The sequence below is a fragment of the Helicoverpa zea genome, chromosome 15 (assembly GCF_022581195.2).
Source record: "Helicoverpa zea isolate HzStark_Cry1AcR chromosome 15, ilHelZeax1.1, whole genome shotgun sequence".
NCBI classification, from domain to species: Eukaryota; Metazoa; Arthropoda; class Insecta; order Lepidoptera; family Noctuidae; genus Helicoverpa; species Helicoverpa zea.
In genome coordinates, this window is record NC_061466.1 from 11,700,749 (window position 1) to 11,815,931 (window position 115,183).

The window sequence follows — 115,183 nt, forward strand, 5'->3', positions numbered from 1 at the left end:
GAATGTAAGGAGGATCGCCAAAAAGTTTGGTTGCATCTACATATTTAGAAGTTAGTTTTAAACTTAGTCCAGCAGAAAATCTATGTGTACTGTAATAGTAAGCATTTTCGGCAATGGGTTGACAACGAATATTTTATCATTAACTGTCTAGCCTTTTCCCAACTTTGTTGGGGTCGGTCGGCTTCCAGTCTAACTGGCTGCAGCTAAGTACCTACCAGTGTTTTACGTTGAGCGGCTGCTTATAAAATATCTTATTATAACAATAGGACAAAAAAACATTGATGTCTGTTTTATTATTAATTCTTTATGAATACTAATACTAAGTTAACTAGATACCAATACAATTAATTACTAACACAACACACTGTTTCCCTTCTTTCATTATGTATAAAAGCCTAACAAAATCTGCAAGTCACCACGAACCAAAGGGATGTACTAAGGGACGTACCTATGGGATGTACCTATAGAGGTGTACCTCCACGTGCTATCTATTATCCCTTAAAGGTCATCCGCCACGGTCGAGAGGCCACACAGACAAAAGACGATCATTTATTGTACTGTTGTAAGCAAAAGTGGGTTTATATGTCGTTATTAGCTTCCACCAGTGGTTTCTCTCTCATCCTGTTTGAAATATTTCGCGTACCTGGGTTGAAGTAGCCTATAGCGAATTGTTCAGCTTTATAATATAATAGCTGTTTTCCCGTGTTTTCATCCGCGTCCCTAGGGAACTTCTTCCCGAACCCGGATAATAAAGCCTATGTTATTTGGAGATAGTAGCTTTCCAACAGTGAACTAATTTTTCAAATCAGCTCTGAAGTTTCGGAGCCTGTGGCTACAAAAAAAATCTTTCCTTCTTTATTATTTATTTCATATTTCATTATTTATTTATACTTTTAGAGAAGTTTAGACGTTTATTAATTTCTTAATCAACATATTTTACCACAAATAAATCATGCTACTCCAATACTTTTGTATCTAACAGTACTAACACCGTGGAACGGGCGCGGCCGCGGGTTACGTATGGTTTCACCTTCACGCTTAGGGTTGAATAACATTCATCCGACAAATTGCTGCTATTAATAGAAAAACCAGAGTTTTTCGTTGTTTTAGTTTTAATTTAATTAAGAATTTAATATTTTATTTTCATCGTAGACTTTTTAGGCATAAGTAATTAATTATCCGTTATTTTACTGCTGAATAAAAATATTATAGGGATGAGTATAACTATGGCTTCATTTTGTTATTATAATTTTCCTGCAGAAGCTAAAAGACTACCAATTTAACTTTTAAATTCTATAAAGTGAAAACTAATGTAAAATAGTACTTACATATTTTTACAAATTGGCCAAATAACTGTTGGACCAATCAAAGAAAACACTTTTTTTTTAATTTTTAATGGCATGGCCATCTAGCCTTTGTGCCAAAGAAAACCCTTTCTAATCAGACTTCCAGAACAAAAAATAATTTAAATCAAACCTCCTTATAAAATATTCGTTCCAAATTCAAAATACTACCTCCTGCGCTTCCTATATCAAGAAGTATGTATAGGTAGCGCAATACGTCCGTGCCCTTTCAAGCTCTACCCTACGACCCACTTCGGCAGGCCGATGACCCCGCAAGGTCGTCAGCTGATCGATGGTGCCTGTATACCTTCATACCTTCGTACGATAGTAGGTAGGTACCTGTTCTAGGTTGATTTAGAGAACGATAAAAATAATATTACGAAGAATAATAGGGGTTATATAATATATGGCTTGCGTAAGGTTTTGAAGCTGACCGAATGTTCTAGATTAAAAATTGTGTTGGGAAAATCGCACCCTTAGGCATAGTTTTGATAGAGAATCTAACTAAATTGGACTATTATTGATTAGTTTGCCTGTTGTTGTTCTAATACCTACTACGAATCTTCGTATATTAATTAGCGTCTAGCCGAGGTAACATACATAATGAATCATAATAGAACTGGCTGTATAGGTACACATACAGGTATTCTAGATTATTTCAGTCTAGTTCAATTATTTAGTCGTATGAAATAACACAACTGTTGTAAAATACAAGTATCAAGTACCTATATTAATTTTTGACCATGAACATAGAACGGGTTAGGACATTAAAAAAGGACAATCAACCAAAACAAACATGGACGCAAATCCTTCGAAATTTGAATTTTATCCGCCAATCGTGACAATTCACTCGATCGGGCCGAGCGGCAAGCAAACAAGCAGTAACGCGGCGATAACCGTAAAATTCCGATAAAAACCGTTCTTTACTTTTTAGTGCACAACAGTTTGTGTGCCAGTGTTGCAAGCATTAGTGAATTACTTCTACATTGTTTAGGCGGTATCTAAATAGGTTTTATATGATACTGTTTTCGTAAAAACGTTAGCCCAAGCTTCGTCTTACGAAAATTATAACCTCTCCCTGTAGAATAAAATATATTTCAAACTTTATGAATGAAATATCAAACTTTTGCAAAAGTTAAAAAGGAAGAGATAATAAAGATATAGAACTTGAATTTTAAGTATTTTAATTGTAGATGGAAACTTGTAGACAATTAGCTGTAAAGAAAACGGTAACTTTTTAATAATGGCTTATCATTATCCGTTCCAGTGCCACGGGCCTTGAACGAACTGTTGAAATAAAATAAAGGATGAAAATATATTACTTTTCCGTTTTATCTTTTTTATCTCTTTAGTTTTGTGCTTGGGCACTGTATTTGTTTCGAATCAAAAGTTGTATCACAGACCAAAAATTCTTGTTTTCTACTGTCGCCCACAATTTTTGTAACTATAGTTTTAGTATTGTCGTCACGGAATAATTCAAAGAATTATTGCGGACTAGAAAAACTCGTTGCTGGAGCCAAAATAAGGCTGGATCGAAAATTAGGTTTCAAAATGGCCGCCGTGACAGAAAGATGAGGGTGATTTAGGTACGAAAACACTTTGGCAGACTCATATTTTACAACAAAAGCTTACAGAACGGTGAGAGTACTAAACTTTATGTGTTTTCTTATGGCATCTCAGGTGCCTCTTTAATATTCCAGAAAATAGACATAAAGTGTTATGATTTGGTTCAGACACAGAGTAAATACATGCCTTTTTATTCCATAATAATGAACTTTCTGTTTATTTATAAATTGTTCCTGTTTTACTCGTTTTTTGACAGAAATTAACTTCTTAAATAAGTTGTTAACTATCACTATATTATGTGGCCAGTAAAATAATATTCTCAACTTCTATACCCAAATCAAAATCAGTTCCCTGTCTGCAAAGCATATCTCTGCGAAAATTTTTCACCCAAGCGTAAAAACTGTTTGGATACAAGGATAGAACAATATAAAGGCTTGATCTCGAACTCACAGCGGGAGTTTATATAAAAACCACAGAAATACCTAGGTATAAATATAAAACGTCACAATCCCCAGTGGTTTCAGGCACAATACAATATAGGTACAGGGTAGATGTTTGAACTGTGGCAAGCTTCAACGAGTTTATTTTATATCTGATTCTGAAGGAAAAGCTTTGCAGCTCGACTTTTATTTAAGCACTTTTTTATTGTTTTTATAAAGAACTCACTCGTTCATGGGAGATCGTTATGAGCTTTTTAAGTATTCTTTAATGTTGGAGTACATAAGAAGCCGATGAACATTCCTTTTTTTGTGGGAAATCATCAAATGAGGGAGTTTAAGACTCTGCATGACTAAAGCCCACCATGTTCCTTCTGGAACAATTAGTGTACAAGGCTGCGGCTTCTATATACCTATATTAACCTTAAAAATAATTGACCGCCTTCTCAGTTGGGAATCCAGATCCACACCTTTTGTCTAGTTGATGTATCTGAACCAAAAACGTCCGGGCATTAACAAAAACCCTAATATGCTGTTTTAATTAATACCTAAATGTATAATTATTTTTAGTGCTCTACTAAAATGTCAGTGAACTTACGTTATGGAAATTCTGAAATTAGGCCATAAATGATGAATGAAAACAACCCTGTACCATAACCTACTGAAAATAGAAGGCTGTGGGCGTAACAATATGATCACTTTGTAAATTAGTGGGGCGCAGTATCATATCACTTACAAACCTATAAAATGCTTATATACTTCAAGTTTTATACGGTTATTTAATGAGCTTAGTGCCAGTTTTAGACTTAACAATGTACCTATTCCAGGAGGTAGACTCAAACTCATTTTTATTTCTTTAAATTATGGTATTGCCTATCTACAGACAAGCTTTTATATAACTCCAAACTTCATTGTTGCATGGTTCCATGAGAATGAAACTCCATGGACTAGATAGTTTTGTTACCGACTTCCCAAATGCAGGAGGTTCTCAATTCGGATCTGCTTTCAAAAAAAATTTAAAGATTTAAGATGGCCACAATACAAGAAGAAAAATATGAAAATAAAGGTCGAGATTCAACAGAATTGGTATATTTGCTTAGCAAGCACGAGGACATTATTATTCGTATGAAGCTGTTTTCTCGATAAACGAAACATTGGTCTATTTCATCTTTCATTGTTATATAAAAGCAAGGTTGTTTGAATTCGGCCGTAAATATTTCATGGCGTATGTATTGTTGTATGTACAAGGCCTTGTTTGTTTTATTTACATTAAAATAGGCTACAATATTCATGTGTTCCCAGAAATATGGCGGAGTATTTAGAGCGGCACGTATGGTTTTTATTTTTGCCAAATATGTTTGAAAGATGTTTGTATTTAGCTACTTCCTGAGGCTTAACGTCTCTTCACCGCTTATATCATATTCATTCACGCTTTCTTAGCAAACTTCAAAGACAACAAGTTCTTCAATATTTACTTACCTCATAAATCTTTTGAAACTGCAAATTCGATTTTATTTATATAGACTTTTATTTTTAGCAAAATATCGAAGTATCCGCAACATTTCCAGCAACTGAAGAGTCAGATCTAAGCTAAGACGGATGAGTATCGTTTGGGAACTCTTGAATCTCTGCCAACTGCGGAAGAAGGTGTGTCAGGTGTGGGAACAGGTCAAATTGCAAGCTATAAAGTTAGACACCTATATGTAGGCAGAATACTTAAAAGAAACTGGGGTTTCGCAATACGTCAAGTCGTCCTATAGCAGAAATACGGAAAATAGGTTGAAACTTTAGGTTTCTCAGTATGTTATGAATTAGCTCTGCCAAGTTTTCTTAAGATGTGTAAGGAACTTAAACCTTTGGAAAACTGAAGCCTTATCACTGTTATGTTTAAAACTAAACTTTAATGAAGTACTGAAATTACTTAAGCGTTAAATACGAACTAGACTCAGAACCTAAAGACACTAATTCTAACATTTAAATAGAACGTTACGTAATTAGAATACCTACAAATGAAATAAAATTGTAGGCAGGTGAATTCACCATAATCCTTGTCAAAAACCCGGGAACTATTACCTAAATTTACCGGCCCACAATGTCGCGGAAACAATTTGAATAATTCTTACATTACACGGCTTTGAATAGCACTTATAATAAAACCGCCATCAATATCTAACTTAAATATAATTAATGTTATTTTCTTTGTCCAATTACACAAAAGGCAGAAGTTCTCAACTATATTCCCTATTATAACTTTCATACGTTTTCATTTAGCATCCAAAACAAATGTCCTTTTTGGCGTATGGCCAAAGTACTGACGCCTTTGTGTCCCGAACCCGATTATAATCTATACATATAATAAATCTGTAAAAAAACTGTGTCTGTACATTGAATATATTTAAAAAATAATAATTGGGTGGGGTTTAGAAACAGTAATGGAGCACAAATCCAAAAAAAAAATTCTGTCTGTTTGTCTGTATGTCTGTATGTCTGTATGTCTGTATGTCTGTTTGTTTGTACACGCTAATCTTCGGAACTACTGAACGGATTTCAATGATTTTTTCTTTGTTGTATCAGTATTAAGCCTGGTCAACATATAGGCTATAATATATCTTCGAAACTTGAAGACCTGATGCAGAACTCCAACAGACCAACAAAACTATAAGAGATATAAAAATGGTGCCATGGCAAAAATTGTTTCATGTGATGAGCATTTTTAGTTGAGATAATAAATTTGAAGATCTGGAACACCTGATGTGGAACCCCAAGAGCCCAGCTTCTCTGTACCATATACAGGTATGGCGTTTTAGCAAAAGTTGTTCAATTTGATAAGCACTTTCTATTGACTTACACAAATTGAAGATCTAAAACACCTGATGTGGAACTCCAGGTGCCCAGCTAGACTATAGCATATAGAGGTATGACGTTTTAGCAAAAGTTGTTCAATCTGATAAGCACTCTCTGTTGACTTATACAAATTGAAGGTGTAAAACACCTGATGTGGAACTCCAGGAGTCCAGCTAGACTATAGCATATGAAGATATGACGTTTTAGCAAAAGTGGTTCAATCTGATAAGCACTCTCTATTGATGTATAAACATCGAAGATCTGGAACACCTGATATGAAACTTCAAGAGCAATACTACACTTGAAATGTATAGAAATGAATGTTATGAAATAGGTATGGTGAATCCTATCCTAAAATAATGGACACGTATTTTTCTTTTCTCTCTCTCTCACAAACAAATAATAACGAAGATACAACAACGCTTCGTTAAGTCACTGCTTAGTACAAATTTTACATACTTAGACGTGGCGTCACGAGCCCTCACTCTCCGACTTTGTTGCGTTATATCTCATTATTATTTTGTATGTCTCTTCCAGACCTCGGGACTACAGAGTTCCGAATTTTTGGGAGGCAAACGTGGGGCCGAAGCCAACACGCTGAAGCCCTTTTGAGACAACTTTAATGAAATGGTGACACAATACCGTCGATTATCCCTTTATACACTATAGAAATGAACCCAAGGACATTCACCGGTGGACGTCGTTAAAAAAAAGACAATCCCCGGTTCTGTGCTAAACTATTGCTAACTATTGAGGGAAACTACTTGGGCTATTTGTGATGGGATGTTAGTGGATGTCAATGGTACATGTAAAAATGGCAGGTGGAGACTCGCCACCTCACTTACTGGGCCCCCGGGAACCTGAAGCGTGAGGATACCTCGGCGGACTTTAAACACAGATTACGCGCTCCCTGTGCTTACCATGAGGCACCTACCCTCCGAGCAGGGCTACTAATCCTGCTCTAGCGACTCCACTCTGGACGGCCAAGCCAAGCCAGAGGCGTGAGACCTACCCCCGTCATGGTTCACTCCGACCGGCCGGAGATGGGGGATACTCTCCCTGGAGAACTCAGCATATAGTATAGCCCCGCGGGGTTGCTACTCCCCGTCATCAGCCTCAGATGTCCTGCGGTGCCTATATCTCATTATTATTGTCGTTATTATCTCAAGAGCCTTTGTCCCAATTATGTTATGGTCGACTTCCAGTCACGATGCAACTGAGTACCAGTGTTTTACAAGGAGCGACTGCCTATCTGACCTCCACAACCTGGTTACCCGCTCAACCCAACATACCTTGGTAAGACTTACTGGCTTCTGACTACCCATAACGACTGCCAAGAATGTTCAATGACAGCCGGAACCTACAGTTTAACATCCCCTCCAAATAACGGTTATTGGTATCCAAAATATACGTAGAAAGTACATACGAACTTAGAAAAGTTGCATTGGCAGGCACTTGCCAGACCTGGAATCAAAGACGCACGCTCATACTTGAGAGATTGGTTCTCTACCCACTAAACCACCACGACTTCCACTAAGTCACCACGACTTTGTCATCTATTTAATGTTTTTTACGTAATAATACGTGTAACATTTTTGCCACATAACTTAAATGCAGACTTATTAGAATCACTACTTTTATCCCTATGATCACGCCTATTGCGGTTCAGTTCTCAGCGTTTTGTTTAGTCCAATTTAATTAAATATATGGAACGTTTCTAATGTTTATCCGTATTCCGTTGTTTTCAAGTCAACGGGCCCTTAAAATTCAATATCAGACGGTTCAGATCTTTGATTTTGCTGACCCCGTAGTCGCTGGCATAAGGGACAGGATCCGCGTACGAAGTCGCGGGCAGAAGCTAGTACAAAATATACAGAAACTAGTCAGGATTAAGTTATAATCGTCGCGCTAAACAAATGTTTGTACAATGAAAATGCTTGCATAGCAACTTAGTTAAACAGCTACTATTTTTATAAGCTGAAAAAAAATTGAAGACAATTTCTGCTCCACTAGTATGCAGAGCAATGCTAACCTTCCTTCACGTTTATAAATACAGGCATACAGTATAAAGGGTAACAGTAGCTCTTAAAACAACATTCTCATGAATCTGATATACAAATATTAATTTAATTAACAGAAACTGAATTAAATACCTTCCTACATAAGTAATTATGTTAACCACTTAATGAATTTTCATGTATTTAAGAGGGAGGATCTGAGAGCATTTGATTTAGGTAGACTGAATAGTGAATGTAATTACGAAATGCTTTCAATTAACTTGTAGGTAAGTACCTATCTACATGTATTTATAGGAACTTTACTTACCTGTAGAAAGTTGGTACCAGACTTAAATGTAGGTAGCAGTTTTAATAATGGTTATTCATGAACTGTAATGAAAATGGGACAGTGGGTATTATGGTCATTTACGATAATTGACACTTTTAAATACAATTAAGTTTCCAATTTTGTTTTCATTGTTTTCGTTCCACTGTTGGTAAAAAAGCCTTTGCTTTCGGAATAAATGTTGCCAACCTCACATACAAATAATTTTTTTTTAAATAAAGCAACAGATAAAAAACCGGTATTTACCGATAAAATTATATTAAATACTTGTCGAACAAAATGTAGGCAAGTTGAAAAGCTAAGGTTGACTCAGCAAATTATATACTTTTCGCGATCGTCTGGCTAGCTTCCAATGACAAGAGCCGGGGGCTGAGGGGATGTAGCCAATATTTTGAGCGCCTACGACTTACGAGGTATATTTTTAAATTAGAGTAGAATGTCCAAGTTGTACAGATTTTTTGCCAAGAAGACAGATTTATAAGTATATTTTAACAGTGTTCTTGAAGCATTATATAATTTACTGATACTTCACACGAGGTACCTATATATAACTGCAATATTGAATACTGTCTGTATTAAGGTAGGTACCTTAATTCAGTGACCTTTACAGTTTACAGGGTCCTAATGTGTGTTGTAGTATGTAACTATTTTCTGGAAACATAGTATTCCCTTAGATAACGAGCTACCTGAGATACATGAAACGTTGGTAATTTGGGTGGAACTATGAACTGACCTTTAACGGCATAGCAACCTGATACTATTGAAACAAGATTTCTTGAAAAAAATGTTCTAGACTTTACCTACCTATCTGAGAAGAAGTTTCCGTTGGTAACACATTTTATAAAGAACTTTGTTCGGGTTTTTATCACAGTTTGTAGGTTTATTTACTGTTTATCGTATCGGTGCTACAAATTAACGGCGACAATTGGTAAACAGTACCTAGGTAATAATTATGCTGTCAATTAGGCATTTCAATAATTTCGCAACAATCCAAATAACACCTAATGATGTTTCGATTTGTGCAAAATTAACGCAGACCATTAGCACCTAACAATCAGAAATAACGAAGATTCCAACTTTCATTGCAATTAAAATCTAATCAGTCAGTTTCCAAGAACTCGGAATGTTGACACAAATTCGTGTCAGTAACGCCATCTATGAATCAATACTGGAATTAAGCGGTTAACACCATAGTAAAGAATTTTTTGGTGTACGAATAACTTAGGATGATTTTTCTGTATATATTATAAAGTACCAAGGTTTGTGTGTTGTGTAATGTTTTTTTCCATCCAGTAATGTGTAAAAATGCCTCCATAATAGGAATGTTGCAAAAGTAAAATACACAAAGGAAATGAGTTTTCTATTTGAAGCAATATATTTTCCTAGAACTTTTCCATCATAATTTCATAGACATGAATAGTTATTTTTATAAAAGTATGTAGGTATTTGTCTGGGTAGTTTTATATCACAATGGGTGGAAAATTATGGTACGTATATGCTATTAATAGTAAGTGTTTTGCTACTAAGAGGTGAAATAATAATTCATTCGCGCTTATTCTGTTAATGGCCGAACGCAGAGTACCTACTTTTATTCGCGGTTTATCTATTAATTTTTGAGGTGTAATGAACTGAAAAACTTCGGAAAAGGTACTCAGAAACTGACCGTACGTCCATATCTTTGAATACTTCCTTACTTGTGTAGGTATAACTTAAGCTCTTCCTAATTTTCTTTTCAACTTAACAAGGAGAATTAAGACGTCTTCAACAAAAAAATCTCCAATGATAATGTAGCAACAAATTGAATAAAAAGAACTAGTATTGAATGTTCGCAGTGCGCAGGTCTTAACACATTAGACATACAACCAGGTGACTCTAGTCAGTCACTGACAACTATTTTTGGATCTCTAGTTAAGAGGAAAAGTTCACAGCCACTTCGGATGTTACCACTTATAAACCTCAATTTTGTGTCTTAATTTGGGGAAGCTCTTTCTACTCTCGTTAATCATCATCTGCCTAGCCTTTTCCCAACCTTGTTGAGGTGATATTCTAGTCTAACCTCATGCAGCTGAGTACTACTGATATTAATAATCTCGGAAAATTAAATCTAAGTCATCATCATCACTATAACAATCTATGGACTTTGCCTTTTTGAGATCATACATAAGTGACTTGGACTATCTCTTATCGGCAATTAGTAATTTCAACAAGTAAGCTGGAGCCCATTGCGCTATTTCTCTCGGGATGGCACATAAATAATTGGTGTTTATTTTTGTTTTCTTTTCTTTTTTACTAACATTATGAGTCATATTACTTGAATAAATAAACTTTCTATTCTATTCTATATTGATGAATATTATATAAAGTTACATACACAGGAATTTGCATGAGTGAAAAAAAAAATAATAAAAACATGTTCGAGCAATTTGTGATTTCCAATAGCTAGTGTGAAGGCAACTAAAGTGAAGTGCTTAGAATTCTTTTCAATCGGGTCGTTTCAATGACTCACAATCAGGTTATTGGGGCTTTGAATTAACGAAGAAATTGCTAGAATAAATCTGCTACCCAATATCTGCATTCAGGCAATAAAATTAGGTGCATCGTAAAACTTGATTGAAGAAAAGGAATAACGGCTAAATAAAACGCTGGCAACCTGTCTTGCCAAAGTGCAGTGAACGAATTTGTATGCCAAGCGCTATGAAACTTAAGCTTTAGCTTTTTTTCAGGAAACTAAGATATCTACTATTTATTTGAAGAATGTTTATTAACGTCAATCTTCAATCAGTAGTTTATCTGCGGAAGTGTTAAGCAACTAAAACCCTCCGTGGGTAATGTTTGCCAGTCCATGGCACACTAAATTTAATGTTTCCCCTTTTCGCAATCTACGTTAGCGGCATAGAATACATATTTCGCGCTAAAACATTTTTTATTCGCGGAATTCACCGGTATTGTTGGGTACAGGCGTTTCCAACCGCATAGCAGTATGCCAATGACCTCATGAAAATACCTACAGTATGGTAGGTAGGCGGCATGCAGTTGTAATAAAATGTATTACCCGACCGCATTACAGGCAAATAATACCTAACAATTACCGAACATCACTATCAATAATGCATTTGTAGTCGCGCGCGAGGTTTGAATTTCGAAGTAGTTTTTTAAATTTTTATTTTAAAGTTACGGTTTTTGCTATTATGTGATGTGTGCTTCACTAGTAGGTATTATGAATATGAACGTATTAAAACCAACGTGCGTTTTGGCACGTGAGACAATTTGCAGTGAAAATTAGTAATTTAATATATTTTTAATGAAGAGTATTTATTGGTCAATTAATAAAATTGCGTACCTATTGCCCAGCCTACCTACCTTATCTATCCTAGAACTCTCGGTGTTCTAAATTCTAATGCTCGCCATTATTCAATTAAATGTCGTTGACCCATCTTGAGCGGAGTCTATCTGTTATGGACCATGTGATTAATTCGGGCATTATAAATAATGCCCGAGCATTATGAATAATGTCTAGCTTTATCGGGCCAAATAATTAATAACTATCTTAACTTCATTATTTATCACATTGCACGGGCATTATTATATTGCTACATGACAGTTGGGCAATTTGATAAAAAAGCTATATTTTACGCGGTGATATTTTCATTTGACTTTTATTAAGAGAAGATGTTAATTATGCCAAATAATAAGTCTAACCTCCCCACTCGGAGACATTTAATGATTACTTAAGTCACTCCTTAGTAACGGAATGTCATACAAATCCTTCACTAAGAAATGGCTTAAGTAACCATTAAATATCTCTGAGTGGGGACGTTTTGCTTAAACTTTAGTTTATTTTGTTTTTTAATAATAGGTAATTTCTATAAAACAAAGATTTGTCGTAAAATTTTTGTTTTTTTAATAATATTTTTTGTTATATTTTTAATAGAGACTTTCCTTAACTTTTAAATGCAAAAACTAGTAAATTTTTAAGGCAGAAGTCCTTCATAATTAATCCAAATCATGAGGCTGATTATTTAAGTGGTTTGATATTTCATCATCTCAGGCATAGGACGTCCACTGCTGAACATAGGCCTCCCCCTTAGATCTCCACAGATACCTGTTGGAGGCGACCTGCATCCAGCGTCTTCCGGCGACCTTTATAAGGTCGTCTGTCCACCTTGTTAGTGGACGTCCTATGCAGCGCTTGCTAGTCTGTGGTCTCCACTCCAGCACTTTACGACCCGAACGGCCATCCGCTCTGCGAGCAATATGGCCAGCCCATTGCCACTTCAACTTGCTAATCCGGTAAAAAAATAATGTTTGTATTACTTTGCCCAAAAGGTCACGGGCAATATGTATATTGCCCGATCAATTTGATTACTTAAATAATTATTATCAAATTGCACTCTCATATTGGGCATTTTTCATAATGACCGGGCATTATGTATACTGCCCAATTTATCACTTGGCCCATAACATATCTACCTCTATATATTTAGATTTCGGACTACATATATTACGGACTGTATTTAGATAAGGGATGATGTTAAATATCAATAAAAATATAATAAAAGTTCAAATTGAATAAAGTTACATAATAAAGCATAAATCAATGACTATTTCAAGAACTTTGAGCTGACATAATGCGATGCTAAATTGCTTGACTGAAATAAGTTTATTTCAACAATATCTGAATGCTATCAGTTTATAGTTATACCAGTTTTGTGTCGGTTTTCAGGGCACAGACCCTTTGATAAGTGTTATGGGGTCGTGGGCTTTAGTTTCCAGGCTGCTGAACTGTTTCTTTGATCGAATCCTTTATATAAGCTAGTTTAAGGCGAATCTACCTACCTAAACTATGTATAAACTACAGAAGAGGCATTAGTAAATATGAATCCACAGAATAATCATCTTTCGGCCATTCTGAGGCTGATGGCTGACTATTATATACCTTTACTTGCCAAAGTCTAATCGATCATAATCATTTTCACATGTCTTTATAACTTATTAATGAGAAATAAGAGTAATACTAAAGTGAATATAAATTGAAATCCTAAACTATAGTCACATCAATAGAAAAAGGAACCTCAATTTTTCTGCAAAAGTTATTCACAAAACGTACGAGTAGGTTGCCACACAAGATTGTTGCACCTGAACCAGTGTAACTGTGCTCGGCTTATACTTGAGCTCGAAGGCTGAAACACTCACGAACAATTGGTTTAAAGATTTCTCCCGATACTCGCTCCTAGGGGATGACAACAGTTTAAGTGCAAAGCATTAAACCTTTACAAACTGTTGCTACTTAAATGGAAACGATTCTAAATTGAAACACGGTAAATGCTTAGTACTTACAGATCGCTGCATTGCAAAGAGTGATTTTGAGTCGAGGGTGCTATTTAAGCTGAAAGTGAAAAACGACTGGGACAAATACCTTCAATATGATGGAACTGAGCGATGGAATTTACGATATAATATATTTATGTCAATTACCTAAACAGCGACCTACGAAATCGGCAATGCCCTTATTCATAAAAGAAGAACCAAGGCTATACCGCCTTTTGCATTTCTTTAATAGGCAGCTACAGCTGTTGCAATAAAAGTGAAAAAAAAAAACAAAGAAAAACGACCGAGTAGGAGGGGTTGTTATTGTCAGCCACGATTCTACATTTTCCGTAAAAATTAAACAAAATACAGTAGCCAACCTGAAATATTGATAGCGGAAGCTCGATACAAACACTACTTATGCTAAAGAAGCCTTCCTTGGAACGTACAGATTGCGTTCACTTCGCGAATGTCAGATTATGTAAATGCACATAGCGAAATGCATTCTCATGATTGCATTATGCTCTGATTTTGTGCGCATTTCCACTATACTACTGAATATTTATCTACGCCAATATTTCAGCTTAACTTGGTATTCAAGTAAAGCAAACTAGTTTAAATGGAGATATTTTACTTATATCTGCTGCGCTGTGGTTTGTTGTCACGAATACAAAATATGATTAAGTGAAATTGCCTGGATGGGAGAACCAATTTAATGTTGAACGTGAAAATAAATTGAACGATTTCGTTGGAGAAATTAGATCAGAAAAGGTCGATAAGTACATGAAGCACACAGGTAAAGGAAAAATATATACAGGCACATTAATAAAGTAGGGTTCGTTATTGTATTCCCAATAAAACATACATATCAAATAGCGTTTAATCATAATTGGCTGAGCAACCTTTTCAAAATATATGCTAAATAGAAAAAAATCACTTAAACTTACACCACTTTAGATTAAAAGTGGTCTTAAAAAGTACCAACTTTAGTACTAAGCTTAAACCGTCATCCCGGATAAAGTGACTGATCTAAACATAGAACTAAAGCCAGTTAGGACCACGTTTTATAATAAAGTGGAAATTGTTTGGTTGTAATTACATAGGAATCTCTAAATATATTTCAGCATATTAAAACCGCATAAAACAATACTTTTTGGAAGTAAAACCACATGCAACTAAAATACTATCAGGAATGTATGGTCACCCACCCAGTCACATTTTTCTCGCCTTTTCAAGATTAAGTTTTATACACCCAATAAATAATTTAAGTTTTTGTACCTTTCATCTTCTTGTTTGAGTCAAAAATCAGTAAAAATATTTTTTACAGACTGCATTTGACTGCAATAGCTGCCACTGTTGAAAAACAAAAGAGATTTTATAAGGCCAATATTTTATTTAATAAAAATACACAAACACGTTTAAATGTTACTTTTATCGAATTTAAATCAAAAGTGTACTAAATTAAAGATGTACTTCTTATTTGCATAACAATCAAAAGGATTTTATTATTTACCGTACAAGCCGAATTATCGATTTTTCTAAAAACCGGTTATACCAACGATAATAAATAGAAAATTTAAACTAGCAACACCAATGACAGCCAGCTTTCCGTCAGCGTAGTATTTTCTAAAAATTATCTAAAGTAAAGAGTTATTATTGTATTTCTAGAGTTTATACATAGTGTATTTTTATATCTAAATTATATCTAATATGTTAAATTCATGTACAAAGTGTTAGCGTGTGAATAAAAGTGTATGTGAATGTTGAGACTCCATTCTACAATGAAAGATGTCGTATTATTGGTGTGTGTACAGTCGCACCAAACGAAAGTGACTAGTTGACCGTGTGTTATACGGTGCTTATTGAAACATTCGACTGGCATTAAAATGGCGCAGACGGTGAGGCGAGCGATCGAGGGCAGATACCCGTCCTGTTACATACCTAGTAGGATAAAAGAGAGGAGAGCAAAGGCTCGGGCTTTGAGGTACATATTGCATTGATCAGGGCATTGCCACTTCTCCACTCCGCCTGGTGTCTTGTTTTTTTTCTTCGTGGTGTTTTTCAATTGTTGTTGCGAGGATATCGACATAAACACGTATTGGAACCCAGTTTAATGTAATTGTTAGCACATCACCATGAAACTTTAATATGTTTATTGATAATAGTTTCTTTATTGTTTTTTCGTAATAATGGCAGGATGTAATTAGGTGTGTGAATGTAGCTCTGCATCTATAGTTTACTGCTTAAATACATGCATATCTTTGCACGTTTAGAAATAACAAGCACATCATATAAAATAGTTTGTATAGTTGCACAAAAATATTGCACTTGACATTAAATTGTTGACATAAGCATATCAACAGTGTATTTGACCTACTTTGATGGTTGTTTTCAGGTTAGAACAACAGCGGAAGCCGGACAAACCGGAGGACTTTGTATGCTACTCGGACAGTGACAGCGAGGAAGAAACACCAACACAGCAACATAGGATATTGTCAACTTCTTATAATTTTGTCGACTATGTACGCTCTAGAGAAATGCAGACGTCGGAGGTAAATATAATGGTTCATCTCGTAAGTTAGAAGACAAAAGAAAATCAATAATTTTGTCCCGTGCACATCTGTGCAATAGTATTAAAGAGGTTAATCAAGGTTGCACAGTGAAGGGTCAAATATGTGTAATAGCATAAAGAGAAATATGTAATTATGAAATAGATAAGGTTTTTGCATAAGATATGGGTATGTAATTAATTATTGAACTAATTAGTTGCAATTTTCAAGCATAAATTCGTCCAATTTAATTTTAAATGAATTTTGGCTAATGTTCAGAGATAGTTGAGTTGCCAGGAATTACCAAAAAATCAAAAAGTTTTCTTTTGTCAAGTAAAATCATCTACAGTACACCAAGCATATGTATGCTTCATCCTTTACATTGTACATTTATTTAGTACATTTTTAGCCAAATAACTGTAATTTTAGCTAACTCATGTAGTCTTGATTAGATAGTGTAAAACTTGAAGAAAAGTAACTAATATTTCTTAAATCCTCTGTATAAACAAATATCTCTAAAGACAATAAGCAAAACATCAGATTACTAATTAAAATAAAATTTAGATAATTTATCTTCTATCAAATAAGGATTACGAAGGCCCTTCCTCAACGGTTACTTAGTTGTGTATTTAGTTGATTCCATAATCAATGACGATTTTAAAAATGTTCGCATCACATAATCTTATCTCATTGCATTTGGCTTGATATGCCCTTGAATGCTTGCAGAGTCATTTTTATCAATATTATTGGCAGATTAGGTTTATTATTGATAGTTTGCCTTTCTTTTCATATTAGTATTTTTTAGCCTTATCAATAGAGTTTTCTCTCTGCATCAATATTCTTTACTTAGAATCAAGTGAGAGTAAAATGCATATTGCTACTAAACCTGTTCATAAACAGCGTGAAAAACCTCAAAATAATCTCAATCTACTAGTCCTTGTACCTCATTTTCAATACATACTTTAGATCAATTAACAACTGCTTCTTTTGGTAGAAAATTGCAAAATGTATTTATTGCACTTCTGAACACAGTCAAAACTTGAAATATGAAACTATGCAAAAGGAAAACTTAGTTACAGCTAACACAAATAATAAATTAAAGAATCAATTTAAAAAAAAAAAAAAACAATCAATTAAAAAAATATATATATATAATCTAGCTCTACCTATTGTATGAGAGCTTTTTTGTACAATATCTGTAATTTTTAATATCATATTCCAAAAACGAAATAGAATTATTATACACTTGATATAGTTGTTAGGGAGTAATACCCATCGTCAATAGCCATTTCACACCTAGAAAAGATGATTAAAGCTGCATCCGTGTCAAGAATTTTGATTTTGGCACATGCACTTCCCATACATATTATATTTCAGTGGTATTTTTACTTACATAAATAAATAATGTTGGAACACCTTTTCACACTCGGTCGAGTCAAGTTCATAATTAAATTGTGTTATGGGTGCTAATACAACTGATAAACTACATATATGCATATTTAAAAACAGATATATATACACCCAGACCACGGCCAACAAGCATGCTCATCACACAAATGTCGACCGAACCGGGAATCAACACTCAAACCTCAGGTTCGGAAGTCCGGTATGGTGACCATTGCTCTACCGAGGTCATCAAAACAATTAATTCCTCTTTTGTCCGCAGCCACGTTCAGTGGAGCCGTCATACGCGACGCGACACATGCTCACACACGACATGTTCCGGGAGACGCCCATCAACCTGGGCAACATGAACAAGGTGTTCTGCTCGCAGTGGCTGTCCGACAGACAGGTGGTCTTCGGCACCAAGTGTAATAAGGTAGCATAAAATTTGTCCTAAATTAAATGTATTCTAATATAAACACAATATTGCGTGTAGCATAATGCACTGTTATTGTACGTTATTTTTCTCTGTTGAAGGTCTAATAAAGTAACTTAACATGATTATCAGAAGAAATAGATAATCTCAAAAACAGGTCTAGAAACCAAATTGATCAATACTAGCATGAAACGAATCTGAAAATGTGTACTTTGCATAAAATTCAAAAAAAGCAGACCGTTTTTAATAGGAATTTACACTATGTCTGTCATGACTGTCTAAAGTTATCTGATTTCTGTAGTTTGTACCAATGATGATGATGAAATTATTGTAGAAAAATCTGTACTTCTTATTAAGTTATTACTTAGTTGTTTGGGGAATACTCTATGTGACAGATAATTTATATGGAGAAGGGTGTGTTGTATATAAAAGTGTGTCCGTCCAGCTAATGGTGTACGACGTTCGTCGACGGACGCTGGACGCGATCCCGACGCTGCGGCCGCGGGCGCCGTGGGCGGGCGCCGACCAGCAGACCGGCATACACGCGCTGCAGATCAACCCCTCCAGGTATATTATATAATTTAATTAGAAAAACAAAAACAGTTATATCAATGGCTGTAAATCACAAAAGCATGACTCTTCCCATCATCCCATCTGTCATCAAAATCCAGAATTCCCGAAAATGTAAACTTGACCATTTCCCTTGGTCCCATGCCATCTCTTATCTAATCTGTGAAATGCTATGCAGCATCACCAGCGAGACTTAAAAAAACCTGGAAATACAATCCAGATATAAATTCCATTAATACTGCCTATTCCTTTTCTGAATTCTGATAATGAAACCCTGCCGTAGCAATCGCAAAACTATAAAATTGCATATTTTCGATTAACTAATAATAATGTAATTTTTCTAGAACGTTACTAGCGACAGGTGCGCGTAACTCGTGTGAGCTAGCGATATACAGCCTGCCGACGCTAGACCCCGTCTGTGTCGGGGAGGCACATAAAGACTGGGTGAGAAACTTGTTGCTTTTACTCTATACATCATTTTATTATCGCTGCTAGGTTTGATGTTGCCATTTAAAAGTATATAGCATTGTCAAATTAGTCTTCGATAAAATAGGGGTCCGTTCAGACAGACCGGCTCGGAGAGGACAGCAAATTCTTAATACGTTGAAAATTGAGTATTTAGTATTTGTAGTAAGGTTTATTTTTGCATATGCATTGCTTTTGTCATTAAGGATGCTCGAAGGCGCTCGGTGTGAAATAATAAGAGGAGCTGATCGGCTCCGATCGTGTACTTTTTCTCGGTCTTGCAGACGTTTGGCTTCGATTGCATGCTCTTTCGGCCGATCGGAGCCGATTCCGGTCTGTGTGAACGGATGAGTCAACTCGTCAATACTTTTTCTTTTTTCTTCATATTTAAATGGTGCATCCACTCGATGTGTGATTAACATTTTATTTCGGTCTAGATCCTAGACATGTGTTGGCTAGACGACGAGTTCGTGGTGACAGGCTCCCGCGACTCCAAGCTGGCGCTGTGGCGGGCACCAGCAGCCCCGCCCACCCAGGCCATGCACCACTATGTACCGCCTGTCTGTGTCAAGGAGTGTCGCTCCGGTAAGCTATACCCAGCAGCACCCAGGCCATGCACCACTATGTACCGCCTGTCTGTGTCAAGGAGTGTCGCTCCGGTAAGCTATACCCAGCAGCACCCAGGCCATGCACCACTATGTACCGCCTGTCTGTGTCAAGGAGTGTCGCTCCGGTAAGCTATACCCAGCAGCACCCAGGCCATGCACCACTATGTACCGCCTGTCTGTGTCAAGGAGTGTCGCTCCGGTAAGCTATACCCAGCAGCACCCAGGCCATGCACCACTATGTACCGCCTGTCTGTGTCAAGGAGTGTCGCTCCGGTAACGTATATAACAGATAATCTAGGCTTCCTCTATCTGTCTTCAAGGTTCAGAAATTGTTCCATGCGCTCCTCAAAGAGATGTCAGCAACCCCAGCGTGGCCCAGTAAAACCAAGGTCTGCCGGGGCTGCGGGATTGTTCGAAAGAGTTACCTCGGCCCGGTACATAAAAGGCCTACGAAGGAACACGATGGATTTTTAGGCAGTAAAAGTCTGACACTCCCTCACCACTGCTCATTTGATCACTGATTTTTACGATCAGAAAAAAAAATCCAGAAATTCATACATTTTTTTATTCTCCATAAACGCGTCTTGTCAAAATTTGTGTGTGACACATCATTTTCTCTTGGGTGTTCTCAACCATTCACTAGTTTCATGTAAAAGAAACCATGTTTTTAGCTCGTACTGAGAGCTTAGTCAGTCCCTTATTTTTAATCTAAAAATCTCCATTCACAAAATTGAAAATTACATTTATTTGAAAGTATTATTATTATATTCCCCTAAGGTCAGAAAGTCCGCGCGCTTACGTTCAATCAGCGTTGGCGCGAGATCGCGGCGCTGACGCTCAACGGATACATACACGTGTTCAACGCAGAGACCTTCCGACAGACACTGTCTAGGAAACTACCCTCGTGTCAGGATCTAGTGTGTTTGGCTACACAGGTGAGAAATTAATCATTTAGATTTTATTTTTCTAATAAATATTTACTGTTCTTTTACAAATATTGATTTAAATAAAAGTAAATATTTATAGTATTATGTACATTTTTGGTTGTATATCAGCTTTTCGCCGCCATTTTTTGTACGGCACATCGCAGTAAGACTGCGAAAAATGGTACTGACATGGTTTACTTGATGCCATTTTTAAAAGATATTTTATGTCACTGAAAGTATGGTACAGAAACTCGTTATTCGAAAATACAAAGGGCCTTACTACAAAAACTTTAAACCCTGTTTTACACTTGTCTAATAAAATTTTGGCTGCAAAATGAACCATATGTCAACGTCATAATTTGTCATTTTTTTAGACAAGGCATAAACTGACGTTTAAAAGTTTTTGTGGTAAGACGGGTAATGTCTATCAGGGGGTTAACAACTGGTTATTTGTAACCAAGTTATGTTACAAAAATGTTGTGACCGTATAGTTGACTACCCATTCAAGAATATTTTTGCCCTGCTTCAAAAAAAGTAGATAGTGCTCAATTGTAACTAAGTTGTATAATTTGTACATTACACATGGAATGCAAAGTACTTACCTACATACGTATTAAGTTTTGTGCATTGTAACATTGTATATCTTCTAGGAAAGTGGTGTATATGCAATCGGCTGCAAATCCTACACGCTACTACTAGACTGCCGTACTTTGCAATCAGTTAAGAAGATCACATCTCGCTACAATGGATGCGGCATCCGCTCTGCCAGCTTCCGAGGCAATATGCTTACTATCGGCACTGGATTAGGCAAGTAGAATATAATCATATAACTATAAGAAAATAAATGATCTTGATAACACTTTTTACACAAATATTAATATGAACAAATAAGCTACTGCGTCAAATTATGATTGAATTGATTTAGTAACTACTATGTGAAAATAATGACACTTATTCACACATTGTTTTTGGCCATAATTTATACTTTTTAAATAAAAGTCATATTAAAGTTGTTTATTTACTTAGTAGTATCACAAAAATCACATTCATAATATATTTTTGTCTCTCCATAGGTCTACTAATGTTCTACGATCTACGCGCAGGCAAATACTTAGAGAGTAATATTCATTCTACCAAAACTGTCACACTGAAAGCTTCACGAGGTTATGTGGTAAGTTGTTGTGTTTAAAATATTTACCCATTTTTGTGATTGTTATAATAATATATAAGTATAGAACAGTGGTTCTTAACCGGTGGTCCGCGGACCACTGGTGGTCCCTGGAGGCATTCCAAGTGGTCCGCGAAGCTTAGCTTCGCGACGTTGCTATACGTTATCTAACTTAATTTTTATCGACTTATAACTGCGAGCGGGGGTTTTCGCATGGACGTATGTCGGGTGTATCGTACCTAGTAATTTGTAATTTTGGTTTTGAGTCTTAAAAAATAATTAAAATTTCGCGCTCGCTTCGCTCGCGTATTCAGAAACTGTATGCCTTTATTTTTGCATTTGTTAACAAACAAAAAGTTAAGTACGTTTGGGCTAAATTTTACGTAATATTTGGTTGAAGTCCGATAAAAATTTCGCGCTCGCTTCGCTCGCGTATTCAGAAACGATTTGTCCTTATTTTTGCATTTGTCAACAAACGAAAAGTTAAGTACGTTTGGGCTACATTTTACGTAATATTTGGTTTAAGTCCGATAAAAATTTCGCGCTCGCTTCGCTCGCGCATTTGGAAACTACATAGGTAAGTTTTTCTTTATTTGCATTTGCTTACCTACACATCTGCCGATATGCGTTTAGCTTTGAGTAGACCTGACCCAAAAATTCAGTTTGTTTTTTGCATAAATAATAAAGAAATGAGTACTAATTTAGGTAAACCGATGAGGTGGTCCCCGGCAAGACAAACTTTAGTCAAAGTGGTCCCTCATGTCAAAAAGGTTAAGAACCACTGGTATAGAATAATGTATAAGTTGTCCTTAATAGTGCGTCCTATGTGAGTAAATTAACTCCAAGACGAAACTATTCATACACGGGGTGTCCATTGGGATAGTTAAATTTTCAACAGAAATAAAAAACGAGCATTTGAATAGATAAGAATTATTAGAGAATTAATTATAATGGGTTTGATTTTCTAAAAATTATACCGTTTACATACCTGCCATCTATTCGTTAATTTCCTGTAAGCTAATTTGAATGAACTTCCCCGTATATAAATATATACAGCCAGGTACCCTTATATTAGCGCCGTGCCGCGCGGTGTCGTGTTGTTTTCGCTTCGCGTTCGCAATTCGGTATCTCAAACCCGCTCTACAGTCAGCGGCTCCACAGCTGCCACTCGCGTCCGCCCGCTCGCCGGGAGCCCAGTGTAGAGCGGGCATCACATTGCAAATTTGATTAGCGTTTAAGTGATCGACCGCAATTTTTTAAAATTATTTAAACAAATCATTGTCTCCGCAGTTCCCCGACGAGGAAGCGGACGGCTTCAACCAAGTGAAGCACGTACCCGCCATCTACACGCACTGCTACGACGACAGCGGTACTCGCATCTTCACCGCCGGCGGACCCCTGCCAGCCACCCTCATCGGCAACTACGCCGGACTCTGGCAGTAGCCCCCCCAACATCTTCACCGCCGGCGGACCCCTGCCAGCCACCCTCATCGGCAACTACGCCGGACTCTGGCAGTAGCCCCCCCCCAACATCTTCACCGCCGGCGGACCCCTGCCAGCCACCCTCATCGGCAACTACGCCGGACTCTGGCAGTAGCCCCCCCCCCAACATCTTCACCGCCGGCGGACCCCTGCCAGCCACCCTCATCGGCAACTACGCCGGACTCTGGCAGTAGCCCCCCCCAACATCTTCACCGCCGGCGGACCCCTGCCAGCCACCCTCATCGGCAACTACGCCGGACTCTGGCAGTAGCCCCCCCCAACATCTTCACCGCCGGCGGACCCCTGCCAGCCACCCTCATCGGCAACTACGCCGGACTCTGGCAGTAGCCCCCCCCAACATCTTCACCGCCGGCGGACCCCTGCTAGCCACCCTCATCGGCAACTACGCCGGACTCTGGCAGTAGCCCACCCAACAGACCCCCAGCTCGCGAGATTAGGCCTCCCAAATGTTGATACACAACCCCTGAAAATTTGGAACGTGATTACCTAATGTTTGAAAAGAAATGAGAATTGAGTTTATGAGAAATTATTCATTCACACGAATTCGGCAGGAAAACTTGTCCCCCTAATAATTTTGAATATGAAATTAGTAAGGGTAGCTTTATGCCATTGGTCTATTAGATTTGGACCCATGTAGCTTTATGCTATGTAACTCATAATTCGCATATCAAAAATTGAATAAAAATGCTATTCTTTTTATTACTGAAATTAAACAAAAATAAAAAAATTGCTTTAAAAACTGAGTGAAAACTAACAAAAAAATCTTATGATAAATTATTTAATACATATAATGTAGTGTTTTCCACTGCAGAGTCTAAATAGGTGACTAGTGTTGTCCGATTTCAATATCGATATTTTTGTCGAGGCTTAAAATGTCTTAACGTCTTAATCGAGAATACAATTATTTTCATCCATCCATCTGGGTCCTATAAATTAAATTAGGGTTTCCACCACTGAAACAATGATTTTACAACATGTAAATCACAAAATATACTACGTTATTTCTTACAAAACACTTTCAATGATAGACCCACTTAAAAAGCGTTATAATTGTAATGATGATCGAGATACGACTAAATAAAAAGCTGTGTGTGATGTCTTGTATCAAATAAGATACATATTTAATTTTGTACTATTAGTCTAATACTTTTAAAATTATGTCCTAAATGAAGTTGGAAGGAAAAATATCGAAATTAGAACTTCCACAGAGGTTTATAAAAACACTCGATTTTAATTATATCTTCGTTTTAAAATGGAATACGGGATGTATTTTAAATGCTTGAATTTTAACTATTAGGTTAATTTAGGCGAGTATAGTTTATATAGTAAAATGGATTATAGCGTAGATGTGTACGGAATTGTGTATGCATAGCAATAATATGAGGAAATACGAAAGTGCAAAATTATTCGATTTGTGAAACTTGACTTGTTACAGAGTGCAATAGAAATGATTATATCAACGATCAAACGAGGGATTTACGTTCAACTAAACGCGAAATTTAATAAAAAAAGATAGAACACAATTTGTTGATGGATAATTTATTTACTTTTATTTTAATGCGTGAATTGGATTGTTACATAATAGATAACGCTATTTTTTAAATTGTTTCGTAATTTTTATTTTGACATATTAAAATGTTAATTTATACAAATAATTTCTTGCGGCAAATATGTATTATTTAAAGTTGGTAAGTCACAAAAATGCGCGAATGATGTAATTAATTTGCCGTGAATGTAAATTGCGCTATAATTTATCTGGATAATATTATAGAATGAACAGATTAGATATCGATATTTTTTTAGCCAAGAAAGCCTTGCACATCACTAGTAGTCGAATGGTGAAAACTAATATTGTTGAATGACTATTTAACCTGCTTTGATAAACTTACCTCAAATAAATATAAATATCGAAAGCCCTGATCTCACCAATAACCATAAGGGTTTCTTTTACATAAAAATATTGCCACATTTCCACTCTTGGCGAAAAAACTATCGATTACAGATTGGTCTCGGCTCGACTCGGTCTTGGTATTGCCTTTAAACTGTGTACTTCAAAACACCATATAAGATATTGATGTTATGATGTCACTTCGCGATTCAAAGCCGCATGTACCTCAGTAATCGTGTAGACGAAACGGGACGACCTGTATATACTTTAGATATACATTTATTATTGTAATATTACTTCATTCATTTAAAAAATATTTTTACATTATTTTCATATGATATGTGATTGTAAATTAGTTTAGTTTTTAGTAATATCGAACATTGTCGTCAGTGTTTACTTTTGTATAGCTAAATGTTTTAGTATAGATTATAAATAATGTGGTTTATTGTTTGTAAGCCGTCCCGTTTTCACGGATACATAGTTACAAACGTCTATAGTAAATATCTCTTACTAAAACCCCCATACATTATATTAAAATGAGATTTAAAAAATGCGGCAAAAAAATGTAACCGTGGGGTCATAAGACATAAGTACTATAGAGTATTAAAGTAGAAACTAATTTGATAGAGTTAACGCGATATCCATAATATTAGTCTGTAATTTATGGACTGTGTGTCCGTGTGTTTTTACATATAATTTCTTACTAAATAATCCATTAAAGTGGAAATTGTGACGAGTAAAAGACTTGAGTATGCTGATTTGATGTTTCATTTGTGGCGGACTAAAACCTTTATACCTTCCTACCTTTTTGTGTGTGTGTTTTATTTTATATTTTATTAATTTTTCTCCGTCAAAAATGTTCTGACAGATTACAAATACCTTTACAATCTTGCTGAAGCATTTTTATTAAATACAGTCCTATTCAGGCCTGCGTAGTACGCTTAGATGCTACATTGGTGACCCCGACGTGATCTATTCAAACACAAGCGGTGAGCGATTTTACAAAAATGTCGGAGCCAGAAATTTTTTCCGACGCTGACAGTAAGTGCGAAGTATCGAAAGTCGGACTTCCAATGCGTTGTCCGCCCTTTTGTCCGGAAGAACCAGCTGTATGGTTCGCCCAAATAGAGGGCCAGTTTGTCCTAGGAAGAATAAGTAGCGATACGACAAAATTCTATACCGTGGTTACTCAACTAGAAACGAAGTACGCAATGCCGGTTAAAGACATTATCACAAAGCCGCCAGAGACAAATAAGTATGAAAAATTAAAAACTGAATTAATTAATCGTCTTTCTGCGTCACAGGAGAAGCGGATCCAGCAATTATTAATCCATGAGGAGCTAGGTGACCGCCGGCCTTCTCAGTTTCTACGGCATCTACAAAATTTAGCTGGACCCGCTGGTGCTTCGGATTTTGTGAAAAGTCTGTGGACTAACCGCTTGCCGCAAAATATACAGACAGTGATTGCTTCACAGATTGCCGACCTGCCGGTAGAAAAGCTAGCAGAGATTGCTGACCGGGTGTACGACATTGTACCATGCACCCCGCAAGTCGCTGCCACCTCTGCATCTACCAGCACCGCGCCGGACTTGGTCAAAGAAGTAAGCGAACTTACAAAACAAGTTGCCCGGCTGTCATCGCAAATGAACAGCAAGTGGAGAGGGCGCTCTCGCTCTCGCTCACAGTCTCGGCACAACCAAAGAAGGTATTATCGCGGTCGCTCTAATAACTCTAGGACTCCACAGCCACCACCGAACCACCCGCATTGCTACTACCACTACACCTTTGGAGACAAGGCAAACAAGTGTAGACAACCATGCACATTTACGTCGGAAAACGCAAAGGGCGGTCGCTAGTAGCGGCCAACGACTGCCCCTCTTCAACAGGCCGTTTGTTTGTAACCGACCGAAATACGAAAATGCAATTCCTGGTGGATACTGGCTCAGACTTGTGTGTTTTCCCTCGGTCGGTAGTAAAAACGCCGGTGAAACTGTCAAAATTCGATTTGGTTGCAGCTAATAATACGATGATACACACATACGGGCCAACACAGCTACGACTCAACTTGGGGCTCAGAAGGGACTTCACATGGAAGTTCACGGTAGCTGACGTTTCTCGACCGATTATAGGGGTCGACTTCCTAAGTTTTTATAATTTACTTGTCGACTGCCGAAATCGGAGATTGATAGATAACACTACGACACTATCGGTTCCAGGAGCCCATTGCAAGTCATCGGACGACATTGCATCCGTGAAGGCAGTAGTCGGTGATACAGATTACCATAAAATACTTCGTGAGTATCCAGAAATCACCCGACCACCAGGAACACATGTACTGGGTAAGCACAACACGGTGCACCACATAAGAACCACTCCAGGCCCACCGGTAGCAAGCAAACCTCGACGTCTCGATCCAGCTCGAACATTAATCGCCAAGAAGGAATTCGAAGAGATGCTAGCAAGTGGTGTGGCCAGACGGTCGGAGAGCGCCTGGTCCGCTCCTCTTCACCTGGTGAAGAAAAAAGACGACGGATGGAGACCATGTGGCGACTACAGGGCACTAAATGCTAGGACGATACCAGACAGGTATCCTATACGCCACATCCACGATTTCTCCTACCAGCTATCAGGGTGCACAGTATTCTCCACCATAGATCTTGTCAAAGCCTATAATCAGATAAGAACAAATCCAGACGACATTCCGAAGACCGCCATCACTACGCCTTTCGGTCTTTACGAGTTTCCATTTATGACCTTTGGTTTAAGGAACGCCGCTCAGACATTCCAAAGGTTCATCGATGAAGTGCTGCTCGGTTTAGAGTTTTGTTATGGGTATATCGACGATATCCTAGTATTCTCGCAGACCCATGAACAGCACGAGCGGCATTTACGGCAGTTATTCGCCCGTTTAAGAGAATACGGGGTAGTGGTAAACACTTCAAAGTGTCACCTCGGACAGTCAGAGGTAACGTTTCTAGGATACCATGTGTCAGCTGCAGGAACAAAACCTCTAAGTACCAAGATACAGGCTATCCAAGAGTATCCAGTTCCCAAGACGGTCAAGGACCTTCGTAGATTTTTAGGTGTCATTAATTTTTACCGTCGATTCGTCCCAAACGCGGCCAAATTACAAGCCCCATTGAACGCAATACTAGCCGGTCCGAAAATCAAAGGAGCACATCCAGTCAATATGACTCCAGAACTCCTCAAAGCATTCGAAGACATCAAGACTTCATTATCCAACGCAACCCTACTGGCTCATCCGGATCCTTCAGCTGAGTTGGCCATCGTTACTGACGCGTCTGATACTGCTATCGGCGCTGTCCTGCAACAGCGAAGAGAAGCTAACTGGGAACCTCTAGCCTTTTATTCGCACAAACTAAATGGTGCTCAAAGAAAATACAGCCCGTACGACCGCGAGTTGTTAGCGGTATATGAAGCAGTGAAGTACTTTCGACATATGGTCGAGGCAAGAGACTTCGCGATCTTCACCGACCATAAACCACTGATGTTTGCTTTCAAGTCGAACAGAGACAGCTATTCACCAAGGCAATTCAGATACCTAGACTTTATAGGGCAATTTACTACCGATATAAGGTATATCCCGGGCAAGGAAAATGTGGTTGCTGATGCATTGTCACGAATCGAGGAAGTGTCACCGACAATAAACTTTGAAGATCTTGCAAAATTCCAGGAAACAGATCCAGAACTGCAAGACCTCATTCGAAATGGGTCCTCACTGAAGCTGGAAAAGGTTGCTACACCAACTGGCAACGCACAAGTTCTATGTGACACTAGCTCGGCTACGCCCCGACCGTATTTGACACCACAACTCCGGAAGCAAGCCTTTGAATCGTTGCACAATTTGCATCACCCTGGATGTTCAGCTACAGTGCGACTGGTGACGCAAAGCTATGTGTGGCCAGGGATCCGCAAAGACTGTAGAGAGTGGGCGAGGCAGTGTTTGCCATGTCAGACTTCTAAAGTCACTCGCCATACCAAATCCCCACCTTTCTCTTACCTAACCCCATCCTCTCGCTTCGCTCACATCCACCTCGACATCGTAGGACCGTTAACCCCTTCGTCTGATTACAGGTATTGTCTTACCGTCATCGATAGATTCACTCGATGGCCCGAGGCTTACCCCTTGAAGGACATCACGGCGGAGGCTTGCGCAGCAGCGCTGGTGGCCAATTGGGTGGCCCGCTTCGGCTGTCCGGCACGGGTGACCACTGACCGTGGCCGCCAATTCGAGAGTCACCTGTTCAAAGCTCTCTCTGCCTTGCTGGGGGCAGAGCATCTTCGCACCACTGCCTACCATCCAGCAGCGAATGGCATGGTGGAACGGCTGCATCGGCAGCTGAAAGCCGCCATCATGTGCCACACCTCTTCGCAGTGGACGGAAGCTCTTCCACTGGTACTACTCGGCATGCGTAACTCGTGGAAAGAAGACATCCAAGCTACGCCAGCCGAGCTCGTCTACGGGGAAGCACTACAGCTTCCCGGTCAGTTCATATCTATGCAAGCAGACTTCACCACAGCTGACGTCACCGAGTACGCAAATCGTTTACGACGTCACATGGCCAGCCTCACTCCGAAACCTGCAGCATGGCATAGCACGTCGCCCTTCTACGTGCCGCGAGATCTTCATTCCTGCTCCCACGTCTTCCTCCGTCGAGACCATGTACGACGTTCACTGGAACCACCGTACGCGGGGCCCTACAAGGTTCTACAGAGGCATGAAAAATATTTCACGATCGAGATACGGGGAAAGCCAAGCAACGTGTCAGTCGACCGCCTCAAACCAGCTTTCATAGCACGTGATGAGGCGCAGCATGAAATCACAAGAGCTGACACTACTAACACCAATACGATATCTGGGGCGAAAATAACGAGAAGCGGGCGTCGTGTAAAGTTCCCCGATTTTTATCGACCGTAGTCACGGTCTGGCCGGGGGGAACATGTGGCGGACTAAAACCTTTATACCTTCCTACCTTTTTGTGTGTGTGTTTTATTTTATATTTTATTAATTTTTCTCCGTCAAAAATGTTCTGACAGATTACAAATACCTTTACAATCTTGCTGAAGCATTTTTATTAAATACAGTCCTATTCAGGCCTGCGTAGTACGCTTAGATGCTACACATTAATTAATTACCGTTCCGAATAGTTAAGATACTTTTACGGGAAGAATAAAATAATACAAAAATGTACTATAAATGCATTTTTTATTGAAAAAGCATTGCAATTAAGGCCACATACATTAAATGCAAATAAATATAGATTACGTTGATGTTGCAAATACTGTTCGTTATGACGTACATCAATTCATGAAGGTTTGTCTTCAGCCCTAACAGATGGAGGGACCCAACCGACGGGCAGACTTGTGCCTTCTCTGCTTATGTAGGTATCCCACTGCGATCTACAAATATAACAATCAATAGTCAATAGTTGTGAGTGTGTCATAATGACGTAAGATATTATTCTGAGAAATTATCATTTATTACTGGTGGAAATCAGCGGTATTTTGATATTTTTTATCAGGTATTAGCGATGATTTTATCATTCGCGGCAAAAATGGACCCCAATGTAATGTATTATAGGCTATAGATAGGCTTTTGCTTTCGAAAGTTTTGTCTTTGAATTCAAATATTTCTCTTAATATTGTGGAGTGTTCATTTAATAACCATATAATTATTTTTATTTCTATGAGTTGAAAGAACTTATGCTTCCCTCAATCTAACATGGAAAGAGCTTTTCTTTGTTTCTTTACAATATTAGTATAGATTTACCTGACAGCAACAAATTTATCAACATTGCCTTCAAAGTCAACTTGGGGCATTTTCCCTCCAAACAGTGTTTCCCGCCACTTAGCTAAGTTTGAGGCTACGTTCTGTTCAGCTTCAGCTTTCAGGGTATTTACTAGTGTCGAGTCTTCACTGAGCTGAGCACGAAGATCTGATTCCTCACGCTCGTAGAGTAACAGCTTTTTGGACCATAGAGATTTCAGTTTGTCTGTAAAGAGGAAAATGGTTTGGTTACTTACAGTGGGTTAAAAATTTTATTCGGTGCTGAATGCTTAAGGCACAAAATGGGAGGTCTCTTTTTCAAAGGGATAATTTTATGACTCTAATTCTGGCAACAAGTAATAATTTATTCTGATGCCACAAAATCACGATCCTTATAGAAAACTTACTGATTATTACTTAATTAACAAATAGGACCTGAAGCAGAATTTGGTAAATATTTCAAAATATACTTACCAATGTGAGTATTGAAAGCAGCAGCCTCACTATCAGACACTATCTCCCCTCGTCCCAAAGCAGTGTTCTGTCTAGCTTTACGTAGTTTGAGCAGAGCATCCAGCTTGGTCAGGCATTTCTTAGCATCACTCTTCTTGCGGAGAACTTCTTTCAGTACTATGTCCGCTTGGAGCTTATTTTCTTCTTCCTGTAATGTTAAGATCACATTTTTAATGTTGTTTTTGAAAAACCAAAACATTAAGTCTTCTGGCAAATAAAGAACTTTGACTTAAGGAATTCTTTAAAATAAATAATGGGAAGATAATGAGTGAACTAGAAGAAACACAATTTGTGTAAAAAGGGTTACAACTTATAAACAATTAAAAAAAGGTTTTGATCAACTTGTATTTTACCTGCTTAGCTTTGTTGATATCATCCTGAATTTTCTGCAAATTCTCATCAATCTTCCTAGATCTCTCTTTCAACTCTTTAATTCTTTCCTCCTTTTCTTTTTTCTTCTCCATGTGGACTCTTTTCAATCGCAACCTTTTTGCTGATCTCTTGCCTAGAAGCTTCCGTAACATATCTAAGTGTGGACCATTGATAAGGGACATTGTTTTAGTAATTGATGTTTTATTTTCTTCAATCTCCTTTATATGGGATCTCCATTCTTTGTCAGGTAAGGTGCTAATGTTTTCCGATAACATTCTCTCTTTATCTTTCAAGTAATTAAGAATGAGAAGCATTCTACGTATCTCTTCACGGACTTCAGATATTGACATAGGCTTGATACTGGCTTGTATTTGTTCACTCACAGGTACTCTGCTTTCAAAGGTTCTCAGAAACTCTTGATCAGCTTCTTCTCTTTTAGATGCTGGGGTCGAAGAAGGAATGAAGAATGGTGGTGGCTGTGGTGGAGGTGGCACAAAATATGGTGGGGGTCTTACAAAACGTGGCAAACTTTGGAATGTAGAATTATTTCCGCAAAAATTATTATAAAAATTAGGATTATATGACATGATTGTTGTAGTTTTAAAAGTTATTAGAAATAATTGAGTTTTATTATAAAGCTGCGTTTTCAGGGAGCTGACTCTCAGCGTCCCGGAGTACTTGTTCAGCGGCTATGTAGTCCTCGTGCTCTTTGAGATCCTGTTCAGTTTCTAAGGTTGTCTTGAGATCGTTAAATGCCTTCACTAGCCTGCAATGAGAGGGAATGCAAATAAACTTCACAGTTTATCATAAAATGATCACTACCAACCCACAAGTGACAATTTTAATAACATTTTTCTAATCTCCAATATAAAATAAACTTAACAATGAATTTAAGTATCTATTGAGTGGAATAAATGCTCCAACTACTTATTGTGGAGAGAAGATTAAATCTACTTATTCTATATGTTTTTTTTTTATAGAATAGTCTTTTTAGAAAACCTATTCAATTCCCCAATGTGAATACAAACAGCTAGCAAATAATATAGACAAAAGTATTTCAAACTCATTGTTAAAATTGTAATTGCATAAAAAAGATAATTATTTATTTATGAATCATCACGGCTGAATGAGTAAGGACGCCAACAAAGGACAGATGTCGGAACTTAACCTCTTCGCACACCTGCGACTTTCACATTGAAATAAACTGAAACTACACCGAAAAACTACTGCAAACACTTCTCAATGACTATTCCTAAGTCTAAACAACAATTTTAGTGCATAACTCACCGCCTTTGGCAGTCAGGGACCATCATAAGCGACTCCTGCAAAACTTCCTCCTGCTTCCTAATATTATGTTCGTCCTGTCCTTCGTCTTTTATCTTCTGTATTCTATTCTTCTGCTGTTCAGCCTCCTTTTCGTACACAACCTTCTCTTTAGCTATACGTTTTACAACGCCGGTCTTAATTTTTATTTGACGAATTCTTGGATCTGCCATTGTTACAAAAAATCGCCACTATCCGCTATTGTTTTTAATGTCAAAGTGACAGTTGAGTGATCAGACTCGGCAAAGGCAACTGCGTAGTGCGTTTGGATATTTTTGACAATGAAGGGGGCGAAAGGTGCAGTCCAGTGAAGCAGAAAAACGGTGCTTATCGTAATGATCAATATTATGTGTGGTGGGTGACCCTTATTTTTGTGTTCAGTAACCATATCAAAATATCATTACCAATTGTTTTTTCTAATTTAAGTAATAATAATCCCTGTCAGGACTATTGCAGCCAATAAGCCTGGGGCCCGATTCTCCTAAGTTAATTTTTGTCAAAATCGAATAGAAATTGAATCGCAATATGATCGCAATAGCAGTTTTAAAATTAGGAGAATCGGGCCCCTGATATAGAGGTGATAGAACGATTAGCGCGCCGCGCGATGATAATCGATGTCGCCGTTCCGCATGACGAGAACCTCGTGAAAGCTGAGAAAGAGAAACAAATAAAGTATCTTGATTTAGCGCACGAGGTTGTCGCACGGCTGTTATTGTGCCGAATGTCGTTACGGCCAATGGTCTAATAGCCAAGAGCCTCGACCAACACCTCAGTAGGCTCTCGTTGGGCGGCTGGATCAAGGGACTGATTCCTTGATACGGCGCGTATTGTGAGGAGGTTTCTGTCTCTGGGACCCTAACCACCGGTACCTTGGACCTTGTGCCCGATATCGGTGGCCATCTATTTTTATATTTTTAAATGTTTTTTTTTTATTTTTATAATCTAAGATTTAAAAATATAAATAATATGTTGTAAGATAAATAAATGCACTACCAATCCCTGTCACACACCGAGCAGATTACATTACTTACACATTGTAATTTATATCTGAATGCTACTCTGGCCACACTTGCAACGTCTATCTACTAACGTTGTTTCTCATACATAACGGTCAATAACGGAATGAATAAGGTATTAGACAGGGATAGATAAGTGAGAACATAGACGGAGTAAATGAAGAAATTAGTACATAGAAGTACAATATCAGAAAGTGCACAGAGAGAGATAGGAAGGACTGATATACCTACAATACGTATGTAAGGAATTATAAAAGGATGATCTAGCTGGAAGCCGCCCCCGACATAGTTGGGAAAAGGCTCGGAGGATGATGATGACTTCAACATGACTGAATTGTTTTCATATTGCCCATTCCATTTCATCTTAAACGAATAGATGGATCATCAAATTCACTAACCTATCGATCTCATTCTCAATAGACCGTGACGTCACAAGTAAATTGATAATATGAGTGCGCGGGTTCGATTCCAGGTCAGACAGTACCAATGCAGCTTTTCTAAGTTTGTATGTACATACTTTCTAAGTATATCTTGGACACCAATGACGGCAGTGTTTCGGATGGCACGTTAAACTGTAAGTCCCGGCTGTCATTGAAGTGATGAAGGCAGTCGTTAGGGGTAGTCAGAAGCCAGTAAGTCTGACATCAGTCTAACGAAGGGGTATTGGGTTGCCCGGGTAACTGGGTTAAGAAGATCAGGTAGGGCAGTCGGTCCTTGTAAACCACTGGTACTCAGCTACATCTGCTTAGACCGGAAGCCGACCCCAACATGGTTGGGAAAAGGTTCGGAGGATAAGTCACAATTTAATTATGGTTGTATGCAAGCCCAAAGTGCCCTCTGCGGTAGATCCACCTCTGAACACTTAAACCATCACACAACTTTACTCAAACAGGATGTAGAAAATGAGATCATGTTTCTTTCTTACCTATACCTACACCTACATGTAGGCAGGTCATGTGTTTGAGAGTGCAAGTTCCAAAAATGCAACCAAAAATACCTATTATACCTACCTGATAAACTTCGGTGCATTACATAAATAGGTATTACCTGCAAATAAGATACCTACTTGAACGGAGCGAATCTTATCGAAAGAGACAAGACCTTGGAGATGGTTCGCGTGGTACCTAAAGTACCTAGTTGTCCTATCGACAAAACAAAATTAAAGAGAACAACAAACATACAGGATGAGCACAAAGAGATTTTTTTAATATCATTACTTTATACATTTCTCTATTTATTTAAAATCAATTTAGGTATATTTAAAATTGATAAATTCTAATTTGAACTGGAAATATTGCTGTTTGCCTGTACACTAAAAGAGTGCAGAAGGGACATGGATCATACCAATTGCCACAAAGCGCGTTATGGACTTGAACTTGAAGGGGTCAGTTTGCTATAAAGGTCCTCAACCACATTAGCATCAATTGTAATGATTGCACCATAACCACAAATATCAGAACGGAGAAGCGAATTCAAGACCACTTGCAATACCATTTTTTAGAGAAGTTAGAGAGCCTTCCCTACCTACTTCCCTACATAGCATACAGTGAAATATGAAATTCATACATAAGTGTGAATAAATATAATCGATTGAGGGGCATTCATTTATTGGTACAAAAATGTAATATCTCAACACACCTTATAAACCTATCTTCACGCCGGCAAACCCACAGGAGATTTGCTCTCGTCTTATCTGACGTACAACTATCTAGATCCGTCTGATATCCCCCAGAGATAGCCGTTCAGATATTGAGACAAATAAATATATTCTACTTGGCATTAACATCCGCAGTTTCGTTACACAAGATGAAGGTGCTTCTGCTATTGGCAGGTAGGATCATTCTGTTGCTATGGAGCCCTAAAGTGCATGTCACCATGAGTATCACATCCTTCAGTCGTTGTAGTATTCTGATGTGCCTATTTTGACCCTTTCTACAACTAGATATTTTCGTGAGAGGGTTGCTTCGCTCGCCTTTCCGTTTCATAGGTCTAAATGTTATTTCTAAGCCATTTCTTCTGCATAAATCCGTATTAACGGGTTCCTAAGAAGTGTTTAGTTACCTATCTGTCTTAACTTTGTTGAAGCTTACTGCAAAGTTATTGTTTTCCCGCAGGAGTGACAGTGGCACTGTGCGCCGTGCCTAAGGCATCCCACTCTCACAACACCCACAGCCTACACGCGCACAAGAACTCCGATGGCAGTTTCTACCTCACCATCGAGACACGTAAGTCATTTCAAAACCCTCAGTTTGAATCTTCACAAAGAAGTTTTAGAATATCAAAGTAATTCTACCCTATACGTTGGTTAAAAGTTTGAATGATGGCAACTCACTGAAAACCCTATACAACACTGAGCTACTCAACTTTCATGATTGAGTTGAAGATAAAGAAGAGGCCAACTTTTTTAAGTTTAGCACTTAAAATAATATGGTTTCTTTTGAAGAACTTATTTGCCTTTGCCGCTTTTAACGTCAGTATGTAAAGTTACTTAAACATGACCCATTCTTTATTTCGCACGGCAAACAGCGGCTGGTCCCCAATACCTGGGCCACGTGGGTCGCAATGCGGGCACCCAGGACAGCCGCGTGAGCTTCAACATGGAGGCCTCTGGTGACGTCAGCAGGGGAGGCTTCAAGGTCAGCATCACGTGGCACGGACCCAGGGACGCTGTCTTCACTGACTGTATTGATTTTGGTAAGTTCTTCATCTATATAAGACCCTATAAGACCATAAAATACAATGTAGGAAGATTTTTGAGGCAAGTATGTGATTCTTAGAATATATTGCCAATATCATCAGGTGCTTCGTGATATCTAGAGCACAAGCTACCACTTCTGTGCTTATCAAAATATCTGCCAACTTGCCCTATAGACCAACCATCAAGCGCTTATCGAAATTGATAATAAAAACTACCTAGATAGCACCTGACTACGTTATCAAAGATTCATTCACGTCAAGATAATCTTTTGTATTGAAAAAACAAATAACTACAAAAAACAAGAACTAGGAAATAATAATGATTGACAGCACGATTAGCGTTGGCTTAGAGCAACTGTGTACCTAACAATTTTAACAATAAGAAAAAAAATACATTCTCGTTGATCAAGTAATTAAAACATTTACATTACTATCAGGTGGCAGCCAATGGTTCGCAGGCCCTGAACAGAAACAGCAGTACTGGCCGATCCAGAACTCTAAACTGCAGAAATACTCTGTCATCTCCAAAGAAGACGACAATGCTGCAGTCGGCGAGCGCTACTGGCTTAACTCCGACGGCATGTACGTCTACGTGGCTCCTGAGGTCCCACTCTTCGTAGACTACCACAATGTTCTAGAAAACCATCTCTGCCTCATCGCCGAGGTCTCCGACCCTTACTCCACTCAACGTCTCTCAAACATTCTCCAATACGACCTCTGGTTCTTCGACGACCCGAAGATCGCCCACCAGCATGCCGTTGACACTTACCTCGGCAAGCCTACAGGAATTCCTGACTACAGGATGATCCAGTACCCAATTTGGTCTACCTGGGCTCGTTACTCGAGAGAAATTGATCAGGACCTGCTGTGGTCTTTCGCCAACGAGATCAAGGACAGTGGATTCCCTAACGCTCAGTTTGAAATTGATGACCTTTGGGAAGTCTGCTATGGATCCCTGTTTGTGGACACCAGGAAATTGCCGGACTTGAAACAGCTGGTGCAGGACATTAAGGGTCTCGGCTTCAGGGTGGCTATTTGGGTGCATCCGTTCATCAACAAGGACTGCGAGCCTTGGTATTCTGAGGCTCTTGATAAGGGGTAAGTTTGAAGCAAGCGTAGCATCATTTGTTTTGTTACTTTAACTGTCCTATATAAACTGATCCTAAAATCTCCCACCAGCTACCTGGTTCTGAACGAGAAGGGCAGCCCCGACACGTCATGGTGGAACAACAACGGCTCGGTCCCCGGCTACATTGACTTCACTAACCCTGAGGCTGCCAACTGGTTCTCCGATAGAGTCCGCAACGTGATTGAGACTTACGACATAGATACCGTCAAGTTTGATGCTGGAGAGTCTAGCTGGTCCCCTCAGGTTTGTATATTGTTACAAATTCAGCATTTAACATAAACTTCAAGAAGTATTGCATGTATAGATATTAGAGTTGCTATTGACTTGGCATCATCTTGACGTCTAGCTGAAGTTATGTAGTGTAGGTATAGGTGTGAAGTGAATTGAGAAGAATTTGGTTACACCAATTAAAGAAACATCAAGAGCAATAAATGTGCATCATGTCTTAGAGCCATTTTACAAAATATTCCTTTTATTTATTTTTAAACATAAATAAATAAACATAATAAATATTCCTTATTATTATGCAGATCCCAGTGCAGAAGGACTTGGACATCAACCTGCACCCGGGCCACATCGTGCAAGCTTACGTGCGCACCGTCGCCAAGTTCGGTCCTATGATCGAGGTCCGATCTGGTATGAGGTGAGAACAATTTGCGTATGAAACGAGCAAAACCTTGTACATAGTGACTGCCAACGTCCCATGAGAAGAATTTCATGCACATAATATAAAAACTAGACCTTAAAGTAGATAGCCCTCCTCGATAAAATTAAGTTAAAGAAAAATTTTGAAATCGGTCTAGTAGATAACTCTAAACTCTAAAATAATATTAGTATTAGTTATGATTATGACGACGATCGGTCTTTATAAAATCTATTTAAAATTGTAATAAGGGTGGTGTTAAAATATTTCTTCTTCCAGGACCCAAGACCTGCCAATATTCATCCGCATGGTCGACAAGGACACACTATGGGACTATGACAACGGCCTAGAGACTTTGATCACCACTCTTCTTTCAATGAACCTGAACGGTTACACCCTGGTCTTACCTGACATGATCGGAGGGAATGGGTACAATGAGAAGCCCAGCAAGGAGTTGTTCATCAGATGGCTGCAAGCTAACGTGTTCATGCCTGCTCTGCAGTACTCCTTCGTGCCTTGGGATCATGATGATGAGGTAATCGTACCGTCACGTTTATGTTTAAAAGGGTTGGTATAGGTAATTACTAGTGTTGAATCATCGTTAAGAATAAAAAAATATATAAACGTTATCTAAAGTCTCAACGTAAACTACTTTAGGTACTACTAGCGACCCACTCCGGCTTCGCACGGGAAAACAGTATTTCCCCACTTTAATGTATGTTATTATACATTAAAAACTTCCTCTTTAATCACTCTACCTATCGAAAAAACCGCATGAAAATTGGTTGCATAGTTGAAGATTTAAGCGTACAAAGGGACATAGGGACATAAAAAGCGACTTTGTTTTATACTGTGTAATGATGAAAATTATGTTCAGGCTGTCGACATGCGTTTGTCGTGTCATTCCGCACTACAAACCTTGTTCTAATGGTTTTAACACAAGATACGAGCCTTGGTCAATTGCCGAAAGAATCTAGATATATTGGTAGGTCTATATTAGTCCTGTCCAGCAGTTTCGTTGTCCAAAAAAATCTGTAGATTTTCCGCTGAAAATAAACATACCTTTTCAACAACACTTTTTCTTGCTTCAGACCGTAGAGATCTCCCGTCGCTACACCCAGTTGCATGCTGACTATGCTGACACCATTGTGGCCGCCATGGAGAAGTCTGTCAGCGAGGGTACTCCTGTCAACCCCCCTATCTGGTGGCTCGATCCTCATGATGACGACGCTCTCGCTATTGCTGATGGTATGATACCACTTACACCTTGAAAATATTTTGAACAGAAACAAATGTGACTTAAAATAAACAAATATACTTATATACAAATTAAAACTTATAAATGGCATTGAAAAATTGTTCCGCGTTGTTGTCACTAGGTAAATGTACCCAAAAGGCTAGCAGCATTGCCACGTTGAATGGCAATTCTCAATCTTTGTGCAGAATAAAAGCCTTAAAATATTTTTGTAGACTTAGATTTGCAACTAGCTTAAGATCTGAAAAATTGAGTTGTTATTCACTCGTCTTTTTGCACATCTAAAAACTATAATACATTTCCAAGTATTTAATACTGGCTTAACTAAGCCTCTATCCCTGGGCAGCCGAAATCACATAAAAGTACCTACAAGCTTAACTTTACCCCACTCTATTTCTTTGGGTTCCTAACACCCAATCTTCAAAATGCAAACTCCCGAACTAACCAACTTACTCCTTACAGAATTCCTCCTCGGCGAATCAATCTTAGCAGCCCCAGTGGTGAAACCTGGTGCCGTCTCTCGTGACGTCTACCTACCCAAAGGCACCTGGCGTGACGGCAACAACGGTGACATCATCCAGGGTCCAATTTGGCTGAAGGACTACCCAGCACCTCTAGATGTCCTGCCCTACTTCACTCTTGTAGAATGAATGCTGTTCATGTAATATTGTCGTGTACCTAAATTATATTTGGTTATGTTAAGAATGTTTGGGTTTATTGACGTTTTTAAATTGGAAGCATTGTGGTGAAGTGAGACATTGCCTGTTTTTGGAAATAAAATATGTTACGACCACTTTTTTGTCTTTGAATCAACAACAGTGTTCTTCAACTCTCAGGTCCAGATTTTTGTACCTGTTTCGTAAGCAAAGAATATCAGTGAAATAGTCTTTAATTTTGGCTTAAGTATACCTACAGATCTACTTATCTGTAGGTACTAGAAGAATTTAGGATCTCATTTTTGACATTTAGAAGTAAACATTATTCTAGTCAATAATATTGATACGACTTAGCCCCCCCAGGTTTAATAACTTAAATCAATTTAGATGAAGTACTCTTTCATAATAAAACTCTCAGATTTCTTTGATCTAAGATAAAACTGATAAAAATCGAAAAGAGGCTATACACAACTTGACACGACCTATGTAACTTAACTACATAACTAACTCTCCGACACTATGTAATGTAAGCCGTTGCTAATCCCTTTTATGTGGAAAAAATATACAGGCTGTTTTATGAAGCTATAGATAAATTGATGTAGAAACAATAGTTGAACAATTAAATGTATTCATGATTCATCATTCATCGGGCAGAGACAATTGCACAATTTCCTATGTTGTGCTGGTGTGAGGCGCCACACGTTTCCGCGATTATTAAAAATCCTTAGAAATTGAAACGTAGTCGAGTTGGATTTGTCTGTTTTGTTTGTCCATAGGGTCATAAACAACTCGTTAATTTCTTATAATCATTAATTTGTCGGATAGGCGAAACATCAGGATGGCACTATTGTCCGACATCAGCTAGGGTAATCGTACAAAGAGATAACTCAAAAAGAACTCAAAACTCAAAAACGTTTATTCAAATTAGTCAGAATAAAAGACAGCCCCCAAAACGCCCGCCCTTCGCCACTTCCTATGTGTTTTGGCTGGGGAGAAAAAGTGGCGGAACAAACTCCCCAGCAACACATGTCTGTCTTTTAGGTTAGAAGAACCTTACCATGAGACAGACGTTACAATAACCTTTACACATTACAATATGGATCTACAACGGTACTACAACACAACACTAGGTACACAATAACACTAGGTACACTAGACGTGACGTAGGGCAGTTCCGAGATGTGTGCAACACGACGACTCAACGAAGACCGAGCTCCGCCGACGCCACGCTGAGTGCTGACCACCACGACTCTGCCAAGCGCGCCAAAATGTTGTTTCACCGGAAGCGCCACCAGATGGCGTGCTTGCATCTCGTTTAGTGTCCGTACTATTGACCGTCTCTGACAAATTAAATACATACTAAATGTAATATTCATGACTTCTTTACTCATCTTCTTCTTACTTTTAACCGACTTCCCAAAAAGCGGAGGTTATCAATTCGACCGTTTTTTTTTTTGTATGTTTGTTACGCGATAACTCAGCCATTTACTAATCGATTTTGATGATTCTTTTTTTGTTTGATAGCGTATACTTCCGAGTTGGTCCCATTGTCATCAGGTCAGAATCTAATGATGGAAACCCTGACAAATCGAGGGCAACTTTCGAAAATTGTAGGGATACATAGGGTAAAAACTTGACACTCAGGTGTTGGCCTGATAGCACTATTCGACAGTGAAGATTTTGAGCTGACCAGACCGGATGATGGAGACCAGAGAAGGTCGAGGGAACTCGACAACTGAATAAGTAAACTTCCTCGTGTTTGGGCTTATATTATTTGCATTGACGAGACCTTTGCAACAGTGAAGGTTTGGAGCTGACCTGATGATGGAGACCAGAGAAGGTCGAGGGAACTCGACAACCGAATGTGTAAGCTACCTCGTGTTTTGGCTTATATTATTCGTATTAATGAGAACTTTCCAGTTATGCGGATAATGTCAACTATTCGTATCACTGAAAAGCTGAAAATAAAAAGCTTTTTACAAAAAAATTAAACTGACTTCCAAAAACACAAAAAAAAATATAGGTGCATCGGCCTAGAAGTCGGTGTTTAATGGATTTCCCCTTAGTAAATTTTGCCACCCATAAATACCTATAAAATTAGTTTTTTTTTTGCTGTTTAGTGTTTTTCTTTTTTTTTACTCAAGGTGTAAGAGACATCGGAAGATCATCATCGCCTGAACTTTGAATTTCGCGAACTCCTCATTCAGGATTCCCGCCTTCGCAGGTCACACATGACTTTAAACGATTTAGAAAAGAGGAAGCTCTTAAGAATTCGGTTACATTATGTCCTTTTACAAAACAAGTCTATGCCGCCGCAGCTGGTTTCGGTAGGAAGGACAGCGAACTTAAGATCGAAAGAAGTTAAAAACCAGCGAGCTACATGTCCTTGATGAGGAATAACTGCACGAAACAGGCTAACTAATTTTACGATAAGGTATTTTTTCGAAATGAGAAATAGGTACATCTCTTTCACGTTGTTACGTAGGTAACGGGTAACCCAAGTAGAATTTTCATGAAAACCCGAAGTAGTTTCTATTGACAAACAGACTACCTAGGCACTTGAATTTAAGATAACGTGGATAAGGAATACTGCAAAATAACATTGATATTATCTAACAAACAAACAAGTATAAGTAGGTATCACAACGAAGATTGACAGAAATCTGGAAGCTTAAGAATCAGGGCCAAATGAATTGCAAAAAATATAGGATCAGTAGGTTTGAATAATCTCAAAGCATGTCTTAAAGTAGGTGCCAGCTTAGCAAGTTCTCACTGCCCTTACATCCAAAATGTTGTGATATATGTATATGACTCAGCAATCCCACTCGGTAGCACTCGCTATTACACTATACTCGGAGTATTTTATATTTCCTTTGTAAAATCTATCAATTAGGGTGCATCTACACGTAAGTAGCTGGAGCAAGTTAACATGCGCAAGTGACAAGTTTACAATAAATTTGTCTTGATAACTTGATACAGTATAAGCGCAATAATTGGACTCTATCCCTTAAACTAGGTTTAACCTGTATCTTAAGAGATAGGGCACGCGGGTGGCTATTTATTTTGGTACATGCGCGAGTCGCTGTGGACCCGCATATTTTTTAAATGCATGTAACCTGCGCATGTGCCTCAACATCCGCAAGCTACTTGCATACTTGCACCGCATAGATGCCCCTTTGAAAAGCTTTGTTTCATTTTGTTAAATAAGAAGATTGGGTACATTAATACATCCAAATAGGTTTGAAACCACACTGGACTACCCAATTAGATACCTAACTACTTGAAGCGTTTTATCAGAAAGATCAGCCCGGTGACAGAGATAGTGTTGTAAGATGAAATCTTTATCGAGATATCGATAGATAACAGCGAGAGAAGTGACAGTCGATACTTACTGCTGTGACGAGATGGCGGTTATTAGGGTGGTTTTGGGTAAGTTTTTATAAAAGGTGAACGCCCCGTGAATTATAGTTTGAGTACCCATGTAACGTAGTTTTTTAGAAGGCATCATTTTGTTGACGTTACGCACAAATCCTATTCGGTTACCCGAAACTAGCGTTCTAGGTATAAACACTCTACACGGCCGTATTTTGATTTTCCTCTAGTCCTGAAACCATTCTACATCACGGATATACCGATTTAGCACCCTATTTAATACGCTAGATATACGTGATTTAAAAAAAATACCTAGGTACATAGGTTTAATACTTACCTACACCGTGAGCAGTAATAGGTAGATACCTACTAATGTTAGAGGTTTTGATTGCTCTAAATGAATCATAGTTATCAACGTTTTTCACGTGATTGTTCAGCAAAATTAAGAAACTACGATTCGAAGAAGTTTTTTAAAGAATATTTTTTTTCCATTTTGCAACACAACATGCACAAAAAATATTCTATATTTTACGTGTAAACAGTATACCTATATTTAAATTATAACTTCCACAGCGTTTCTCGCCCTTGGTGCGCGGGCGCACACAGCTGTCGTGCCGGACGCGCCAACCGTCCGCGCAGATGACGTCACGCTCACCCTCGAGCCTATCATCACTGGAGGGTTCAACCTTGTGCTTACTGAAGGTAACTTTAGTGTTAACTAATTTGGGAAATTGTTTTAGTCGAAGTGGCCTAGTGTTTAAGATATAGTGTAATTTACGTCTTACATTTAGGAGGGTGAAATTAAAGACAGAAGTTGTTAATGTACAAATCCTAGTTCAGGAATACACAGGATGAGTACATAAGGGAGAATATAAGGGAATACATAGAGGAGTACATTAGGGATTTGCATATGGAAGTGTAATGGAGGGGATGTACAAAGAGACTCTCCCTTTATACATTAAGAGGACGAATTGGAATTTTTGGCGCCAAGGATGTCAATTTTTCTCAGTAAATACAAAACGGATCAAAATACAACTTGGTTACCTGAAAGTTCATGATATAAGCCTTATTTTGTTAGTTGTAGAAACATGATTAGGTAACTTTTATAACAGAGAAAAATATATCAAACATACCTCTTTTTAAAAAGAGATTCACATATTATGGGCAAACGGGACCGATTTAAGCCTCTTAACTTTTTTAGTAGTTGAGTATATACATACTCTTTAAAATGGTAGTAGGAATTTTTATTAAATTATCATTTCTAAATATTAAAATTACAAAACCATTTTGTCGCTTACGACTTTTAGTTATAAGCTAGCGCGCGTATTGTTATCCTCGCCCCGCTCAGACGCTCCGACCCCTTTTGGCGCCTTAGATGCGCGTGCCGGTTATGGAATTATTGTTGACCACTTCCTCGCCTTAAGGAAAGCATTGAGTGAGAACACAGAAGGAGTACATAGCAGCAGTAGTATATAAGACAGTATTTTTTTTTCAAGGGCTCTATTAGGCTCGCTTACTTGTTTGAAAAAAAGTCTAACGTTCCAATACAACAAATAAGTGCGCGGATTTGTACGTAGGCATGTAAGGTCTCAACTCAACGTGAGATCAGCATTGCATGGCAGGCTTAAATAAATCACTTTGCAGGTACAACAGGAGTCCTGATGCTAATCTGCCAAGGTTTCAAGAGACAAAATATATTCTAATTTACGCAAATTACATTAAGCTAACAACTGATAGCGGGTGCTAAGTAGAATTTATTGCTCTCATCCTTACGTTAATGATGCATTGTACTCCACAGTAATCCTAGATTCCGAAGTAAATACTATTTTTTTTCATCTACTTAGACGTCCTAAGAGGGTATGAAAAAGAATAACAATCAACATGCTGCGCCTTTCAATAATAAAATTGAGATAGGGGCAGGAGAGCGATAAAGATTGTTTATTTGTAAAACACAGTGGACTTTTCCTTTTCTTAGTGTCCTAACAGAAGTCAGGGGTAAACCACATGGCATGAACTTGTAAGATATAATATATTCAATAATTACCCATAACTGCCCATTTATACAAATACGCCAATTAAAGTCCGCTTCAAAACAATCAAATCTCTATTATTCCTCCTGCAGATGACGAACGCGTGGTCTTCGGTCAAATAGGTAGAACTCTGGTCTCCACCTACACGCTAGAAGACATTGAAGGTGGAATTCTCGTGAGGATTGGCAACGTGAACCTCACTGTGTTTACCCAGTACGATGTCGCCAGTAAAGCAAGAGGCATCAAGTTCAATTGGCTGGCAGACAAGAATACAAGGCTTGAAGACTGTATTGATTTTGGTAAGAGAAAATTCTTCGCAATCTCTTTCTACTTATCAAGTCGGTTTACAATATTTGATGTTTGTATTGAATAATATCTTTTATAATATCTTTTGAATACTTTGATTTTTTTACAATTAATCATCAGTGCACTTTTTCTTACATCTCATAAATTTACATCTTATATTTAAGGTACCAAGCACTGGTACGGCGGCCCCATGCAAGTAGACCAAGTCTACCCAATCGAGACTGCCACACAAGTGTATAGACCCAGCTACATCACCGAGGATGACAACGGCGCCATCATGGAGAGATACTGGCTCAATTCCGCTGGAGAGTACATCATCGTCCACGAGAAAGTCCCACTCTTCGTGGATTACAAGAACATTGTGAACAACCACATCTGCTTTGGAGCCCAACTAGCAGCCCCATACACTTCTAACAGACCACGCAACATCTTGGCTTACGACATCTGGTTCTTGCCGAACGTTAAAGAAGCACATAAGCATGCCATCTCCCACTATTTGGGTAAACCATCAGCGACACCGGACTACCGAATGGTTCAGCACCCAATCTGGTCAACCTGGGCTCAGTACTCCAGAGAAATCAACGAGTCGAAGCTTCTAGACTTCGCTCAGCAGATCATTGATAACGGATTCGATAATTCCCAGTTTGAGATCGATGACCAATGGGAGACGTGTTATGGAACTATGGAAGTAAATGAAGAGAAGTTCCCAGATTTTAAGAAGACTGTACAGGATATTAAGGCACTGGGGTATCGTGTCACGATTTGGGCGCATCCGTTTATTAACAAGAACTGTGATCCTCTATACTCAACCGCATTAGATAGAGGGTTAGTATTCTCGTGATTATATAATTTCTTATGAATGGTTTTTTCAGAGTTAGGAGTCGATTTGAGCAATGGAGCTGGTGTTTCGCCACATTTTAATATGGTTTTTAAAGGAGGGGAAAGCACCTTTAAAACAGTACCTACAAATTAATCTTAAAACTTTGATCAAACTTATGATGTTAATTAAAAAATGGTATCTTACCACCAGGTACTTCGTAATCGACGAGGCTTATGAGACAGACACGAACTGGTGGAACAACAACGGCAGCATTGCTGGCTACATCGACTTCACTAACCCGAAGGCTGCCGACTGGTACCATGACCGACTGAAGGCTGTGCTCGACACCTACGACATTGATAGCGTCAAGTTTGATGCTGGAGAGTCGAGTTTTGCACCTGAGGTGAGGTTTTTAAATTCAGTAATTAAGTCAAAAGTGTCCCTTTGAAGGAGAACATCTATATTAATCCAAAGTGACTGTATCTAAAGCCTGTTGTGCTGTATCTAAACTTGTTGGGTACTATTTCCATAAGATGAAGCTTCGCGGAAAACGGTTTATAAAATTTCAAACAATCACCAGTTTCTTAACATATTTTTTCACGATTATGTTCATGTACCGTTTCAGATATCAATCCAAACTGGAGACATTGAGCTTCAACCTCACCATCTCGTTCAGGAGTACGCCAAAGTATGCGCCAGATTCGGAGACATGGTCGAGGTTCGGGCTGGTTTCAGGTAATCGAATAACTAATATGCATGGTTGTGAATGCACCTGCTTCTTTCATAAGATAAATATCCCCATCGCTAAGCAGATTTTTCAGAGTATCTAATAGCAGTTCCTTTATAACTTAGGTCCATATAACGGTCATTTTCTTTTTTTTTTCAAAACAGTTTAAGGAAACACGTAGCAATATTTTTTTTATTATTATAATATATTTATTAGCTGGTATAAAAGTCACATTATCTTTTAATCTAAATAAATAAACATGATATCTATTCCAGGACCCAAGACCTCCCAATCTACGTGCGCATGGTAGACCGCGACAGTATCTGGGGGCTGAACAACGGCCTTTCCACCATCATCACCACCACCTTGCAGATGAACCTGAACGGCTACCCCTTCGTACTCCCTGACATGATTGGGGGGAACGGGTATAATTTGGACCATGAGCAGGCAGACCTGCCTACTAAAGAGCTGTTTATAAGATGGGTGCAGGCTAATACATTCCTTCCTGTTATGCAGTATTCCTTTGCTCCTTGGAACTTTGATGAAGAGGTGAGCGTCATCTATTATGCTTAGTACTAGCTTTTTCCATCGGTTTCACCCGTATCCCGTGGGATCTTCTGCACGAACCCGTGTAAAAAGTAGTCTATATACATCCTCGTCCTCCTTATTCCTCCTCAATCCATGGGCTATGTAAGACTGAACGTAAATAGTATTACATAATATAATAACATAACAGACGTGTGGACATATTTCGCCATTTTTTTCGTCCATTTTTTAAATAGTTAGGTTCGTACTGCAGAATAGGTTTTGAAGCTTTGAAAGCTATCTATCGCCTGTCAAGAAACAAAGTACGAGTATTAAATAAAATCGTACATAATAAACAACAATAGAACAGAATGTGCGTCATAATCAATGGTTATATGACGGAGATCGTTTGTACCAGAGACAATCACCATAAATTATAGACACGAAGACACGGGGATCGAATTACACAATAACTAATCAATGACAATACTTATTTCACTGTTATCGATTATGAACTAGATAAATCGATTATTAAACATGACATGAGTACGATTATGTAATAATTTATTGTTTGTTAATTGAGACATATTTGCATCTTTAACTGAAGTTTACTTTTTGCACCCTATTTGATTGCTTATCAATTAAGCTGTTTCCTATGATTTACGACTGTTTTCTATGATCAAACTTTCAATGCAAGTTGTTATTCATCCATCTTATATCCATCAGTAGCCTCAACAGACAATATTTTTCTTTAATTTACTTCATATTGGCACAAAAAATACAATTAGAAGCAATTACACTTTTTAAAGAAAGCAAAGGATTAGATACAAACGCCACAATTTATATTGCACTGTATAATTACATACATTTCAGTTTACGATATTGTGATTCACTTACCCAAATTTGAAAATCGAACAGAAGATTCTAGAATCCTTTCGTTTAAACACTGGCTGTCAATTACAGACTGTAACCATAAGCAAGAAGTATACAGACCTTCACGCGCAGTATGCTGACGTGATCTTCCACGCGATGGAGACGGCCGTGGCTGATGGTACGCCGGTGAACGCGCCTCTTTGGTGGATCGCTCCTACTGATGCCGAGGCCTTCGTTATTTGGGATGGTAAGCCTTGAAAGAATATGTTATCTTTTTTCTCTTGAGAGGTGGTTAATTCAGATGTGTGGAAAAAAAAAGATTGAGGTTATACTTTAAAACTCGGTCAAAACTCAAGATCGTTACAAATCACTCAGATATATCAGCACTTTTCGAACGTTAGAATAATAAACAGACAGCCTCCAAAAACGCTCAGTCGTCACCACTTTCTATGTGATTTTGGTAATATACTTTAAATTCGACTGTTAAAAACAAATATTTATGTACCTACACTAGCCAAAAAGTTCCACTAATCGCCAAAACTCATTTAATTTATGCTAAAACATCGGACTGCCACAAGGTACAATCCTCGGTCCCTTACATTTGATCACCCCAATTTTTTTTTCAGAATATCTTCTCGGTGAATCAATCCTAGTAGCACCTGTGTTAACTGAAGGAGCTAGATCTCGGGACATCTACCTCCCTGCTGGTACCTGGTACGAAGAAGGAGACCGGGAAAGGGTTGTCGAAGGTCCCACATGGCTTAGAAACTACCGAGCACCGTTGGACGTGCTTCCATACTTCATCAGAGATACTACGAAGATTGCTGACTCTAGCGTATCTCTTTACACTTCTGTTGCCCTGGTACTTTTAGGTTTGATCGCTAATGTTGTTAATGTTATGTAGTTTGTAAGGGTATTAATTTAATAAAGTGTATATTTTTTAATTTGTATAGTGTATTCTTTCTTATGTTTGTAACATTAATTTTTAAGGAGTTATTTAATTTAAAACCCCATCTTACTTCACAGTCTAAATAAAGTTATTTCCTACTTCTACATTATATACCTAGGTACGTCACTCAAGTTCCATAATTGTTTCACTCATCAACAACAAAAAATACAATAGGTAGGTATCAGTATGCTATCATACTCTGATCGTGTGACTTTCACATTCAACGAAAATGCATTACTACAGAGCACTTGACATTGTTACACAATCAATTCAAGTGAGCTTATCATCTACCTAGATATAGTGGGACACTACTAAGTACTGAACAGTTTTCTAGATCACTGTTTTACGCCAGGAGTCTTGAACCTTTGGAGTTCTGAGATGACAAACATTAAAATGATTTTTGAAGGCCCATTTGTGTAGCTACTTTCAATGCTACATATGCAAGAAATATTATGAAAGTCATGTCTTATTTAATAATATTGGATCCAACCATAGAAACATGCGCAGTTGGTACCAGAATTGGATATGGGAAAGGACCTAAGACTTGTTTTATGTTAGTACAACAAGGAGCCTCCTCAAGTTACGAGAAAATATCATAGGGAGAAGGAGAAAGATTTTGAATCCTTTTTTTCTTAATTACGAGAAAAATATCTATACCTAAATGCATGTTCAGAAAGCCTGATCGAAAAGCAGGTGATCCGTAGAATGAATCATGAAATGGAAAGCAAATGCACCTATAGCCAATTAAAGCAAATAAACATGTTGTTTTTGCTGATAAGTACAAGTGGGTCGTGATTTTGAAGAGGTTGTTTACTCCCTGGAGTGGCGATAGATTCCGAGTTGATATTCTGCTGTCCTTACTGTGGAGGACAGTTGACTAGTGATCAGACGCCATGATAGGCGTACGCTTATGTAAGTATCTTCTTAATTATGGATATCTTTAGGAATATTTATCAAAAAGTAATATAAAACCACAATATAGAGAAACTAGTGATTGAGGAACTTAAGCTTAAATGAATAAGGTTAAGTTTCTCTAAATGGTCAAATTTAAATATTTAAGGCAAGTGCATCACTTAATAAACAATTACAATATTAACAACTTGTTAAGTGTTACAAAGCCAACATATCTGTAAAGTAAAACTTTGAATAAATAACGGTTTTACATCAGTGGCGCTAGCCGCGCTGGTGGCCTGCGCTCACGCAGTGAACGAGACCATCCTCAATACCTCAACTTTAAAGGCGAGGGTAGAAGATGATGCTACTGGAGGATTAGCTATCACATTGGATAGGGGTAAGTACAGGACTTTAAATGTAGGTATTTATACATATTATGTTACTCGGGAAAAAATATTTCCAGTTTTCTACATAGACATTTAAGATGTGTTTTGTAATAATAATCTGCTCATGATAGAGGGTAGCCCCGAGATTCCCCTCTTAAAAAAGATGGATTAGTACTAGTAAACAGGACAGTGACAATGAGTATAATACTATCTCTCTTCTATTTTCCACAAATGCATGGATAATTTGTTCAATTGTCTTATTTATATTGGGGTGACAAGAAAAGCAACGCGACAATAACATAGATCTATCACAAACCCTCTTAAAAGATCCATCACCAATAGTTATTAATCTTTTTCTCCAGACGGTACAACCGAAGTAGTAGCGTTAGTAGGAGTCACCCTCGGGACACCTACCTCCGTAGTGTCGGATAACAGCATAGTCATCACATACTCTGCAGCCGACGCAACCCTGACGATCCAGACTGCAGAGATCACGGGGAAACATACTGGACAAACCATCAGCTTAACTTGGGACGCACCCAAGAATGTTGTTCTTCAAGACTGTGTTAGCTACGGTGAGTTAAATAGAATTGATTATGATAAGTAAGTAGCTGTCAGGAAGTCTATCTGTTGCAGCAAGAGTAAATAGATTTCAATTCATATTAATCTTGTTTACAATTATTGGATTTTATCTGAGATTCTATTGTCCAGTGATACCATAAAGAAAAAACATACTTATACAGACGGTTATAACACTTCGTATAAAAATAACTTCAAGTAAATTATGTACTAAGCATATATGTTTCCAGATGTCTTACATAATACTTACTCATGTCCGTATGTCCGTATGTCCGTATGTCCTATCCCCAACAGAATTCATTAACAGAGCTACTTTCTCGCAGGTTTCCACCAATGGTACGGTGGTCCCCAGCAGAAACAGCAGTACTGGCCTATACAACTACTGAACTTAACCAGATACTCCTATGTCACTAAGGAAGCCGACAACTGCGGTGTAGCTGAACGATACTGGCTCAATTCTGCAGGAATCTTCTATTACTTCGACAAAAGAGTTCCACTGTTCTTCGACTCCAATAATTTACTATCCAATGGTGCTTGCTTCCTCGCATCAGTCCAGTCGCCGTATTCAACCAAACGGGCACGAAATAACCTTGTCTATGTAATTGCAATTCTCGACGATGTCAGGAAAGCTCACGAGTATGCCGTAGCTACGTACTTAAATAAACCATCAGGATACCCCGACGAGCTCATGATCAAGTACCCGATTTGGTCAACGTGGGCCAGGTACAAAAGGGACGTGAGTCACGAGTTGGTCTTACAATTTGCTGATGAAATCACCAGTTATGGGTTCCCGAACAGTCAGTTTGAGCTGGATGATTTGTGGGAGATATGTTACGGGTCCCTCACGGTGAACACGACGAGGTTCCCGAGTATGAAGGATACAATTGATAAACTGAGGCAGAGAGGCTACCGGACGACGATGTGGGCGCATCCTTTTATGAACAAGGGATGCGATCCTTGGTATACCAACGCTAAGAATCTGGGGTAAGTTGATATATATTCTTACTTTTTTTTCTCGTAGTCCGGGTTCAAAAGCTTCAACAGACAGTAAAAATATGTAAACGTTAAGATAAAACATGTTCATAAAAGATATTCCTGGCTCTAGATACATAGTGTCATCAGAGGCCGGTAACGTGGAGACCAGCTGGTGGAACAACAACGGCACGACGGCAGCATACGTGGACTTCACGAAGCAAACAGTTCGGGACTGGTACATGCTGCGGCTGCAGAGGCTACAGAACGAAACTGGTGTTGATGCATACAAGTTTGATGGTGGAGAGACTAGTTGGTCTCCGACGGTGAGTATTTAAGAATGAATAACATAAGTAGTGAGTATGTCTAATAACTATAGCTAATCTTCAATTTGTCAAGGGTCATTAGAAGTCCAGTTTTGTTTTCTCTGATAGCTCTTTCGATAATTAGACGAGGAATACAATTTTTTTCAAACCTCCCAAGACTACTAAAATAAAAAACATAATATGGGGGATTAACCAGCTGTTAGTAAGAAGTATACTTAATAAATCTTTGTCCAGGTTGCTGTCCTGCAAGGGGATGTGAATGAACAGCCAAATAGCATAACCGCAGACTACGTCAGAACTGTCTCAGCGTTTGGACCTCTCGTTGAAGTCAGGGTCGGATTCATGTATGTGTTTATTGACCATCTTTTATTATGTTTTCTTAGTTAAAAAAGACTATAGTAGAGTAAATGTAAAAAAATAATATAATTACCAGACAATAACCGTCAGTTGCAGAAAGATCCATTAAAGTTAAAATTCCATTAAATCTATTGCTGACTCTCTGTAATAAACTAGATAAAAAAGTGTTAGCTTCTTTCTGCAACTGACGGTAAGTATCAAAGAATTAAGGCTATGGTATCTTCATTCATAAGCAGTTTCCAATGCCAAAATATACGTAGCCAAACACGACAACCTTATTTACAGGACCCAAGACCTGCCAATCTTCGTCCGCATGATCGACAAGGACACTTACTGGACCTTCGACAACGGTCTTCCGACCCTCATCACGACGTTATTCCAAATGAACATTAATGGTTATCCTCTGGTTCTGCCTGACATGATTGGCGGGAATGGTTACAATGAGCCACCCAGCAAGGAGTTGTTCATCAGGTGGCTGCAAGCTAACACCTTTATGCCGAGCCTACAGTTCTCGTATGTACCCTGGGACTATGATAATGAGGTAAGTATTATATTTGTTTTAAATACTTTAAATCCTACTATAATATTACAAATGCGAAAGTCCGTTTGTTTGCTACGCTTTCACGCAAAAACTACTTCAACCGATCATCATGAAACTTTGTATGTGCCTACACATATTTTCGGTGGTACTAGAACGAACATAGGATACTTTTTATCAACACACCATGCGGGCGAAGCCGCGAGCGGAAGCTAGCAAGTTGATAAAATTGAAACTACCACGTTTCACTCGCTTTCCTGTTCCCAGTTTCTGACTTCCTTTAAATCATAAGTTACTTGTTACTTTACTCAGACGGGTTACTTAAAGCAAACCTCCGAGGCTTCAAATGTCTACAGCGAATGTGCTTCCATCAGTTTTAGCTTGTCGTTGAGCATATTTATACAGCCTCCCAATTATATCATCCTATTATATCTTCGATTATTTTCAAGGTTTCCAGATTTGTCTAATGTTTTATAAATCGTTTATTCCCCATCATCATTAAATTAACAGCATAATTTCAAAAGTTTATAATATTTACTTTCTTCCCCTCAGACAATCGCCATAAGTAAGAAGTTTGTGCAACTCCACGCGGACTACACTCCGACTATCATCGAGGCTTGCAAGAAGGCCGTCAGCGAGGGCAAACCAGTCAACATGCCTATCTGGTGGATAGCACCCACTGACACTAATGCTCACGCTATTTGGGATGGTATGTACTCCTACAGAATATTTTTAAACAGGCTGCAGATAACTCTTGACATGAATCCAGCCTGACGTGGTTAGGATTTTACGAATTAATGCTTCAAGCTGATGACTGGGTTGGCAGTACGGAAGACGTTAGGGACAATTTTTAATAGGCTGATGAATACGAAAATAATGAAAGTAATCTTGAAATCAGAACAGTAACTGAATGTTGAAACAACAAATTACCACACTCATAAGATTGACACTATCTAAGTACACATAATACAAATGTGTTTTTTTTCTTCAGAATATCTTCTGGGGGAGAGCATCCTGGTAGCGCCAATTGTGACACAAAACGCCAGGAGTCGAGACATCTACCTTCCTAAAGGCACCTGGTACGACCAGGGAAACAAGAGCAAGGTCATCGAAGGACCTATAACGCTCACCAACTATTCAGCTCCACTGGATGTACTCCCATTCTTCGTTAAAGCCGGTTCCACAGCTCCTTTATGTTCTGTTGTCCTAGTACTTTTAGGAGTTTTAGCTAATTTTGTAAGTAATTGTTAAATTAATGTAAGAAGCAATTAAAAAAATCAAACCTGATATGGAGTTTTTAATCGACTGGGTGCGTAGTGCGTAACAGACTGGATGGAATCATTTTCAAGTAGGATCGCATGAGGATCGCAAGAAATGTCATCATCTTGGAATCGAACCTGAGATTTTTTCGCTACAGACTTGGCTAAAACAAGACCAACATAAAGTAAACACTTAAATAGATGTCGATCTAGCATCAGATGTCAACTTTTTGCTAGTTAAACGTTGTCAGTGTGCCGAAGAAAAACGGTTTCCGCCGAGATGCATCTAATATGCATTTTATGATAATTTTACAACGTTCCACTGTTAATTTATCGTTTACCACGCATTTATAGAGGGAGGTAATTATTGTATAATCTTATGGTTTGTTATGTATGTCACAGATTGTGTTGGTCTAGTGGTTTAGAACCTATAGTTGTTATATGTTCGACTGCCGGGGATGGGACGCATTATTTTTTGACAGGAATTTCATCACAAACTAAATAGTTGTTAAAAATAGTTAATAGTAGTTGGTAAAATAGTTGTTAGGTGCTAGGCACCTACATTTGGAGTTGACAAATGTGGTGCTGTTATGTAGATCTTTCTCTAGATGGAATATTCCCACGCTGTTAAGTGTTACTAAACTCTTATTCGTAAAAAATCTAAACGTAGTCTATAATTTAGCAACAGTGGTATGTAACAGATCAAAAAGACCAGTATAGAGTCCTTAAAAATATCACAGAAACAAGTCTCTTTGTCTGTCTCTAGCATCTAGCAAAAAAATTTGAAACTGTTAACTCAAAATTAGATGTCGAGTAAATTAAGACTTGGGAAGGCAAAAGCGTTAATTTTATAAAATCAATCGTCAACTCAGGCAAAACCAAGGGGAATAACAACAACAATATCCTGGTCACAAGGATATCAAGGACACCACAACATGTTCTGATGATCTTAAACGGATCTCAAAGATCAGATCTGAAGACGGACAAACATGCAAATGTGATGGAAATTAGTGAAGATTACGGACAGCTATTGTCAAGAGGTAATGGCATGAGGACAATGGTGACAATGATTGCTGATTTAATAACTGTCTCGTGTGTTAGGGAGCCAGTTCACGAGTGACCTGCTGCCGAGATGCGTGTCTACGGGGCCTGTGAGTTTATTATATATTTCACTAGCGACCCGCCCCGGGCGGCTTCGCACGGGTCTAATGCTAATACTAAATACTCATGAAACCATCCTCTTCAATCACTCACAAATAAAAAAACCGCATCAAAATCCATTGTGCAGTTTTAAAGATTGATAGAAGATGTAGTCATTTAACGAGGAAGGCTACAATTTTTGATCTGGGTGCGCGAAGTAGCTCCTACGGGACCCAGACCACTGGCAAAAATAGTAGTGGCATGGAATTTGAAAATATGAATCCAGTAATTTTAATTCCCACTCGGGATACAATTTTGAACCCGGGTTCAAAATTGTATCCAAGAAGTCTAACCTTGTAGAAGAGTCTGGCACGCTCTATGGTTTATAAATTTTAGGTTTACTTTTTCTCTAATCTTTGTCGGATTATGTATTTCCACATTTCCATTCCATCCTCATTCTTCCCCCGTGAAGACGTTTAGTTTGAAGTTTCTTTGTTCATCTCTCGAATAAAGCTCTTTAGCTTGACTTGTGACTTTTCCACATTCATACTTTACTTCTTCGCCTATCTACGGATTTTTCCAAACCACTTTAATTGTAACAAATTATTTATTTCCCAGACTATTGCAATATTTGCCATATTTATAGTACAAAGCTTAAACCGCATTATTATAGACAAAACCCATAATTATATTGTCACAACAATTACTAGTTGACAATGGTACAAAAAGTAAACTCATTATGTGTCTCTCACGCAACTACGCATACTTCGACAACATAGTATGCATTTAAATAGGTTTATAAACACGATTTCTTTCTATATTATAGTGTTTTTAATTAGTTTGTGATAGCAATTATAAATAATTTGTTTGGTGTGATTGTCCCGGGTTTTAATTATGTATCGTAAGGCCAGCAAGCTGGCCAAATCGATTAAACTGAGTCATTGATTAATTGTGTTATTTCCTAACTAAATATGTGATACACTAACTATGGACGGATAGGTCTGCTGGGTAAAGATAAATTAAAGCAATATTTGATGTCAGACAACACAAAAGAATACAGCTCCCAAAGATTCCCTTTCACGCGTTTCAAGCGGTGATGAATGAACATCACAGTTACACACTGTATATTTAAACAGAGGTGGGAAATATTTTTGGACATAGGATATTCTGCGCCTAGGATCGAGGGAGGAGCGAGCCGCTAACTTAGTGTTATTCTTTACTAAGTTTTACGAAGTCCAATTCTATCCAACAAGTATCTCAGTTCATCTTGTTACCCATATAGCCTGGCCATATAAGATATATTCTGATTATAGTTTTGTTGATTCGCAGTCGTGTTGGTGGCGCTGGTTGCGCACACGCACGCTATCGACATCTGCATCCTGGACGCGCCCGACGTGAAGGCCGAGATAGAGAACAACCCTTTGGGAGGGTTCAATATTATATTGGAAAGAAGTAAGTGTCAATCCTAACTAATATTATAAATGAGAAAGTAACTCTGTCTGTCTGTCTGTCTTTTCTTCACGCCTAAACTACTGAATCGATTTGTGTGAAATTTGGTACAGATATAGTTTGAAACTTAAGAAAGGACATAGGATAGTTTTTATTACAAAAAAATATAAAAATAAAATTTATTCCGGACATATAGCGCCACCTATTGGTCAAACCAAAAATCTACCGGAAGTTACTATTCCACGCGAAAGAAGTCGCGGGCAAAAGCTAGTTACTTGATAAGATAATTCGGTTTATTAGTGTCCCTAAAAAAACCGCAGGTATTTGAAATATAATATCCTAGCAGGAATATTGTTCTTAGATGACTTGCCTTGAAATGATTGTCTAGACTAGGCAATGGCAATGTACCTACACAACGAACTGTGTGAATTTCCACACTTTCTTGAATCAGTCGACCTTACAATAAATGAAATTGGCTAATTCAACCTTAGCCACCAGTAATAAGGCTCCAATTCACAACTGAACGAAACCCTCAACTACAAAACACTTCAAAATTATACATGCCAACTTAAATACTTAACATTCAAGTGGTACTAATGAATAACACTTTATTCTAGAGGGTCTATCAGAAGTGATAGCGGTTGTGGGACGCCGAACTGGCGCCATCAAGGATGTGGTACAAGATGGCGACGTGGTGATCCAGTTCGCTAACGATACCACCGTGAGGATCAGCAGTGAAGAGGTGGTGGGGCAGAGGAACGGGTATATTATTACATTTACTTGGGAAGCGCCTAAGGGAGTTGGATTGGAGGATTGTGTGAATTTAGGTGAGATTCTATGTTAACTCTTTCGGATGTATCTACCACATATGGTATAACGGACTGCAAAGGTGATAATAATATAAAACTAAAAAAAATTGTGACTGCAGGTTTTAAAGATCACAACAGCCTTACTTATAAACGTGAATTAAATATAAGTAATACTTAAGGGCTGTTTAAGAAAATTCTTTCTTATAAACGTTGCTTAAGCATGTCTTAACTAACATTTAATCACTACTTAAGACTTTAAGTAGTGATTAGTTAAAATGTTGCTTAGAAGGTGATTAGAGATTTTATAAGTAAGGGGGCAAATGTATAATTTCCAATACATAAAATGTAACCACACACAGCTGCAACCGTTAGGTTAAAACCAGTCAAGTTTCTAATTTTCAATTTATTTAAGGAACGCACCACTGGTACGGTGGACCTCAGCAGAAACGTCAATACTGGCCCATAGAACGTCTGGTGCTCCCGAACTACTCCTACGTTACAAAGGAAGCCGACAACTGCGGTGTGGCTGAACCTTACTGGCTCAACTCCGAAGGCGTATTCTACTACTTCGACAAAAAAGTTCCACTCTTCGTAGACCAAAACGATTTGGAGAAAAACGCTGCATGCTTCATAGCACAAATTAGATCTCCATATTCCAGCAAAAGAGCAAAAACTGAGTTAATATACGCGATAGGAATCTTTGAGGATGTAAGGAAAGCCCATGAGTATGCCGTCGAAAAGTACTTGGAGAAACCCCTGGGAATTCCTGATGAGAGAATGATAACGTACCCCGTTTGGTCAACCTGGGCCAGGTATAAGAGAGATGTGAACCATAATACTGTGTTGGAGTTCGCTGATGAAATCACCAAGAATGGGTTTCCTAATAGTCAATTGGAGATTGATGATTTATGGGAGACATGTTATGGTTCTCAAACGGTGGACGTGAGAAGGTTCCCGAATATGAGGAATACGGTGGATATTTTGAGGGCTAAAGGATACAGGGTGACGATGTGGACTCATCCGTTTATTAACAAGGGATGTGAGCCGTGGTATTCAGAGGCGAAGGCTAAAGGGTAAGTTAAAACAGAAAAACCTTATATAATTAAACACTCAGTAAAATTCAATCTTTGGCAAGTTTTGATGCGGTTAAATAAAGGTAATTCTTAAAGATACACAATTACCTGTAATTTTCACAGATACCTGGTAGCATCTGAATACGGTTCTGTGGAGACGAGCTGGTGGAACGACAACGAGACGACGACGGCACTTATCGACTTCACGCAGCCTGTGGCAAGGCAGTGGTACCTGGACAGGCTGCACGCGTTGAAGAACTTCTCCGGTATTGACAGCTTCAAGTTTGATGGAGGGGAGTCTAGTTGGGCGCCGCAGGTAAGCATGATTTTGGGAAAACATATTTTGTGGTGTTATTTTGTGTGGAAGGAAGGTGGAGTGCTAAAGTTATGTACGGAATAATTATGGGTAAATCCAACTTTGCAAAGAATAAATAAAAAAACCTCTCACTTGGATATCTCAAGGCTCAAGCGTTTTGACCTGGTGCAGATTTGAAACTGTTCCACAAATTGACAATACTGTGACGTATTTCTAGATCCCAGTTCTTCAAGGCGACATTAGAGACCAACCAGGCGTGATATCAGCTGACTACGTGAGGACTGTCGCTCAATTTGGACCCCTAGTGGAAGTCAGGGTTGGATACAGGTACGAAGAAATTTCAAAATTTAAGTCTTCCCGTCATAAGACTCCTTATTTTATTCAAATTATTTTCTTCGACAGAACTCAAGATCTACCCGTGTTCATCCGCATGATAGACAAGGATACTTACTGGACCTTCGAGAACGGTCTTCCGACCCTCATCACGACTCTCTTGCAAATGAACATGAATGGCTATCCTTTGGTACTACCTGACATGATCGGAGGGAATGGTTACAACGAGCCGCCTACTAAGGAGTTGTTCATCAGGTGGCTTCAAGCTAACACCTTCATGCCTAGCATGCAGTTTTCGTATGTACCCTGGGAATTCGATAATGAGGTGAGTCGCTCGCTGACAATGTTTTCAAGTTATCTTGATCAAATTAAGCTTGACTTAATGTTGGTGGTGTGGTATGTCTTGTAGACCCTAATGTTGTTGGCATCTAAGAAGTTTATGACCACAAATTAATAAACCAAACCAAGTTTTATATATCACCATCGTCAGCATTTGAATGCCTTCCTGGGGACAAGAAATCGCTATCCAGGTTTGTTCAAAGGTGACTTACAATTTGAGCTGGTTTACTACAAGTTGGCCTTTGTAGGCTACGAAGAACACTAGACTAACAATCCAGTTCATATATCAAGCAGATGATTTTATATGAATTTTCCCTTTTCTTCTCCAGACAGTAGCCATAAGCAAGAAGTTCGTGGAGCTGCACGCTCGATACGCGCCGGCCATCATCGCCGCGTGCCGCCGCGCCGTGTCGGCCGGGGCGCCCGTCAACCCGCCCGTCTGGTGGATCGCGCCCAACGATACTGAGGCGCATGATATCTCTGACGGTGAGTGTGCAATGTAGCAAATTTATTGAGTCCAAACCGAAGATGGACTTAGTATTTGCAGGGAAAATTGAGTTCAATTGATAATGTCATGTGTACCAGGACGGCAATAGCCTGATATCATGACGAAACAAGAGCTTATAAAGAAATATAATATCTTCTCATACAGATGAAGGATTCATCGAGAAAGGGGTTTATAGTGATGGACCCGTGCATAGGAGAACACGTTAATGTCCGTTCTGCACCTGATCTCTCTTCGATCATGTCGGATTGGCGGATAATAGGGATGGATGATATGAGAGCGAAGGATTAGAAACTGCACTGGTCTTTGAATGTTTGTGCACTAAAATAATGTCCTGCGCAGCTGTCTGATCTCTCAGAACAGCTACTGTGGCCAACAATCAAACACCATCATCATTATTCTTTTTCCATTCCCCAGAGTACCTCCTCGGCGAATCTATCCTAGTAGCGCCGGTAATAGAGCGCGGGGCCCGCAGCCGCGACGTGTACCTGCCGGCGGGGCGCTGGCTGGCGCAGGGCGACGCCGCCAGGCCGGTGCTGGGGGGAGACTGGGTTAGAGACTACCCCGCGCCTTTGGACACCCTGCCTTATTTTGTTAAAGTGTAACAAGGCCACATAAGTGAGGGATCGAACGCGAAGCGAAGGCGTGAAGCAAATAAATGCCTATGGCATTAAGATAATAAGTCCGCCTTTCCAATATTTAATTACCTACGTTCATAAAGTTTAAACACATAAGGGATTGAAATAATTTCTTTTGAAATCGCATACCTATGTGCCGTGGCGCGGTATATTTTTGAATTCGCCCTACATCGCTTCGCATTCGCGTTGATTCGCTTACGCAGGATGCACACTTAGAGATAGTAGATACCGTAGATTTTTTGTAATTTGTTTGTAAATAGATCGTAGTCGTCACGAATAAAGAGTAATTTATTGTGATGTTTTGTTTTTATCAAGACTTACGCATGGTTAGGTTTGAATAGCATTTTTGGCTGATTTCGTAAATAAACTATCCAACAATAATAATCCTGCATATGAAAGTTTTCTGAGTACAAAAAATTAATTCTTTTTTTTTTCAAACTTAAAAAAATATGACCACTTCAAATAAAACATAGATTAATTCTTAAAATAAACTTTATTACTATGTCAATAACCTTCAATTTACAGTAATATCTTTAACGAGGCCTTCTCCCAATATTCTGAAGTCTTCTATTAACGCTTCAATGTTCACTCTGTATTTTGTCTCTCCGTTCACTGTCACTGGTTTGAGGGCATTCGCGTTTGTCAACTGAAAAAGGACAAAAAGAACCTTGAAGTATAGAAAGAAGGTTATAATTTCTCTATCATGTTGCCCAGGTAATTGGGTTGAGAAGGCCAGATAGGCAGTCGCTCTACCGCCATCTACTCGGCCATGTGCCAACTTTAACAATTTAAAATTAGGAAATGAATACAAGAAAAAGTATCAATCACTCACCATATCAGTTAGTAAAACATTGATTCATATATGAAAGGGTATAACTTGTCTTTTGAGGAATTACAGAAAGTGAGGCTTTTTCCAATGACTACCAAAATATTTTTGGCGAAATAATAAATTTTAACTTATCATCGCATCGAATAGGTTATATATTTAATTGACGCATTTATAATAATAGAAACTTGATCAAAATCCGTTCGTTGTAGTTTTTTCTAAAACGAAATAATTTTGAACGTAACATACCTGGAATTCCCTATCATCATTGATGTCAGGTTTCCACAAGACGGCAATAACTTCACCGCCGTATGTGTCGTGGAAGAACAACGCAAAATCACCGTATGCACTCTGAAACGATGATAAAATTATTAGTATAAAGTACAACTAAAATCTTTGGTAAGCAAGGATTAATGGAGGAGATGATAATATATATATAAAGCTTTATTATGTGATGTTTTCAAATTGGATGTCATCAAATGCATTCTCCCGTTGTCCTGTCTAAGTGTTACCAAGTTAAACCTAGCCATTTTCTTCTGAAACCTTCGTAATTCACCATGGTTGAAGGAACTCATCCCCTAAAAAGGGGGGTAAAACTTACCTTCTTTTTAAGGTGAAGAACGGGTCTTTTGGGGAGATATCCTAACCATTTATAGGAGGGTCAGAAAGTGCAGAACTTCCAGCCTAGTTTCAATGGGATCTTACCGTCAACTCCTGCAAGTACATAGCGACAGGCTGGAAGTGCGTGACGGGTATGACGTGCCCGGCGCCGGCGAGCCGCCGCAGCGCCGGGCTGCTGTCCACGCGCTCGCCGCTGTACGCCACGAGGGCGGGATGGAGGTGGATGAGTACGTTGTAGCCGGACAGGGATGGGATGAACATGCCCTGGAAGAGAAGAAGCCAGTTAGTTGTTAGAGTGGTAATAGGGGATCTTAGTGTGAAGAGCAAAAGTCGTGGTGGCCTAGTGGGCAAAGAACCAACCTCTCAAGTATGAGGGCGCGGGTTCGATTCCAGGTCAGGCAAGTACCAATGCAACATTTCTAAGTTTGTATGTACTTTCTAAGTATTTCTTAGACACCCATGACTGTGTTTCGGATGGCACGTTAAACTGCAGGTCCCGGCTGTCAGTGAACATCCTTGGCAGTCGTTACGGGTAGTCAGAAGTCAGTAAGTCTGACACCAATCTAACCAAGAGGTATCGGGTTGCCCGGGTAACTGGGTTGAGGAGGTCAGATAGGCAGTCGCTCCTTGTAAAGCGCTAGTACTCAGCTGAATCCGGTTAGACTGGAAGCCGACCCCAACATAGTTGGGAAAAGGCTCGGGAGATGATGATGATGAGTGTAAAGAGCATAAGGTCGTAATCTGGTTGTGAATTATGGATTCAAGTTTTTCTCCTTGAAGACACACAGGCACTTCACAGTAGTGAACATGTGGAGCTTTTCCCCAACAATGTTAAGGTCGGTGTCTGGTCTAACTGATTGAAGCTATTTAGGTATCACCAAACTTGATGGCGGCTCGCAATAGCTTTCGAGCTTGCACTATGTTTATCATAAGTTTGGCAAGAACTGCACCAGTGACAAGACACAACTATCTGTTCTCCTTACCTTGTTAACCTCGATTTAGCGTCTTCATATCGACTACACGTAGTACCGTGTCAGGTTGCAAACCAATTATGAACCTTATGATAATGACCATAAGAATCAAATTAACTCACCAATATATTATCCTTATATTCTTGTAGCATGGCTTGGTCCATATACTGTAGTGCACTGTTAGCCAGCAGCCTGGCCCGGGCTAGCACCTGCTTAGAAGGTGCACTATTGCTCCACACAGAGGGCAAGGTGCCATCGTATGCCGTCACTATGCGGACGCAAGGTGCACTGTCGGGGTTGGCAGCGAATTTCTGTTCTATTTGGGAAATTTCTTCGCCTGAAATGAAAGGAAATGTTGCTTTAAAATTGATTTAGTTACGTATATTTTGTGATTTTGATATAATGGAAAACTACTTTAAGGTACCATGATATACAGTGAAAAACTTCAATGTGAATGCAATCATAACCGTGGTCATGATGATGATGATGTCCTCCTAGCCGATTATCGGCTACGGCGGCTGTTCTCATGTAAGGAGATTAGCCAGCAGCGCAGGACATATTATAGTGCACGAGCATTTGCGCAGACACAAGTGCACTCACTATTCCTTCACTCTCATAGCCCGATGGGACGGCAATCCGACACGACCGGAAAGAGATCAGGCGCAGGACCGACATTTACGTGCTCTCCGATGCACGGGTGTATCAATCACCACCTTCCAGGCTCCGGGCTGCTTTGTGAAAGTCTTCTAAAACCCACAAAGCAATTTCGGCCCGACTCGGGAATCGAACCTGAGACCTCGTGCTCAGCAGCCGCACTTGCGACAGCTAGACCAACGAGGCAGTTATACTATGTAGCAGACAACTGGTTAAAACAGCTGTGAATCAAATAGCTAATTAAATGGCTTTGTTCAGTTACAGAGCTAGCTTTTTGATTGAGAGGCTATTTTAAATAGTTGGCTGCAACATATACGTTTTTATCCCTTTGTCTGGACGTTTCAAATTCAAAGCAAACATTAACTAAACTTTCATCAAGAAATAGGCCTCAAACACTTAAATATCATTTAAAATACTAGTTCTTCCTATATATAGAGACTACATACTATAACCTACCAGACACATAATTACAAACTATATAAACAAGAAAAACAACAAAACTCACGAGACATATCCTCATTGAAATCCAGCACGATCATATCCCTAGCCCAATCAAAGTTCACCAGCAGATTCAACACCCTCACCAGTCCAACAGTGGGCTCCGCTGGTGGTTGCGTGGGCTGCGGGTGGAGGTATACTGCGGCAACCATCAGCTCGGCAACCGTGGGAGGGAAGTGGGGGTGAAGGAGGTGGGCGGATAGCCAGCGCTTGAACAGGCAGGCTGTTGGACCGAAGGAGGGGTGTTTTTGGTGTAGCCTGGGGGAATTTTAATTATTTTATATTTTTAAATTATTTATTTATTAGGTATCTTAACAGATTATATCGACTGTAATATCGGTAACTTAACTTAAAAATACTATGATCAAATCTTATTGGCAATTCTTTTTGATTGGTATTACAAATAATAAAAGTAGAAACCACTAGCTAGTAGTTACTAGATAGTAGCTTGCGGCATTTTTCCGTATAATTTTTTTAACCCTTTTAATTTGCTATTTATGACAGTCCTCCACATTAAGCGATGTTATTCAATTCCTATTGCTAATCAAAGTGACGGACAAAGTCTAAACTTAGGGTTCTTTATCTATTGAAAAAATTATGTCAATGAATAGGGTCAGCCATTTAACCTACACATGTTCCTATCATATACACACAATATTAACAAAAATAATTTAATTATACTCACCCATGCAAGGCCCCTCTCAACCGCGGCATAAGCACAGTATCACACTGCAACTTAACGCTCTCTTCACTCTCCCTGAACTTCACAACTCCATTCTCCAACTCCCTCTTAAGAAGAGTTATCTCTTTCGGATGTCCAATCTCTAGTCGGAAGACCAGGCCGTCTTTGAGTACGTCGATATGGGTTGGGTAAGCTTGGGTAGGGAGAGAGTATTGGGTAGCTAGTCTCTCGGCGATCTGAAGGTGGAAGGCAGCTTTGAGGCAACGGAAGGCGTGGATTTCGCCTGGCCATTTGCCGCTGTGACCTGGTGGGAAATATTGTAATGTTGTTTACTTTTGAGAAAAAAAAATGACAACACATGTTTCTAGTGTTTCATGTGAGAAATAATAAAAATTGTATGTATAAAAACATTGTATGTATTTCCAAGCAAAGCCTGTTGCAAATTACTACAATAATAACCTTACAAGATTAACTTGTAATTTTACAATTCATCCTTCATATGGATAGCTCCGATATTTTAGAGTGGGTACACCACGGAACCAAACCATAAATCAGCAGTTCAATTCCCGATTTGAACAATTGGTGGCAATTTGACGGTATGCTGCGGATTTCAATAATGATGACGGTGGCCATACAAATAATATCAAATTCATATTTCTAGTAAACAAATCAACAGATACGGTATTGAAATTGAAAAAAGTTATTAAAACTAATATAACGTACCCAGCTCAATAACAGCTCTACACACAGGGATGTACTCGGGCATGGAGGCGACGTCGCTATGCTTCACGAGACACGCGCTGCCGCGCTGCCAGGGCCGGCGCGGGCCGGGGTGCGGCAGCGCGGGGAGGGGGTTGCAGTAGCTGAACACTGATGATACTCCTGTGTAATAATAATAATGATGAAGTTTTGGCTTTATTCGGGTTGGTTGATGGGTGATATTGTCCGTTACGTAGGTCTCAATAGCAAACGAGACTTAGCGGCCCAGATCCAGCAGATAGTTTTTTTTTCAAATCCGGCCCTGGTATCTGAGATCCATGAGATACCGTATTGACCGCACTGGATAGTGCAGTCATGTACTAACTAAGGCTAGGTGAACAAATAATCTCTATTACGCTTTTATGGCAGAAAATATTTTTTTTTTACTTTTACTATCAGAAACTCAAAATCCTCGCTGCTGAAAATCTATGTCCTGTTACAGCCTTTTTATCGTCCCACTGCTGGGCACAGGCCTCCTCTCACACGGAGAAGGATTGAGCATTAATCACCACGCTTGCTCAATGCGGGTTGGCGATTTCAGACTTTACAGTCCAGGTTTCCTCAAGATGTTTTCCTTCACCTTTTTATCAGCCATTGGCGTCTAAGATATACTTAGAAAGTACATACAAACTGTGAAAAGTTGCATTGGTACAGTCAACTTCAGGTCAGTGGTAACAGTTTTATAGGAAAATCGTACTTATTACTATTGAGTTAAGGTGCATGACAGTTACCACTGATGTGCAGTCTACCGTACTTGCCTGACCTGGAATCGAACCTGCGTCCTCATACACGAGAGGTTGGTTCTTTGCCCACTAGGCCACCACGACTTTTTTTCTGAAAATCTATATTAAAAGAAAACTTATCTGAAGCTGTAGACTTGCGTATTTTTTTTTGTTTGCTTAGTATGGTTTAATGGTTTGGTTTGAAATATTCTTTCAAGGCTCATTATAAATATTCTTCTACTCACCATAAACAGCACTAATATCAAGCGGCAGCTGGGTGAGCTGCCTCAGGTCTCTGCGCAGAGCGTCAAACGCCTGCAGCACTGACAGCGAGCTGTCGTCGGAGTACAGCACGTGTGAACTCGCCCATTGCTTGCGGGCCAGTACGCTTGACAACTGGGCCGATACGTGGTAGGTGGCCGAGGGGGGAATGGCTGGAAGAAAAGTCATTGTGATAAAAGAATGAGACAGTAGAAGACGACAAAAGAAACGATAGATGGATTGTGTGAGAGCTGATATGGCTAGAAGAGCTAGAAAGGACAATTGGACGTAGAGGTTATTTAAAAGCTTCTATGCGCTGACACAAAAACATCGACATCGGTGAAGGTGTATTGTTCTATGTCTTCCTATTTTGTGGTGTATCCTTACGTCAAAATGTGTGTCTTTGTGTATGTGGGTCTGTGGACATATTTATTTACAATAGAAAAGGTTGTTTATCCGTCGATTTCGATTGCGTCCCATGGGAACTACTTCCCCCTGTGCCTTGATAAAATTAGGTACATATTTTTTTTTTCAAAAAATGTTCAAATAAGCCAGGTAAGAATTTGAACATTCAAGTAGTGAAAATGGAGCGCGGGTAAAATCGCCAGCCAAAGCTTATAAATCAACATAACTGTACTAAATCTGTTTCAACTTACCAAACTTAAGTTTGAGCAGGTAGTCAATGATCTGTTTGGTGACAGTACGTCTCTCGGTCATGGTCTCCCCCTCCCACACGCATGTCTCCGTGATGGAGCCGTCTTGGAACCGACGCAGCTCTGACTTATCGCCCCAGAATGCTCTGTATAACAATCAAATTAATCTATACTAATACAATAAAAAGGAAGTTAGTCTGAAACTGTTATTCCCGAGTAGCAGGTTTATTTTGTCCGGGCGGCTAGGCGGCTGTGGGAAGAAGTTCATTATGGCCTAATCATTCAATCAAATAGCAGATACAATCAGACGACTGCGACACATACACGCAATCGAATTGAGAACCTCTTTCTTTATAGAAAGTCGGAAAGTTACTTACCTAAACTCTTCAGCTTCAGGCAAGTTAGCAGGCGGTCCTTTTTCTACCACATTTATTGAATTTTCTGGGTTCAATACAAACCCAAAAGATAGGTTTTCTTCAAACCTGGAATATAACAAAAAATTGTTCTACAACACTTTAGAAAACATACGTCACTTCTTAAGAGCAGATACACAGATATGTTTATGATTCCTATATGAAAGAGAATATAATATTAATATTGGCCAATATTACAATTTCAACCAAAAGTGCATCAATACAAATTAATAACATTTAAACTTCAAATTTTCCTCTTACCCACTCCTCGCCTTATCCAAGCTACTGTTAACAGGCCACGAGAAATCAGCCTCAACTAACTGCTGTATCAAATCCACTCTATTACCAAGACCTTTAGCAAGAAGGTTGTATAGCACGTCAGTAATGAGGTACAACTGTTCTACGCCATAGTTGAGTTTAACCTCCTTGGATGTTTTCGATAGGAGTGCCTCTTTTAACTTTTTGAGGTTTTTGAATCTGGAATAGAAATTCTTTTTTATTTATTACAATTAATTTTTTCAACAGAAGATTAATGTTATGGTAGTTTGGTGATGGTTACGTTTGGTTCAATGAGTTATATCAGCAAATAATTGTAAGTGCAGAACAAAAACTATATTGGACAGTACATAAAATATAGAATTTAATTAAACTTAAGAATAATATATAAATGCAGTAGTTTCTAATTTGAGTGTTGTAGTTTGAGATCACTTTAAGTAATGTTAAAATAAAGCACCAGCATTGCACTAATTAAAAGCAATATATTCTTTACCTCAACATATGATCAAACTTCAACAAAGGCTTAACAGGCGTCATAAACAGCGGAATAAAGCTGTTAATTTTCCCATTGTCCAACATTTCAACAGCAAGCGCACACTCTCTCTTCAACGCATTGTAAGTACCGCGGCACATTTGCCAACAAATGTTGTAGTACCCTGTCTTATCGGTGAATACTACGGGAAAGTGTTTGTGGAACTCCTCGAGGGATGGTGGCCCTTCGCCCTTGTGGAGGGAAATGCCTTTTGTGTCTAGTTCTGATGCTTCTGTAAATGGTTTAATTTTAATATTGATTTGATTAGTGTGAGTTCACATTATTTTATGAATTCAAAAATAGTTAAAATTAAGGCTATCCTTATGGGATAAGATCCCCTCTGACTGTGATGTGGATGAGTGTTTTAATACATAGTTGTAATTTCTCTTTTTTATTTATTTGTAAATATGTATTGTTATTGTTATTAAAAAAACGTTCTAATGTTAAAAAATAAACATGACCAGAGCTTAGAAGTTAAAAAAATACATACTGAGTGCAATCCATACATTCCTAACAATTTGATAACTGCTCATAATATTGTTTATTCTCTTAGTCTGTACATAATACGCAACAAGCAGAGCAACAATATGACCAGACACGTTCAGATTTCTTTGTCGCAACCAAATCTTTAGCAACGTAACTGCTTGCTTTAAATTCTCACTCCTTTGCAGAGTTTCATTCAAGAATTCTTGATTTTCTGTAGCCGTCAAGTCAGATAATACACTGCTGTTATAATACGGTGTCGGTGGACCAACTTCGGTTGCATTTTCTGAGTTTTGGTTGAACAACCATGCCTCTCTCAAGTTGTTACGCTCCGGACTGAATCGATGCAACTTATATGCTTCACTTTCACATACTAAGTTGATACGGACTTTTAAGTGGTTGCCAAGTTTCCCAGTAGGCTTGAAATCTAACACTGGCTTAGTTTCAGAATCGTTAATGTATGAGTATTGTAATTCTTCAATGGATTGGAATTTAGATAAATGGGATGCTATATAAGCTAAGTATGCTGCCCTCTTCTTATGATATCTGTAGTTTACAGAGTCATTCTTAGTGTATGTTTCACTGGGAACTGCTATTTGTAAGTCTACTACCAGTTTGGAATTAATAGAGCACCCCAAAGCATATGAACCAACAATTTCCACATTAGAGAACTTGTGGAACTTGAAAACACATTTTGTTTTACTCAACTTCTCACTTATTGGTAATTTTACTTTCAGTTTCTTAGCAAGGGTCTCTTCAGACAAATCGTAATCCGTACCATCTTGAGGTATAGACAGCAAATGATTTTTTAATTCTGTGAAGAACTGTTGGAACCTCTTTTCAGTTTTCTCCTTTATTTTGACTTCTTGGATGATTTCATCGATTTGTAAGCGAAAAAGATTAGAGTTGAACAAGTTTTCTGTCTCCTGTAGTCTGTTTAACTCGTTCACTGTTGGCTGACGGTATAAGCTTTTGGTTCTTACTCGCTTTGCCCCATCTTTGTTTTGGTCTTCTGCGGACCGCTTTCCATTCTCATTGACGATTGAAGCCTCTGTGTCGTCTTCAGAAATAGATGATTTTGGGTTCTAAAATTTTAAATTACAGTTTATTGGTTGAATTCATGAATAAAAATAGGAAATGAACTCGAACTCATCAATATGCATGAAATAATTTATAACTAGAGTATTTATCATATTTCGAATAGTTTTCAAACCTAGAACATAATGGAGTCTTACCTTCTTAACCATTTTTAATACATAAAACTTAAATCACTTAAAAACAATCAAAATTATTAATTTGAAATAGGTTATAAAAGTATAAACAGCATGCGCAATCCACTGCGGACTTGACAGTTTGATTGACAATCAAAGTGTCAGTTCGGATTGACGTAAAAGGTTCGTTCCACGCAGAAATTTCACAATAAAATATACACGCCTTATCCCCCATACGAGTAGGCAGAAACTGCCTAAGATACACCATGGTCTTTTTTTACGGTGCATACAGCAGTATTATCCTAAATCTATATCGAAAATAGTACGGCAAGGCACGAAGTAGATTTTCAAATGGTAATGGAATCTGAGATTATTCGCATGCTTTTATCAAGAGATTGCGACTGTCAACAATCCCTGTCAGAAATACTTCTTTCTTTCATCCCGATGCAAGAGGTCAGTGTCGCGATGCATCTATCAGGACTAGACCAAACTTCATTCTATACTTTATACTTTTGGAATTTCATCAGAAAAGGTTTAGCAGGTTCGAATTTATCTTCACTTATGTGGTTGAGGTTTCAAATTTATTGCTAGGGTAAACACAGAATTCGATAAAAAAAAAACAGCATTGCTTGAAATAAAACAAAAATAAAATAATTTCAAAGATTTAATTTTTAAAAGTGGTTTTGTTTTTTCCTTATGATGAGATTGATGTTAGACGAAGTAAATCAGAAATCGTCAAAATAAATATGTTAATGTCGTGTAGCGTCTACTCTACGGTACCCTTGCAAGATGAATTGACCGGATACTCCATTATAATAAAAAATATATTTACAATACCTATACGTTTGGTAACATTGCTCTCAATTATAACGAAATAAATACTATGATTGCATAGCAATACTGTATGTAAAACTATTTGTTGAAATCGACTACTTATCTAAAGATACAGTAAGCTTTGGTGGCGCTCCTGTTTTCATTTTAGCTACAAAAAATACAATTCAATTGTATTTCTGGCTCTATTCCCGCCAATTCTTGTGGCACTTTTTAAAAAAATCCTATTCGAGGGCAAGGAGGTTGAGCTTTGAAGAGTTTAGTTAAGTTTAGAGATGATGGCGTTGGTGAAGTCGCTGCACTTTCCGGTGCCACCCAGATCTCCGGTTAGGGCTTTGCCCTCTTTGAGTACAGCGTAGCAGGCGCTTTGGATGCGGTCTGCGTGGTCGTGCAGCTTGAGGTGACGCAACATCATGATGGCGGACAGTAGGAGAGCGGTGGGGTTGGCCATGTCCTTCCCAGCGATGTCCGGGGCTGTGCCGTGAACCTGTGCAGGCAATAGTATTAGTATTATCGGAATATAAAACTCAAAATCAACAGTAAAAATTTAGGTCAAAGAAAAAGAACATTTATTTCTTCAATGCATTTATTCAGCTACTTATTTACATAATAATTTACCAAACTATAGGCTTAAAATAATACAATCGTGGTTTCACAGCGTTTTGTGTACTTGGTTGTAGAATACAAACAGCTAATCTTCTAGAATGGTAGAAACTCTATGGATTAAGCACAGATCCTACATATTTCTAAGAGTTAAGGCAGTGAATGTATTTTGGTTCAAGAGCTAGTTTACACATTATGCATTTAGTATTACTGTCAGTAACTTATAAAATGCTTGTGTAAAGAACTCAAGAGTGATTTGAAAAAGCTCCGTTATTTGAAAGCACACATAGAATATAGCAATTAAATTATTAAAATCTCATTCCATTTCCAATAATGTCACTATAGTTCCATGTAGGTACATTAATAAACTCGACAGCCGTTACAATTTTACTGTCAGATTACATCCGACTTCAAAGCAAAATAAAACAATTTGAACTGAAACCGAAAACTAATGTCTTCATGTTCATTAAATTCTAAGAAAACTATTTACTGGGTTTTTAACTTGCATTTTATCGCCTTATTTATTAAAACCTACATCCTCCTTTCCGACCATCTTTAAGTCGGGACTTCTAGTCCATTCGAATCCATTCAAAAGTCTCTAATCCCTGAATTATTTGTCTTCTACCTTTAGCATTAATCTCATTTGAGATGCCTTTTCCGTCATAAATTCAATAGTAAAATCTATGTTGTCATACTGAACTTGAGTATTTAATAATACCTCTTGTTGTTGATAATTAAAATGCCAAACATATTAAACAAAGTTCATCACACATCGGTAAATTTTATCGATTATAATTCCGACCTCGTGTCATATCCTATCCATAATTTCAACTAAAATACTGAAAATAAACAGCCATAAAACATCACTAATGCTATTGTCTCCAAAATAAATGTTAATATTGTCTTCACACTATTTTAAGTTCTAATGCCATATAAATAAGACTAAAAACGTATTGAATTTCAGCATTGATGTACAACACTTGGAAAATACTGTATATTGTATATTTGCTTGTAAAACTGCAATGGTAACTTAAATTAGTTAACAAAATCTCGGTGTATAAGTTATGGCTCAAAAAAATATTTAATCATCCAGGTGGATATGAAACTAACCAATGATTTAATTGAAAAGATGTTTCTTGACTTCTCCAATATTCATATAACTTCTCACATCTTTGGGTATCAATAATTACTTATCAATTATCATCCTTGTATTTCAATACCACGAATCTTCAATAAATAAGAAAAACTAACGCAACAAGCAGATCTATGTTCTACAAATGGAATGTGTATAAATAGCGAAATAAATTAAGTTTAACTACTTCTTTGGCAGTTTCACCGTTGTGAAATCACAGACTGAGATGTTTTAGCATACCTTAGAATCTCAGTCAGCCATCTCTGCTTACTACTAAGTAGGTCAACAATTTGATCTAATAATTGAACTAACGCCTCTTTTAACAAAAAGGTCTTAATCACTGCAAACTCATAATTTCGATAGAAGACTACATACAACTGGATGAAAAAAAAAACAAAGAAAAAATACAAAAAAAAAAGTAAAAGAAAATACTTTCCACAAATAGGTGTGGAATGTGAAAAAAATCTCAAAAAGTGCAAGAAAAAATTAGAGAAATGGCGATATCACCTGTCAGTAGCAGAATGTAGTTGAACAATACAAATACAATTCGTATTTAGTCTCTAACAAAATAATGATTGTACAGACGCTCACTATTTCCTGTCATCTTAACAGGGGCCTGAGGAACCTTCTTTGGAGTCTGCAGAAGCTTGGTCAGCAGGCATGTCTAAATACTTGATGATCTCAGCGGTGTAGCCTGAACAGGTGCCCTTTCCTCCAAGGTCCGGAGTGAGGACTTTGCCTTCCCGGAGTACCCTGAAGGTGGCCTTCTCAATCTTTTCAGCATGTTCAGGTAGTTTCATGTATCGTAACATCATGACTCCAGACAGAAGTAATGCGGTGGGGTTGGCCATATCTTTGCCAGCGATGGTTGGAGCCGTCCCGTGTACCTAGAACGTTATTTTTATATTAGATAGGTGTGAGAACTGTTGTAAGGGGTTAGGTTGCCAAGCAGGGTTAGTGAACACGTTGATTGAAATTTTGTTATGTAGCAAATGGTTCTATCAATATCTGTCACTCTTAATTCGATAGAGACAGTTATATTGTAAATACTTCTAGTGAGCAATTATACACTCCATAAAGTTAATATTGTTAACATGAAATGTTTTTATTAAATGGTAGAAAGAAATAATGCCAGTTCAGACTTTCAAGAAAATAAGAGACAATAATGTTAAGATCTAGACTGACAACACTTTTAGAAATTTTGGAATAAACTACCCAGACTTATATTAAAAAGTAGTTCATTATTTATTAGATTTTATACCAATAGGGGCCTGATTGAGACATAGTTATACCAATAGATACCTCATAGGGACATAAAAACATATTTAAATAAACGGAAAATTATTTCTCCACGATGGTCGAAGTTCTTATTGATAGAGTTAAGTAACACATATTATAAGTTATTTGCAAACATGCCACTACAAGTACCATGCTTATAGATAAATGTAATTTACATGCTTGAGTGGAAATAATGATAATTATGTAATTATACACAAGCATGGCATGGTAGGTAGTGACATATTGTGCAAATATAATAATATAGATGGGAAATACTTGAAAGCTCTTTACCTGTTATTTAATCTAGATTTTTGAGAACATTACTACGGGGCAAATTAATAGACAATTGAAATGCTTCAATTTTTTTTTTCAGTACAGCTTTCATAATATTTACAATCTTAGGCATGCATGCAAAATGCCCATAAGGTAGGTTTAAACAGTTCACATATTTTTTAATACATTTTATAGGACATTCACATATAAATTAGTTCACATATCATTATAACATATTATACAAAACATACATATAACCGATTTTTAAATCGCCATGCGGTTATTGCCAGCTCAAAAAAATCTTTTGGTTTTTTAATAGTGCCCACACCTGTTAGTTCAAACTCAATAATTTGAAACAACTTATCTTTCGAAATAATTTTGATGTGCCAAAATCACTGTTTTTATGCAGAAAATGAATAGTTTTTCATGTTTCCAAAACCCTGTGTAATTTTTGGGAGACAAGTGAGTTGAGTTTTGTAGTTTCTTAAAAACAGGTCTGTCTTACAGAAATGTTTTACTCCTATATTTTAACTATCATGGAAATATTTGGCAGAAATATCACCTTAGCAAGTTTTTTAATATGTATTGGTATCACTTCACTGTAAAATAAGGCATTTTTTAAACAATTCCGCTGATTGTTTGTTCAGCTACAATTGTTTGCTATGCCCAGTGTTCTTGAATTATTGCGACACATTAACTCATAACACTATTAGACTGAATATCTACAGTCTAAGAAATGTAGCTGGGTTAGAATGAGAGCAAGGTATCAATTAAATTGGAAATTTTATACAACAAAAACAGAAAAGTAAGTTAACTTATTAAAAGTTCTCCGTCTCTCTTCAGTTTAACTGATGGCAGTCATTCTAATCAAGCTATATTTCTACAAATATTTTTTTTTTCTAGCCTATTATTTTTTGTACCAACTAATCTTACGTTTTTATCAATTACTACTCAGAATATTCGAATCCCAGTTGGGAAAACTGGTATCAAAAATAAAAAATAGAAATACAAAATATGTATCCGCATATAAAAAGTCTTCAACCAATCACTTCGATTATCTGAAAAATCAATAACATTATTACTGAAGTGTAACAACACTAAATACTTACGGATTCGAATAGGGCGCCATTCTTGCCGATGTTACCCGACGGCGTCAGGCCCAGGCCTCCGACCAGACCCGAACACAAGTCCGACATGATGTCTCCGTACAAGTTGGGCATCACCTGGAATTTGTAAGACATAAAATGAGGTCAGAAAGTCACTTTGGTATACTGAAGTACTGTTGAAATAAATGGTAGTCCCGAAAATGGATACGCAAACGGATATTTTAGTCCAAAAATGGTCATGGAAACGCAAATGGCGCATAAGTAAAAGACTTTAAGCTGAAAGAACTGACAGATTTCGCGGTATCGTCCGTGTCAAGTAACTAATCTTCACGGTACTCAGGTTAAAAAAGAGCATTTTTAAGGTAGTTTATTTAACATTTTGAAATTTCAACAACAATTGTATTTTTCCGAAGATTCTAAAGATGCCAGCCTCTGAATATCGAGGTTTCATTAGCTGTTTTCAGTTATAGCGATACCACTTTGACGACCACTGATTTCAGAGATTTTCAATCAGTCTACGCTGGATGTATTTGCAAGCAAAGCCCCGGTTCATACTGTATCAAAGGGTATGTATGCAAAGGTTTGAGGACTTAGAACAAAAATCTGCTTAATTTTTATAAGACTACTGACCAAGACATCAAACTTGGCGGGATCCTGCACCATGTTGAGGCACACTGTGTCCAGGTAGCGCTCCTCGAACTTGATGTCCGGGTACTTGTTCGCCACGTCACGGCAACACCTCAGGAACAGACCGTCTGACATACGCCTGGAATTTACGAGAAAAAGAATATAAATAACATAAAATTTAGATAAGACCATTGACGAAGGAAAAAGCCATTTGATACCTTTACCTATATGCTTGGAATAAAGCAATAAGGGTAACTATAATGATAAACAAAGACTACTAGCAGGCAATTTGCTGCCAATTGGTCAAATCGGCGATTTGGAAAAATGTATTGGCAAAACAGGCCGTTTTTCAATTCAAACAATTGGCGGCAATTGGATAGCTGATTTTGGATGTTTTTTGTCGATTAAAAAGCGTCAATGCTACTGAATCAACCAAAATCAGTGTAGAGAAGAAGCGGCCATCTTAAAATCGGTAATTCCGATTCCATTTACTTTGGCAACCGATTCAATAGTTTTCGTTAAATTACTGTCAGGTACATCATCTTTTCACGAAAGCAGTATATTGCTTATTAAATTGCTCAGCCCTATTTGACTACTGAGTATTATCTTACAGTACATAGCAACATTTAAAACAATTAAATACTATGTGCGAAGTAGTAAATTGACACTGTTTCGCATTCACGTGACATTTATAAGTAACACTTGAACATTCCTTGTACAGCATGGAGGATTACTAAGTAAAAATACTTCAGTTCTTATGGTTATTGCTACAGTATAAGCTACTTTAAGTATAGGTAAATTGAAGGTCATTTTCGAATGGTTTTGTAACTACTGTATATTATATACGGAACAAAAGTATATGATGTTATTTGTTGGAAAAGTATAGCAATTGAAAAAAACGGCTACATAATTTATTTGGACAGTTGTTTTAAGTCCGCAGACCTGAGATTGTTAACATTTCGTCTGCCTTGTAAATAGCGCAAGGCTATATGGTACAAAGAGAACACATTTTTTTGAAGAGACACAGGTGTATACAGTATAAAGATTCTGCGAATCTTTTTCTGTATATCTACCACATAAAATATATCTAAGCTTCAAAGATACCCGAAGATTGTCCATAAACCAAAAGGATTGGGATATATCCTGTCTTTTCTAGGTATGTATTTTAAAACTCTAAACAATATCGGTACAATCATTAAAATAACCTTCCCAAAAGCTTCAAGCTCAACTCCATCTTCTAGACTAGAAAATTCTACTCACATAATATTAGCTTTATGCACAGCCGTGACCTTCTTCCTCTTATTCTCCTTGGCGAAGACGAAGGCGAACTCTGCTACCCTCATGGACGCCTCCTCAGTGATCAGCTTGATGGACTGCACCACGCCATCCACAATCTCGTGCTCTATGCCCGAATACTCACCCTCCGTGTTCTCTCTGATTGTTACCACGTCTACATCGTCGTATAGGGTTTTGATGCTGTAAAGAGGAGAAAAATGGTTTGAAATGTTTGAGGTAATAATGTTGGCTTTAACTTATTTGAAGTAGTTTCTATTGGGTTGGGTAAAGAGTCTCTATTTGAGGCATAACTAGTGCTAATATCTTGGTCATCAATTTGCCGTTGGTCTAGTTTTTTTATTGGTGACGGAATTAATATTGTTAAGAACGGCCTACATCCAATAGGCGCTACGTTTCCCACATGATACACCGCAGACCGAAGCCTTAAAATAACATCTGTATAGCGGCTACACAACGGAGTCGATATCGGATGAAACGAATATACTTTTTTGAGCTCACCCCTGTGGGCAATACTTGTATAGCCATCATCGACAGACCTAGGAAGCGCTAAATAAGTTATTAGAAAGAGTCCTGTAAATTAATTCAGTGCCTTCAATATAACATTTCACTGTACGACGTAACACTTTCAGCCATGCGCACCATGGCAGCCCGCCAAACATTTAAACGCAACAAAGATGACAAACTAATGTAGAGGTAATGTTTTATTCAAACTGCACGTGTCATGTAGGATTACGTATAAATAGATAGTACATTTATTTTAATTGACTTGCAAGTGAGAAAATAGACGAAGTCTTATCTTAATTGTATTCAGTGTTAGTAACTTGAGTCATGTTTAAGTGGGTACTATCGCGCAGTAAAATTAAGTATTTTAGGAGAAAATCAAAAAATAAAGTACTACGTTTCTCTTCTTGACCATTATTTATATTATTACCTAAAAATATTGAGCAGTTTTGGAAAAGGATATTGTTTTGAGAGTTAGGCTGCATCCATGCCCACAACTAACTTTCTGTAAGATGTGTGTGTTGCACTATTGCTATGCTATCAGTATGTTCTGTTTTTCTCCTACAACCGTGGGCCCCAGGGAACAGAAAGATGTCTAGGCAGACCCTCAATCTTTAAACTGTCATGTTGCCTACACCTCCTTGAAGCAACAGTTCATTGCTTTCTTAGCTCAGAGCCGTGAAATCAATATATTATTAAATCGATCACGAACTTGCGTTTTTGTGACAACCTTGATGACTTCAAACCAATAGCCATGAGTCATCAGAATGTTCAGTATTCTATATGAAGCGTAACAATTGAAGTACATCGTGTTATTTAGTTGTATACAGAGGCATATGTAGCTTGCGTGATTGTAAAATGCTATCACTAAGGACATCCACTGTGAAACAATTTCTAACCTAACTTATTTTCTACTTCTGGTGCGGTCTTAAACACTTCATTTATTCAATTATACCAGAAGAAGGAAACCTAAAAATTACTTTACGGAACTGATAAGATTATTTTGACAACAAAATATGTATTCGAGAAGTTTCAGACAGGTTTTTTTTCCAGTAAATCCCCCATGAGATAATAGTGTGAGTAATCATTGAGATACCGAATTAATTATGAGTTCACCAGCTCATTGTAAGACGAACAATTATATTTTAGGAATATTAATATTGGATATAAAGTCCATTTTCAAACACTCAGGTATGTGATTTATCTGTTAGATAGATATTTCGCGAAATTCATTCAATCTCAGTCGCCTCAACTACGATTAGGATTCAAAGGTAATGACAATGACTGATAGTATCAAGATATTCTTATCGGTACGTGCTCAATAAAACGTTTTTATTTATCTTGACGATATTCAGCTTATGTTTTATCTACAGGAAATCGTTTACCAAGTACTCAACATATACTGACTGGTTGTCATAGTAGCATAATGTCAAATTTTTCAGCAGATTTTAATATTGTAGGAAGATGCTGGCTGAAACTGGATACTAAAGTTGAACTACCGGACTTCACAAGTTTGAAGGGGATTGAAGCTTTAGATTATTGCGCTTAACAAGTTTGAATTGGGAAGGAAAAAGATGTATGAGGTTGAATAATAATTTAGTTTTTCTATTTTGTCTATTTTTTGTTTTTTGTAACATAATGTTTATGGTTAATATATACGTTTAACACCTTGTAACAGGTCAAAATATCGTAAATCAAGGTGCTTTTTGTGTTTTAAAGCTACCAGTATAAATGATTGGGTGACTCATAACTCTAACGACTTTAACTGTAGTTCAAAGTTGAATGACCTTTTAACTGAATTGAGCAGTTTACTAATTGGTTTAAATAGCGGTATAGTGATTTAAAAACTGATTACTATTGTTTTTATTCCGGAGTAGGTTAGGGCGTAGTCTGTAAACAGTTAAATAATTTCCTGAGGTTTTGTCGCACTACTTTGTGCACCAGGATAAAAGATACCTGAACTTCCCAGGGCAAAACCTTTTTTCATCTCAATCAACGAGAAAAATATTATAAAAATATGATGACATTGCAGCATGAAAAAAATATAATTTATAAGGTCATTCAACTTTATAATCACGAAAAAGTGCATTAACACATACCTAATCTAAATATGTCATCAAGTCATCGCGTAAAGATTGCATTGTACATTCGTATCAAAATACATAGGTACCTATTTAATGACATTAATAAACATGCAGCCAGAATATTCCGGTTTCTTTTAATTTATCAACACGTGCTAAGTTTTTATCAAGCAGTTGTTAACCTTACAATTTGCATTAAGTATTTCTTGTCAATCTCGTATTTTTTTTTTAATCAGTTTGTCTGTTTGTAAAGATTTTATTTAGGCTTGAAGTAATTAACAGATACATACATTTACAGCCAATTTCTTTATCAAAAGTAAAAGCCAAAGTAACGGCATAAAGTAAAAGTAACGGTTAAATACATTTTTTCTATTAGTTTTGCTGTTACTTTAGCCTTGAAAAAACGAATTTGACCGTTACTTTTACTTTTGACATTACTTTGGCTTTTACTTTTGATGAAAAAACTGGCCGTTAATGGCTAGCTAGCTATAAATAAGAAACGATTCATCTCTTACCAATTTTAATATGTTTTCATTTTAACTCAATTGAATTGGCGTTTATATCTTATATATCTTAGACACCAATGACTGTGTTCCCGACTGTCATTGAACATCCTTGGCAGTCGTTACGAGTAGTCAGAAGCCAGTAAGCCTGACACCAGTCTAACCAAGGGGTATTGGGTTGCCCGGATAACTGGGTTGAGGGGGTCAGACAGGGCAGTCGCTCCTTGTAAAGCACTGATACTCAGCTACATCCGGTTAGACTGGAAGCCGATCCCAACATAGTTGGGAAAAAGGCTCGGAGGAAGAAGAATTGGCGTTTATGCATCTAGACAGATACATTATTATGATATTAATGGAGCCTAAAATGATGACGTAGTAAGACTTGCGTTAGAGCATAAAATACGCTTTTATACGTTAGAAACCATGGGCAAAAGCTAGTAAAGCAACAAACATTTAGCACCTTGTTTCTTATTATGTTATCAACTTATCATTGAGCTTATAAGGTGTTAAACAAGCGTCATTTTGGCGCCTGTTCAATATTTGAACAAAATATTAGAAACCATTAGATAAATAGTTACATAGGAAACTGCACCAGATTTAAGCAAATCATTCTTTATACAATAAAAAATATATATTACTAGCTGTTTCCCACTTCCTGTGGAAACTATTTACCCCAGACGGAGAAAATATTGCCTATATCCTCCGGGGATGGACATGGGACGTGATAGCTCAGATCACTAGCCGAGCCTTTTCCCAACTATGTTGTGATCGGCTTCCAGTCTAACTGGATGCATCTAAGTACCAGTGTTTTACAAGGAGCGACTGCCTATCTGACCTCCTCATCCCTCATAACTCAACAATCGTTCTTGCCAATACGCCACCAACGAGTTCGCTATCATTAAAATCTCGGCGTAGCACTATAGTTCGGCCATTCAGAGAATGCGTTCCTGACACGTCGCGATTGAACTGACGACGTAATAACATTCATTGATTATTGATATAATAATGTTGTTTTAATGCTCCTCAATTGTTAAAACGGTAAACAACCAGCAAAAATATTTTTATCGTAACTGCAACGCCATTGCAAAGTTACGTCGTCAGTTCAATCGCGACGTGTCAGGAACGCATTCTCTGAATGGCCGAACTGTAGGCTGTATAACGTTATCATAAAACAACTCATGTGATTGAAATCAGTTCGTAACGAAGATTAGATACGAACCAGACTGACTATTACTGATTACTACTGATGTTGATCAATTATTGTCGGATTATTATTTTGGCTTTTATCTTTTTGTGTGTTGCATTATCTAATCTTAGCTCGAGTTGTTACACAATGGATTTTCCTTAATTAAAAAAGGTTTCATACAGAGTTGGTTTATTCTGGGAATAGTATTTGATGACGTCATGATAGACTAGACTAATGAATTAAAAAAGTGATTAATTTGCTGTCGAATCTTCGAGTAGCGTATCTATTCATTTTCGCAGACTTTAGCAAACTATAAAACCGTGTCCTATGAGCATGCCTAAAATTCAGCGATCGATTTATAATTGACTTAGTTCGTCCATCGTTTTAAACCACTACATTGAGAAATGTTCTAACATACAATGTAATGCATCAATATGCCATGGCGCCGATGGTAGAGGTGAACGTCTCACAAGAAGGTATTGGCAAGAAGCCAGTAATAAATTTCGCACTTAAACGTACAATGATAGGAGGCTCAGAATACAATAACAAACAAAGACCCGCCCTCGATTACGTAAAGCAATAACACCTATTGCTCAGCAAACCTATCCTCCTGCCTTTATGGGATTTATAGAACTAAGATTTCCATGCTAAGGCCTGGTTCCTAACTAGTAGGATGAACAAGAAAACATTTGTGCTACTTCGTCAAATAGGTGCGATCGGCAAGCCAATCGAATTCTTCCTTGTTATCGAGACAAATAATATGAAATGCAATGAAAAAGTCATGCTTTTAGCGAAACCCATATTACCTATTAGTGTAGCCTATTAAATTTTCTTTAACAACTAACAAGAAGTCTTAAGATTATAATGTAAATTACTGTGACTGTATCCAATTAAAATAAAGGAAAATAATTGCAGATGTGACAAATGCATACATTTTCCTATATGAGTGGACCTTGAATCAGTCTAGACACGTTATCAGAGGTGATTGTCATTGACCCACAAAGTATCAGGTTTAACGCATGGACACACTGGTTTACTGCACTTTAGATAGTGTGATCCCGGAACCTTGAGATAAAATGCTAAATAAAAATGTTTTGCTTTGTTCTTGCATATTTATAATTTAATAAGGTTGTGTCTGTAGTAACGTTGTTTTTGTTTAATTTCAATGCTCAAAACAATTACTTAATTCTAGACAATGATGTTTAAGTGAATAGCTCAAGATTTCTTAGTAATATCTTTTCAAAAACCATTTTGTACTTAATGGGTATTCACAAAGACTTAACAAACTGCTGCATTTAATCTGCAGTTTTCTGAACATTTTCCTTGTCGATTTGATTCATGCAATAAATATAAAAGACATTCACCAACTTTACTTGATTTTTTAGATCTTTTTATAGATACCTCTTGAAATACAATATTTTTAACAAGTATAAAAATATACATACCCTTCCATGCTCTTGCAAGGCCTGACGTTGGCGTATAGATCAAACTCCTTACGCAGAGCCAAGTTGAGGGAACGGTATCCCTTACCGATCGGGGTCATCAAGGGACCCTTAAGACCGATCTTGTTGGCATTCACAGAGTCAATAGCCTTTTGTGGGATACCCATCTTGCCATCTGGGCCCTAGAAAGAAATTGGAGGCTAAATTTAACATGAACTGTCACAACCACTCTAACAGAATATTTTGTAGACCCTATAAACAGGCAGTCATCATCATGTGTTGACCCTGATATAATTATATTAGAGATTTCAAGAACTTTCAGTTTCGCCAGATGCAGCTGAATCCCACTGTTTTACATAGACTACCGATCACCCAGGATAACACAACACCTCATTGTCCAGTATTGCTTGTGTCCCAAAGGAATTACTTCTCGCACATGGATCAAAAATTATAAGACATAAGCTATAGTAATGCTAACTTTCTTTATAATCCATTTTATAGATTAAAAACGTACAAACATAGCCACATACATTCCAACAAACTTTCGCATTTATAAAGTAAGTAGGATATACAATTGTTACAGCTACAAACTGAAAATATCTAGCTCAATGAAGATATTTTGTTTCACTTATGTAACATGAAACATAGACTTCATTACTGTAGTAACAGCAATGTAAATTATTGTCACAATAATAAATATGTTCTGCCTTGTTGTTGTTTTTTACTAAACCCATACTAATTACTAGCTTGTTTACAAAGAGTAATAAGCTGTTTTGCATGTTTTTTATTCTACTAACATTTCAATGGTAGTTGAAATGATTTTTCCTGCCATCCTTACGATATATGAAATTATGGACACTATCTTGAACCAATTTTAAACGAAAAACATGAATATTGCTGTTTTTTTTTTTAAATAAATTTAGATTTGAAGACACAAGAAACCAATAACAGAATGATGAAGACATGCAATTAAATAAGTTTAAATGGATTTTGAGACAAGAATAAAATTGTTTACATTCTTATTTATGGCTGATTTCTATAAACAAGAAATACTTAAATCAAATTGTTTTCTGATGAACATGGATGAATGGCAATTTATGTTTATGTCAAAAAATTACTATCCATAAGCAAAACAACTTATTTATAGAAATCGGCAGATATACGAAGAGTAAAAAAATGCGATCCATAAACGAAACGAATTTTCTCTTGTTTATAGACATAGGGGAAGTAGTGGTATTTCTGGATGTCATATATAATCCATTTATGAACTGCTTTTGTTATGGAGTGCAGGCAAAATACAATAAAGAACACGGGACTTACCCGAACAGCTGTGACGTCGACCTCATCCCATTCAATGGGGACTTTCGCGGCTTCGAAGATTTTCTGCACAGCCACCGTGATCTCAGGCCCAATCCCATGGCCGGGGATCAGCGTCACCTTGCGGACGCCAGAGCTGTAGTTGGCAGCCCCGCTCCGGGTCAATGGCGCCTGCAAATCACCAGCAAAGACCAGTCACATAACCTCAAATACTTCACCAAATAATCACAAAAAAATAATATATAACCTCATCTTTTCCGACCCCATGAGCCCCAGAACCACTGTTGGCGAGCGGCTCCAACCATTTCAGTAGTGAACCCAACACTTTACTCTCACGAAAAGGTTCCAAAAGCACTTTTATGTAATTCTTCGACATAACTATACTACTACGTCTATTTTTGGATGACGAGAATTCTGAGACAGCAAAAGATTACAGGACAAAGTAAAAAAGGTCCATGCAAAACTAGTCTATGTTAGATATTATATAACTCTTCTATAAACTTACAATGTTCTTGAGAATTCTTCCAGCCATTTCTCTAATTTTTGCTAATTCGACAAGTGATAGATAACTCCGCGGTGAAGGGCGGAGGGGGAGGAAATTGCAGCGCGGTAACTACGCATGACCGGAAACACTTGTCAAGGACGTTTTTAACGTTGAGAAACGTATACTGCTGAATTTATTTAAAAATATATTAATTACACATTGCAGTTAAACAAGGAACCACTCAGCTATAGTTATTATTTTCTAAAATTATTATTATTCCTTGGTCAGAATAAAGAACATGTCCCAGTGTACGATGGTAACACTAACCCTGATTTGAATAATTTTACATATATTGGGTCAATGAAATCCATTTTGAAACACTTTTTTTTACAGCTGAATTTGAAACAAAAGTTTTGGCGCTTCTTCAGCAACAGCCTCAATAATATGAGCTGATATTTTTGATTATTTGATTTGCCCGGAAACTGGAATTTACTGGCAGCACATGATTAGAAACGTCAAATGCCTGTCAGTGTCAAATCTTGTTTGTTGACATTTGGTCTGATTATGCATTTGGCATTGTCGGAATTTGTTTGTTGACTTCGTGGATAAAATTACGAAAAATTAATACTTTTCTTTAGTTTTGGGCCTGATAAGTTAAATATAAAATGATTCATTACATTGCTACTAAGTGTTAACAAGCAACATACAAACAAAACAAGCAAACAAGCAACGAAGTGTCTTAAAATGGATCATCAACCTCTTTCAACGAAATTGGCTTCACTAAGCCTAATTTCTCAATGTAAACTGAAAGACATTCTTTTATTGTGTGGTGATAAAAAGGATCTTATTATAGACCCTACGCTTATTAAGCCTTTAGAGAGAATCTGCGGTGTTAACTGGCTTCGGTAAGGAATAAAAAAAATCATATTAGAATTATTTAATACTTTTACAGTCGTAATTAACGAACATTAACTATTTTTAGGCAACATGGCATTGACAAAATTTACAAAATGGACCCTCAACTCAGCAGCACAGCCAACACGATTAGAGTTTACTTCATACCCGCTTGTATTTTGAAGTACAAGTGTGTGTTGGACCAGATTGCGTCACTGCTCAGTCAGAACCCTGCCCTCGCTGACCTGAAGTGCTTCCACATCATCATAGTGCCCAAAGTACTCACAACATATGACTCAGTACTTGAGAGTAAGGGCTTGTATGGTATTGTGAAGCTTCATACATTCTCATGGGAGCTCATGGCTTTAGATGAACAACTATTAAGTTTGGAGCTACCATTTTTGTTCAAGCAACTCTTTGTTGAACAGAATCACTCTTTACTATCTAGTATATCCATGTCTTTGTGGAGTCTGTTCCATGTAACTGGCAAGCCTAAAGCAATTTTCTCTGTAGGAAAACTTTCTGCAAGCATACTGGATATGTTAGAGATTTACAATGAGACTTATGCCAGAGATTTTCTTGATACTCACAGTTCTAAGGATATTGGAGCTCTGATTGTTATTGATAGAAACCAAGACTATGCATCAAGTCTACTAACACCTGCAACATACAGTGGCCTCCTTAGTGAACTGTTTAACATCAACTGTGGCCATCTAGACTTGAATGTCAAAGAGACAAAATTAAAAAAAGGAAAACTGAACTTTGGCTCTGAAGAGGAAGGTGCAAGTTCCAAGAACACAGTGATGACCCTAGATAGCTCAACAGACACTTTGTATGGTGAAATCAAACATAGACATTTCTCTGAAGTACTAAGTGTTTTAAGTTCTAAAGCAAAGCTGCTGAAGAATGAGGATATTAAAGCTTTAGGAATTCAGGAGATTAAGCATTTTGTAGCAACCAAGCTGCAACAAGTGTCACTGTTTAAGCAGAATCTAGTCAACCATGTGCTAGCTTGTGAAACTATTATCTCAGAAATGAGCAACAAGTTTGAGAACCTCAAACTGGCTGAGACAGAGATGCTCAACAACAGGAACAAGAAGTCAAACTTCACTTTTGTTGATGAAATCTTTGGCACAGATATACATATTTATAATAGTTTACGTCTCATGTGTCTTATTAGTTTAACTCAGTCACTAACTTATGATGAATACAATGCATTAGTTAGCAAATATTTATTAGCTTTTGGCTACAAATATTTATATGTTTTCAACAATCTTATCAATGCTGGATTGCTAGTCCAACCTTCAAGTCCAAAATTGTCTTTGAATATTTCAAATCTTGGTAACTTAAGTGACAGATTACCAAAATGGCAGAATGAGTTCCAGAGTAATGCAAACAAGTTGAAACAACTGCCGTCACAAGCTGATAAGGTTGGTGCAGCCTCACCAAGTTATGTTTTCCATGGAGGCTACATCCCCTTAGTGGCTGTCCTATGCAATGCCTTACTGACTTCTGACTCACTAGCTGAAGCTTTAGCTAAATTATCAGCTGTTACAGACTTGAGGGTAGGAGGTGCAATACTAGAGAAATTCAAAGATGGAATGCAAACTTTAAATGAGAAATTATCAAATTTAAAATTGCAAAATGATTTGGAATTTGGTTGTAAAGATGTAAGGGGCTTAGCTAAAGTTTTGAAGAGCGAGCCAAATAAAGGGGGTTGTTTTCCTTTGAAGCCTAAAACTATATTAGTGTATGTGGTGGGAGGGGTGAACTATGCAGAGGTAGCAGCTTGTGATGTGGTTCAGACAAATACTGGAAGTAAAATATTTGTGGCCAGTGACTGTATATCTAGTGGGGCTGATTTAATGGCAGCTAATACTTGAACACTTACCTGCTGAAAGATTTTACTACTCATGACTGAAATCAATAACTGCAGTTATTATACCAAGGATAAGACTTTGAAATAAGGCTCTAACTCTCATTACAGAAATTATGATTATGCTAATAAGTAATAATTGATGGTAGGTAAAGCTTTTACCTATGTTGAGGAGTAGCCACAGGCATTGTATGATTTTATTTGGTATTTTAAAGATTTTTATGTGGTTACTATTATATTATGTTGAAACAGCTGATGGTATATTTGATCTATTATGATGAATGGGTGCAATCTCTTGTAAGCTAGCTTTAAATAAGAATGATTTTAAATGTTTCTGCTTATTGTTATTGTATAACATGACAATTATGCTAAGTATTCTTATGTTTGTAAAACTTATGAATTACGTAAATATGTCTAAGCTAAAATGTGTCATAATAAATAGTAAATAAAATCTCACAACTTTATTAAAATAGCATTTATTATTACAAAATCATGAACACTTATAATACCTAATTTTATCACAGTATGTTGTTCGCCCATCTTTCAATTTAGCCAATTTATTGTAAAAAAAAACTTGAAAATGGTGTGATTATAATATTTTACCAATAAATATTATACAGAATACGAGAGCGATTTTTTTCTTGGCGAGAAAGGTACAATAAAACTTTACAAAAGCGATTTTGCCAATAAAATGATTACATACATAAATACAATTTTTAAATATTGAATAAATTCATTAAAAATAGCTAAGTAGCGAATTAGTCTATAATCAGCTTTACACTTTGACCACAGGGACAAGATGTTATGCCAAAATGAGAATTTGCAAAATACGAATTAAAATCCGGTAATGGAAGACTTTAAAATCAGCAATATGTCAAAAATTGTGTCAATATTGAACAATTATTATCAAATTAATACCCTTGTCAAAAATATGCTCATCTGGGTTATAGGGCATGCAGATTTTCGTCTCTCAGTCGATGGATTTCCTACCGAGACCATGCATTTTGAATGCCGCTAATTTGAGAACAATAGAAAATCAATTAGGTCTCGCGTGGACCCGCGCATCGGCGTTCAAGGGGTTAATGAGATTCAACTAAAAACCGTTAGAAACCAATTATGGAGAGATTCCACATAAGTAGTTCACGTCAACACGAGCCCACAGCAGGTTGTCATTTCGCGGACATGTTAGAAAATGTTTGCACACAGTTTGTTACTAGGTCCAAGAGTACGACTTTATTTCCTTCAGTCCCATGTCAAATCAAAGTGGTGTAAACCAGTTTATTTCCGCCAATATTGTGCAAACTTGTGGAATTGTTCCACGAGCACAGCCATGACAGCTGTCACAGACATGTCTAGAAGATTCTGTAAGTAGTGCACCGCTTCCTCGTCGCCTAAGTCCAGTCTGAAAGGTAAATATTGTTGACAATAAAATCGTTGCAAGTTTTTTTTTATTTTTCTAATACATCCCATTGACCTGGCCACATGACAGGTCTCTAAACAAGATCCTATCGAAAACGGCAAAAGAGAAAAGATATTTTGTCTGCACTATTCTGAGCATTGACATCAGATATGTAAAACTAATGTTCTCAAGAGAAGACATACTCAAATTAACATCGTCGTACAAGATTTATTCCGCATATATTTGATTTTCCCAAATTTTGGTTTTCCCTTATACTCTTATTTCAGAGTTGAAAGAGTTTGTTTGTACGTACCTTAGCTTATCTTGCACCTTCTTGACAGCCTTGTCAGGTTCTAGCGCGATGTCGGGCACAGACGCATCCACCATCAGAGAGAATAGATTCAACATTAAATTCGCGTGCCTGAAAATTCGTAATAAAGTTTCTATAATTTATAAAAACGAACATTTATTTATTTATTTAATAGTTTTGTACACATAAAAACACAAAGAAGAATAAATAATAGAAACAATTGTACAAGGGCACAGCTTATCTCTAAAGAAATTTCTTCCAGCAGGCCCGTTATGGGAGAGTTAGAATAAAAAGAGATAGGTACAGATAGACAGTGTAAAAAGAAAGAAGACATAACATATGTTGATATTTACATATGTTGTTGGTGAATTTGTGCCGAATACATGGGACCGGCAAAGAAATGAAAAGTAAAGAGACAGACAAGAGAACTTAGATCAATACTAGTCTAGATTTCTATGCTCTTCACCAAGCTCTTGTGTATGTACCAGTACATGTTCATTTCTTATAAAATATTAAATTTGAGTTATAAGATAACACTAGTTTTGACAGTAATGACTTCTAATTTTATACTGTTTTACGAGTATCTCTTTATACAGCTTAATTTTTTTCTTACCTGCGCAAATGCAAGAAGGCAGTATAGCACTGCTTGCGGAACTCATGGTACAGCTCGGAGTGGACTCCTCCCATGGCTTCGACCATCTCCTTGCTGAGCTTCATGGGCGGCGGCAGCGGCTTGGGGTCGCGGCCCAGGATGTAGCCGAAGTCGATGTGGAATAGGGCTCCGGATTTTGTCAGGAGTAAGTTGTCCAGGTGACGGTCGCCGACGCCTGGAGATGGTAGGATATTTGGTGTTATTTGAAAGTAATTTTTAACCGACAAAAAATGAGATCGTGTCATTTCAAGTCGTTTTTTAACCAACTTTATAAAATAAAAATCTCAGTTTTATCTGGATGTTTTGTGCATGATTACCTCGTATTTGGATTAGTTCATTTTGATAGTATTTGTAACTGTTATGGATAGAAGTGGGAAAAAATATTAAAAAAAACTTTCAATGGATCATATCAGGCTTAGCTGACAATTAGGTAAACTACAGTTAATTATCAAAATTTAAACAAAATAAGTAACCAGTAACCTTTTTTAAACTTTTTAAAGTCTGCTAAAACAATTTTAATACCGGAAAAGGGTATCCACTTTGTCAATTCATACTATGTTATAGGTACAAGAAAATCACACTTTATGTGTCAAGGTAACTCTGGGGCTAACTTTACATAGTTAGAAAATAAAAATATCAACTCACCAAGCAAATAAGTAATAACACAATACCCCGCACAACTCCTAATATAAGTATCCATAGTTTCAGGCTTAATGCCATACGGGGCACCTTCACACGGATTATGTTTCCTGAAGAAATTCTGTATGCTACCCTCCGTAGCCAACGCTTCAGCTACCGTCACAGACTCAATAAATTGCAAAAACCCATGTTTAGAACTTGTCGCTAAAACTTTGTACGGAGTTAATTTTAAATCTAAGTTTTCTCGTCTCAATAATTTGTCCATTAATGTGATCATTTGTAGTATAAGTTGGTCTTGGCGTAAATCATCTCCGTGTTTGAAAATGGCTTCGTACTCCATGCCTTCTGTGGTTAAGAAGGTTAGCTTTGAAGGCATTAATGCGGATTTGAATAGGCTCGCTTTTTTGGCGACGATTCCTGAAAAAGGTAAAAGCGATTTTGATAAAAAAAAATAACTTGAGAAATAGACAGTAGCTAAACTTTTGCGTAAAACTAAGTTTTATAGTTAAACTGTTGAAGATTAGGAAAGGAAGACTGTTAATGTTATATATAAAAATGAATTTCTAAAACTCGAGAAAGCATGGACCGATTTCACTTTTTTTTTTTGTTTTAAAATGTTTATAGAGAGATTCCAGGGAAGGTTGCAAAGTTCGCGAGATCAGCTAGTTTAAGAATAATTTGCACAAACTTCTGAGTAATGAAATTAAACAAATAATTAGAGTGATTAGAATTAAATACATAGGATAATTAAGTACGTATATATTCGTAAGCATATATAACAAAAAACCTATTTAAAGTTGTAATATTTTTTTTAGCAAAACTACTAAATAATTACTTTCTACCTATAAATTATTTTTTCGTCGTGGGAAAAGTCATGGTGGCCTAGTGGGCAAAGAACCGACCTCTCGAGTATGAGGGTGCGGGTTCGATTCCAGGTCAGGCAAGTACCAATGCAACTTTTCTAAGTGTGTATGTACTTTCTAAGTATATCTTAGACACCAATAAATGTGTTTCGGATGGTACGTTAAACTGTAGGTCCCGGCTGTCATTGAACATCCTTGGCAGTCGTTACGGGTAGTCAGAAGTCAGTACGTCTGACACCAGTCTTACCAAGGGGTATCGGGTTGCCCGGGTAACTGGGTTGAGGAGGTCAGGCAGGTCGCTTCTTGTAAAGCACTGGTACTCAGCTGAATCCGGTTAGACTGGAAGCCGACCCCAACATAGTTTGGGAAAAAAGCTCGGAGGTTGGATATAAATTATTTTTTCTAACAACACCAACAAAAAAATCACCCACCTTTAATAGTAACATTAGGGTCCAAAGGGAAAGGCATAGGCTCGAAGTTAGTAAAGTTAAACTTGAAAGCATCAGGGTCTGCCAGCAACTGCTGCAGTCGTTCAGCCTTCTTGTTCCTGTTGCCGCTCTCGCGGGCGACGGTCTTGACGAGCTTCACGAGCTTGTCGATGAACACCTGCTGGCGGGCCAGGAACGAGCGGCTGCGCTGGTGGTCCGCGTCACCTGCGGAAAAGTATTTAATAATAATAATGGAAATTCAACGTTATGATAGAGAATAGGCTTTGATTGCGTCCAAGTGTTTACCTAAATTTTCGCGCGAAACCAAATGGGTCTGGCTTATGGATTCAGTTTAGATCGTGGATTATTTGCAGCACAGTCACACTTACGAGTATATCACAAAGGCTTCTAGTTCTTTGAAAAAAGGACTGAATAGATGATTCAGAATTTCATAAATAGTATTTTTATCCTAGTGTAAATAAAAAAGTTTCTTTGGTACAAGGGCAAAAACCTCGGAGAAAATACAGAACAGACAAAAACTTTTCCAAAAATTCTGTACTTAATACCCTATTACAAGTACCTCTAGCCAGTCGATGGCTGAAAGTCCTCATGACAGCGAGGTACATATGCCTGGCAGTCAGATCCCGTGCAGCATCGCTGTCCTCGCACTCGATGAGCAGGTACCAGTACAGGTAGTTGGCGACTACACTGTTACCAGTAGTACCTACCTCTAGCCAGTCGATGGCTGAAAGTCCTCATGACAGCGAGGTACATATGCCTGGCAGTCAGATCCCGTGCAGCATCGCTGTCCTCGCACTCGATGAGCAGGTACCAGTACAGGTAGTTGGCGACTACACTGTTACCAGTAGTACCTACCTCTAGCCAGTCGATGGCTGAAAGTCCTCATGACAGCGAGGTACATATGCCTGGCAGTCAGATCCCGTGCAGCATCGCTGTCCTCGCACTCGATGAGCAGGTACCAGTACAGGTAGTTGGCGACTACACTGTTACCAGTAGTACCTACCTCTAGCCAGTCGATGGCTGAAAGTCCTCATGACAGCGAGGTACATATGCCTGGCAGTCAGATCCCGTGCAGCATCGCTGTCCTCGCACTCGATGAGCAGGTACCAGTACAGGTAGTTGGCGACTACACTGTTACCAGTAGTACCTACCTCTAGCCAGTCGATGGCTGAAAGTCCTCATGACAGCGAGGTACATATGCCTGGCAGTCAGATCCCGTGCAGCATCGCTGTCCTCGCACTCGATGAGCAGGTACCAGTACAGGTAGTTGGCGACTACACTGTTACCAGTAGTACCTACCTCTAGCCAGTCGATGGCTGAAAGTCCTCATGACAGCGAGGTACATATGCCTGGCAGTCAGATCCCGTGCAGCATCGCTGTCCTCGCACTCGATGAGCAGGTACCAGTACAGGTAGTTGGCGACTACACTGTTACCAGTAGTACCTACCTCTAGCCAGTCGATGGCTGAAAGTCCTCATGACAGCGAGGTACATATGCCTGGCAGTCAGATCCCGTGCAGCATCGCTGTCCTCGCACTCGATGAGCAGGTACCAGTACAGGTAGTTGGCGACTACACTGTTACCAGTAGTACCTACCTCTAGCCAGTCGATGGCTGAAAGTCCTCATGACAGCGAGGTACATATGCCTGGCAGTCAGATCCCGTGCAGCATCGCTGTCCTCGCACTCGATGAGCAGGTACCAGTACAGGTAGTTGGCGACTACACTGTTGCTGCAGGCGCGGGAGATCAGGAACGAAGCTAGGGATAGACGCTCTTCTGATGGGTCTTCACTGAAAGGAGAAATACTTTATTAATAAAATAGAATTGTCCAAAAAAAGCAAATATCTAACATCACACATTTTGCGCGTGATATGATCAAGAATTTTAGCGCAAATTTTGGGTACCTCTAGCGCATATTTTGCGCAACAAAGTATCATGCACAGAAAATAACAGCAGCAAAAATTTGTCTAGAGGAAATTTTGCGCAAACTGACTAAAGCGCATATTTTGCGCAAATAATTTTAATGCTCATATTCTTATAATATTAAAAAACAATGTAATATAAATACCTGAAAGGGTTATTATTATCCATTAGATTTGCATTGTCGTTATTATTGTTGACGCTAACATTAGAATCGATAGCAGCGGGGGCTTCCTCGATGGTGGCGTCGGTAGAACGACGGCTAGTCGTCGATGACGTCATCTCACTTGCTGTTAGCACTGAAAACATTAGTATAGTTTAAGCTATAAATCTGTGACTTGATTTTTAAAACCTTATTCACCTTTTTAAAGAATTTGGTCTTACAAAATTTTTGGTTTTAATGTAACGTTAAACGGCAAAGTTGTCGAACGAAGTTGATGTACTAAACCCAGATCTTCAACACCATCCGATTCATTGTAAAGTATCTTACCTGAGGCTGACAACAAACTTGCTTGACTACCCCTGTGTCCACTCTGCATGAGGCGACTCTCGCGAGATTCTAATTCAGCTGTGCTCGGGTCTTTGCCGCATACGCGAGCGTATTCTGAAAACAATATAACTTTTGCTAACATAATCGTAGATTTGATACAACCTACAAAGTTTGTAGGGCTTGATAAAGTAAAAAAAATGTATAAGGTTTCAGGGTTTAACTCGTGAATTATTTTTGCATCACGATGGAATATACAAAGCTACGTGCAGTTACGTGCTATTGACACCTTATCTAATATGTTTTTTTTTTTTCATTATATTTAGGCCATTATAAACCTTCAAAATGAACAAATACTATCAACGTTAAATAGTCATACCGTCATGTATCTCGTTGAAGTCTTCATATTTCAGAGCTTGTACTAACTGTAGCAAGTACAGTAAGAGATCGTCATCGGGCGCTTGTTTCAGACGGGAGATGGCGTACCTGAAATTAATTGTTATTTTTCAAAAGTGTTGGTAATCAAGATCGTGGGAATTACTAACAAATAATAATAAAAGTAAAGACAAAAAGTAATTTATTCAAAGTAGGCCGAAAATCAGCACTTTTTGAAGGTCAAGTTTGGAATAGATGAATAAATTAGTAAATGAGTTGCTCAGCGTAAAACTCAATCAAGTAGAAGATAAGATAAAAATTGTAGGTATATGGGGATAGAGTAATATGAAAGCTAATTAATTACTAATATTAAATGACATAACAATAAATTAAGTATTAACTTTCTGACAGCGGGATGTGTAAACTTAGGAGTCAATAGTTCAAGTGCATCTTCTACGTCCATGGGCGCCCATTGCTTCATCATAGACAGGGCTTGCCGCACCTCGCCTGCAACCAACACAAGACAAACGAGTTATTCACAATGGCGTCCAAGGCCAATTTCGGCCACAGCGGCTGTTCTCATATAAGGAGATCAGCCAGCTGCGCAGGACATATTATAGTGCACAAGCATTTGCGCAGACACAAGTGCACTCACTATTCCTTCACACTGATAGACCGGAGAGAGATCAGGCGCAGGACCGACATTAACGTGCTCTCCGATGCACGGGTGTATCAGTCACCAACTTCCAGACTACGGGCTGCTTTGTGAAAGTTTATAAAACCCACATAGCGATTTCGGCCTGAGCCGGGAATTGAACGAGGCAGTCAACGTTATTCTAAATTCTACTTTAAAAATATAACCGATAATGTCCTTAGTAATATTTATTATAATTCCACTAGCTTCCGCCAGCCGCATCCTGTTCCCGTGGGAACTATTCTACGCGAAATATTCTTTCAATCTGAAATTAGCGAGTTCAAAACTCTTCAGCTTTATATTTTGTATAATATAGATAAATACCTTTCAAACAAAAAAAACCGCATTACAATCGGATCATCCGTTTGGGAGCTACGATGCCACATACACACACACACACACACACACAGACACGTCAAACTTATAACACCCCGTCGTGTTTGCGTCGGGGGTTAAATATGCGTATGGACCGATTTGGATACAATATTTTCTAGTGTTTGTACCAACTGGAAACTTGGGAAGGAACTTTTCACAGAGGGCGTTTGATACCTTAGGAAACAGCATGTTATACATTAATTCTGAATGGCTTGGTTTTTGGCGGTGAAGCGAATTCAGTCTATTTTCTTAAAAGACTAAATAATTGCCACCTGAGTAAAGAAAGCTGTCTTATAGATACCTAGTTGCTAATTGTACCAAAGAGCCTGCGTCATAAGTACATTGTTCACGGTTGTATTTTCCAGTCTTTCTTTCAATACATTAGATGGCATGAATTAGAGTAGGTACTGTCATCATCATCAATGGACATTTTTACATCTATAAAGGATGATTTAGGCTGAATCCGTACCAAGTTCCTTGGTTCATTACAACAAAGGGTTCATAGGTTACATTTTTTACCCAACTCACAGATTATGAAGGAGAAATGAAATAAATATGTATTTTTATTCTAGAAAACTTGTAGGTAAGTGTTGGTACATTAGGTACTTACGTTTACATCCTCTATAATGCGATCTCACATGTTTACTAATAGCAATAGTACACATTTTATAACATTACAATTTATCTATAAAATAATAATTAAAAACAAAACAACTTAAACAACCAATGTTTAGTAGGACGCGTCTTAACAGATACAGTTTAATTTTTAAAACTAACGTTATATCAAAATAACCTTGAGTTCGAAATATTGTGATAATCTAAATAAGCCGTTACTGTAACGAATTTTAAGTATTTCCTACCATTATTAGTTTTATGGAAACATGTGTATGTGTACCTATGTAAATTTAATCAGATGAATGAATAAAGATTTAAGAAGTTTAGATCGAAATATCTATAGATCTTGCATAGGCAAATTGTTATTGGCATGCGTTGTGAAATAAGATTGTGTATAATAATATTTCAATCTGCTTATTTTAGCATTTTAATTATTGGCTTTTAAATGTTCCAGATTATGTTTTTTTTAATAAACAATATTAATATCATATTAGCTATGCGGAAGTAATTCTTTGTGTCTGTCTATTGTACGTTCATGCTAAAACTACTAAATCGATTTAAATGATGTTTGGTACTCAGATAGTCTAAGGCCAAAGACATTTTATATGGGCGTGGAAACTACTTTCCTCTGTACGCTTGTGATACCGGGGCAGGGGACAGTTAATTCAAAATATAAACAATTTACTTTTGTGTTACAAAACCCAGTAATTGAATGACATAATGACTAGATTTTATTTCAATGAAGGCTATGTTTGCCGATTCGTATTGTACACAATGGATGATTAAATCATGCTTGTAATCTAATCACAATTGTAGGCAAATCTATACTTATAATAAGTAAATAAACACGGTTTCTCCAAAAAAGTATATAAAGTTGCACCAATAAGGCGTCGTCCTAATTGGGAGCGATCGTACGATGGCGCGATGCGTTTTTCATCTCACGATCTCACGATCTCACTTGCGAGGTTCAAATAGGACACTCAGATGAAATCTGTATGTTTGAACTCATCGAACGACGAGAACGCATCGTGTCATCGTACGATCGCTGTCAATTAGGACGATGTCTTAGATGAAAAACGCATCGCGCCATCGTACGATCGCTGTCAATTAGGACGACGCTTAATACGCCCACAAACATAAGACATACTCTCAACTTATGTTGCAAGCGGACTAAATAAATTATGATAATTATTATATTTAAGTATGATGAATTTAAATTTAAACATACCTACTAGGTATTATGTAATGTTGCAGTTAAATAATGGTAAAGAATGTTGCTAAAAACTAGACTTCATTCAATAAAAAAATCCGCGAAAAAGGCGGAACTAGTTAAAAATTCAAAGTATCGTAAAACAAGTTTTTTACTTACATACATATTTAGGCAATATCCTTAACTCAGTCTGAATAACAGTCTTCATTGTCAAAAACACAATTTTTAACTAAAATTCTTACAAACTTTAACTCGTATACACTTCCATTTCACTGCAGACTAACTTAACTAGTTAAAAACGGGTTTAAAGTAAACCCGTGTTTCGTAAACCCCACGTGGAGTCGATTCGAAGGTAAACTACATACTACTACAAGCAAGCGTGATGTAAAAATATGTTAATTGATTCATTTTTTGTATACAGAAACGCTTAGGCAATTTTTATACGTATTTTCATAGTGCTAAGGTTCAGTATCTATTGGGCAAATTCGTGGATGTATTATTTTTATTGGCGGTAGAAAAATGCATGGGCATTTGAACAAAGAATATCGTGTAAAAAAGCGGGTATCACGACAAAGTTTTTATATCGTCTTTTAAACATTGTTTTGTTGCATGCTTTGACTTTGCATGATTATGCATGCTTTGACTTTGACATGTGGTGAAAAATTTAGGAGCTAGAAATGCAATATTTTATTGTGAAAAGGACAATTTTGACAGTAAGTTTGAATGTGTAATTTTTTCTCAAAAGATAAATGTACATATATATGTTTTTATAACTGGATTAGATAAGCAGAATTATGTCATCAATATTTTTGCGGTATTAAGTACCTTCTATGTGAATAAAGACGTTTTGTTCTTTTGGGGTCAATTTGATAAGGTATCTAATTTTGTAGAAGAAGGCCCTTTGTTACAAAATAAGATATGTTTTAGTTATAGGTATTTCTTCGTAGAAAGACATTAAAGTTATAGCATAAAGTATATAAAAGTTATTCTTATGGGAAAACTTATAATTCTCTCTTTTGGAAGTAACCGCAGAAAATGTATTTGTCTGTTGGTAAGAATAATGATTCGGACTAGCACGCAAATACATTATGACACACAACAAATAAATATAAGCAACAAATGATAGAGGTATTTTTTTGTTAAAATACAATATGTTAGAATACGCACCTGAACCGGACATAGTGTACTTTTACTGACTTATTAAACACAAACCAATTATTCCATTAGGGAATACAGACTCTTTAAAAAAAAAACAAATCGATAAGGGGAAATCCTTCGATAAGGAAAACCTAGTTGCATATTGAACTGCATAATTAACTGTGATTGGATGCAGGTAGCAAAGATATGACATGCATGCTGACTTCTGTTGCTTCAATTACACGCTGGCATAAGCCAAAAATATCCTTCTATAGTCGAAAAGTTTCAATCTTTTATCTTACTAAAATTTATCAAACTAGCCAGTAATATAGTATCAGAATACCAAATAGGCATTTTTTCATGTGCGGAAAGTAAATCCCTCGGGAAGTACGTGAAACAGCTGGCGGATAGCAAGTTTAAATAAATGTACATGCGTTGCTTTTAATTTAGCTTTAACTATGAATATCTTTGGTTGATTTTGGAGTTTTAAAACTTGAAAAAAAAAGAATGTTTTTAGTTGAGATAATAAGTACATACCTGGCCTGTTCCAGTTGACACATTCCAGGAATTTCGTAAGCGCTCTGCGATGTGATGATAAGTAGAACCTAAGGGGAAATACATTCATGTATGATTTTGCAAGTTTTTTTTGTACACTGCATCCTTAAATAAGAAAAAGATATATGGTAACATAGAATAGCATATAACAGCCGCGACGATCGATCGATCATAAGTAACGTTTGGCGAGGTCGATTCGTGAATGGTTCTATACTTCAGAAAGCACGTTTAATTGTTGCGTCCCGGCTGTCATTGAATATCCTCGGCAGTCGTTACGGGAAGTCTAAGGCCAGAAACTCTGACGCCAGTCTTGTCGGATTGTCCTGGTGACTGTTTGAGGGGGTCAGATATGCAGTTACTACCTGTAAAACATTGGGACTCAACTTCATCCGGGTGGGCTGGCACACATTACCTGAACTTCCACAGCAGGTCCTGGTCGGTGGCAGGTCGCGGGCGGGCTGGTGGCGCGGCCACTAGCGCGGCGAGCTGGTCGCGCTCGGCCGCGGTGGGCTGGCACACGTTACCTGAACTTCCACAGCAGGTCCTGGTCGGTGGCAGCTCGCGGGCGGGCTGGTGGCGCGGCCACTAGCGCGGCGAGCTGGTCGCGCTCGGCCGCGGTGGGCTGGCACACGTTACCTGAACTTCCACAGCAGGTCCTGGTCGGTGGCAGTGAGCGGGCGGGCTGGTGGCGCGGCCACTAGCGCGGCGAGCTGGTCGCGCTCGGCCGCGGTGGGCTGGCACACGTTACCTGAACTTCCACAGCAGGTCCTGGTCGGTGGCAGTGAGCGGGCGGGCTGGTGGCGCGGCCACTAGCGCGGCGAGCTGGTCGCGCTCGGCCGCGGTGGGCTGGCACACGTTACCTGAACTTCCACAGCAGGTCCTGGTCGGTGGCAGTGAGCGGGCGGGCTGGTGGCGCGGCCACTAGCGCGGCGAGCTGGTCGCGCTCGGCCGCGGTGGGCTGGCACACGTTACCTGAACTTCCACAGCAGGTCCTGGTCGGTGGCAGTGAGCGGGCGGGCTGGTGGCGCGGCCACTAGCGCGGCGAGCTGGTCGCGCTCGGCCGCGGTGGGCTGGCACACGTTACCTGAACTTCCACAGCAGGTCCTGGTCGGTGGCAGTGAGCGGGCGGGCTGGTGGCGCGGCCACTAGCGCGGCGAGCTGGTCGCGCTCGGCCGCAGTTGGCTTGGCGTCGCGACCCGACACTCCCGACCGGAGGGAACGAGCTAGACGGTGCTGTTTGCTTTCTACTAGGTTTTCCTGTATAATTGAATAAAAAAATTAAAACTTCAAAAGTAAATATTATAGTAGTACTCATATATTTTCATAAATCAATTGTTTAATTAAAGCATTCCAATCAATCAACTTGTTACAAGACCTTCATAATGATACAGGAAATAATGAGCTAGCATGAAGCATGAAATCGCATTGTTCCTGGCTGGTTACAATACTATTAATCTTAAGCAATTATATTGCTATCAAAATAAAGAAGGTGATGTGAATTTTCGACGAGTTCATACTCGACAAGCCTACGAACATTCGCTGCAAAATTTTGTAAACTGAAGATATTTTACAGACTTTAGGAGACGCTTCTATGTAAAAGCGATCGCATATAAAAACTCCAACAATAATGAATTTTACAAGTTACATGGAGGTACTTAAGATCTATTTAGTTGTGTTACCTGTAAGATCTCATAGTCAGGTACGGTGACGATGTCAGCTTGAGCTCGGAACTGATACATCTCGTCGCCATCTTGTTCATAGTACACTACTGCATGCTGCAAGAAACATTAATGTTTTACGATGGAAATAAATAATTTATTACGTTTTCTTGGTATGGGACTTGGTAAAAATGTGGTTATTCTGGAGTTGTCTCAAACAAAAGTTTGCAAAAGACTTGATTGGTCACTTATTGATGGGATGATATTAAAGAAGAACTATTGACCGGGTGCTGAAATTCTTAGTCATAAAAAACTTTTATGGCCTTACTACAACAACTTAAACGTATGTTGAACACTTGTTTATAAAATTGTGTCTGCTAAACAGACCTTATTTCAACGACATAATCAGACGTTTTTGTGGTACGACGGCTAAAGCTTTGCCAGAGAAAAGTTTATTGCTGACTGAAAATAAGAAAATAGAAGTAAATATTTAAATAAACTTATTATATTTTTAAATATTAAGGTAAAACTTACGTCGATCCCAGCGATCTGCACCGTAGGAAATTCCACCATCAAGTACATATAGTCTGAACTGCGTTTTTCCTTTTCATTTATCATTTCTATCTCCCTGAACGTCAGCCGGTCTAGCCAGTCCACCTGACAGACAAAATTACACTTTATTGCAACGACTTAAAGCACAATTTCAAATGATCAAATATTGGGAAAAAATTGTATCAACTTTGAACTCTTTAGAAAGAGTCATAAAGGCGATTTTTGCATGTCTTAGTTTGGGTATAAATATTGATATTTATTTTTGGCAAATACTCAAATAATTCTTCGTCACTAAGAAAACGCTTATTATTTCTCTATTGACTGAACTAAGTAATTCTTATTTAATCACATACTTCGTGTGGCAATAAGTCCGAAGTACGATTTGAAAGACCAGGAATTCCGTTGAGTGTGATTTATTTAGTGACTTTAGAGGTAAGTATTTAAAATCTGTAATTTAGTCCGTGAAAGAAAAGGCTAAGCGGGTGATGACTAAAGGTATAAAAATAACTTTTTTTATTTGCCGATACCCAGAACCGAGCCCTTTTTAAGGTCAACGAATTATCATGAGTATAAAAGTTAAAAGGTTTTTGAAACCTAAGGGGGCTTTGTTCCCAGCCTCCTCAAGGAGGTCTCCCAGCCTCCTCAGTATCCACTTTTTGGAACCGTGCAACTGATGTCTGTGTTTTCAGAAGAGCCTGCAAAGGCTTATTTCAAATAAAAACTTTTGATTTGAGTGCCTTTTTATTTCCGCAGCATTTTATAATGCAATCGAAAAGAATGCATCGATTAATTATCATCGAAAGACACACTAGTGATACAGTCATTTAGAGGTCACTGTCATTATAACCAGTTTCATTAATAAGAAGATGATTTTTCAAAAGCCATAAATCAATTCTTAGATATTAAAATGAGCTTTATTGCATTAGGTTTGATGCGCAAATTGCGCAAATTTTAAGCGCAGGATATTTTAATTTTGCGCAATGTGCGTTTTTAAAAGAAATTGGTAAGAATATTTATAGAGTTTTCTTGTTTATGACAAAGCTTATCTTTTTCAAACTAGCTAGACACATTACAAATTCTATACGTCATTACAAAATAGATAGATTGAGTGTAAAGTTCTCAATAATTACAAGTAAATGACTCCTATATTTGTAAACACCCAATTATTAAGTCGTTCTTCTCAATTAAGAGTCACTCGGGCGCATTGATAAAGTTTTAAGTATTTTATTTATCGCATAGTGAGAGCTATGTATTTGTAAATACATATCTGTGTTATTGTAATTTTGCAATGAGTCAGATGTATTAGGATTATTATTTTTGTTGATCCTGGGAGTAATTTCACATTTTACTGGATGGATATGGAGTTGCTTGCCCGTTCTGCTTAACAGGAAGCTTTTGGAATGGGTAACTAGAATCAAACTTATTAATATAGGTAGTATTTGTCAATAAGTGCTTGTAAAGGTCTAAATGATATAAATAATTTGACTTTGATTAAATCATAGTAAATTGCCTGTGTATGTGGGTGAAATAAATTATAATTATTTTTTTATGTATTTAACCCTGTGAAAAGCTGTAGCTTAAAAATATTTCATTTTTTACGGTTTAGGGAAGTTATATATTATTTTTCCTCCAAGCAACTTTTATCAAGAAACTTCTCAACTAGTTCTAGAAGAAATTCTACTACCGTAAACATCTCCTGGACTTTAACACAGATAACATATGTATATACAATGTTGCTATTTAAGTACAAATATACTGCACACATAGAAATGTAAGCGACATACCAACCGAGTCGCAGGGGGTCAACAGTAAGAGATAAACTTGTCACTCCCTCTTACGTCATTACAACGTCACTTTAGCACCTAATCTATAATCAACTAGCAGTGTATCGCGGTTTTACCCGCTTTCCAAGCAAGCTACTTCCCGTATCTAACTATATAAAATACAGTCTATGTCCTATGTCACCCGGGGATAGTGTAGCTTTAAAAAAATTTTTTTTTTTTATCACTTCAGTATCGGAGCCATTAGGGTATAGTAGCCGGCATATAACTTGGCAAGGATTTGGGACTTTTAATAAGTGTGAGCTCGCTCATAGTGCACTAAATTATACAAAAAAGTGGTCCCTGTTATTGCTTGTGCATTATTCTGTGGTTATTGACATCATTTATTGGCGATTATGTCTGCTTGAAAAAAATAGGACCTGTTTTAATCTCACGATTCTTGCCAAGTTACGTGCCGGGAACTATACAAATCAACTAACCACAAAATTTCTTGATGATATTATGAGTGAACATAGAAGTCGGTATAGATTACCATCGAGAGCAATAAATCCGGGTCACGTAACAAATTAAGTAATAAAGGAACATGACCAAATAAAAAACTAGTATGTATTGCAAATAAAAGTGGACACGTGTGTTTAGAAAAATAAAAGGTTTTATTATGTGACCTGGTAATATATATTTAGTGCTCTGCGACTGGCTCGAATTAATTACACTTTTCGACTGCAAGCAAGCAATACCTCCTATCTGACATTTTTGTTTCAATAAACCAAAAAACTTGTATCTACCATAAACTACCTTTAGATTCAAAATAAAAACAAAAAACTTTATTAATCAATACTATGCTTAGAAAAAGAAAACTTGGATTTTCAGTATCTCATTATACCTTCCTCGGAATAAGGATTTTATTAAGTTTTATTGTTCCCCTTTAAAATCCACCCGGAGTCAGATAGGAGGTATTGCTTGCTTGCAGTCGTTTTGACAATGAGTGGGCCGCGAATTGCCCAAGTGTGGATTGTTTAAAACGCCTTAGAAATTATGACCTACCATTTGCTACCTTCGCGACGTTACATTGCTTGGTAGTAAAAAATAAACATAATTTAGATCTGATGCTTAACTCTCGGTTCTTACAGCTTTCTGGGGCTGTGGGATTGTTCGAAAGAGTCAGGTAGGTCAGATTTAGCACATCATAATGTTTCAAAATTATTTTATCAATCACAGTTTGTCAATTTAACAATGGGGTTTTAACAACATATATTTGTATTTACTTACATATTTACTGATTATTATTCACTTATGTATTTATTTAAAAAAAAAAGTCAATTTTTCTCCTCTTTGATCAGGAAATGATCTTCTTCATCGGGTGATTTGATTTCATATTCATCGAATATAACACATAATTAAAAGATTAAGCTAAAAGATAAATATGAACGACTTTTTGAGATCCAAGAAGTTGACGCATTAATGCATTAATTTCGTCTCTAAATTCAAAGATTTTGGTAGATAAGATAAATGCAAGTTTTTAAACAAAACAAGCTTTTTGTTAGGTATAGGTAACAAACAAAAGTCAGGTTGATAGATTTAGGTTAAACCATACTTTCCAGGTCAATACTTAGGCGATTGGGCATCAATCATCATCGTCGATGACAGTTGAGCCAGTGAGAATTCAAAACAAATTAATAAAACTATTTTTATAAAGGGATTATTTTTTATGATTTCTGCCTTGCCTATGATCTAGAATCTAGACTATCCATTTAAGAAAAGAAATAGTTTCCTTCAGGCCAAGTTCATCGACAACATAAACGTTTTTGTTGTTGACTATGTCACATTCAATTTTCGAAGTAAGCAGTTGTTTCAACAAATCAGGACGTTTATACTGTCGGCGAAAATGGGCTATACTCTAACTAAATAAAAGTTTTAATAAAAAAGTAAAAACAGTACCTTAGGTATATGTCCGTTCCGATGTTTCTTGGCCAGCTTGGCGAGCCTCTGCATCTGCTCCTTGCCCCTATCGGGGGCTTTGCCCGGAGTCTTCTCGCTGCCCTCCACGCCCGGCCACACGCGAAGGTCGAACATACCCTTTTTCAATTCGAAACACAACCTCTTTAGTCGATTTATGAAAGAAATGTAACATTCTTTGCAGATTTGGAGCGTGCTTTGTGATTTACCCATTTTTATATTCTTTAGGGAGCTTGATTAAGGATTTTAATTTTATTTATTGACTATTTTTACACTTCATACTATACGGGATTAAACTAACTATACGCCAATAAAACTAAGATGGGTATTTTAAAGGGACAAAAATATTTAAACACTTATACACTTCATTTTCATAAAAAAACTGCACTAACTGCACTTTTACTAACTACTAAATTACTCTAAAACCATTTCTATCATAACTAAAAAATTGTTTTTAATTAAAAAAAAAAGAATTTTAGAGAGTCATTTTTTCTGCACGTCACGCCACCACTGTGATGCCAGTCGACTGCCGGTCGTGGCTTTTTCCAGCCAGTTCTGTTATGCCAATACTCCTCTATATCAGGTCATAAACATAAATAAATATCCTATTACATATTCTTGAGATAAGAATTAAAAAAACAACGCTTCATTGTCCAGCTCCGAGCCAATTGAACTTCTACACCAATAAAAATGTTCATAAATAATTTAAATGTTCGAATTAAGAATTTTGATAAATAAAAACATAGATTAATAAATAAATACTAAATGAGAAAAGTTTATAAGTATTTATGTAAGTTTATAAGTAGTTAGTATTTATGTTTTTTTTTTTTAATTATAATTATTGAGCGTCTAGCCATCTTTTTCGTATATTTTAGGTATATTTTAAATATTACCATTTATTTTAATAAATATTTTGTTGCGGATCAGTTTTTTTTCTAAGAATTTAAACGTCCATTTAAAGTCATTATTTTAAAACCACTAATTGGAAGACCAAAAAATATTCCGATAAAGTTTTTAAAGCTTTTCGATTTAATTTATTTTTATCGATACAGTCATCGTTATGGGAAAGTAAAGATCCGGTTATGGACACATTACTCAATAAACTCAATCAAAGATAGTAGGTTAATCATATTCATAAGTATAGAAAACATTCATAACATACATATATTATGTTAATTTTTAGTTAAGTATTAATAATACAAAAATATGAAGGTGTATTGGTTTGGTATCCTTCATAGGTTCTTGAAATCTAGGCAATAAATCATTTTTTTATTTATTTTTTATTTACAAATTTTTGTACACACACATAATAAAGAAAGATGACAGGAAAGAAAGAATTTACAAAGGTAATGCTTATTTCTAAAGAAATCTCTTCCAGCATACCTGAGAAAGGAAAAAGAATAAAAGAGATGTAGACAGTGTGTGTAAAGCAAGGGAAACAGAAATTAAAATGGAAGAAAACAGCTGTATATTGTATATTATACCTACATAAACAATACGTAAATAATGAATATTTACCTACTAAATAATATATACCTAGAGACATATATAAATAAGTAAAATAACTATGATGCAATGGACAGATAATGTTCTTTAACTTTTCTCTTTAAAAGTCCAACAGTTTGGCAATCTCTAATCTCATGGGGAAGGGAATTCCATAACCGAACAGCGTGAACGGTTACGGTTACGGTAACGGTTTTATAATTATTAAAAATAATACAAACAAATTAAAGCGACTTCAAGTCTTCTCCTATACTAGGCTAAAAACCGCATTAAAATCGGTTCAGGAAACGTGAGTTTATTGGGCACAAACGTACATACCTAGAAACAGGTGAAACTAAGAACCTCATTGTCTCTGAAGTTGGTTAAAAGATATGCACTATCGTACAAAAAGTATTCAATGAAGTATGAAGTGTACTTGTTAAAATTTGTAAGTTATTTTCACTGATGAACACAGGTATTTTTTCCTATAGTTATTTTCTCTGCAACTTCCTGTGGTAGATAAAATGTCTCTATTTGACCTGCTTAATTTATAATTTTCCTTTTTTTTGATAATATTTGTTTATGAAAGTAATTATTTTAAGCTATTTGCATAACTGAGGTAAACCAGTCTAACTCGTTATTTTTTTAGCACATTTGGATTACGTCAAATGATGTAATATTATTGAGCGTAGGCCGTAGGTCGGTAATATTAAGAGAATAATAATTATTTAAACCGGTATCGAGGATTTTCGTCATTATCTTATTTATTTACCACTTTAGAAAAGGTCGAGCCTACTCTCGTTTTTCTGAGGTCAATAATGTTTTTTTACACGCTTTTTATTAGCTTCACCTGTATGTTTGTATGTTTGTAGGTTTGTAACCGACTTCTTTGGGCGCGATTTTGACCCACTTTTTTTAGTTTAACTTTATCTTACAAACCAAACTTTGTTTAATAATGTTTTGTGAGAGCTTGGGAACCCAGGCTCAGCACTGTCGCTTGAAAATATTTTATATCTTTCATTAATTAACAATTTATTTAGTTCAGTGGTTGCAACTTTGTCTTAGATTAAATATAAAAAAAATAACAAGGCCTAAGAATTGTGGGTTATAGGTACGCTTATCCCTCGTGAAACAAAGTAAGATCATTCTTTCAAAACAATAACAATAAATCAATATTTTTTAATGAGTATGCATCATGCGCCTCATAAAAATAAACAGGTCAATAAATTATAATTGTGTACTTGTAGGTGATATGGTATAGTACCATTTACTGATTCACATTGACAATTATAAATAAAATACGAGATAAGTATAAATTAATTAGCTCTTAGCGCCTGTGAATATTAAGTGAATGTTTTTGGACATCTTTTTGCTGTTCTTTGTTTTTTAGTCTAGACGTATTATGAAACAGTATCAGACTAAGATACTGTTTAATACAAACATCAGATCAAAGTTATTCAAAAAAATTTTAGGAGAAAGGAAAATAAAGGTTAAGAAAACACTTCACTCGGATTGGCCATCACTACTAAAGTGCAAATGACAATATTTTGTATGTTCATATTAATGAGTCATAGTTCATTTACATTCAAGATAAATAATAACACAACTACAATTTGTTTATATCAAAAGATATCCTACCTGTCTCAACATGCCATGCTTCCCAAACAGCGATATAGTAGTGCCCCCCACAACCATGAGCTTGCCCGGCCCAGCGCAGTCGTATATCGTCATAGCCAGGGTCGCGTTGCGGGGTAAATCGCTGAAGTACACTGGTAGCGTCACCCATTCGTTCCAACTGCGGAGAGAGAGGTCATCATGAAAGAAAAATCACTTAAGATATCTGTACCTACTAATATTACAAAGAGAAAAAAGAAATGTATTTTTGTTTGTAATGAATAAACTCCTGGACAGATTTTAAAAATTCGTTCACTGTTGGAAAGCTACATTCTTCCCGAATATGGGATATATTTTATGACCAATACGGGACGCGGCACGTGAAACCTTGGGGTACGGCTACTTTTATAATAAAGAGATATTCTTGAAATGTCACAATAGAATAAAAATATTGTAGGTATTTTTTTTGTTTAGACATTAAATCAGCATAATAAAATAAAAAAGTTGTTGACTTTGAATAGTTGCTACTTTTGACTCATATCGCGTGAAGTTACACGTGAATGCATTAGCAGCTAAAAAGTTTTTATTAAAGGTTTATTATTGACATGTAATTCGGGATAGGTACCCCTAGGCCCTAGGCATCGAGTGTAGCGACAACTAACAATACTGTGCTGCCTGGCCTCTACATAGGTAGGTATTTTAGAGCGTTTTCAGACTAACGTATTACACGCTGAGTTATCTAAGCGCGTGTTAGAATGTTGTCACAGTCATAGATGCGCTTATAATACGCTAGTCAAATGTAAACGCAAATGGAAATACTGCTCTACACGTGGGAAACAACTATAGTATTCCAGTGCTGGATTTATGAATAGGCCGTATAGGCCGCTGCCTAGGGGCGGCAGCGTCAAAGTAGCCTACATTCATTAAAAATATAAATCTGGCATTGTGGTATTCTAATATGGCAAGAAAAATAATGATTTTCAAGAACCTGCTCAAACAATGATTCTAATAAAACTTTGTGAATTGATATTTTTATTGAAAAGACCCATTTTTTTCTACTTTGTGAAGTGAAGGTCAAATTAACCACATCAAGCAAAACATCTTGATTTAATTGTGGTCAGAAAAAAATATTAAGTGCAATACAATATTTTCAACGAAAAACAGTAAGTAGTTATACAACAGTACATGAACACACTGGGCTACATATAATTCAATTGAGATTGTGACTCCATAAGCAGGAAATAGGATATTGAGTAATGTACGCCATTTTATTTGGAAGTCTTGACTGCTATGTCAATTAAGAACAAAAATAGAGTGAAGTATAAAAAAAAAAAAAAAAAAAAAAAAAAAAAAAAAAAAAAAAAAAAACATTTTTATTTCTCACCACAAGGATACAAGTAATAAGCTAGTATAGTAACACATAATTTCACATTATATTATAGTGGTTCATATGCCACAAACGTTACACCCTATCCCCTGAACTAGGTATAGCCTGTATCTCAGGAGATAGTTTGTTCAGTACAAGTCTCAATCATAATTGATTAACTTTTGTGTGTCACTGCTCAGATCATGTCATTGCTTTATTGATTTACGATGAGAGAAATTATTATTATTTTCTATTTTTATACAAAATTAAAAAAAAAAAAAAAAAAAAAAAAAATAATGCATGCAGAAGTAGTGTTTGGTATGTGATGTGTGAGGTGTGTTGGTGTAATTGTGAAGATATATATATAGTACATGTGTGGTGTAATATGTATGTGTATGATTGTATGATGATGATGTGTATGATTATATGGTAAAGGTAAGCAAGTTTTCAGTCTCTTGGTAATTTAGTTGTAATAATATTTAAACATTTTGTGATATATTCTCTTGAAAGGAATATTTTGCCTTTAATTTTAAACATTATTTGCAACAGGATATGAAATGAATAATGATTTAAATCCTACTATTTTGAAAAAATTTGTTTTAATTAAAAAAAAAAAAAAATTAAAAAAACTTAATTAAATCACTGATTTAAATTATATCAACCATGTTAAAAATAAATAAATATGGTAATGTGCCCAAATACACCTGAGAAGATATTAGCTTACTTACTTCCATCGATTACTAAAAGACTTATAAGACGTTGTAACAGGTAACGCCAGAGGCTGTCCATCGCTCAGTATCTGGCAGGTCACATATAAGTCGGAACATCCTTCCTGGTACAGACCGGAGAACTTGAGCATCGGATCTGAGAGCAGCTTGTCATATTCCGGTTTAGCTCGCTTGCCTTCTAATGTGCCTCTGTAAATGGTGTAATTTTGAAATAGTTATTTTTTATGTTTTATTTATAAAGTACATAAGCAAGCCCAAGAATATCCAGATGCGCATAAAGAAATGAATCGATCATACAGATATATATCTAAATAAACGGTACAGAAACACTTTTCTCTCTCTCTTAAATAAAACTTAAGAATCATAAGTTGCAGAAGAATCTAGCATGTTAAACAACGTGTTTTGAATACAATAAGCCGCTTTCCTTTTTACAGCCAGTTCCTCATAAACTGGTGGTATAATATTTATAGTTTAGCTCCATTCGCCGAAAACCGTTAAACGTTGCTATTTTTGTAATTAATATTGGGTCAGTAAATTGAGACAATCATTCTTACAATAACAGTTCATGTAGTTGTGATCAATCTGTTCTAATAAGATAAATGAAGCTGTGTGCATTCAACTGTTAAATAATGAAAGTGCTGCTTACCGATTTCGCAAGACAAACAATGATATATCTCTCAATAAATAAAGTACGTAATAAATTGATGTGTAAACACAGTACAATTTTACTTACATTTTTATCTCGACTTTGTGATCCAATGAGGAACTATACACGTAGTAAAATTTATCATCAATCTCATTCATCTTGATGTTATTTACGAATAAATTGTTGATCCCACAATAGTTTCGCCTGTTTTTGCTCTTTTTACTGTTTTCTGTTTTCCTTTTTCCATGTAAAATGTAAATCTGTCAAACGGATGACGTAAGCCATAAACAAGTCAGTTCCTACCACAGATTGAATAAGCAAAATCTCATAATGTTGGATTTATATATTCTGTGGTCTTAACTGTCGGGTAGATGTCACTGTCACTGTCAATGTCACACTCAGCTGTCTACTGCGTGGTGATGTGTTTTTCGCCGATAGATAGAGTATTTCATGAAAAATATATAATAAATTACCCGAGATAAACGAGAACTACAAATATAATCAGTCATCTGTATTCATCTAACGAAACTGCTCATAATATACCAGGTAACTGAATAAAAAGTCTATGTTATTACAAAGGAAAAGTTCTTCAATGATTACTTGAAAGTAATTTTTCTCAATTTTTGTTTTTCAGAGATGACGAAGCTGCTGGAGTGGATCTCAGTGCTATCAGCATTCTTCGCTGTATGGTACTCCTTGGTTGGCGGCTACGTCAAGCACCCAATGATTGAGAAAAACATGATGTTGATACTTGTGTCCCCAATCATATTTGTGATACTTTTTGGACTGTACGCAGTTACTGTGATACTGTATCGAGTATTTACGTTTAATAACTGCGAGGAAGCCGCCAAAGAATTGCAGGAAGAAATAAAAGAGGCTAGACGAGATCTTCTAGACAAGGGGCTGAAGTGGTGAATAAGTTCATTCCAGTTAAGTTATATTTAAGTATACCGTTTTATACTAATTATATTTTGTTAACTTGATATGTTTTCTTATTGAATTCCATCAGTCATGTCTGTATCTGTTTTCCTAACTTGGTATATCGAAAGGATTGTCTTCCATTTCTACAAGTAGCCAATTACCAATGTTCTGAAAATCCATTAAGTTAATAACCAATCCCTTACACTCTATACTGATTACAAAAATATAGTTAGGTTAATACAGGCTTTAAGAGTGAAGGAATAGAGACCAGAGTGCACCTTTGTCTGCAGTAATGCTAGTATGCCCTGCGCAGTGGGCTAATCTCCTTACATCATGAGAACAGCCACAGGGGCCAACAATTAGCTATGGCACCATTATCATGGTATTTCAAAGATATCCTAGGGGGTAAAAAAAATTCAAATAATTTTACTGGGTATTCTTTATTAAGCTAATTAATTAAAATTATTTGCATACAATATTTACAATTGATACTTAATCCTACAGTAATATTTTACTGAAAAACAAACAAAGGACAATGGGCGATTCCGGTCCAAATGTCCACCACGAACGAGACCTATATGGCCAGATAGCCCGTTAAATATAGAACATTTTTTGTTATGAAAGTAAAAAAATATATAATGCCAGAAAAAAGTTATAGCAAAATCAAATAAAACATTTTATAGATTTTTTCAATTTCATTTTTTCAATTACTTTTCGTGATGTTCGATTTTCGTACTTTCTGTAACTTCTGATAAAATAGAATTGTTCATTATTAAAGAGAAGACACCACCAGTTACATCGAACTTTCTTAGATCCAGGCACCGCTGAGTATATTCAAGCACTTCTGGCGCCTCAATTGGTTAGTGATTTGTACATCCATCGGGTAAAAAAATATGGGCTGTTTATATGCAAATGTGTCTTACTCATCTTAGTTTTAGATAAAGTGCGGAAATGGAAGTGGAATAAAATAAAAAATAATAATGATAACATACAAAAACTACCGAAAATTATATAAGAATACATTTTTGGCTATAACTTTTTTTTGGCATTGTTTTTTTTTTACTTTCTTAGTAAAAGTTACTCTAAATTAAGTGGAGTATTTAATTATATAGGTCTCGTTCGTGGTGGACATTTGGACCAAACTTCATACATTCTTGCCCAATCTCCTTTATAAAACAACAACAGGTTAACAAAGGCTTGAAATAAATAACAATATGCATTCTTGTTTTAAAATTAAAATCATTTTTTTTTAATTGCTGATGCAACAATAAAAAAAAACTGTAAACAATTGGGTCTTATTACCTATATTTTAAAGCTGTCATTCTTAATAATTATGTATGCAAAATATACAACCAGCAAAATATCACATACCATTATATTCATAATTTAAGTTTATTGTAGACGGTGCAAAAAAGAGAATCTCGCTCCTTTTAAGAAATTATAAATATTACCCTTGAAATAATTAATATTTTTTGTCATACAATTTGGCTTAATATTTGAAGGTTTTTAGTAAAAAGACAGCCCAAATCACAGCACTTACATTTTATTGTGTAAAATTTTAAACG

General features: G+C 37.4%; 12 protein-coding genes across 19 annotated transcripts; 8 read left to right on the forward strand and 4 right to left on the reverse strand.

Moving 5' to 3' along the window:
* The first annotated feature begins 15,429 nt into the window (after window positions 1-15,429).
* Window positions 15,430-26,094, forward strand: LOC124637086 (DDB1- and CUL4-associated factor 12 homolog). 2 transcript variants are annotated; one of them, XM_047173416.1, is made up of 11 exons: window positions 15,430-15,824; window positions 16,236-16,392; window positions 18,056-18,208; window positions 18,654-18,775; window positions 19,123-19,222; window positions 19,681-19,828; window positions 20,629-20,786; window positions 21,428-21,584; window positions 21,851-21,948; window positions 23,236-23,322; window positions 23,399-26,094. In XM_047173416.1, the coding sequence occupies exons 1-11, from the start codon at window positions 15,727-15,729 to the stop codon at window positions 23,462-23,464; spliced, it is 1,344 nt and encodes a 447-aa protein (XP_047029372.1). In that variant the 5' UTR covers window positions 15,430-15,726; the 3' UTR covers window positions 23,465-26,094. The 2 variants fall into 2 exon arrangements, with proteins under 2 accessions (XP_047029372.1, XP_047029371.1); XM_047173415.1 differs by having other exon boundaries at window positions 23,236-26,094.
* A 249-nt stretch (window positions 26,095-26,343) lies between these two features.
* On the forward strand, window positions 26,344-27,192 carry LOC124636748. Its single transcript, XM_047172875.1, has one exon. The coding sequence runs from the start codon at window positions 26,344-26,346 to the stop codon at window positions 27,190-27,192; it is 849 nt and encodes a 282-aa protein (XP_047028831.1).
* A 3,354-nt stretch (window positions 27,193-30,546) lies between these two features.
* On the reverse strand, window positions 30,547-33,578 carry LOC124637087 (tubulin-specific chaperone A-like). 2 transcript variants are annotated; one of them, XM_047173417.1, is made up of 5 exons: window positions 33,297-33,545; window positions 31,991-32,775; window positions 31,599-31,785; window positions 31,128-31,350; window positions 30,547-30,757 (listed from the first exon to the last, which is right to left on the reverse strand). In XM_047173417.1, exons 2-5 carry the CDS (start codon window positions 32,594-32,596, stop codon window positions 30,664-30,666), a joined length of 1,110 nt encoding a protein of 369 aa, XP_047029373.1. In that variant the 5' UTR covers window positions 32,597-32,775; window positions 33,297-33,545; the 3' UTR covers window positions 30,547-30,663. The 2 variants fall into 2 exon arrangements, with proteins under 2 accessions (XP_047029373.1, XP_047029374.1); XM_047173418.1 differs by lacking the exons at window positions 30,547-30,757; window positions 31,128-31,350; window positions 31,599-31,785 and having other exon boundaries at window positions 32,495-32,775; window positions 33,297-33,578.
* LOC124637085 (myogenesis-regulating glycosidase-like) lies at window positions 33,577-40,865 on the forward strand. Of its 2 annotated transcripts, none has more exons than XM_047173414.1 (9): window positions 33,577-33,686; window positions 36,463-36,573; window positions 36,875-37,042; window positions 37,483-38,143; window positions 38,225-38,417; window positions 38,705-38,817; window positions 39,097-39,352; window positions 39,909-40,065; window positions 40,535-40,865. In XM_047173414.1, the coding sequence occupies exons 1-9, from the start codon at window positions 33,668-33,670 to the stop codon at window positions 40,720-40,722; spliced, it is 1,866 nt and encodes a 621-aa protein (XP_047029370.1). In that variant the 5' UTR covers window positions 33,577-33,667; the 3' UTR covers window positions 40,723-40,865. The 2 variants fall into 2 exon arrangements, with proteins under 2 accessions (XP_047029370.1, XP_047029369.1); XM_047173413.1 differs by lacking the exon at window positions 33,577-33,686 and adding an exon at window positions 36,043-36,179.
* A 3,232-nt stretch (window positions 40,866-44,097) lies between these two features.
* LOC124637023 (myogenesis-regulating glycosidase-like) lies at window positions 44,098-50,325 on the forward strand. Its single transcript, XM_047173338.1, has 9 exons — window positions 44,098-44,157; window positions 44,674-44,802; window positions 46,223-46,429; window positions 46,601-47,261; window positions 47,467-47,659; window positions 47,882-47,991; window positions 48,259-48,532; window positions 49,472-49,628; window positions 50,008-50,325. The coding sequence occupies exons 1-9, from the start codon at window positions 44,133-44,135 to the stop codon at window positions 50,283-50,285; spliced, it is 2,034 nt and encodes a 677-aa protein (XP_047029294.1). The 5' UTR covers window positions 44,098-44,132; the 3' UTR covers window positions 50,286-50,325.
* An 830-nt stretch (window positions 50,326-51,155) lies between these two features.
* On the forward strand, window positions 51,156-55,669 carry LOC124636896 (myogenesis-regulating glycosidase-like). The gene is made up of 9 exons (XM_047173162.1): window positions 51,156-51,242; window positions 51,499-51,621; window positions 51,973-52,185; window positions 52,513-53,173; window positions 53,295-53,487; window positions 53,722-53,831; window positions 54,130-54,385; window positions 54,935-55,091; window positions 55,374-55,669. Exons 1-9 carry the CDS (start codon window positions 51,224-51,226, stop codon window positions 55,631-55,633), a joined length of 1,992 nt encoding a protein of 663 aa, XP_047029118.1. The 5' UTR covers window positions 51,156-51,223; the 3' UTR covers window positions 55,634-55,669.
* A 1,089-nt stretch (window positions 55,670-56,758) lies between these two features.
* On the forward strand, window positions 56,759-62,540 carry LOC124636897 (myogenesis-regulating glycosidase-like). The gene is made up of 9 exons (XM_047173163.1): window positions 56,759-56,792; window positions 58,111-58,233; window positions 58,848-59,057; window positions 59,452-60,112; window positions 60,236-60,428; window positions 60,646-60,755; window positions 60,831-61,086; window positions 61,430-61,586; window positions 62,023-62,540. The coding sequence occupies exons 1-9, from the start codon at window positions 56,774-56,776 to the stop codon at window positions 62,208-62,210; spliced, it is 1,917 nt and encodes a 638-aa protein (XP_047029119.1). The 5' UTR covers window positions 56,759-56,773; the 3' UTR covers window positions 62,211-62,540.
* Window positions 62,541-62,717: 177 nt separating this feature from the next.
* LOC124636895 (nucleolar protein 6) lies at window positions 62,718-71,929 on the reverse strand. Its single transcript, XM_047173161.1, has 14 exons — window positions 71,830-71,929; window positions 70,602-71,679; window positions 70,073-70,343; window positions 69,565-69,780; window positions 69,268-69,372; window positions 68,894-69,036; window positions 68,222-68,410; window positions 67,219-67,377; window positions 66,499-66,799; window positions 65,821-66,071; window positions 64,784-64,998; window positions 63,775-63,954; window positions 63,319-63,420; window positions 62,718-62,889 (listed from the first exon to the last, which is right to left on the reverse strand). Exons 1-14 carry the CDS (start codon window positions 71,839-71,841, stop codon window positions 62,758-62,760), a joined length of 3,354 nt encoding a protein of 1,117 aa, XP_047029117.1. The 5' UTR covers window positions 71,842-71,929; the 3' UTR covers window positions 62,718-62,757.
* Window positions 71,930-72,456: 527 nt separating this feature from the next.
* Window positions 72,457-86,635, reverse strand: LOC124636829 (probable isocitrate dehydrogenase [NAD] subunit alpha, mitochondrial). 4 transcript variants are annotated; one of them, XM_047173009.1, is made up of 7 exons: window positions 86,487-86,635; window positions 85,985-86,152; window positions 84,668-84,846; window positions 78,916-79,131; window positions 77,659-77,794; window positions 77,032-77,145; window positions 72,457-73,123 (listed from the first exon to the last, which is right to left on the reverse strand). In XM_047173009.1, the coding sequence occupies exons 1-7, from the start codon at window positions 86,511-86,513 to the stop codon at window positions 72,896-72,898; spliced, it is 1,068 nt and encodes a 355-aa protein (XP_047028965.1). In that variant the 5' UTR covers window positions 86,514-86,635; the 3' UTR covers window positions 72,457-72,895. The 4 variants fall into 4 exon arrangements, with proteins under 4 accessions (XP_047028965.1, XP_047028963.1, XP_047028964.1 ...); XM_047173007.1 differs by lacking the exon at window positions 86,487-86,635 and adding an exon at window positions 86,229-86,427; XM_047173008.1 differs by lacking the exon at window positions 72,457-73,123 and adding an exon at window positions 73,205-75,258.
* A 384-nt stretch (window positions 86,636-87,019) lies between these two features.
* On the forward strand, window positions 87,020-89,705 carry LOC124637097 (vacuolar protein sorting-associated protein 33B). Its single transcript, XM_047173430.1, has 2 exons — window positions 87,020-87,370; window positions 87,448-89,705. Exons 1-2 carry the CDS (start codon window positions 87,210-87,212, stop codon window positions 89,240-89,242), a joined length of 1,956 nt encoding a protein of 651 aa, XP_047029386.1. The 5' UTR covers window positions 87,020-87,209; the 3' UTR covers window positions 89,243-89,705.
* Window positions 89,696-112,982, reverse strand: LOC124637096 (phosphatidylinositol 3-kinase catalytic subunit type 3). Of its 2 annotated transcripts, XR_006985177.1 has the most exons (19): window positions 112,785-112,982; window positions 112,052-112,240; window positions 109,982-110,138; window positions 106,844-106,981; window positions 103,107-103,229; window positions 102,594-102,689; window positions 101,999-102,171; window positions 100,897-100,964; window positions 96,730-96,835; window positions 96,333-96,439; window positions 95,957-96,070; window positions 95,615-95,765; window positions 95,143-95,336; window positions 93,530-93,751; window positions 92,242-92,652; window positions 91,558-91,771; window positions 90,948-91,055; window positions 90,367-90,637; window positions 89,696-90,317 (listed from the first exon to the last, which is right to left on the reverse strand). XR_006985177.1 is itself a non-coding variant. In XM_047173428.1 (18 exons), exons 1-18 carry the CDS (start codon window positions 112,853-112,855, stop codon window positions 90,514-90,516), a joined length of 2,766 nt encoding a protein of 921 aa, XP_047029384.1. In that variant the 5' UTR covers window positions 112,856-112,981; the 3' UTR covers window positions 89,696-90,513. The 2 variants fall into 2 exon arrangements, 1 of the variants encoding a protein (XP_047029384.1); XM_047173428.1 differs by having other exon boundaries at window positions 89,696-90,637; window positions 112,785-112,981.
* Window positions 112,983-113,331: 349 nt separating this feature from the next.
* LOC124637098 (dolichol-phosphate mannosyltransferase subunit 3) lies at window positions 113,332-113,680 on the forward strand. The gene has a single exon (XM_047173431.1). The coding sequence runs from the start codon at window positions 113,334-113,336 to the stop codon at window positions 113,610-113,612; it is 279 nt and encodes a 92-aa protein (XP_047029387.1). The 5' UTR covers window positions 113,332-113,333; the 3' UTR covers window positions 113,613-113,680.
* The last annotated feature ends 1,503 nt before the right edge of the window (window positions 113,681-115,183 follow it).

Coding starts and splice junctions, on each gene's coding strand:
- LOC124637086 (XM_047173415.1), top strand. CDS start 15,727: ATGGCGCAGACGGTGAGGCGAGCGATCGAGGGCAGATACCCGTCCTGT. Junction 18,209..18,653: donor TCGGCACCAAGTGTAATAAG/GTAGCATAAAAT, acceptor GTGTCCGTCCAG/CTAATGGTGTACGACGTTCG. Junction 20,787..21,427: donor TAGTGTGTTTGGCTACACAG/GTGAGAAATTAA, acceptor TATATCTTCTAG/GAAAGTGGTGTATATGCAAT.
- LOC124636748 (XM_047172875.1), top strand. CDS start 26,344: ATGTCGGAGCCAGAAATTTTTTCCGACGCTGACAGTAAGTGCGAAGTA.
- LOC124637087 (XM_047173417.1), bottom strand. CDS start 32,596: ATGTCATATAATCCTAATTTTTATAATAATTTTTGCGGAAATAATTCT. Junction 31,786..31,990: donor ATATCAACAAAGCTAAGCAG/GTAAAATACAAG, acceptor TTAACATTACAG/GAAGAAGAAAATAAGCTCCA. Junction 30,758..31,127: donor GATAAATTTGTTGCTGTCAG/GTAAATCTATAC, acceptor TTATATTTGTAG/ATCGCAGTGGGATACCTACA.
- LOC124637085 (XM_047173413.1), top strand. CDS start 36,155: ATGAAGGTGCTTCTGCTATTGGCAG. Junction 36,574..36,874: donor CTACCTCACCATCGAGACAC/GTAAGTCATTTC, acceptor CACGGCAAACAG/CGGCTGGTCCCCAATACCTG. Junction 38,144..38,224: donor TCTGAGGCTCTTGATAAGGG/GTAAGTTTGAAG, acceptor ATCTCCCACCAG/CTACCTGGTTCTGAACGAGA.
- LOC124637023 (XM_047173338.1), top strand. CDS start 44,133: ATGGCGGTTATTAGGGTGGTTTTGG. Junction 47,262..47,466: donor TCAACCGCATTAGATAGAGG/GTTAGTATTCTC, acceptor TCTTACCACCAG/GTACTTCGTAATCGACGAGG. Junction 48,533..49,471: donor CTTGGAACTTTGATGAAGAG/GTGAGCGTCATC, acceptor TGTCAATTACAG/ACTGTAACCATAAGCAAGAA.
- LOC124636896 (XM_047173162.1), top strand. Junction 51,622..51,972: donor AGCTATCACATTGGATAGGG/GTAAGTACAGGA, acceptor CTTTTTCTCCAG/ACGGTACAACCGAAGTAGTA. Junction 53,174..53,294: donor ACCAACGCTAAGAATCTGGG/GTAAGTTGATAT, acceptor TCCTGGCTCTAG/ATACATAGTGTCATCAGAGG.
- LOC124636897 (XM_047173163.1), top strand. Junction 59,058..59,451: donor GGAGGATTGTGTGAATTTAG/GTGAGATTCTAT, acceptor AATTTATTTAAG/GAACGCACCACTGGTACGGT. Junction 61,587..62,022: donor GGCGCATGATATCTCTGACG/GTGAGTGTGCAA, acceptor TCCATTCCCCAG/AGTACCTCCTCGGCGAATCT.
- LOC124636895 (XM_047173161.1), bottom strand. Junction 66,072..66,498: donor TTGAGAGGGGCCTTGCATGG/GTGAGTATAATT, acceptor AAATTCCCCCAG/GCTACACCAAAAACACCCCT. Junction 63,421..63,774: donor TGTACTTGCAGGAGTTGACG/GTAAGATCCCAT, acceptor TCATCGTTTCAG/AGTGCATACGGTGATTTTGC.
- LOC124636829 (XM_047173005.1), bottom strand. CDS start 86,357: ATGTCGAAGAATTACATAAAAGTGCTTTTGGAACCTTTTCGTGAGAGT. Junction 79,132..84,667: donor CCTTGCAAGAGCATGGAAGG/GTATGTATATTT, acceptor TCCTCTTTACAG/CATCAAAACCCTATACGACG. Junction 75,259..77,031: donor ATGGCGCCCTATTCGAATCC/GTAAGTATTTAG, acceptor ATAACGTTCTAG/GTACACGGGACGGCTCCAAC.
- LOC124637097 (XM_047173430.1), top strand. CDS start 87,210: ATGGATCATCAACCTCTTTCAACGAAATTGGCTTCACTAAGCCTAATT. Junction 87,371..87,447: donor TGCGGTGTTAACTGGCTTCG/GTAAGGAATAAA, acceptor AACTATTTTTAG/GCAACATGGCATTGACAAAA.
- LOC124637096 (XM_047173428.1), bottom strand. CDS start 112,855: ATGAATGAGATTGATGATAAATTTTACTACGTGTATAGTTCCTCATTG. Junction 112,241..112,784: donor CACAAAGTCGAGATAAAAAT/GTAAGTAAAATT, acceptor CACCATTTACAG/AGGCACATTAGAAGGCAAGC. Junction 96,071..96,332: donor CTTCAACGAGATACATGACG/GTATGACTATTT, acceptor TATTGTTTTCAG/AATACGCTCGCGTATGCGGC.
- LOC124637098 (XM_047173431.1), top strand. CDS start 113,334: ATGACGAAGCTGCTGGAGTGGATCTCAGTGCTATCAGCATTCTTCGCT.